Source organism: Mercenaria mercenaria, chromosome 17 (assembly GCF_021730395.1).
Source record: "Mercenaria mercenaria strain notata chromosome 17, MADL_Memer_1, whole genome shotgun sequence".
NCBI lineage: Eukaryota > Metazoa > Mollusca > Bivalvia > Venerida > Veneridae > Mercenaria > Mercenaria mercenaria.
In genome coordinates this window covers 31,202,253-31,346,431 of record NC_069377.1, presented here as the reverse complement: position 1 = coordinate 31,346,431, position 144,179 = coordinate 31,202,253, and the positions used below count along the sequence as shown (strand labels likewise).

At 35.7% G+C, this 144,179-nt stretch overlaps 5 protein-coding genes across 7 annotated transcripts; 2 read left to right on the top strand and 3 right to left on the bottom strand.

Moving 5' to 3' along the window:
• Positions 1–7,071: 7,071 nt before the first annotated feature.
• Positions 7,072–16,763, bottom strand: LOC123535602 (uncharacterized). The gene is made up of 3 exons (XM_045318316.2): positions 16,379–16,763; positions 15,886–16,028; positions 7,072–11,124 (listed from the first exon to the last, which is right to left on the bottom strand). Exons 1-3 carry the CDS (start codon positions 16,650–16,652, stop codon positions 10,183–10,185), a joined length of 1,359 nt encoding a protein of 452 aa, XP_045174251.2. The 5' UTR covers positions 16,653–16,763; the 3' UTR covers positions 7,072–10,182.
• Positions 16,764–23,537: 6,774 nt separating this feature from the next.
• On the bottom strand, positions 23,538–28,626 carry LOC123535605 (uncharacterized). The gene is made up of 3 exons (XM_045318319.2): positions 28,271–28,626; positions 27,476–27,618; positions 23,538–26,497 (listed from the first exon to the last, which is right to left on the bottom strand). The coding sequence occupies exons 1-3, from the start codon at positions 28,542–28,544 to the stop codon at positions 25,559–25,561; spliced, it is 1,356 nt and encodes a 451-aa protein (XP_045174254.2). The 5' UTR covers positions 28,545–28,626; the 3' UTR covers positions 23,538–25,558.
• Positions 28,627–45,510: 16,884 nt separating this feature from the next.
• On the bottom strand, positions 45,511–52,033 carry LOC128549953 (60S ribosomal protein L27a-like). Its single transcript, XM_053527748.1, has 5 exons — positions 52,005–52,033; positions 50,101–50,189; positions 49,054–49,129; positions 47,891–48,062; positions 45,511–45,675 (listed from the first exon to the last, which is right to left on the bottom strand). Exons 1-5 carry the CDS (start codon positions 52,031–52,033, stop codon positions 45,547–45,549), a joined length of 495 nt encoding a protein of 164 aa, XP_053383723.1. The 3' UTR covers positions 45,511–45,546.
• A 3,111-nt stretch (positions 52,034–55,144) lies between these two features.
• Positions 55,145–57,233, top strand: LOC128549952 (uncharacterized). The gene is made up of 2 exons (XM_053527747.1): positions 55,145–55,342; positions 56,884–57,233. Exons 1-2 carry the CDS (start codon positions 55,156–55,158, stop codon positions 57,231–57,233), a joined length of 537 nt encoding a protein of 178 aa, XP_053383722.1. The 5' UTR covers positions 55,145–55,155.
• Positions 57,234–57,604: 371 nt separating this feature from the next.
• On the top strand, positions 57,605–106,321 carry LOC128549883 (DENN domain-containing protein 2D-like). 3 transcript variants are annotated; one of them, XM_053527576.1, is made up of 19 exons: positions 57,605–58,207; positions 59,091–59,230; positions 59,989–60,039; positions 71,391–71,525; positions 73,648–73,756; positions 76,021–76,097; positions 77,497–77,637; positions 82,789–82,839; positions 88,328–88,407; positions 88,695–88,764; positions 88,991–89,068; positions 89,836–89,955; positions 91,245–91,307; positions 92,430–92,536; positions 92,845–93,022; positions 93,629–93,755; positions 94,245–94,382; positions 95,094–95,204; positions 96,259–106,321. In XM_053527576.1, the coding sequence occupies exons 1-19, from the start codon at positions 57,979–57,981 to the stop codon at positions 96,360–96,362; spliced, it is 2,109 nt and encodes a 702-aa protein (XP_053383551.1). In that variant the 5' UTR covers positions 57,605–57,978; the 3' UTR covers positions 96,363–106,321. The 3 variants fall into 3 exon arrangements, with proteins under 3 accessions (XP_053383551.1, XP_053383552.1, XP_053383554.1); XM_053527577.1 differs by lacking the exon at positions 59,989–60,039; XM_053527579.1 differs by lacking the exon at positions 82,789–82,839.
• Positions 106,322–144,179: the final 37,858 nt, after the last annotated feature.

Below are 144,179 nucleotides of genomic sequence, written 5' to 3'. Positions count from 1 at the left end.
CAAAACAGGCAATGTAACATGAAGGTAGTGAAAACAACGAGCTTTCGCGGTTTAACTCCTAACTTCATTTTTATTTCAATAATTATTTAATTGCTCTTTCATTCGTGCATTAAATAATGCAAGCATATCTTTTTGACAAAAAACAAACAAACAAACAAACAGAAATGAAAAAATGACCATCAGGCCGGAATACAAGTTATTTCGGCATATACAGCTATTCCCAGAATGTTAACTTTCAGCTTTTTAAAGGCAAAGAAAATCTCCTATATAAGTGAACCCCCCCCCCCCCCCCCCCCCCTACCAGACTTTTTAATCCCCAATGTACAAGATCCTGGTCCAGTCTGATAAGGGTCCATGAAACCCCTGTAGACTTGACATGTAGCCTAATTACTGTCAGAGAATCACAAATTTTATTGCCTACAGATAAATTGGTTATTTCCTGTGTTTTCCATTTTATTGATTAAAATGCTGTTTTTTTTTTTTTTTTGTTGTTTTTTTAGAATGTACACAAAATTATTTTAATTGATGTTGAGTAATGTCCCGACCAATTAAATAATAACTCTTATAGCGAAGCAATTCTTCTCACTCCTTAACAATTAAATAATTACTTAAAATTTAATAAAAGAAATTAAAAGTTTGTTTATTCAATGATTATGATCTTTTTATCAAAAGTAACAAAATAAAACCAGGAAAAGAAATGATAATTGCTGGATTTTATTAGAAATTAAAGAAGCGTTCAGTTGCATTTTTAATAGATAAAATGGAATATGGACAGAAGAATTTTATATATTAAAAATGCATAATTCCCCTTGTGTTGTTTAAATAACGATTCTTTTATGTATAATAAAATCCAGCCATAAAGAGATATCATTGTTCAAAAAACACATAATTTATAATTTCTAAAAGCTATGTGCCTGAATGCATTTTTTGTATTTTTGAAAGAAAAAAAAACAACGCAATGATGTTTAATTGTTAAAAAACTGAACTGATTTGCTATGAAGGTGAGAAATATCACCTGTAATTTATGTACTGCACAGTAGCTATACAGCAGCTTATTATGATAAACAGAAGCAAGTCTATCAATGGTCCAGTCTTGTGTATTGGCCCTTACCACCAATACGCAGACCTTATCATTCCCATAGGCCACATACCTGGCATACCAGAATCAGTGTCTTTAAATATTCATTTAAAAACATGGTTAACAAATATGTGCGATTCGGACTATAAAATTAATCAAGTTTTGAAACTTCAAAAATACAACTGTCCCCTTGTCTAATTATCCAGTCAAACATTACCCACCCCTCATTTCGGACCGAATATTCGCCCGTCAATCGAAGCTAATTATTCCTGGCTAATTCTGCCTTTTAATTTACAGTCATAACGACATGAAGGTCAGACGTTAAAAAATGTACGGACATGAAATCAATAAATTATTGCATTACGCATTTGATAACAGTTGTTTTGAGTTAACACCGTTTACCAAAACAACCTTTAATTATGTCACGGTGGTCTGCTTACACTTCTAACCAGTAGGCACGCTCCGTAAGAGATTGACAACCTTCCCACATGTAGCCTGGCTCCCTGGCTGCATGGTTATTTTTAATATAAATACTGCAGGCAAAATAAGAAAATTTTATGCCTCTAAAATAGCACATTTTATCTGATGGCTGAACCTATGTTCGGAGCCAGGGGCAATAAAATGTCAATGTAGAAACACCCTACAGGAGTTACTTCCCTCTTAATGAATAACATTATATAGGCCTATATATGTAAATAAGAACAAACGTAGGGACGGGAGCCAGTCTGTCCCACATGGAACGTTGTAGCTAGTCTGGCTCGAACTAACATCTCCGGATTCCGGGCAAAAATGTATTTAATAACTATTTATGAAACGGTTGAAACGAGCTTAACCAAAATACGAAAAGATATTTAATTGTGCAACAAGCCGTTAAATAAATGCTGCAAGTAAATCCTACAAACAAACAATGTAAACTTGGTTGAAAAACGCGGGAAAAGGACGTAACGCTTTACATGTTCCTAAACTTCCCAATTTTCATTGCACCGTGAAAATGAACTCGGTAGTCAAGAAACTTTTTAACCTTATTTTGTTCAAAAAGATTTCGGGAACATTTTCAGAAAAAAAATATAAAAAAATATCTATGAAGGAGAGAACGAGCAATAAAATGTTTAATAAGAAGTATATTTTCATTACGCTTTTTGTGTGTAACATGCATTCAGGTATACAAGAGTGACAATAAAAATCGGAAAGGAATTGCATGAATGAGTTTTGCTACACGATTTGTCAGCCAGCTAAAGCTGTTACTTTTTCCACAGAGGAGGGTATTTCTTAATATAGTAGCCAGTTCCAGTCAAAACCGGATCTCTCTCCAAACCGTACGTTTCGTCCGATCCCGAATATGCTCTTACATATTTGACCCCAGAATAACGGATTACCCCTTAATACAAAAAATGCTTCGAAACTATATTGAAATATTCCTGCAAACCGTCATAGTATTTTAGTGTTAAAAAATGGATGCGAGAACTTGCTAGACTATATGTCGCCGATATTAAAGGTCCACTACTAACACCCGAACAAGTATTATATGAAAACCAGAGTTTGTAGCTGAGACTTCCTATTTACTGAAAATATGACCCACTGCATCGGATCTGACAAAAAAGTCATGAATATCATTGCCAGCTTTCATAGCCAACTCGCTGGCTTATCGATGAAATTGTCTCCCTTGAAAATAAGCTATCGGCGTTATCGATTTCTCGATCCGATTGATTTGCTACTTTACAGATATATAGGAAATGATTTTTTAAATTGTAATAACTTTTTCATTTTTAAATCACATAATTTAGTCACATATGAGCGCAAACTTTAATCTTTCATTATTATAATGATGTAAAAAGTTTTAATAGCATCTTAATGCTTCCCTGCTCGTTATAAAATTGATACTATCACTCCCTATTCCCACAATAGAAAACACGAGGAAAAGAGCCATTTTTCATAAATAACCATTTTTTTAAAATAGAAATTTCGTATTTGATTAATTTAAGTACAAAATTTATCCACATATGTGCACAAACTACAAAATATGAAGATTTAAATGGTGTTTTTAAAAATGAAATTTATCATGATCTTAATGCTTCCTTGATCAATTTAATTCAGTCATGTTTTAGCAAAAAACATTTTCTGGCCATTCAGTTGATTTGTGAAACGCGTATTACATAGACCTATTACATGTATTTAGTATACTGATGGTCGATGTTTGTTTTTTTCTGTTTTTGATTTTTTATATTTTCATCTTAAACTTTTATATTCTTTTTTTAATGCATTATTTAATGTCTTCATTTTCTGCAATATTTGATCATTAACGGGACAAGTACAGGTGCAACCAATTACCGATTTATTAAATTAGCAAAAGAAATTGATCATTTCAATCTTGGAGTAAGACAAATGTTTTATACACTATTCTGCAAGCATTGAAACAAAACGTTTAGATGAGTGAATAACACATTTTTCTAACACATCAAATTTGAATTTGTGCACTTCTCCAGACAGAACATGAAGAAAACTTGTTGTTGTTGTTTTTTTTTCGTCAAAACATAACGAAATTTGTAACTTATTACTAAATTTTTTTTTATTATTTTATTATGTTTGATCAAATAGCTATAAAAATAAAAATAAAATGTATTTTATCAACAAATATCTTCCTTTCCATAAAAATGCCAAAATAGGTATATCTTTTAAAGTTGTCACATATTAATTTTATTTACTAAAATACACTGTTTCCCCTTCTCACTAATCGATACACTTGAAAGGTATACTGACAATGGAATATCGATTTTCACAAGGTAGCAGATAACCGAAATACGTTAATCCTGTGGTCTTGCATAAGGGAAACAATCCAAATATGTACAGGTAATCAAGGGAAGCTACAATGTAAAATTGGCTATGAAAGCTGGCAATGGTTCAAGAATAACCAACAAATAAACAAAAAATGCCTATTTCAAACTGAAAGTAGGTTCTCTGACTGCTTACGCTCCCGTTTTTCGGAAGAATCCTCCGAAACGAGGCTATAATTTATAAATAGATGCAAAATACATTATATGCCCAAAGGATAACGTATTTTTTACAAACTTAGCATAGGGAATTCATCATTTTTTAACTCTTAAACACTTCATGAAAATCATTCTTATAACACAGGTAATATACAGCTATACTACAAGTTTTCAGGAGGACAATTTAGGCCCTTCCCGAATAAAAGCGTTTTAACAACTTTGTCTGAAAACTTTTACGGTTAATCTCTTTTCAGCATAGTTTTAAGAATATAAATGAAAAAAACTATTTTACACTACAGAAACAAAATGTGATTGAACTTTACCTAAATACGATGACTTATGTACATATGGCTACATTATTTCAATAAAATTTTAGACATTAAACATAATGTCTTAGCCTAATGTATGTCGTTGTCAATTTGAAACTAAAATTTTGTTCATCCGTCATATTTTTCATGCACATCATGTATAATTACCATCATGGATATTAATTTTAAAATCACGTGATCCCGAAGAATTTCCGACCGATTACGGAAAACCGATAAACACGAAAGTAGGATAAAATGACCACCCAAGTCAGTCTAAAAAAATACAAAAACAATCATTCGTTTCTCTGTACATGTGTTGATTTCAAGGGAATATTGCGCGGCTATCGTAATGTTTAGGAGTATATTTCAAAGTGTGCAGTCTTTTTTTCGGCGACGCCGTCTAAATTCGTTTTCGTTACCTATGCCACGTGACATCAGTTTGCAAATCAAACTTCTTGATAACGCATTGTAGATAATTTATCAAAATGGAAGATTTATGTAACACTCTGCCTGATTGGACGAGAGTGTCAATTTCTTTCACTCTGTTGATTGTGCTACGCTGAGTGAAATGTAGACAAAGCGTTGATCCTAAACGACGCTGTTCACAGTTTTAAAGCTAACTTTGGCTCAGTATATTTAGCAAGAATATTGATATATCTCAAAATGATAAGTAAGTTTAATAAATATGATAAAAATCTGTTCAAATACCAACATATATCAAATTAAAGAAAGAGCTGAATACGGTCTGCGTATCACATGAATAAGGGTGTGATAAGAGACTTTTATGTAGAGAAGTGCTTTTTAAAAGATTTTCCTTGTTACAATTGTCGTCTGTATATGAAAATGTTTCTTGCTTTTGTGACTTATTCAGATTGCATATTAAAATGAGTCCTTGTTTGCTTTGATATATTTGTTATAAATTATTTAACTGATTTATTATATATGCATATTTTTCTTTAGTATGGTATGCAAATATTGAACTCAGTTGAAATCTGTTTTATTATATATAGCTATATAATGACTGAATCTCATTACACTGAAATGAAGGTACGCTGCATACAGTTTATCTATGTGATATGACTACGGTCAAACTTTGCTTATGAAACAGAAATATTGAAATAATTACAATTGTATGTTTTGCTTGACCTTCACTTTTTTATAGGTGTGACGTCGTTGTCCAAAGATTCATGAATAGCGAATATGCCATTTGTTAAAGCGGGATCAGTTGGCCTATTTTAGAAATAAATAAAAATAATAAATAAATAAATCCTTAAATTGATTTTTTCTCATTTATTCTAATCAAACTTGATTTGTAGCATCTTTATTAGGCCCGCAGCCAACTTTGTTCAGCTGGGACATTTGACCCCTTTTAGGGGCTGCTAGAGCTAAAACTAGAAATGCCTTTATACAGCGTCTCATGAACAGCTTGATGGATCTTTGTCATACTTGGTCTGGAGCATTATTATAAGGTCCTCTTCCAAATTTATTTATATAGGAACTTGGGCCCTATTAGGGACCACTATAGCTAAAAGTAGATATGCCTTTCTTCGCATTAACTACTAAAATGTAATGGATTTTTATCAAACTCGATGGGTAACAATATCGTAAGGTCTCCTGCTATTTTATTACAAATGGGGATAGGGACCAATTTAGCTAAAAATATAAACACGTTTAATGACCTCTTCTCATGAACCGCTTCATGAATCTTCATCAAACTACTGCTGTAATTATTCGTCTAAGGATAAACGAAACAAAATTGCAACCCTACGAAACCTTTGCGAAAAATTAAAAGAGAACCATTTAAATTGTTAAAGTGCGGTGTTTAGTTTTGCATTTTGAAAAATGTTAGATGAAAGATGAATGTTAGATGAAAAATTCATAAACTTCTTTCCTTATTACAATTCGCCGACCATCATTTTTAAAGATATTTCTTGTTTAGATTTATATCTATTCATTCGTCTTCATTTTGCACCTTTAATGACCGCATTGCAAATTTGACGGCTGAAACTGTGAAAAATTAATGCAATTGTGACTAGTTATTGATCAGCAAATGTTTTTACAGGTTTATCTATATTACCTATTTTGCACTGTTTATCGTAAATGCCCCAAGTCTCAAATAAAGTGCATCTAGTAATGCATCGAAAGTTTACACATCTCTGTGGATCATGTCTCTGGTCTTTAATGAACCAGGGCCATTTAGTGCTTGCAGGGTCCGTTTATGATTGTCCATAATGTCTGTATAACAAATAAAAATGGTCTTAAGATACTAGTTAAATATTTTTTCACAAATGCATTAACTTGGAAATAATGTGATATAAAAAGAAATACATTAAAAGTTTTGTCGTGTACCTTAAAGAAAAGTTATAAAGAAATATTACAGTTTATATTTCCGATAGAATACCTCCACTTTTGACAAAGTGCTTAACCCGTCTTAACCGGATACCCCTCTAAATCGGACAAACAACTCGGTCCCAAGGCCGTCCAGATTAGACGGGTTCCACAGTATTACTATATCCTATTGCCCAATCCTCTTTTTCATCTTTCTAATTTATGTTCTATTCTCTATATTGTTAATAGTTACCCTCTTCTGCTCTCCCCACTCTCCTGCCTTCGGCACTCGCGGGACGCCTTCAACGTCCCATGGCAGGACCACTTTTTGAAGCCGCCGACGGCCCTGTAGTATAAATAATAAGATAAGAAATTCATTTATTATAGTGACATGTGTAACAACAATGATATGATACATACAAACAAGAAACATGAAATTTACACCCGGACCAATGGACCTATATGTCACCTTGTTTATAATGTACATGTATTTACAATTTTCAAAATTAATTGCACATGAATATCTAAGAATGGCGATTATAAAATTTGTAACAATCATAGAATAAAACAATGAAATGAAGCTCCCATATGAATGAAGACTTAATTAAATCAACTTAGTTAACTGTCAGTGATATGGATCAATAAGGCTTAGTATTAGGATAATCAATAGAAAAAAGTAGTGTACTTAATGTAAATGAGAAGTTTTATCTGATGAAGTAATACTACACAGATTATATTTATAGCATTGTTGTAACACCAACGATAAATTGCAAAAAGCGACTTTCTATATTAAATTATGTCTCTCATCCTTAACTATAGCTATATTACAGTTTATGATTGCAATGATTATCACAAAACGTACTACCATACTACATGTGCGATTAACTATTTCATTATATTTGTACAATTATCACAAACATCAACCTTATACGAAACAAAAAGACATAAGAATGAGATGTGAAATTGAACTGTTAAAATATATTGTAACAGAAGTGTTGGTCTTGAAACGAAACGAAAATTCAAAAGAACACTACTAGTTTACAATTACAAGATAAGGTATGGAGTATATCTGGACTATATCTACAAAATTCACGTCCCTTAATTTTACATGATAATCATAAAGTAATGGATATGATACAAACATAAAGCATATTTAAAAGTATGCATTTTGACGATATAATAAATCTCTTAATAGGAATGCTTTAACAATATATTTTGCTACTTTTCTAGTAAATGACTGCATTAATAAAATTCATAGATCAGTCTCAGATAAATTGTTCTGTGAAGTGTTTATATCATTAAATGTATTAGTTCTCAAGGTTGTGTATTTATCACAAGATACCAGAAAATGAGTTTCACTTTCAATCTGGTTATTGTAACAAAACAGACACAGTCTTTCCTCCAATAAATAAAGTATAGATAAAAAAAAGTGAACCTAGCAGATTTTTTTTATTTATATCATTAAAAAACTCTAAGTTCAAGACTCTAAATTATACTTCAAAATCTAATGCTCTGATGTTAAACTTCAATTATAAAGACAGATCATTTTTAGCAAAAATCTGGATGTCATTGTCTTCAAACATGTACGTATTCTTTAAAGAAAATGTAAATACAAGTAAACTTGTTTAGTTTAGTTTACAGGAGTTAAAAATTTAACATGATATGTTTATTACAATGCAAAGCAAACAAAAATAAAACAAAACAAAAAAAAAATGCTTTTGCCTCAGGATACACTTGCAACTTCCGTGTAGCCTAAAGGTTAAAAAGTTTATTTATCTCTGAAAGCGTGTAGCGAAATTGTGATAACGTAACTTAAACCAAGTCCGACAGAGCGGATTAAAGTATATAATTGAGCCGCACCATGAGAAAACCAACATAGTGCATTTGCGCTTCCGCGCAGTCTGGTCATGATCCATGCTGTTCACTAACGGTTTCTCTAAGTGCAGTAGGCTTTGAAAGCGAAAAGCATGGATCCCGACCAGACTGCATGGATGCGCAGGCCGATCTGGATCCATGCTGGTCGCACTATGTTGGTTTTCTCATGGTGCGGCTCAATTATCGTACAAACGAAGATAAATCAAATTGGGCAGGGTACCGTGAGTTAGGGGACCACTAAGCACATACGTTTATGGTGCAATGGGGTTTTGATTTATATCTTTCAGCTGTTTTACAATGTGTTTCTATGGTTACTATTATATGTGCAAGTGGTTCACTTGACGGGAAGTGAATTTATTTACACTGTCCTGTAATATATAGGTTTAACGTTGGTTAACTTAAAACTCGTCAGTGGTGGTTTTGCAACTGACCGGTCCGAGGTGATGCCTTGCCGTGTTCCTTAGGTTTTGTTGGTTAATGTCTACTTGCTTTTAATATTGTATTCATTTGTATTTAATTGTCTGAAAAATACCCTTATTTCCATGCGGAGTGTGGAGTGCTGTATTTCCGCCTAATATGTGGTTTTCCTTTTTGTACTTTTGTCCTTGATTTTTACATTTTTGTACCTCGGTATATAATGATAGCGGTTTTATATTGCGATTTTTGAGATCTATGTACAAATGTATACAGTTATTTTCAGGGGGTTCGAAAATTCGCTCAGTTTTAACGCTGTTTGATAAAAAAAAATACATAAATGCTGAATTTGCTAAATTTTCAAACAGTCCTCAAATACTTACTTACTGCGATCAACACAACCGACCTTAACCGATAATGAATACAGTGCATGTATTCTAGTGATTTATAGTTGTACAAATTATAGTAAAGCAGTATAATTTATTCTTACATTAATTTAAAAAATGTTGATATCTGCACTCCAGTTACAGAGTATATTTAAGAAATGCAAATTCGTCTTTATTTTGTTAAAACATTCATAAACATGAAGTGGTGCTTGTCCTAAGAAAGCTTTTGGACCTCAGAAAGCAGTGTTTATTCAGTCCTTTGTCTTGTTCAGTGCATGCGGGCGAGACAACATGATAATAACTCGTGGTTAGAAAATAACTCATGGTTAGATTTAGAATAAACAGCCAAAGAGATTATGTGACAACTATTCGATTTTAAGTTTATGTAAGGGCACAACACACAAATATAAAACTGAAATTGTTCGTCACCGTAGTGTCAACAGCTTTTCAAGACGTGACAGAACGTCGACTTCGAGTTCACATACGCACAAAACCCACAGATATAAAATTTGCATAGTCCTTCCCCAACCTCAACAGCTTTTTAATACGTGGCAGAATGTCGACTTCGAGTCAACATACGTGCACAACTTGAAATAGTCCGTCTCCATACTGTCGACAACTCCTCGCGACGAGGCAGAATGTCGATTTCAAGTCCACATAAGCGCACACCTCACAAATTTAATCATACATTCTAAACATATCTCAAATTATTAGTTTGTTTTGCGGACACAGACAAAGGTCAGCATTCGGTACATCTTGACGATGAAAAAAATCATCCAGTACCTTCTTAAATGTGGGAGAAAAAATTAACACTTGCGCATTTTTCGCAGCACAATTACGGCCAGTACCACAAGGACTATACCAAATGTCGTCACAACCACAATAATGATAACGGTGGCTGAAGTAATACCGCCATTTTCTACCTCCTTTGGCGGAGCTGGGGTTACTTGTAGAGAGGTTTCAGTGCAATTGTAGTTAGAGCAAACACTCAGTTCCGTAAATTCCAATCCATCTTCCATCTTGACCCGCACATCACCGTTTTCTATCGCTTTAGCAACATCGATCGCCTCAGCTGATATATTTGCGACAGGGTTGTTTTCGGCGTTCAGATCAAATTCAAAGCTTGCAGCTATCAGTATGTTGATGTAAAAGCTGTCAATATCAGTGTCGTTTACAGTGGCGCGTTTCTTACGATTCGATCTGTTTTGCGCGGGGTATCCGAAATGCATAATCCCTCTTATAAACCAGTCCATTTTTTCTGAAATTATATCTGAAACATTTTCTGCAATTTCATCTAAACTTCTTTGTATTGCATCTTTCGTCTGCTTCATTTTCAGTTTTATAAGCTCCATCCCATTGTTCAGTAGTTCAGTACCACACGCCTGTACAACATCTAACATCTGTTTGAAGGTCGCTCTGGCATCTTGAATGACTGCGCTTTTAACAGTCCAAAATACTCGCGCCCAGTTCGCGAAACCTATGTCACAAATAGACAGCTTGCCTTCGTCAGGTTGGAGGTAACAACCAGGATGAGAATCAAATGCAGTTTGTTTGATTCCTTCGCACGTCGTCTTTACAAATGGCCTAAGGATGGGCACAAGCTTAACTTGTAGGCATTTCCTAACAGCATCGATCCATTGCTGTCCTTTGTCATCAAATTCAGAATAATGGTTTTGATACAGCTTGCAAAACTTCTCTGCGTAATCCAAGGCATAGGAGTTCCCCTTTTCCTTACATGGATACCGTTTCTGGAAAAAGATCAAGAAAACTAGATAAATGTCTATGTAACCCTATGGTTGGAAACAATTTTGATAAATCTCATTCATTATATTCTATCGGATTCTACAACTCGCAGTTGTTTAAGCACATGTTAAAGCTATATCCTATTCATCCAGGTATAAGCCATAGATCGGTCAGTGACAGTAGTTAAAAAACCCTCTTTAGATCTTTGTTTGTTTGTTTGTTTTGGGTTTAACGCCGTTTTTCAACAGTATTTCAGTCATGTAGCGGCGGGCAGTTAACCTAACCAGTGTTCCTGGGTTCTGTACCAGTACAAACCTGTTCTCCACAAGTAACTGCCAACTTCCCCACATGAATTACCAGAGGTGGAGGACGAATGATGTCAGACACAATGTCTTTTATCAAATCGTCACGGAGAACATACGCCCCGCCCGGGGATCGAACTCTTTAGATCTAAGTCATCTTTCTTTTTCTATATAATTGCCGTAATTCTGGCCGGTGCAGGAAACTTTTGAGGTGCAGGGAAGTTTTGAAATCCGTCAGGTGTATCTTGATACTTAACAGTTAACTAGCAGACGACAATGTGACATAAGAGAGTAGATGACACAAGTAATGCGACGTTTTCAAATCTAATGGGACTATTATTAGTAATACAACTTGAAATTCATCCTACCATTTATACAAACGATATATAATATAATGACAGTGAGTGAATGTATGGATATTGGCCATACATAGGCAACAGGTATAGAAAATCACTTTAGTTTTCTGTGTGATAACAAATGTGGCATTGTATTTAGACTAAATCATTAGTCAAAATTAAGTATATTAGTCTTTGATTCATAGGACTGGTAAGAATAGAAAAAGAAAACAGATTTTTTTCCACTTCTTTATTAAAATACATTTGAAACACGAGATATGCACATCAAGGTGTGAACATTTTTTATATTTAATTTGAAAATAGAATAAATAAACTAACTTTACGTGTTTCATAAAAATGAATTGTTTCTACAATCATGATACTAATATCACTAATATTACACAGAAACAGTCACTGTATAAACTGCAAAACATCATAAAATCCATACGGAATAAGCACAGTTTTCGCGAATGACACGTTTGTCAAAGACTAGTTTCTAGCCCTTCCATTCACAGGTTGTAACTATCTGGGCATTGCTTCTATCTATGGAACTTTTGTGGGCATTCAGCACGAATACCCTGGTATTGGGGGGCTGTATCACGAAGGTTTTAAGAACACTATACAATGTAATTAACATTCAGTACATTTTTGCAGGTCCGAGGGTAATCCCTCTTATTTTGAATGCATTTTGTTGCCATCTTTGTCCGGATGTGCTAATTCATATCCATAACTTTTAGGCCTTCTTTGATGAATGTTTTAATTTGGTTTTGAGGAATTTCGTTTGTTAAATCATCTAGATAATCACCAAGTGAAGGTTTTTTGCTCTCCTGCGTTTGATGAAAAGACTACTGGGTCCGTATCTGCATATAAGGCTCGTGGTCCAAGGCTATCCAAATAGGCATAAAGTTTTAACCGCGCTTGTGCAGTCGTGTAAAACATTCGTTTTGGGATTGGCGCCGATAAAGTCGTCTTTGTACTTCCACTGCATTTCCACGAAAGCGTCCGAAACGTTATTTACAGATATAAGCATTAATGCTATCGCTTGTTAATTTTTCGAAATAGATGTCTCGACTTTCCACCATACTGAACCGTTGTCCGAACTTTCCCCAACATGAATTGAGCATGAGTTTGACAAAAGCTCTTAATTAAGCCAGTGTTTTTTATCTTGTAGTAGTTAAGACAGATTTCTTCTTTTAAAGGTACTGATCAATGTATGTGTGTTTGTCCTCATCCGTTCTAACTCATTAAGGCCAACCACTAGCTTCCTGTTTAATTTTGAGAAAAGTATTGACATACTACGTTAAAAGACCGCCACTCATGGTCTCTGGGCTGTATCTGGACATCTCTTTAAAATGCAAAACCTCATAGATTCTCAAAACAGTATACCTCTTTTGTACTGCCATCTTCACCTCATCTGTTACTCAGGTACCCACAAAAGCTCGTTCTTTGTCTGTATGGCAACACTTTATTTGCTGTTTAGTATCAGCAAACGTCTTACAAAGATGTAACAGCAGCTTTCCGTTTGTCTTGCTCGATAAGACCGGTCTGAACCGGGTGAAGTAGCCGATGTGGTGGCAGGATTTTGCATTTGATTAGACCTTCATAATCTTCAAAGTTACTGAAGTCTTCGGTAATAATGTCTGGATGACCAACGGGTATTTTTCCAGTTTTAATCACCCATGGGTACAGGGAAGTCACGTCATAGTAATCTATGTCTTCATTTTCTAGCCCTCCTTTGTATAACATATAAGCCTTGGTTCTACCACCATAAAACGTTTCTCATGGTTCCAGGAGATTCACGAGCTCGATGGATTTAACAAAGGTGTTCAGCCTAATGTCTTCTTGGCACTGTCTCTCAAACTCAGCCTCCCAGATTGATCTGTAGATATATCCAAGGCTTTCTAAATATTGCTTTTTCTCAAGGGTTTGTCGTACAGTTCCGCCATTATCAGCTGATTTACCGGATTGACGGTGGCCCGTATATGCTTTGTAGGGTTTCCATACCAGAATTCGCCGTGAAATTCTAATACCACCTTCTGTTCATCATCAGTCTCGTAATACCCATCCACCAGATATGAATCAATTCGTTTCTCTCCACTCTTCTTTGCATGTTGTACTTTAAGCCCTTCCTTAAACGACAAATACTTAATCCATTGTGTTTTCTTGTATAGATTTTCCTATTTGTCATGCAGATCAACTTTCAGTTAAGCCGTGTCTATGGTCCTAGCGCAACACAAATCGTCATTATTGCGGATACGAATAATGCACTTTCTATCATGAAAAACTTATCACTGTAGATAATTGTGCACCTTTTTGGGCACCTCCAGTTGGCATGTTCTCTAGCGTTACCTCAAAAATAAATTAAAGCTTCGTCAACGACAAAATACTCGTTTGACTGTAAAACTCGTTATATTTCAGCCATGAATATGTCTGCTGTTAGCAGAGGTACACGGGGAAACGGTATATAGATAAGGTAGTTCAAAGGTCAAGGTCATACTTGGAGGTCAAAGGTCGGTATGATTTTTTTTCCTGTATGATGAATAACTCTGTCATCCATGAAGGGAATTTAATATTACTTAGCACAAATGTTTTCCATACTGAGACATTTTGTCTTACGCAAATCCTTATCCCTAACTCAGAGGTCAAGGGCACTGTTAGACGTCAAAGGTCAATATGATATGTTTTTCCGTTCGGCGTTCTGTTCCATAACTCTGTCGTCAATTAAGGAATTTTAATATTACTTGACACAAATGTTCACCATAATGAGACAATATGTCATGTACAATACCCAGACCCCTAGTGCAAAGGTCAAGTCAACCTGAATGTCAATATCAACATTGATATTTTCCTGTCCAGTCTGCAAAATATCTTATATAAGCTCAAGTATCATATGGACCCAATTAAAAAAGATAGTTTGTGTATTTTCTTTGGAATTACTTCCCTTTGATGTGATGATTTTTTACATTTTTTTCTCATATTTTCTCACCAACTTCAAAATGAAATGTTACCAAAATTGAAATTAAATACTTTTTTATATCTATAGTTGTTATGAAACAATCAACAACTGTATATTTTTGTATATGCAACTTTTAATCCAAGTGTTGTGTTATAACATATCATAAAATTATATAGCACAATATTGTTTATACATCATTACAGATATCAGTTCAATATGTTACACTGTAGTAGAGAAAATTAGGTGCCTTCAAGTAGGGGACATTGTATTGCATCATGCATGGCCATACTTCATTCACTTGTTGTTACTAAATTTATTCAGTCTAAGTCCTTATAAACCAATACGACGGATTCTTAGAAATCACTACGGCTAAAATACTTACAAGTTTGTTTGATTTGTCAGAATATCGTACAAGTGTACGCCATATATTTAAAGTGGGACTGGTCATTAATAACAATGAAAACATACAAAACACAATATTTTGCAGTAACTGTTCCCCTTCCAAAACTGATATTGATTACAACATGATAACACATGTCATGGGTCAACTTCAGATTCTATGACTAACAAAGAGGTGGAAAGTGAGGTTCTGAAAAATAGTATTTGCTGTTAATAACTATGGTATAAAATCAAACTGTATTATTTTGTTTCCTCTAAAGACTTAACAAATTCGACATGAAAATATAACTGCCCCTTCAGTTGTTACCTATAACCCAAATAATATCTGTTCAACATTTGCGCATGCCAATGTCATCATTTACACAAGGCTCACAAAATGTTAAACTTCAAATAGCGTATTAACTATATAGACCGCAAAAATCAGTGAAGTAGACAATACTGGTAATTCAATACGTTGTCTGCAAAATTATGGTATAAATGAATTTTGTATATCATCGGCAAATTCTGAATATTTTAAAGAAGCATTTAAATCGAAAGCTGTGGGGTATCTGTCTTTTATATAAATGTAAATAATTTCAAATATGAGAAATAACGGCCAAATCACGGCTGTTAGTAAACACGGGGTATGTCCAGCGACAGGGTACCTGTGCATTAATATAGAAAAGAAAAAGAAGGATGACTTAGATCTAAAGAGAGAGGTCCTTAACTATTCGTGACTGTAATATATCTAATGACCAATGTAAAAAATTGAACATGAATAAAACATTTGTTTACCTCGAGACAATCCCTGTACCAGCTGCATTCTGTTCCAGATGGACTGAAACACCAGTCCGGGATGGCTGACGTCACAACGGTCGGCTGTGTTGTAACATTTCGTGGGGCATCTGCTCCGCATGCGCAATCGTCATATACGGGTCCTAGGGTTAAGCATATTGAAATTATTGTCTAGAAAACAGCGTTACTTTCATAAATGTTGAAAGTAAATTATTTATTCTCTGTTCTTGCCCAAAATCTTTGTACTTTTTGCCGATTTTGGACATTCACAGACAGGGAAAATATCTGAATAAACGTGTGTTGTTGTACGTGTGTACAACAGTCCGTGAAAATACATGTTCGTTTAAGGAAGTATGAAAGGAAATTTGATATAACAACAACAACAACAAAAAAAGAAAAAAAGAATACATGTGAACAGCTCGCTATACTTATTTTTACATTTGAACCGACTGACATCTTTAAATTACGAATGTAATCCTAAATAAACAGATACCTTCGTCAATATCATGTACTTCTACCATACACTGATACCAACAGTAAGTCGCAGAAGTGTCTCTACACAGGTGGGCTCCCTTTATGTAAGTCTTGATATACTGATCAGTAAGACACGTTGCCCACTGGTACTTGCTGTAGTAAGGTCGACCCAGAATGCATTCATTTGAACCCGCGGGGCCAACATTCCTGTTGCAGCCGCCGCGTGTAAATCCAATTAAAATTAACAACAATGAAAGACAAAGCAATAAATCCACGCCAGTGATTGTCGCCATACCAGCTCTTTAAAAACTGCTGTTGTGCCTATAATTTCTGTATCTTAAACAGGTTCGATAGGCGTGCGCACACATTTAAAAATAGATCTGGAAGACCAGGATGAGTTTCGGTCTAACTTTTTATGTAAAAAAGCATTTAAACTAGTATTTCCTTTATCGTACAGTTGTGTATTGTACTGTAAACAATATCTAAATGCTTGTAAATATAGACAAAATACTTTAGTAAACATTTGTTTTCAGTAGTTCAATTTAAGGGGCCTCTGTGGACAAGTGGTTAAGGTCGCTGACTTCAAATCACGTGCCTCTCATTTATGTGGGTTCGAGCCTCACTTAGGACGTTGAATTCTTCACGTGGGGAAGGTATCCAGCTGGCTTACGCCGGTGCTAGGGGGGCGTGGGCAGTGTTGCATTTTCCATTACTGCTCATAAACAAACTCAATCAAACCGAGTCTGCAATTTTCTCACTGTTTGCCTTGTTCTCTGTGCTTCCGAGGTATCTACTTTCCAGATTTTATTTACGGAAGGTCGGTTGTTCTACTCAGGTGTCCGCTCGTGATGAAATAATGCACGGAAGGGCACCTGGGGTCTTCCTCCGCCATCAAAGCTAAAAAGAAGTCATATGACCTAGTAAATTGTGCCGTTGCGACGTTACCCAAATGAAAACAAAACGAAACAAAAACCGTGAGTTACGTAAGCAATCTGCTGTTGTCACTCCATCAGGAATCGCCCAGTTCTGGAAGGCCTTATATTGGTCAGAAGCCATTTATCAGTCTCAATGTCACGGTGTCCTTGCCTTTTGATTCAAAAATCAATAGGGGCCATAACTGACCAAATTCAAGTTTGACATTTGTATTTCCGTGCGTTATCTGTAAGTGAATCCAGTTTCGAGGTCACTGTAACCGTATGCTTTTAACCATCAATGCCCTTTAATGGTACCGACTTTATGACACGGACGATACAAAGCGGGATGTCCAGCATTACTTTTAATGAACATTGATAGTAAAAAGTGTATTTCAATTACAACATTAATTTGGCAAATTTAATTGTTTTTCATATTTACAATGCGAATGTCATTCAAATCGGCGACATACAGTCAAGCAAGTTATCGCATAGATTTTGTTTCAGCATAAAAATACTTTGACGGTTTGCAGGGGAATTTCAGTGTAGTTTTGAAGCATTATTTGTGTAAAAGTCGTCCGGTATCCGGAATTAAGGGATATCAGGTTTTCAGGGGTCAGATATGAAAGAGAATATTCGGGACCGGACGAAACGTCCGGTTTGGAAAGGGATCTAGTTTTGAAGGGGTCTGGTTTGGAGGCGTTCTTCTGTATTAAGAAATACTTTTCTCTGTGATGCTGAAAATGTAACAAAATCCGTTTTATGATCTTCACTTACCTTCAGTACCTGTTATAATGTTAAAACTATTTGCTAACAGTTGGTAGGGGCGGATGAGATGGGGGAGGGGATCCTGAACCAAAGTGTCTGTACTGGAGATTTATAGTTTAATTCCAAGTTGTTAGACATCACGTTTTAGTGGTTTCAAACCGAGCCTGCAACATTTTCATTTCTGTCGTGTTGAGCGACCTTTGGGGTTTCCACTTTTTCTAATTTATGTGGAAATGCGCAATTGAAATGGTTTGGTACATTTTCCCGTTTATGACCATAACCAGTATACCTAGGGGTAGGGTTGAACATGTACAGTGGATTTTCTTTCTGATCTGGTGCCAGTAATGGGAACAAGGCCTAAAAACAAGAGTGCCATGGCGGCCCACAGTCGCTCACCTGAAACTGACTATTGGATCTTGAATTCATGTACGACATGGTAACAATTGTGTTTAGTATAAACATTCTCGCATACCAAGAGGTCTACAATGGTATGAAGAAAACACTGAATAGTATATATAAAATGGGGTTTTATTACAACGTAACGTGCTTTAAGACCTAGACTTGAAAAAAATCAACAGCAACAATTCCTAAATCATCAACATGCTATTATTTTCGCTTAAGTATATATTGAACTCTGATGGATTTGATAAGTATAGAATTTGGCATGTTGTTATAGTGATGTTTTACACAATATTTTTTAAAGAATATATTTAGTGCGGGAGTGACTATTTCACGGCATCCAATTTAGTTATTTTTTAATAGCTTTCTTAAAATCCCTTGCATAAAAATAAGAAATATGACATAACATGATTGCAAACAATCCTTAAGGCTTAGAATTACGGTTTGAGAAACAAAAATCAAACAACACCAAATCATAGAAAGAAAGAGTTGTTTGACATGAAAATTGGACAGCATGTAAAATATATATATACTTTACGAAACAAGTGTCAGTATACTGATATAAACATTGAATTCCGGAAAAGGATTGCCTAAAGGGGCCCAACTTCCGGACAGTCAAACGCCTTTAGAAACTAACCATTTTCAAAGAATTGTTACACGTGTTCGTTTTGATGCATTTGCAATAGCGGGCGAGTGGTGAAATTTCACATACCAAGGTGGAACACAGTTTTCAGCAATTTTTGTTTATCTTTATTCCTTTACAAATGGCATTCATTTTCAAAGGGAGACAACTTTTTCTCGACAGATAATTAAAATATTCGAAAAAGGTTGTCTCCCTTTGAAAATGAATGCCATTTGTACTTAAAATATTCGGAAAAAGTTGTTTCTGTTTAACTAATAACTAAGGAATACAATTAACTGACTTATAATTATATAATCGAATCTATTTAATTATTTATTTATCCATACAATTATTATCAATAACTGGAGAATGCTTGTTCAAACTAAATAGGATTTAATCGTTAGTCATGTTGCTTTTGGGATCATTAGGTCGAAAGTCGAGATCAAAGTGACCCTAAAACAGTTTCCGCTTAATGAATGAAGAACACTTTTGTGTACATTCGTCAAACATCATAAAAAATGATGGCCTGTGATCACTAGATGATCCCTGTTATTCTGGCGGTCAGTAGGTCAAATACCGGTATCAATAGGTCAGTAGGTCAAATATTAATGTCAAAGTATCCTTGAAATGAAAACAAATCCCACTAAGTAACTAAAGAATTATTTGACCTACAGTCGTCAATCTTCAAAGGCTAATTGATTTTGAGGTCAGCACCTGTGGTCAAAGGCCAAGGTACCAAATGAACTTCAGTCCGAAAACGGTTTCCGCAAAATAACTAAAGAATGCTTTAGTCATCAAACTTTGTAAGATAATTACCTGTTGTTTGTACATGATCCTTGTCGTTTTAATGGTCAGTAGTTCAGAAGTAAAGGTCACAAACTAGGTTTGCCCTACTGTGTTGTTATATCTTACTTGTCTGTTTATCTATGTAAGTTAGGTATATGTGTTTGTCTTTTCTTATGTGAGTGTCTGCGCTGATGTGGTTTACGTTGTAAGGTAACTGTGATTAAGGAACGTAGCATTTAGCATTCCCTTTTGAATGCTCATCATTGTTCCAAGATTGTCCCATCTTCTATTTTCTTATGGAACAATCTTGAACTTGAAATTCGGAATTCACCATTACTAAGTATTTTCAAAAGTAGATTACAGAAAAAATTCAACCACCGTCAGTTCCTTCTTATTATCTTGTTGATGAAAGGCATTATTCAGTATATCATACAAAGAAAAAGAAACAATTGCAGTAACTTACACAAATTACCTTTTCTTAAATCATCTTCGTGAAAATTCAACACGTCACTGCTGAGCTGTATGCGAAGATGCTGTGCATTATTTTTGGCTTGGAGCTACGGCTCTAAGCCTATGTATTGTTTTGGGGTTTTTTTTTTTGGTACCCAAGTGTGTGTTAGTATGATACGAAAAGCCGGGCAGCTGCCGCAAACCGAGATCGATATAATAAGTTTTCCGATTGCAGTTGCTCTTTTGTTTGTCTGTTATTAAAATGGGGGTGTACAGCAATATGAATATAACTATAAAACGTAAGTCTGTACGATAAACTGACAGCTTCTCAATTATGACGTTTACATTATTCATGATTGAGTTTACATTTATCCTTTGTAGTAATTGTTAAAAAGATTTAACGGGCAGTTGTGAAATTTGTTAGAGAACCCCCTACCCCCCTCCCCCTGAAAGGTTGTAACCTGCCAAGAGGTGTCTCAAAAGACATTTTGCCGCCAATTTTTGACAGGACTATTATGGTTGGTTCGATTATTGTTGTAGGGGTGTTATTGAACCAAGTTAAGGAAGTAGCTCTGCAAGGTATATTAAACCAGTTTTTTTTTTCACAATACCACCGTATTTTGTATATCAGTGTTGATATTTTTGTGTTCGTATTGTAATTACTGGTGAATGCCACGGCAAATCTGTATTGTTTTTCGTACGTGCACCGAAGTCACAGGGGCCTAGTAAAAAAAATTGGTTTCCACCCAATAACTAGAACGCTTTGGGCTACAGCCTTAAAAATTTTTATGGAGGTTGGACACCAGTAGTTCAAAACCAAAAACGCCAAGAATTGTTCAATACCCTTGCCTCTAAAGTTAAGACTGGCGTTCCCATGGGAACAGCAGTAGAAAACCGCAATCATGTTTTGCATAGAATCTTATGTAATGATCCCTAACCCAACTTGTCCAGTTATGTAGACTATGCCAAAACCAGCCAAGCCTTTCCTTTTTAAAAGAAAAATTTATTTTTCAATGTCCAGCTTTTAACGAACAACGCACAAATCTATTTACGTTGACACGACATTTTCATCCTTTGAACTTGGACGGTTTATTATTACGGAAACATGTTCTGTTACCAGAAGAAAAAGACTATTCACCGAAGTTCAACATTATATAAGCAAACTAATCGTTTTGAACAGTAATTTGCATGTGTATCATTAATAGTCCTTAATAGCATCCATCGTGGCTCTAAAATTTGTACTTCTTCAACCTCTTTGAGCTATTCTATTTTCTCCTTTCTTATAAGGTCTTAAAACAACCAAAACACAAATGTTGCTCACTTACATACTGCTTTAGGTTATTTGTCAGCCAATCAACTTTTATATGTTTTCTTTTTGTATACGGGAGGGCATTCATTAAGGTTGTAAGAACTTGTTGCCCAACATTTTTGCTTTACTTCTTTATGCTGTGTATATTTCTGTTATTGTAAATATGTAAAAAGCAAATAAAATATGATTAAACAAAACTGAGTTTTAATGTTGAGTTCGTTTAAAAATAAATGGTCAGTAAAACAACCAGTTTTTGTGTTTGTTAGTGGGGTCAGTATGATACATATGGAGACTCGGCTAACGCCTCGCCCCCATTTATCATACTGAATCCACATACTCCCGTAGATGGTCACTAACAAACCCTATTATATTACAGCAATGTATGTCATATTTGTGCGGCGTTGCAAAACGTGAATAATTATAAACTTATTACTTCCGTCAATATTATAGCATGTTCTTCTACCATACACTGGTACCAACAGTATGTCGCAAAAGGGTGTTGTGTATAATTGAATGTAGTGATCGGTAAGACATGTTGCCCACTGATACCCGCCGTAGTACGGTATTAACAGAATGCATTCTTTTGAACCTGCAAGGCAATCATTCCTATTGCAGTCGCCACCTACAAATCCGTCAGTATCGAACAAATAAAAACAAAGCACCAAATATGAGGTGGTCTTTATTTTATACCATCTTATATAAAGTGTTGACTCGATGTATGAACAGAGACCATTTTCATCAATGTTTAAAGTTTAAAACTTAAAACACGCTTAATTTTCTTTTTGCTCTGTCACTGCTTAATTACCACACATTTTGATAAGACAGCATGAAAGTGCCGCTTCTCTAGTTAAAATATATAGCCCAGCCAAATCTCCTTTGTGTAAATTTGCTAATTAATAAAATTTTTGCAAGCTGAATATTTGCCGTTCTAAAGTCAGTTTTAGGGCCTTTTACGGGCCTTTGATTTTTTTTTCTTAGATACTGCAGAAAACTTTCCTTTCGTGCCGCTTGCATTATTTTTTTTTAATTTGGTGTAAGTCGAATATGTTCAGTCTGAGTAAAAACACGAAAATGTATTTCAGAACCGCCATCTTTGAAATGGTAAGCAGTTGTGAAAATACATCTCCAGGAGCAAATCCTACAAGTGAAAATAACACGATAAAATATGCTTATCGAGTTTAAACAGAAATAAATATTTACTTATTTATTTGGTTATGTTTAACGTCGCACCGACACAAATATAGGTCATATGGCGACTTCCCAGCTTTTTATGGTGGAGGAAACCCCCAGGTGCCCCTCCTTGCAATATTTCATCACGAGCGGGCACATGGGTTGAAACTTCACGTAAACATAGAGGCCATTGAGACAAAGCGCAGTATTAAAGAATTATAACTCTACCTTACTTAGCTTTTGAATTATCTCCCTTTTTTACAAAATAAGGCTTGTCCGGGGCATAACTTGAAACGTATTAATGACATTCCATTGAATCAAGAAATGATAGAGGTCATTGACAGGAAATGCAGTGTCAAAGAACCTTAACTCTACTTTACCTAGTTTTTTTTAATTATCTCCCTTTATTATACAAAATAAGGCTTGTCCGGAACATTACTTGAAAAGTATTAATGGCATTTCATTGAAACATCACGAAATGATATAGGCAAAATTCACACTTAATGATATGTCGCTTGCTTAAATTATCTCCATTTATTCAATTTTCTTCTTTTTATATTCTTTTTTTAGTTTCTAATACGTTATTCTCCACATTGGGACAAGCACATGCATCGGAGAGCATCATTCGGTTTTACCACATCGGTTTGAAGTCAGCGACCTTAACCACTCGGCCACGGAGGCCCCCTCTTTCTCATATAGGTTCTATTTTCTTTATATTTTGTAAATATTATTTTGTGTAAATAAAATATAAATAAAACAGTGAAACATGCGGACGTTTTTATTCTTTAAAAAAAAACACACACACAGTGTTCAAGATCCTAAAACATAGTTGAAATGTGTACGCATTCTTTACGGGAAATGAAATAATTATAATTGTATAGTTTAGAATCGCCTCAACAGCAGTTAAGAATTTAAAACATATTATAAACATGACATGTTTATTACAGTAACTCTGACAGCAACACAAAACAAATAAAAATCGCTTTTGTCTCGGTATCCGCTTACGTGTAGCCTAAATAACTTCAATTGTATATGAAAGGGCGCTGCGAATGTGATCGATAAAATAGCTTAAAAACAAATCGGATAGAACGGATTCAAGGACATTCTTGCAAAACAATATATATAAATCAAATTGGGACAGGTACTATGCCCCAACGATAACTTGATATTTACAAACATGACTATAAATAGATTAAAATGGAACATAGGGAATTCAGCATTTTTCTAGCATGTTACAATCTAAATATTTCCGGATTTTGTTCAAATTACAAATTAGCTCAGTGGTAAAGCATGATGTCCATGGTCAATAGATCTTTTGCCGTGTGGGTTCGAAACTCAGTATTGAGAATTAATTTTTATTTCACTTTTGCATAAAAATTAGGTTTCCTTCATGAGCTCTGTGACAATACGACAGAGAGGTATCTAAAGTCGATATGGCAGATCAGAAAAGTTTATTATATATCAAAGATGATAGATTAAATGCATGCACTCAAGTCATGCAAATAATGAACATGCTATTGTGTTATATAAAGACATATATACAAATTCAAACCATCAAAGAAAGAAAGAAACAAACAAAAGTAATGAAATAAAAATGAAAACGAATAGATAAAAAAACAAATCTGAAAAAGAACTTATGAAGATTCGAACCCACAAAACGACTTACATCCAAATGATGTCTGCAGTTTACCCAACTGAGCTATATTGCCATATACATAATAACTATTTAAAATGAAAGAAATACCAATATTTAATTGTCAAGTAAAGGTAACCATTATGAATTATCATTTCGTCAGTTATCATGAAATAGACTCGTCCTCGCGTTTCGGCGGGAATCGCGTTATCATTGGGGATTAGTATTGTGACTTTGATATCGTGACTTTGTGTAGCACTTAGTACATACATTTATTACTATTTGATAAAAATTACGTAACTGCTGAATTTTTCAAACAGTCCTCTGATACTTGTACTTACTGCAATCAACACAATTTTAATCGATAATGAATACAGCGCATCCCTACAAACAAAAGAACAACCTCTGGCTGTTTTAGATTAAACGTACTAGTGATTTATAGTTGTACAATCAATTTATAGTAAAGCAGTATCACTTATTCTTACATTTGGTATCTGCACTCCAGTTTCAGTGTACATTTTAGAAATGCATTCATGTTTATCTTGTTAAAAAATTCTAAAACATGAAGTGAAGCTTTTGGACCTCGAAATGCGGTGTTTATTCAGCTCTTTGTCTTGTACATGACAGTACATGCGGTCCATAACTTGTAAGATTTAGAATAAACAGCCCAAGAGATTATGTGACAACTATTCGATTTTAAGTTTATATAAGGGCACAACACACAAATATAAAACTGAAATTGTCCGTCACCGAAGTGTCAACAACTTTTCAAGACGTGACAGAACGTCGATATCGAGTCCACATACGCACGCAACTTACAAATAAAAAATTCAAATAATCCTTCCCCCACAGTGTCAGCATAGTGTCAACATCAGTCTCTACAGTTTTTTAAGACATGGCAAAATGTCGACTTCGAGTCAACATACGCGCACAAATAGTCCGTCTCCATAGTGTCGACAACTCCTGACGGCCTGGCAGAACATCGACTTCAAGTCCACATACGCGCACAACTCACAAAATTTAAATATATAATCACACTTTCTAAAATTTCCTCAAATTATTAGTTTGTTTTCCTGCCACAGACGTCTTGCATTCGGTACATCCCGACGATGAAAAAAATCATCAATGCCTTCTTAAATGTGGAAGAAAAATTAACACTTGCGCAGTTTTCGCAGCACAACTACGGCCAGTACCACAAGGACTACACCAAATGTCGCCACGACTACAATAATGATAACGGTGGTTAAACGAATACCGCCATTTTCTATCTCCTCCGGTGGAGCTGGGGTAACTTGTAGAGAGGTTTCAGTGCAATTGTAGTTAGAGCAAACACTCAGTTCCGTAAATTCCAATCCATCTTCCATCTTGACTCGCACATCACCGTTTTCTATCGCTTTAGCAACGTCGATCGCCTCAGCTGATATATTTGCGACAGGGTTGTTTTCGGCGTTCAGATCAAATTCCGATCTTGCAGCTATCAGTATGTTGATGTAAAAGTTGTTATCAGTGTCGTTGTCAGTGTCGCGTTTGTTACGATTTGGTCTCCCCTGAACCGGGTATCCAAAATGCATAATCCCTCTTTTAAACCAGTTCATTTTTTCTGATATCAAATTTGAAACTTTTTCCGCAATTTCATCCAAACTTCTTTGTATTTTATCTGTCGTCTGCTTGAATTTCAGTTTTATAAGTTCCATCCCTTTGTTCAGTATTTCAGAACCACACGCCTGTACAACATCTAACATCTGTTTAAAGGCCACTCTGGCATCTTGAATTACTGCGCTTTTAACAGTCCAAAATACTCGTGCCCAGTTTGCGAAACCTATATCACAAATAGATGGCTTACCTTCGTCAGGATGGAGGTAACAACCAGAATGAGAATCAAATGCAGTTTGTTTGATTCCTTCGCATGTCGCCTTTACAAATGGTCTAAGGATGGGCACAAGTTTAACTTGTAGGCATTTCCTAACTGCATCGATCCATTGCTGTCCTTTGTAGTTAAATTCTGAATAATGGATTTGATACAAATTGCAAAACTTCTCTGCATAATCTAATGCATAGGAACTGCCCTGTTCCTCACACGGATATCTTTTCTGGAAAAAAGAGTACATGTCTATGTAACCCTGAACATGAAACGACTTTGTTAAAACTTACATAAAATACATCTTGTCGTAAGTACAAAATAGTATCAGTGATTTCTCTTAGACGTGCACACTTGAATAAATGTTTCTTCACTTCCTGACATATCTGTGATTTCTTTTGTTTTAGTTTTAAATTCTGAAATCATAACTGATAATATTCATGACATACGTTTTTTTTAAACAACATTATGTTTTTCACTTATACACGAATTTTTTACCTATAATTTTAATGCTCATGGATTTTAATTGTGAAGAACATAATTTAAATTGGCTGTGACTAAATACAGAGTTGGTGCGCCCGTGATATATTACAGACTCCGGTATATACCGGATTAACTAAATTTGAACAAAAATACCTTAAATGTATATATTTTGTAACCATGGTGATTCTAACCCTAACCTTTAGTCAGTATATTATGCACATTATACACTAAATGCGTGCGGACATGCAAAAAAAAATGAGTATTTTTGCCATGCGTTCCATTTGATAATAATTCCGCGCAAGCGCAGAACGGCTGCACCAACTCTGCAATGAGAAACATTCATTTAAATTATATCTACTTAACCGAACCCCACTGGAAATAAGTGATTAGTTTTACTTTAATCGGTCATCCCAGGCGTTAAGATCATATCATTTTATATCGTCAACCATGACTAAATCTTTCATGTATTAATCAGCATATATATACTAAGATTATTTTTATAAAATTATAATCAAAGCATTTTAAATATATTGATTATTGTATACATGTATCTTACTGTATAATTTACATATATTGTTTGGTGATCTTATGCCTGAATAAATTTGAATTGAATTGATAGAAATATAAGCTGTCTTGGTAGATTTATATCATATGCTCTAGATCGTTTCGTAACTGTAATATATCTATTGACCAAGCTGTACATTTGAACATTAATAAATTTGTTTACCTCGAGACAATCCCTGTACCAGCTGCATTCTGTTCCAGATGGACTGAAACACCAATCCGGGATGGCTGAGGTCACAACGGTCGGCTGTGTTGTAACATTTCTTGGGGCGTCTGCTCCGCATGCACAGCCGTCATAAACAGGCCCTAGTGTAAGCATATCGTAATTATAGACAAAAAAAAACAGCCTTAATTAAAAAAAAATGAGAGTAAAGTAATTATTCTCTTCTTGCATACTTTTTGACGATTTTGACCATGCACACAGGGAAAAAAGTGTACATACGAATGAACTTTTGGAAGTGTATGTATACTATTTCAACGCCTGGTTTCGTTAGTTTTAATATGACACTACATAATGGCAGCCAGTCCTTATAAACAAAAAATATATGATTTTAAGGTCAAATGTAGTATCGAGGTACATTCCATAATTGAAAGTTGTCAATCCGGCAATAGATTTCTGATAAAAGTCATATTAAGAAGTATGCCGACCTTGGCACTGACCTCCAGATCGTGTAACAAAAAAAAACATATAGATATCATGCTATATTTCTTAAGAATGCTTTAAAACTTAGTTACTGACAGATAATATGCTATGGAACACGTAAGGATTCGTTGTTCTTACCGATTGTTTCGTTGTTTGTTTGTTTTTTTTTTATTTGGCATTTTAAAGATAGTTCAGAAATAAAATCAAATCATGTTCTAATGTTCAAAATATGACAAAAATTCAATTTTAAAGAAAAATCATTTTTATTCAAAGTCTGGAGGTCAGTGTCTTTAATAACAAACATGAACAATTTACCTTCGCCAAGACTATGTACTTCTACCATACACTGATACCAACAGTATGTCCTAGAGGTGTCCCTACACTGGTGGGCTCCCTTTGAGTACGTCCTAATATACTGGTCAGTAAGACACGTTGCCCACTGGTACTTGCTGTAGTAAGGTTCAAGCAGAACGCATTCATTTGAACCCGCGGGGCCAACATTCCTATCGCAGTCGCCGCGTGCAATTCCAATTAATATTAAAACCAGTGAAAGACAAAGCAAAATATCCATGACAGCAATGGTCGCCATACCAGTTCTTTGAAAATTGCTTTTGTGCCTAAAATACCCGTATCTTAAACAGGTTCTGTAGGCGCGCGCACACACCTTTAAAAGCAGATCTGGTAGACCAGGAAGTGTTTCGGTTTAATATTTAATGTAAATAAGCATTTTAGCTCGTCACGAAATAAACTTTTTAGCTCGTCTGATTTTTTTTATCTCAATCTACGAGGTATTGTTGTCACTTGACCGTCAGCGTCGGCGTTGCTTAAAATTTTTGCTTAGGTCAACCTTTTCTCAAAAACTATAAGAGCTACAGCTTTGAAACTTTGCATACTTGTTTATCATCATTAAATGACTATCTAGGCAAAGAATCATGCACTTTGTCAGAATTATGCCCCCTTTTGTACTTAAACAGTTGAGTTTCTTGGTTAAATTTTTTGCTTAAGGTCCACGTTTTCCCAAAAACTATAAGAGCTACAGCTTTGAAACTTTGCACACATCATCATTAGATGAGTAAGTAGACAAACCATAACTCTAGCCTGCATTTTGTCAGAATTATGGTCCTTTTTTGTACCTAGAAAATCTGAACTATGACTCTTCTTACATATTGGCCTGCACTGTCTTGCAGACGAGCGATGGCACCCGTATGTGGTGCTCTTGTAAAACTATTGTTGCATTTGTCGTACAGTTGTGCAATGTACTTAGCCGATATTTAAGCGCCGTTACAATCCTCGAGGGTTTTTAAAGTAAATATTCGAAGTATTTCAATTCAAACAAAAAAAGCCTTGTTATGTTGAATGTTTCAGCTACGTTATTTAAATATCTATATAAAATGCAAATTCCTCCGGTATTTCAATTTTGCAATGGTATTATTGAAATTTCTGTTTTTTTTTTTTTTTTTCTCTCTCTTTTTTTTTCAGTAATACATTCACGTGCCACTTGAATTCTACTGAATTAAATGTTGCCATTATTACTTTTAAATTTATCTTTGTTTAATCCAGAGGTAAAGTTGCTTAGTGTATTTCGTCTTTCAAAAGCATGCATTTTCAAGTATACTGTGAATAATATATACTTATAGACCGGCAATCCATTCAATACGTGTTTTATTACATTGCATTAGAAATTAATTTTCACTGTTTTTTTTTTATATTCACATCAAAACTTATAAGCACAGTAAGCATCTATCGGTCATACAGTACTAACACCATGAACCGACGATTTATACCAGTCATATAAAAAAACTGGATATCACTATATACATTATTAATGATCTAATTATTATTAGATCTAATTTCAGCAACTCTTCTATAACACAGAAAAAAATCTGTTTAGACTGGAAAAATAGTGACTGCTGATCTTACGGTGGTTCTCAGCCCCTCCGACCAAATTAGCCGGAGATATCATAGAACGTCGAACCGCTGCCCCTAGATGCCAGACAATTGTGCCAGTCAGGAGCAGCAAAACAACTGTTAGACATGCCTAATCTGGCTATCGACTAGATAATCTTTTATTTTTTTTAATAAGTATGTTATATATTCTGACTTCATCAGTCTTGGCTCTGATTATCTATATTTTTGAGAAGGAAAGGGACATAATTATACAAAATTTGAATAGTCTCAGGAGTTATCTCCTGTGAACAAAACATTAGTGGCACAAGAAAATATTGCTGATGCAGATAAAGGAGGTAATGGACAGTTTTGTATCGGTTTACTAATATCAATAAACACTTATCATGCTTATGGAATAACTTGCCGATCGATATAGTCTAAATTATTGCCCGAGATCCGAAGGACCAAGGCTCAATCAAGCTTTGACTCCATTCGATGTGTTTTTACGTGATATCAAATTGATTTGTACATTTTTTAATTCTTAACCGAGTATACGTATTGAATGTAGACCGGTTATATAACACAAACTATCGACAAGGTGTCTTGTAAAGTATACAACGTTTTACTAATTCAAGCATAGTATTACCAATCTTTATCTTGTTGCAGAAACTATATGATTCAACATCATTCACAGAGAGCAGTGCTATATGTAAAGGAACTAGAGAGACGCTTGGCGAGAAGCAATCAAACAGGAAACGTCGCACCGTAACCGCTGCGGAACATCGGAGATAAATTTGCTGTCAAGATGTCCTTTCCTTCCGTTAAAGAGCCGTGGGTGCGAAGGCCAATAATAGAAACCTGTAGGACCACATTCGTAACAGGTCGCATTTGTAACAGGTGTTACAAATGCGATCGCATATGTAACAGAAATCAAGCACATTTGTAACAATTTTTGAGACAAATGTGATCGATGCCGATTTTTGATGTGACATCTGATCACATTTGTCACATGTCATTTTCAATCAGAAAAATGAACAAAAATGTGCATTTTTACATCTGAAACACATTTGTAACATGTTTTAGCTTACTTGTTAGAAGTAACAAAGTCAGCTATTGTGATCATCCTTTGTACGTCATCCGTCGTCCGACCGTCCATTTTTCTTGTGAATACGATAGAGACAACATTTATTATTTGATTTTGACAAAACTTGCACAGAACGTGTATATATCTATGATATCTCGGTTCCTTTCAAAAACCAGACATATCACGTTATTCGTCTTGAAGTCATGGCCCCAGAGATGGCAATAATTACTGATTTTAGCCTTGTGAACGAGACAGAGACCACATTATTGTTTATTTTTACTAAACTTGCACACAACTTATATATCTAAATGTTCTCGGTTCCTTTCTAAAACAACCGTATTGCGCCATTTTACTTGGAGTAACGGCCCTTGATTTGGCAAAAACAAAACAAACAAACAAAAAAAAAAAAAAAAAAAACATGCTGATTTTATCCTTGTCAACACAGTGGAGACTACATTTATTATTTAATTTTTATTAATCCCCCAATCCCCCGCCACGAGTGGTGGGGGGTTATAGGAATGGTCTTCGTCTGTCCTTCCGTTACATTTTTGTCCGCTCTGTATCTCCTAAACCCCTTGTTGAAGGATTTTCATGAAACTTGGGTCAAATGATCACCTCATCAAGACAATGTACAGATCCCATGAGTCGGCCATGTCGGTTCAAGGTCAAGGTCATAACTCATTGTCAAAGGTTTGAGCCTTCAATTTCGTGTCCGCTCTGTATCTCCTAAACCCATTGAATGATATTCATGAAACTTGGGTCAAATGATCACCTCATCAAGACGATGTGCAAAACCCATGTCGTCTCAAGGTCAAGGTCACTATTCAAGGTCAAAGGTTTGAGCCTACCATTTCGTGTCCGCTCTGTATCTCCTAAACCTCTTGAAGGATAATTATGAAACTTGGATTAAATAATCACCTCATCAAGACGATGTGTAGAACTTATGAGTCAGCCATGTCGGCTCAATGTCAAGGTCACAACTCAAGGTCAAAGGTTTGAGCCTTCCATTTTGTGTCCGCTCTGTATCTCCTAAATCCCTTGAAGGATTTTCATCAAACTTGGGTCAAATGATCACCTCATCAAGACAATGTGCAGAACTTATGAGTCAGTCATGTTGGCTCAAGGTCAAATTCACAGTGCCGGGTCAAGGGTTTGAGCCTTCCATTTTGTGTCCCCTCTGTATCTCCTAATCCCCTTGAAGGATTCATATGAAACCTGGGTCAAATGATCCCCTATCCAAGACAATGTGCAGAATTCATGAGTCAGCCGTGCCGGCTCAAGATCAAGGTCACAACTCAAGGTCAAAGTTTTAAGCCTTCCATTTCTTGCCGCTCCATATCTCCTAAACCCCTTGAAGGAATTTTATAAAACTTGGGTCAAATGATCACCTTATCAAGACGACATGCAGAACTGATGAGTCAGCCATGCCAACTCAAGGTAAGGTCACAATTAGGGTCAAAGGTTTGAGCCTTCCATTTTATGTCCACTCTGTATCTCCTAAACCCCTTGAAGGATTTACATTAAACTTAGGTCAAATGATCACCTCATCAAGAACTCATGAGTCAGCCATGTCAACTCAAGGTCAAGGTCACAACTCAAGGTCAAAGGTTTGAGCTCTGTATCTCCTAAACCCCTTGAAGGATTTTCATGAAACTTGGGTCAAATATCACCTCATCTAAACGATGTGCAGAATATGATTGGTCAGCCATGTCAGTTCAAGGTCAAGGTCACAGCTCAAGGTCAAAGGTTTACCCTTTCACTATGCATACCAGTGGCGGGGAATTTAGCTGTCTTTCAGACTGCCTCGTTAAACTTATAAAGGATCTCACTTCCTTTTAAAACAGCCATATCGCGCCATTTTTCTCGGAATAATGGCTTAAATGGCAAAATTTGCTTATTTTAGTCTTGTGAACACAATAGAGACCATATTTATCATTTCATTTTGACCAAACTTGTACAGAAGTTATATATCTATACCATCTCGGTTCCTTGCGAAAACCAGCTATAGAGCACCATTTGTCCTGGAGTTATGGCCCCTGACAAAATTTGCTGACTTAAGCATTGTAAACATGACGTAGATCTTAGAGTTATGGCCCCTGAAATGGCAAAAAAAAAACAACGCAGATTTAATAACATGTTTAGTGTAGTATTACTCATGTTAGCGATAGTGGGCCATGACTATCCTCTTGTTGATTTGAGGGATATTTCCGGTCAGGTTAATATCTTGGTATCTGGCAATTAAACGTTGAGAGAATACCGTTATCATGACTGGTCTGTCCATGCACTAAAACAAGATCAAGGCAGTCTCAACTAACATAGAAAGTCTTGTAAAAGCTTGTTTCCGTAGAACACCGGGTATATATACATTTATGAATACTTTTAAATAGTGACTACCTTGACTATTCGAAGACTGCTCAATGTTATTGTTCTGATCCTGATGTCGTACGTCGGCGTGCGCGGATTCGCTGCAAGATAGGTTTTTCGTTGTTGTTTTGTTTATCTTTGTCAATTCGCATTGCTTTGAACATCAAAATTTAAAAAAAGAAAAAAAAAAACAAAAAAATTATACTGAAGACAATGGATACATCAAATGAAATATGTCCTATTCAAAACCCTGACGTGGACTTTATTGGATTATATTTACTAGGAGAGTTTTCTTGCCTGACCTGGTGTCTGCATTCGTAAGGAAATACTCTTATTTTGTATCTCTATAGGAGCGGCACAAGTAACTCCATCGGTGAGGTAGTGCAGTGGATAGTTTTGCAGATTACGAAACCGGCGGAGCCTGTTGAATTCCCAGTTAGGGCCGGAATTTCCAGAGCTATTGTGTCTCTCATCCAGCCAGTTAAGACTTTACTTGTATCGGTGCGTTTTACCAGACCCGTAAACGAACGTACGAGTGTAAACTCGTATATGATCCAGGGTATAATTTCAGTTAATATTAATGGGAGGAACTAACCACCGACTAGAGTGTCGAGGGATACACGTTGGAGATTGGGTGATAACTAATCGTATCTGTTGCGATTTTCGCTTATCGGTGCTGTTTCCAGCTGGGAAGTTGTCTGTTACTAACATAAAGATTCTGTTGTACTGATTTTAATATTTTTGACATTTTTATCATCATAATCATCATCATCATCATCATCATCATCATCATCATCTTGAACTGGTCCGTTGTAGGATCAATGGTAAGATTAACTGCCATATTACCTAAATACTGTTGAAAACAGGCGCTCTGAATCCAACAAACAAACATAATATTCATCAAAACCATTCTACAGGGTGCCTAAATTTGACTCGCTTGCAGTAATATGTGTAATATGATCACTACAGATTGTCAATAAATGGTTGTTATTTGTACCACAGTATTTGGAAATCTGACTAAAGCGAGTTATGATCCGGACACAAACGTATATATTACAGCAAAAAAACAAAACAAATTTAAGTTCAAAGCTGTGACCTTGATCTTGGATATAACAACATGGATCATGATGGCAACAAACATTCTATCTATGCTAATCATTTGTACCAAATAATTTAAAAATCTAACAATGCATGGGCAAGTTATACCAAGGACAAGAACCTATATATAACTGCACGAACGCACAAACTCTGCTATTTCACGGCGGGATTATAATAAACGAAGGCCTATTTCCTTACAAGCGAGCTCAGTGGGGTGAGGGTAGTTAAAAACTAAGATGTATTTTCTTAAAATCTCATAGACATAAATTCGCAGCATGCACAATTCGGGCCCTCCTAGACTTAAGGCTAACGACTCCGCCCATGACTAGTTGTATATAATTCGTCCCAGGACATAGCATCTTCCTGTTTGTCACCCAACTTGAGACAGCTCTGGATAACGAAAGATAGCTACAAATGTATGTCGCCACCGGGTTCGAACCAGTGACCTGACCATGTGGGTCTACCTTTCAGCTAGTCGAGGTAACGGTAGAAGAAGCTGAAGTTGTAATCATACTATAGTGGTTGTGGCAGTTGATGCAGAAATGATAATAAAAATTGAGCCAAGTCACGGGAAAATTGGCATTCAAACATTTCGTGAATTTCCGAAATCTCTATATTGAGGCTGACATGTGCATTTATGCATCTGAATTAGGGTAAGGAAACTTCATATTCAGGTAGAATAAGCCTTCATTGAAATAACAGCGAACGATGTGGGCTATGATCAGCATGCACAGGCTGATCTGGGCCCACACTGGATGCAAAGCCTCGAAAGTTCCCGAAGGCCCATTTTCTCATGATGCGGCTCAAATAATTTTATGACGTTATTGGCGTCGACGACGACGACGCTAACTTGTGATGGTGCTTATGGCAGTCATTTATTGATGTTGCGATGACAACCAGCTGATTGAACATTTGCAGTATAAAACTCAACATGATACATATGTGCTTCTATTGTCAACCCCCATGTTGGACAACCACATTCGTAACACATTTTACCTGTTACAAATGCGATCGCATACGTACGAAATCTGTTAAAAATGCGATCTGTTACGAATGTGGTCCTACAGACCCCGAAAACAATGAAGATGGTACAAATGGGTTGCATTCATAATCTTTCACTGGTTGAAGCGCCGACTTAAATATCTGACTTTCGGGTTATCATTTTGGTGGTAAATGGACTCGTTTGTTAGCGGCCTCTGTGACAGAGTGGTTAAGGTCGCTAACTTTGAATCTCTTGCCCCTCGACCCTCACTCAGGGCGTTGAATTCTTTATATGAGGAAGCCATCGAGCTGGCTTACGGAAGGTCGGTGGTTCTACCAAAGTGCCCGCCCGTGATGAAATAATGTACGGAGGGGCACCTGGAGTCTTTCTCCACAATCTTAGCTGGAAAGTCGCCATATGACCCCACCACCCCCCCCCCCCCCCTCTCCAAAAAAACAAAACAAAAAAAAAACAATAAAAACAAAAAAACAACAGTTACGTTGGCAATATGCTGTTGTCACGTCCATCATGTCTCGCACAACTCTGAAAGACCATAAATTGATCGGAAGCCATTTGTCAGTCTCAATGTCACTGTGTCCTCAACCTTTGGTCTCAAAATGGTTAGGGGCTATTATTGACCAAAGGCAAGTTTGACATTTGTATTTCCGCGCATTATTGGTAAGTGAAATCGGTAACCGTGTGCTGCTTACCATCAACATGATCAATGCTCTTTAGAAGTACCGGACTTATGACACGCACGATACAAAGCGGGATGTCCAGCATTACTTTTAATGAATTGATGGTAAAAATTGTATTTTTAAAACTTGTTGAAATTGCATCAAAACTCGTTTTATGATCTTAACCTATACGCTCAGTAAGTGTTATAATTCCAAAACATATTGGGCAACTGTTGGCCGGAGCGGAGGATGTGTATGTGTGTGCGTGCGTGCGTGTGCCAGGGATAGGAGGTCCTGAAACATAGTGTCTATATCTGCGTAGAAGTCGGATTGCGGTATAAAGTTCCGATTTTTTTATGACTCACGTTTTAATGTTTCAGGTGAAAATGCGCGATTGAAATCCGGTCTTAACCCTTACCATGCTAAATTTCTGTAATGAACTTGTTCATCTTCCAACAGTACCATTAACTGTTAAAGGGGGTGCTTACCAAAAAAGATCTTGACTGAATAGCGAACAGTGCAGATCATGATCAGACTGCACGGATGTGCAAGCTGATCATGATCTACACTGGTCGTAAAGGCAGAACCAATCGTGTCCAGCATGGTAAGGGTTAAAAGTATACATAGGAGTAGCGTTTAACATGTACAGCGGCATTTCCTTTCTGATCTTGTGCCAGTAATGTAAATAAGGCGGGTCATAGTAGCCCGCCTCTCCCCCCCCCCCCACCCCCACCCCGCCCCCAAGTCGCTTGCCTGAAACTGACTATATGTGCGACATGGTAACAACTGTGTGTAGTATAAACATTCTCGCATACCAGAGATCTATCATGGCTCGTCTCATGATTCCATAGCTCGTCTCATGATTTTGACGAACCTATATAATTAATGAGATATAGTATAAACTGCTTTTCTATTTTCAGCTCTAACCAAACTATGTTAAGTTAAAAAGGTGCTTAACTATGTCAAAATTCAAATCAGTTATGGGGATTGTTTCTCCTGGTGTAGACTTTGGTAGTTAACTAGACTTGCTTTTGAGAAAAGCGCATGTTTCCCACAACTGTCTATTCATCTCGACTGGCATGTATCTGCGTCAACCGTGCACCAAGACCTGTATCACTGGCACGAGTATTTTCGGTAATTCAATGGCCATAATTCCCAAATTCCTGGTCCGATTTGGCTAGTTATCATACCTGGCTGAGGACTTATTGGCAAACACATTTTGTTCAAGTTTGGTGAACATCTGTGGACAAGATTTGACGGACACACAGACAGGAGTAAATCAATATCCCTCCCACCACAGCCGAGTGGGAGACATAATAACTATTGTAAGTTTCAAGTCAAAAGCTGATAGTAACAGAGATATTTGACTTTTATCACTCTTGATTTTGTAGTGAAGCATACTCATTCCAGGCATGATCATAAATGATGTTGCAAGTGTAACGCTGTTTTGACATTGTGTAATATATGCTTTTGTACAGATTATTCACGATTACTGAAATCCGTTGCAAAATTATACAGGTGGTCCAAATCTCCTTGCTGTAGCTTCAAAAACGAGAAAGTACGTCAGCAGGTCAGGGTTAAGAATATTAAAGACGAGTATTAAAATTTGTATCAGAAGTTATGTATGTGGTCCAAATTTCTATCCTGTACCTTCAACAAGAGGGCTCTGAAGGCCCTGTATCGTTCACCTGACCTATTGACCTAAAGATCAGATCAAGTTTCATTAAGCCTCTAGAGTGTTAACTTGCTTTTCATTTGATTTGACCTAGTTTTGACCCCATATGACCCAGATTCCAACTTGACCTAAAGATAAACATTGTCGTGTGTGTGTGTGTGTGTGTGTGTACGCGCGCGCGTGCGTGTGTTCGAGTTTAACATCTTTCTCTACAATTTTTCAGTCATAATGACCATGATGCATGAAGATACAGTCATAAATGTGACCTCTAGTGTTTATTAACAAGTTAACACGTTTTTCCTTTGATTTTTTGGCACAGTGACCTAGATTTTGATCCTACATGATCCAGATTCGAACTTGACCTAGAGCTCATCAAGACAAACATTCTGATAGTTTCATAGAGATATTGCCATAAATGTGGCCTCTGGAGTGTTAACAAGCTTTTCCTTTGATATGACCTGGTGACCTAGTTTTTGATCCCACCTGACCCAGATTGAAACGTGACCTAAAGATCCTAAGGATTAACATTCTGACCAAGTTTCATTAAGATATGGTCATAAATGTGGCCTCTAGTGTTAACTAGCTTTTCTTTTGAATTGACCAGGTGGCATTGTTTTTGGTCCCACATGGGTCTGATTCGACCTTGACCTAAAGATCATCAAGATTAACATTCTGACCAAGTTTCATGAAGATACAGTGCATGGTAATGTGGCCTCTATAGAGGGTTAACAACCTTTTCCTTTGATTTAACCTGGTGACATAGTTTTTGATCCCAGAAGACCCAATATCAAACTCATCCAAAACTTTATTGCCGGTAACATTCTGACCAAGTTTCATCAAAATGTTCTATGCTGTATCTTAAAAAACAAGAAAGTAGGTCAGTAGGTCATGATTAAGTCTATTCAAGATAGTTATTGAAATCTATATCAAACATTGTATATGAGCTTTAATTTCAAAAAACAAAACTAGATGCCCAATGGCAACAGGTCCAGCCCACCCTCTGACCCCTAACTGTGACATTGACCTTTGAGATAGAGTCTGTCTCATCGAGTAAATCATTCATGTCAAATATAAACAAGATTCCTCAATGCATGTTAAACCAGATCTGAAATGACCTTTGACCTCCGTGACCTTGACCTTTGAGATAGGAACCTGGGGTTTGCGCATGACACTGTCTCACTGAGGTTAACATTCATGCCAAATATAAACGAGATTGCTCCATGCATGTCAAAGTTATAGTCAGGACAAACAAATCCGGACGGACGCACACACATACACCGAACCGCCATTTGGACAACTATGTCTTCGTTTCTGCAAGCCGGCTCGACAAAAAGTAGGTAGTAGGTCACGATTAAAAATATTTAAATCTACTTTTGGTCCAAATTTCTTTGCCATTACTTCAAAAACAAGTCTATGTAAAATAAGCTTTTCCTTCGAGTAGTGACCTTGTTTTAAACCCCATATGACCCAGTTTCTAGCTTGACCTAGGAATCATTAAGATAAACATTCTTACCAAGTTTCATGAAGATAGATTCATAAATATGGCCTCTAGTGTTAAGCTTTTCCTTTGATTTGAACATGTGACCCGTTTTGGCCCCACAGGACCCAGTTTCAAGTCTGGCATAGGAATCATTAAGATAAACATTCTTACTAAGTTTCATAATGATTGGGTCATAAATGTGGCCTCTGTGGTGTTAACAAGCTTTTCTTTCGATTTGACCAGGTGACCTAGTTTTTTACCCTACATGACCCAGTCACAAACATGGCCTGAAGATTATCAAGATAAACATTCTGTGCAAGTTTGTATCAAATCAAAGCATAAATGGAACTATATATATGGCTGAAAGGGCCAAAATAGAAAATTTTGCCACTTTCAGGGGCAGTAACCCTAGAACCCATGATGAAATCTAGCCAATTTTCAAAAGGAACCAACTCTTATTGTGATATAAGTCGTGTGTAAGTATGGTTAAAATCAAATGTAAAATGCCACTTCTATCGTATTCACAAGGTAAAAATTAACAAATTTTGGCTCTTTAAGAGGTCAATCAGGGGTCGTAACTCCTGAACCTATGATTGGATCTGACGGATTCATCATGGAATTTAAGATCTATTGTTGTAAAAGAAATTTTGCAAGTTTGTATTAAAGCAAACCATAAACAAGAGCTCATAGAACACAAAATGCCCTCCTTGATGCATTCAGTAATTGCACTATGAACAGAAATTATTTGGTCACTGTACAGAAAAGTTCCACTGTTCTTGGTCAATGTGATCTTGACCTTTGACCTCAACATCAACAGCGGTCAGGATCAACCTCCCTTTTAAGTTTCGTGATCCTTGGTCCAAGCCTTTTCAAGTTATCGTCCAAAAACAGTTTAATTGTTCCGGGAAAATGTGACTTGGACCTTTGGCCTACTGACCTTAAAATCAATGGGGGTCATCTGCTGATCATGATCAACCTCTCTATCAATTTCCGTGATCCTAGGCCCAAGCGTTCCCAAGTTATCATCCAGAAACCATTTAACTGGTCCAGGTCACTGGGACCATGACCTTTGACCTACTGATCTCAAAATCAATAGGGGTCATCTGCTGGTCTTGACCAACCTCCCTATCATCGTTCATGATTCTAGGCCTAAGCGTTCTTGAGTTATCAACCGGAAACAGTTCCTGGTCACTGTGACCTTTGACCTCCAAATCAATAGGTGTCATCTGCTGGTAATGACCAACTTCCCTATAAACTTTTATGATCCTAGGCCCAAGCATTCTTGAATTATTATCCGGAAACTGTTTCGCTGTTCCAGATCATTGTGACCTTGATCTTTGACCTATTGACCTCAAAATCAATAGGGATCATCTGCTGGTCATGACCAACCTCCCCATCAACTTTAATGATCCTAGGCCCAAGTGTCGAGTTACTGGTAGTCCGTAGACGGATTGGTCTACATACCGACAGACATTTGCAAAATGGTATACCCCTCCTTCTTCAAAGACGGGCATAATAAATCTCTATATGGCTACAAAGCCAAAATAGCAAATTTTGGCCATTTAAGGGGCCATAACTCTGGAAACCATGATGGGATCTGGCCAGTTTTCGAAAGTCAAGATATTATGCCAATACAAGTTGTGTGCAAGTTTTATTAAATCTATTGTAAAATTTGGTCTCTTCTTGTGTTCACAAGCCAAAATAGCAAATTCTGCAACCCATGAAGGGATCGGGCCAGTTTTCAAAAGGAACAGATATTATGGACGAAGCTCACCTTGTCACTATGCGACAGGCGAGCTAAAAAAAGAGGCATAACTCAGGATTATGGGATTGTTTCACCAGGTGTAGACTTTATTAGTAAACAAGAGCTGCTTTTGAGAAAAGTGCATGTCTCCCGCAACTGCCTAATTATCTGAATTGTTATGTATCTGAGTCAACCATGCGCCAATACTGTATCACATGCATCTGTGTACAGAGTGATTTTCGGTAATTAAAGGCCATAATTCTGAAGTGCCTGGGCAGATTTGGCTAGATATCGAACTTGGTCTAGGGCTTATTGGCAAACACATTTTGTTCAACTATGGTGATGATCAGATGAGAAATGTTTGACTTACAAGTGCGGACAGGAGAGTACAGAGTGATTTTCGGTAATTCAAGGGCCATAATACTGAAAAGTCTGGGCCGGTTTGGCTAGTTATCGAACTTGGCCGACTCATTTTGTTCAAGTTTGGTGAAGATCAAGATAACCGAGTAAAAAGGCCAATTTTCGGTAATTAAAGGACCATAATGCTGTAGTGCCTGGGGCGTTTTGGCTAATTATCAAACCTGGCAAAGGACTTATTGGTAAACACATTTTGTTAAAGTTTGGTGAAGATTGGATGAGAACTGTTTCAACTTAAGAGCGCGGACAAGATTTGTGACAGACGGACACACAGACAGCAGTAAATCAACATATCTCCCACACCACTATGTGGTTGGAGACATAATAACTATTTCAAGTTTCAGGTCAATAGCTTTGATAGCAACAGATATTTGACTTTATCAAAAACTTTAACCAACGGTGATGCGAGTGCAATAACTCTACTTTTTCTTCGAAGCAGAGCTAAAAATCTACTCAAGAGAGGTAACAAGAGGGCCATGATGGCCCTATATTGCTCACCTGAGTACCATTGCTCAAAATGATATGATCATTTCAAACCAATCTCATTAGAAGCTGGTAAGGTGTATTCATTTAGATAAAAAATAAAGAGAGGTAATTTGTCAATATGTATCTTCACTGATTCTCCAAGTCCATCTGTTGAAATTTCAGATCAGCATCTTCATTAGTTACGGAGAAATACCAATTCTAATTTGAAATAAAGGGAGGTAATTTGATATAAAATCAGTCCATAGTTATCTACCCTGATTGTCTCAGTCCAACTAATGACAATAATGAAATTTCAAATAAGTCCTACAAGGACTTACTGATATAAATCCATTTTGATTACAATCAGGGGAGGTAATCAGATATAAAATAATTTTTGGATCTGACAGATTTATCATAGAATCCAAGATTTATTGTTATTGAAGATATTTTTGAAGTTTGTATCAAATCAAACCATAAATGAAGTCCCCATATGGCTGCAAAAGCCAAAATAGCATATTTTGGACCTTGAAGGGGCCATAACTCTGGAACCCTTGATTGAATCTGGCCAGTTCAAGAAAGGAACCAAGATCTTGTGGTGATACAAGTTGTGTGCAAGTTTGGTTAAAATCAAATCATAAATGAAGCTGATATTGTGCAGACAAGGTCAAAATAGCTAATTCTGGCCCTTTCAGGCGCCATAACTCTGGAACCCATGATGGAATCTGGCCTGTTCAAGAAAAGAACCAAGATCTTATGGTGATACAAGTTGTGTGCAAGTTTGGTTAAAATCATATCATAAATGAAGCTGCTATTGTGCCAACAAGGTCAAAATACCTAATTTTGGCCCTTTCAGGGGCCATAACTCTAGAACCCATAATGGGATCTGGCCAGTTCAAGAAAGGAACCAAGATCTTATGGTGATACAAGTTGTGTGCAAGTTTGGTAAAAATCAGATCATAAACTAGAAAATGCTTTTGTAAAAAAGCGCATGTCTCCCCCAATGCAAAGTCCTATAGGCAAGAAGTCAATAGAGGTCAGGAGTGAAAGTCAAAGAGACACTGATGGTTGGCTGCAATAGGGATTATCTACTTGGCATGTCCAGTCATCCCGCTAAATTTCAACACTCTTGGCCTAGTGGTTCTCAAGTCACCATTCAGGCTCCTGTGACCTTGACCTTTGATCAAGTGACCTCAAAAAAAAGGGGTCATCTACTCTGCATGTCCAATCATCCTATTAAGTTTCAACATTGTAGGTCAAGTGGTTCTCAAGTTATTTCCAAAAAATGATTTTACATGAACAGGCCACTGTGACCTTGACCTTTAATAGACCGACCCCAAAATCAATAGGGGTCATCTACTCTGCATGTTCAATCATCCTATGAAGTTTCAACATTCTGGGTCAAGTGGTTGTGAAGTTATTGATCAAACTGGTTATCAATGTTCAGGCCCCTGTGACCTTGACCTTTAACGGAGTGACCCCAAAAACAATAGGGGTCATTTACTCTGCATGAACAATCATCCTATGAAGTTTCAACATTCTGGGTCGAGAGGTTTTCAAGTTACTGATTGGAAATGGTTTTCCATGTTCAGGCCCCTGTGGCCTTGACCTTTAACAGAGTGACCCTAAAATCGTTAGGGGTCATCTACTCTGCATGACCAATCATCCTATGAAGTTTCATCATTCTGGGTCAAGTGGTTCTCAAGTTACTGACCGGAAATGGTTTTCAATGTTCAGGCCCCTGTGACCTTGACCTTTCACAGAGTGACCCCAAAATTGTTAGGGGTCATCTACTCTGCATGACAAATCATCCTATTAAGTTTCAACAATCTGGGTCAAGTGGTTCTCAAGTTACTGACCGGAAATGGTTTTCAATGGTCAGGCCCCTGTGACCTTGACCTTTAATGGAGTGACCCCAAAATCGATAGGGGTCATCTACTTTGCATGTACTTTCATCCTATGAAGTTTCAACATTCTGGGTCAAGTGGTTCTCTAGTTATTGATCGGAAATGTTTTTCCATGTTCAGGCCCCTGTGACCTTGACCTTTGATTGAGTGACTCCAAAATCAATAGGGGTCATCTACTCTTTATGACCAATCATCCTAATAGCTATTGATCGGAAATGGTTTTCAATGTTCAGGCCCCTGTGACCTTGACCTTTGACGGAGTGACTTGAAACTCAATAGGGGTCATCTACCCTTCATGACAAATCATCCTATGAAGTTTCAACATTCTGGGTCAAGTGGTTCTCTAGTTATTGATCGGAAATGGTTTTCAATGTTCAGGCCCCCGTGACCTTGACCTTTGACGGAGTGACCCCAAAATCAATAGGGGTCATCTACTCTTCATGGCCAATCATGCTATGAAGTTTCAACGTTGTGGGTCAAGTGGTTTTCTAGTTATTGATCGGAAATGGTTTTCAATGTTCAGGCCCCTGTGACCTTGACCTTTGATGGAGTGACCCCAAAAACAATAGGGGTCGTCTACTCCAGCAGTTCTACAACCCTATGAAGTTTGAAGGTTCTAGGTCAAATGGTTCTCCAGTTATTGCTCGGAAATGAAGTGTGACATACGGACTGACGGACAGGGCAAAAACAATGTCTCCTGGGGGAGACATAATAAAGCTGCTATTGTGCAGACAAGGTCAAAATAGCTAATTTTGGCCCTTTCAGGGGCCGTAACTCTGGGACCCATAATGGGATCTGGCCAGTTCAAGAAAGGAACCGAGATCTTATGGTGATACAAGATGTGTGCAAGTTTGGTTAAAATAAAATCATAAACTAAACCACTATCGTGCAGACAAGAAATTGTTGACAGACGGACGACAGACAAAGGGTGATCACAAAAGCTCACCTAGTCATTATGTGACAGGTGAGCTAACAAAACATGAAGCTCAACCCAACCTAACCATGTTTATTTTGTTGGGGCTAAAGTTTCCCAATCACGATTTAACTTACTATAGCGGTGGAGAAGACCGAGGGAATTGCTGTAAAAGTTTTTGTATGATCTATATTGTCTGGAGATTTAAAACCCTACAAAACAATACAAGATTTGGTGAAGTTAACTTACTCAAGGGGTAAGCTTAAACATTATTTTCATATTCCCAAAACACTTCACAAGGGTTGGTATTTCATACTTATACTGGTTTGCCTACATATAGTAAATCCTTGCATATTGTATGCAAAACTTCTAATTTTGGACTCTCAAGAAGTTGAATGTGCAAAGCTACTTTGTGTGAATAACCTGCAATGTTCTAAATTTTGACACCGCAGACAAATTTTTAAATAATGATATACATTGAAATATGAAACGGAAAACATCAAGAAATTTCACTTCATGAAGGAGATTTCTACTTCACAAAACTGCCTCAGACAGGCGCACGAACTACACCATAACATACTGTAAAATCATTTATTTTCGTGGAGGAATAATATTCGTGGGGCTGTCAATTTGTGAAATTTAATCTCAAAATTAGCAATAAAATTCCTTCATTTTATGTTCTAAGGTCAAAATTCATGAATTGTTGTCTGTACAAAATGATCATTTTCACCAAAATCATGAAATTTTGAACCAAACCAAATGATTTCACAGCAATTCTCAATTGTACTGATATATTAAGAAACAGTAAACTTTTTTTGCACCGAGATCAATCATGTTAAGATTTCTAAAACAGAAACAGAATGTCTTAAGATTTTTCTCTTTATTTGTCAGTATGTACATTCTAAGCGACCAACACACAGGCACCACCAGCTTGTCGAATCTTTTTCTGTGCTTGTTGGCTGAAAAACTTGGCCTTCACAATACATGGCTGCTTGGGAAGATGTCCTTTTCCAAGTACCTTGAAGTAACCCTAAAATTAGAGAGACCTCTACAATAAATCATAAGAGAAAAATACAGCACCTTCTGAGAAACATGGTTTGACCTTACTGCATTTTTAGAGGGTGTAGCACTGTTTTTCAATAGTACTTCACTATGTAACAGCAGGCAGTTAACCAAACTAGAGTTCCAAGATTCTGTACCAGTATTAACCTGTTCTCCACAAGTAAATGCTTACTTCCCCACATGAATCACAGGTAGATGACAAATGATTTCAGTCAGTGTTGTATCAAACTGAGCTAATGGGGCAAGCGTCTTACAGCATTTAGAGCAGTCATGCTGTGGCGGCAAATTGTTCTACGAGAACAGTCATAAGCCTGCCCTTACATGCACCTACCTATATAGGCCCATCAACCACAAAAACATAGGTATTTTCGAAAAAGGAAATTGAAATGACATCCATGTCCGCCATTTTGAATCATGAATTACTTCCCTTAGCAAAATTGGATAATTCCCGGTATTTTCCCGTACCTTTGCCGTTTTCTCGCCAAATTCCCGGTATTTTCACGGCCGGGAGTCTATTTTTGAAATTCACGGACTTTTCCCGTTTTCCCGGTAGCGTGGGAACCCTGACTTCAGCTTACTCTTAATTAGACACTTATCCTGTTAACTGCCTCAGTCTGACGTGCTGTTTTCACCATGTCTACTGTATGACAGGGATAACTTGTTACATCCTAGGCAAAAATTCATGAAAAAATATGAAATTAGCCTGAAGGTCATTGAAAACATTTTGACAGCTATCCTGTTACTGCCTCAGTCTGACGTGCTGTTTTCACCATGTCTACTGTATGACAGGGATAACTTGTTACATCCTAGGCAAAAATTCATGAAAAAATATGTAATCAGTCTGAAAAAGGTCATTGCCAACATTTTTAACAGCTATCTGTTACTGCCTCAGTCTAACTTGCTGTTTTCACCATGTCTACTGTATGACAGGGATAACTTTTTACATCATAGGCAAATATTCATGAAAAATATGAAATATGTCTGAAGGTCATTGAAAACATTTGACAGCTCTCCTGTTACTGCCTCAGTCTGACGTGCTGTTTTCACCATGTCTACTGTATGACAGGGATAACTTGTTACATCCTAGGCAAAAATTGATGAAAAAATATGTAATGTCTGGAAAAGGTCACTGCCAACATTCTGACAGCTATCCTCTTACTGCCTCAGTCTGACGTGCTGTTTTCACCATGTCTACTGTATGACAGGGATAACTTGTTACATCCTAGGCAAAAATTGATGAAAAATATGTTATCAGTCTGAAAAAGGTCACTGCCAACATTCTGACAGCTATCCTGTTACTGCCTCAGTCTGACGTGCTGTTTTCACCATGTCTACTGTATGACAGGGATAACTTGTTACATCATTGGCAAAAATTGATGAAAAATATGTAATCAGTCTGAAAAAGGTCATTGCCAACATTTTTAACAGCTATCTGTTACTGCCTCAGTCTATCTTGCTGTTTTCACCATGTCTACTGTATGACAGGGATAACTTGTTACATCATAGGCAAATATTCATGAAAAATATGAAATTAGTCTGAAGGTCATTGAAAACATTCTGACAGCTATCCTGTTACTGCCTCAGTCCGACGTGCTGTTTTCACCATGCCTACTGTATGACAGGTATAACTTGTTACATCCTAGGCAAAAATTGATACAAAATATGTAATCAGTTTGAAGAATCTGAATGCTCTTTGTTTAAATTTGATCTGAAATGACTGATACATTTTATTTAAAACACATCCAAACTGCATCTTAAATAAAAGAATCGCATGTATAGTAACTGGTTAAAATTGGGAAATTCATAAGCGATAAAAGCCTATTTTTGGAAAATATGGAGTATCGGCTTGCGTTATACAAGGATGAAAAGCCATGCATTAGCTGGTGATAAATATTTTTTACTTTTCAAAGCCCGATTTTGAAAAGCTATCAGGTAAACAGCGCACTCAGCCTGACAACAGCATAGTTGAAATGTCATCTTTTGACAAAAGAATTAATCATTACAGCTATAGTCACTAGTATGTAATAACCACTACCACTGCCTCAGTCTGACGTGCTTTTTTCACCATGTCTTCTAGTCTGACAGGGATAACTTGTTACATCATGGGCAATGGTGCTTCTTTTTTAATCCGTCCACTATATTTCACCTACTTCATGTTAAATATTTGCCAAGTATATACTTACAGCTCTGACACAATCAATCACAGGGGCTTTGCTGGTTTCCTTAGCGTATTTTTCTCTTGTCTGTTCAGTAACCAGAGACCAGATCCTATCCACATTGAGTGTTGGGCAGTGGAACTGGTTCTTTGTCTTATGGTAGTATCTCATACCGACCTTACCAAAGTAACCTGGATGGCTGAAAAGAAAATTAATCTCTCTTGCTAAAATTCTCTCCATGTATGTGCAATAGAAGTTAAGAGGAATTTTTCCTAAATACAAAGTAAACATTGATCATCTCTTGAGAAATACAGTCGAAGAAGTCTACTATCATACTTCATTTTCAAGACATTTGTAACTTTTTTTGCAGGGCTCAGTATTTTTGGGGGCATCACAGGATATTAAAGAGCCCTCTATAAAACATGTATGCTTCCTGTGATGGCCTGCTGGAGGCAACTGGGTGGGTAAAGTCTTGGCTCAAACTAAGTTTGACATTCTATATTACCTGAACCTGTTTTCAGTCTAAGACACTTTGCCCTTGACCATAGACCTCCTGACCCAAAAAAAATAATACTCATCAAATTCAATCATCCTATTAAGTTGGAAAGTCCTTAGCAAACTTTAATATCTGAAAACATTTTCAGTCTCGAGGTCACTTATCTACTGACTCCTTGAACAATACTCATCAAGTGATTACAGGGAATCATCCTAAAAAGTTTTACTACTTGTGTACCCCAATTGTTCTCCATTTTACAGACGCATGGTTACTGCAAACTTGCTTTTTGATGTCCCCTCCCTACTCTACTCTCGCAAAAATAGGGACCGCCTTCTGATTAAAAGCAACCTTCCATTGAAGTCCTGAACTTTCTCAGGACTTTTATCGACCAGAAACCAAACTATCTACCTATATGACAGACTGAAAACAATATACCTCCTTATACTACTCTCGCACGGTATTTGTAACAATAACATGTTAAATATTACTAATGAGAAAAGAGGGATCGGGTAGTGAAACCATTATCCGTGACAAAATAGTTGTACTACTTTTGAATCGCATCGACTATATAGAAAACCCTGATTTACCATGAAGTAAACCCCGAATTACCAACAGAGACTTTTCCGATAATGTTTTCGTTATTGTTCTTCTATTTATAACAATGGTATTAAAAGCTCAACATTTTATTACTTACTATTTATCAAAGTTGATTCTATGATGATGCTGACCACCAGCATTACCACGACCACCAGGATGCTTTCTGTGCTTACCTGAAATAACAACACTTATTAATCTGTATCTAAACAATTTTCGAACAGCACCCACATTTATCAACCACTTAAATTAAAGCCTAAAAGTTAAACTTTAAAACTGCTACATCTTTGTCGGCCGGAGGCGTGACCAATGAAAACGCTTCGGGTAGTAATGTGTTTACCTGTATCGGCCATTTTCCAATATGTAGTAAACCTCTGAATTTTTTTAACTGCCATAGTTTGAAAGTTTTTTAAGGAATCTAGATAATATATACATCATTGGAAAGGAAAAATTACAGGCTTTCTATGTATGTATTTCTTTTTTTGATCCGTCGCTTTATTGTAACAATTCCCACCAAATGGATTCAGTTGGGTGTTATTTATGCAAAGAAGGGGACTGTGCTATTCTTTTCCTTTTCTGGTTTGTACTGGGAGGCGGGGCTAGACTTTAGAATCTGTCCGTAGCTATTCTCGTTATTTGGGCATTCTTTTATTTATCGATATGGTAGCATATATTTTCCTCGCCAGGTTTAGAAAATGCGGGGGGTGTGGGGGGCAGCAGCCCCCCAATTATGAAATATACAAACTAAAAAAGCCTTACCTTTATTTAAACCATACAGGTACTGGATATTGCAAATTATGCAGATTTTACCTACGGACAGATTCTAAAAGTGCTCCGGAGGCGGATATCGACAAGTCAAAAAAATATAACGATATTCAAATCTCAAGTACAATTATTTGGACTAATATTTATGTCAGATCGAAAAATGGATTAGAAATATTTCAAAAAGACAAGTCCATAATTTGCATTTCAATTGATGAAATTATAGCAGACAGACATCTGGCACATTTTCTGGTTAGGTTTCAATACAGGTTTCGTTTCAGCTCAGAGACCCGTAACAGCATATTAACATCTCTAAGCCGATATAATTTTTTCAGCTAGATCCCTAGCCACTTCAAATATAAATCTAGACAATAATCTGTATTACCTATGCGACCATGTCCGTGACTGACATGACCACGCAACTTTCTAGTCTTCTTGTTCTTTGTGGTCTGAAATAAATACAAGATACTTCCACTATTTCAAATAAATCAAACATTGAATAAACATGCATTACACTCCATGATGTAGATACATATTTCAGACGATTTTTTCCTATTTCTAACCAGTTATCGCAATAAATGATAATCAAAATATCTGACAGAAATCAATTACTTTAAAAGCAAATTGGAAGTTTTATGGATATATTCAAGATAAAGCTGATTAATGTCGATTTTTGACAAGAGTATTTCATACAATCTCACCATTTTAAGACAGGAAGTAAAAGGCCGGAAATAGTTTGAACGGTGTTAGTGTAAATTTGCTCCACTGGAAAATAAGGAAGTGAAATTGAAAATAGATGTGTTATTTTGTGGTCTAGGTTTCATTTTCTGTTAGTTACTTTTTGTTTCGACAGTAGAATTTGCCTGAATCGTAAAGTGTGATATTCTTAAAACTAAAAAGTCCTGTTATGACTAGAAAGAGAAAATTCGTCCTAGTTGGAACATGAAATTTTGAGTGGATTATTCCCTTTTTGTAAGTATAACATAATGCTGGCATACCCCAACCCGTACCACCAAATTGTCACAGGGTGAAAAAAGTGTGTAGCAAGACTGGAACTTGAACCCAGAGCTTAAAATACTGTCCATTGCTCTACCGGCTGAGCTGGTCGAACTAATCTGATGCATACAGTTTGTTTTAAATTGTAACGGTCAAACTGAAACTGTAAGTGGCTGCAAATGAAAAATATGTAGCAAATATTAAATAGCAGCCACTCAGTGACAGTAAGCTTGTCTACTGACTGAGCTAACCAGCCGCCTTAACATTTTCTCCCCATTTTAGCATTTTTATTTTCCAGTTGACATGGTTGACATGTTTCCCCACCAATTCAAATTTCAGCAGGTATCATGACGTCGTGTTCTCGACATACATGTATTCTCGGGCTATTATGGAAATGGCCAGTATATTTTTGCATGCAACATAATCCTCACAAGTAAATACACAAGAGTGTAAACATTGTGTCTGCTGTTTTAAAAAATGAAAAAATAAACAGTTTACCTCGAGTCAAAGTAAGACAGTTTCAGTCTGATTTCAAATTATGTAATTAAGTTAGGAAATCTTAATGTAACTTTTAACATGGTTTAAAAATCGGTATATATCCATATATCTTCCATCAAGCAACATTACTGATATCAAAATTTCTACATTGGAAGTCAATCAAAATAAACCATGATGACATCAATCTGCCTGATTTCAACTGTAAGAGATGGTGACTGCGTAAAGTAGCAATAGGCGTTACGTGAAAGAACTGAAACATATTTATTTTCTCAGATATATCTCAGGGCTGTCTGTAAAGGAAATATTTTAGAGGAAAAGTGTTAACTTTTAAAAGAAGTTCAGCCTATAGCCTTTTGATATTGATATGGGTAGGTTTTGAAAAATATGTAGCAATTTGGGGTTTTCAAATTATTTCATTTGTCAGATAAGTTGCTGGGCAACCATATCATTTCTGCATACCCTTTGTTTTAGTTTAGAAATATTAAGAAAATAATGAAAAATGCTATTTTTATAAAGCAGGTGATATTTCAAAATTATATACTTTTTGCAGTGACACAGTTTCACAACAGTTATTTTAACAGAAATGGTAAAAATATCAGTTTCTAAATATAGCTCGGGAATATATGACAGGTGCTTCCTGGTACTAGAAAGTAGGTCACTTATAAAATGTGCTACAATGAACTCGACGAAAATAAAAACGTGTATTTTTTAAAGCAGGATGATGAGGAAGGGGTAAAATTTTGAGGAAATGGTAATTTGAAAGATGAATTTATCATATTTATTTTATAAATATACCTGTGTTTGTTAGACTGTCGAGAACACATGATACCAGGATACTTAATAAATCAAGCAATTACAGGCATCGGAATACCAGTGTTATTCCGTCATTGCCCCATGTTGGGCACCAAATGCCATCTGCAGATGACAAGGTCCAGTAAGGTTCGATCCACATGTCTCCCCCAGGTTTACTCTAAGAATTATAAAGCACTTTTAATTTGATCGCTATATATACATCATGTATATTTTGGTGGTAAAGGTGACAATGTATGTGCATGGTTAAGGTGTCAACCTATAAAACTGCCACCGTCAATAGATTGCCTAGTGAACTGCCGCCGTTAATTAATAGACTGCCTAGTGGTAGTTTTAATACTCCCTTTGAGTGTTGGAGGTCATGGGTAACCCCTAACTTGTCAAACCAAAGACATGAACTATGAAGAATGAATCCATTTGCTCCCTTGCTTGATGCTTAGAAATTAGAGTTAAAAGGAAAATTGGTCTAGAATTAAGTTAGAACTCTGATAAATACCCTTATAACAACGATATGGATCAGGATTGAATTGAAAGAAATTAATATAAAGTTTTAGAAATTGTTTCACAGTTGAACTGAAAATATATCAGAAAAAACTAATCCATTAAACACTATACTTAGTAATACAATATCTGTTGTGAAAATATTTGACATTTTTTGTGCCCCCACCACTCAGTGGAGGATGCATATAGATTTGGTCTTCTCTATGTATCCGAAAAAAGTTTGTGACACGCCTAGCTCAAAAAATATTTTATATAAATTGATTAAACCTTGCATGAGTCTTTATTATTATATTAACTTGCGCACCACCTATTTTTTGTCTGGCTCCACCTCCTATTTCCAAAGTTATGACCCCTGAAATAGTAAATAAATGCACATTTTCACCTATTGACGTGCCTAGCTCAAAAAGTATTAGATGTAAATTCATGAAACCTTTCATGAGTCTTTATCATGATGTGACCTTGCACACTTGGCATTCTTATTGTGATTTTAATGCTAATTACAGATTTAAGGCCTTAGAACTAGCCAATATAGATTTTTTGTTTGTGATGCTCATACAAAACATTGTAACTAAAAAAGCATATGGACTAGAATAATGAATCCTTTATATAAAATGAGGCTGCAAACATTTGAATTATTGCCCCTTATTTGTGACAAATGTACCAGTTTGGGCACACCATGTGTCCTGCAGACACATTCTAGTTCCAATGACAAATGTACCAGTTTGGGCACACCATGTGTCCTGCAGACACATTCTAGTACCAATTTAAAGAAACGCTAAATTTATGCAGGTCAAGACTTATATTACAACAACAACAGATTACTTTTAAAAGCCAAAATAATGTAGTAGCTTAAATAATGCCAAAGGAAAAGATGTGATTTTTTCTGTTTTTATAAAATGAAGTTTATGACATTCACAGTTTCACAATGTGGTTAAAGATACTCTCCCACTTATTTCAGGCAAAAATAGTTTTCTCTCAAAAATCTATAAAAAGTGAGTACTTGGAAAATGACAACGGGTAAAAACTTCTTGAAATATGATTTTTGCAACAAAAATTATCCGTATCAATAAGCATCGCAACGCTTTTTTACATTCTTGCATTTTTACCAGTATCTAACTATTATCTTTAAGTTAGCATATTTATCATTTTTCTGTGTCATATACTTGTACATATGCCAATCTAATGATGGAAATGAACATTTTGAAAATTTTTACCCAAACTGTGGGCAAATAGCTTTAAGAATTCCCTTTCCCTCAATGTTCCTAATTTGGCAAGTTGTTAAATTCACTGGGGTTGCATTAATTACAAATGTATATGAATGTTCTTTAGTATACCTTTAATTTCTATTACTAGTAATATTCATTATCAATAAAACTATTGACATTGCATTTTTAAAGATAAATTTCTGGGAATTTTTGGTACAGGTAATTGCATGGTAAAATGTTTACATAAAAAGGCTCTTGTATCCAGAAACAAAAATCGAATGCAGGTTTGATTTTTCTAAAATATTGTTGCAAAATCATAGAATCTCAACCAAATAATTTTTACATATTTTTATTAATAATTTAATATACCTAAATGAAGTTGCACTCAGTGAGATGATATTTCTTTGCTTCAAAATTACACCAAGTACATCACTTTGTAATTGAAGAGCATAGGGGAAGTCATTAATTAATAATTATGTCATCTTGGCAAAAAAAATATCTAATAAGATGATTTTATACATCACTTATATGATATTAAATGAAAGTGCTCATTGATTGCCAATTAAACTTCTGTAATGGAAACCTGCTGCTTAAAAGGTACCATGCCTCCAGAATAACTGGTATAATTATGTTTTTGTTTTTTTTTAGAAATTGAGAAAGCTTTCAATTGTTAGTAATTGTGAAGGTAAATTGGAACAAAATACTTTTGTTAGTTTATTATATCATAACAGATTTACATAGCGCCCTTTTCATGGTAAACACGTTTTAAGGCGCTTTACATATACTGCAGCACACAGGATGCGAAATCATCCTTACAGGGACAGAGTAAGATAAAGCCCCCAGAAAAGACAGAGAGAATTTTTCAGATACAGACGTGTCCGGCTAACTTAGCCTAGCTCTTTTCGAATAGACAGTCTGGTTCTTTAACGTGCCCGGTGTATAGCACCGATACACGCAAAGCAGTCTTTCTTGGGAAGAACCAGTACAGGCCTCTAGTTAGGTGGGAGACACTCAAGAGCATCTCAGAAATTTCCAGTGCCTGGACCGGGATTTGAATCCCGGACCTCTGGATTGACAGTCAAGCGTGTTACCACTAGACCATCGGCCCACCCATTATGTGAAATAAATACTTTTGTTATTGTCAGTAAAATCTTAAGCTGTTGAAAATGAAGACATGCAGTGAAAACAAGTGTTGTTTTGTGATTAAGCTGTTCGTAAACAACTTAAAATAATAATTACGCCTTACTATTGACATAAATGATATAGTTTTTTTTTTATTATTATTTATCAACAATGCAATATAAATGATAATAATGAAAAAATTTTGTCACCGTTGACAGCTGTACATCTGTTCAAAAGGCATTTACTTGCAATTAAAACATAGACATTTACACTTTCAGGATGTCATTTAACTTAACACGGTAATTAGTATGGAAGTTCTCTGCTGCGTCTGTTTGTCAGAATATAACCATTTATGGATGGAGGATCAGGCCACCAAGGGTAGTGTACGCAACCTGCCGCAAGGTCAGATGCAGAATATCCGACGCATGTTTGAACAGTCATGTGATCAGGAAAATGCATCAGAACAGCCTGGAGGGACAGAATTCCATAACAAAGGTATTAATATTTTGTCAGTCAAAAATTTAGTTATTGAAAAGTGACAAATTTTCGTTAGGGCTGATTTTTTTGCGGATTTTGTAGTTGAGATATAATCCATGAATTATTTTAATCCCAATAAACAAACAAAATTTCCATAAATTTGTTTCATAATAAATTCAAAATTTGAAATCAGTCAATTTATATGCCCACAAAATAGCTATTTTGGACAAAACCACAAAATTTTGTGATCACAAAATTGAATGATTTTACAGTAACTGCTTTTTCTTTATATCAGTGGAGTAACCACATTTTGGGCTGAGACTTGCATCAAAACATTTAAACTTGCAATTTATATTCTGAAAATCGCATAAGATTCAGTTGATCATGTTGATATATACACTTGCTAGTATTACATATAATTATTTGTCATTGATATATTGATTCACACTTTGAACATTGACAGTCCTACACATTCTGATATATATTGAAATGTTACTTTCAGTATGCTAATGGGACTTTTTTACCCTATAAACTTACCTTTGATAAATGGAGTCAGTCAGAAAGTAAACAGTATGTTTTTTTCTTAAATTCTGAACTTTAAATTTCCAAATTTTAATTTTTATTTTTTTATTTATTTATTTATTTATTTATTTATTTATTTTGACAATAGTTTGCAACTTGAGCTTTATTAGCTTTTATGTGTAATTAGGTAAGTAAATTTCATTTACATGTGAACGATTATTAAAACAGCTGTCTTCTAGTTTCCAGCACTGTTTACTATTACAGTGAAAATGTCAGTCTCTCATAAGTTACTTCCAGCACTGTACTTTAAAGACATTAGTAGAACTTACACTGAAAGCAACTTAATTACTCTAATTTTTTGGGGTTTTTTTTTCTGGAAGTTCTCTCAAACTTTATCACAAAATGTATTTTGTGAAAATAGCATTAATTTTGACTTATAAATGGAATGTACTTTTTGCAAGTTCCTTGTAGGAGTAAATTAAACATCTCTTAAGCTTTAGTCAGATGCTATTGTCAAATGCTTTCATCAGATGCTTTAGGCCTAAAAAAATCTTTGTTTCTGGTAACATGCTCAAAAAAATTAGGGTAGGTTATGAGGTCGGATTTTTTTTTTTTTTTTAATTTTTTTTTTAAATTTTTTTTATTAAGGGAGACTTTTTGAAAATTATCTTTATGTCAAAAAATGAATACAAATAAGGGTGTTATGCCTTTAAAGCATCAGTAAGTTGATTTCTATCATGACTGACAATAATTGTTTAAAGCATAAAAAGTGAAGTTTTGCAACTTTTTGTTCAAAAGAAAAAAAAAAATTCTCCAAGGCCATAAAAACATTTAGGGTTGGGCCAAAAATTTAGTTGAGATACAGGAAACAAACAATTTTTTTTACGCCTTAGTCAGATGTTTTTGTCAGATGCTAATGACTGAGATGCTTTGGTCAGATTCTTTTAAATGAGATCAATTGGTCAGATGCTTTTCAGATTGTAAATGATTAATAATGTACAGATTATTTTCTGAAATAGAATGTTTTAATATTTCAGATATGGCTCAAAATGAAACACCATCTAACAGATGGAGGCAGCACATCTCACCCCCTCGACATGTGAATAGAGACAGTCACTCACCCATTAGGACACATCGCAATGTCTCTCCATCTGCCTCAACGGAAAACTCATACCATCCGAAACCAACACCTAGAAAACACATAGAACATGGCCTGGCCAATTTGCCAGTGAAACAATTTGGACAGATCGCTAGCGGTGTGGCTCTGACACCGCCTGAAGAAAATACTTCCAACAGAGTGTCTAGGGTCAGAGATCAGTTTGAACAAAATCCATACAGAAAAACAAGTGATGGTAATATCAAAGTCCCTCTAAAACCAAAGAAATAAAAGTCCTAGTCCCGCAAGAAAGTTCAGTATACACCCAGCACAGTTTCGGAAAAAAAATCTCCAGTTCCTATAAGAAAACATAGCAAAGATGATGGCAACAGAGAAGATCATGTGTATTCAAAGATATGGGAGAAAAACTCTGGAAAAACAGATTTAGATGTGCCAAATTCAGAAGAAACTCAAAGACCTGTTAGTGTATTTGAAAGGTCTAAAATGTTTGAAGGTGCTGGAAGTAACAGTAAGCCCCACCCACCTGTAGCTCCACCCAGTCTAAACCTTCTAAACCACCGCGCCCCATTTAGACAAAGATCTTTTAGTGGCGAAAACTCGGATAATGTGAAAACGAACTCACATGGGAAGCCTACCCACCCCGTCCCCCAGTGAGACAAAGATCCCTTGTAGAGAAAACAAATGAAAGTGACACAAAAAATGAATCAAATGAACATCCACCTACTGCTCAGAAGGCAGTGTCAAAACCTCCGCCAGTAAAACCAAAGCGTACTGGTGCTCATGATGACTACATAAAAGTTAAACTAGAGAACGAAGCAGCTGAATCTAAATAAAACTGCAAGAGACGCAAAACGATAATGGCGATAATGTGCCGGTGACACAAACTAAAGACAAGAGTGTTGATTTCTCCCAGAGAGAACTTCCTAAAATACCAGTATTAAACAAAAAGAAAAAGCCAACAAGACCACCCCCACCGAGGTCGAAACCCCGCCCATTCTCCATCGCTACAGAAAGTATGGACTTTAGGTCAAGCGAGGGATCAGATTCAGATGAAATGTCAAAATCAAAAAATGACAGTGACAAAGATGACAATCCATTTTATGAGATGATTCCTGCTCAAGTGTTTCAGAATAGGGATAAGAATGAACCCTTGAAGCATTGGGACTTGCCACGAGCCTCACACCCTGAACCCATCCGCAGAAGTCTTAGTGCTGAGTGCATACCAAAAGCTGTTGATGATCAAGGTTTGTAAATGATCACTGTCAACTGGTCTTATTATATTTTCTGTAGCTGATGTTATAAAATTTGGCATTCATGGTTTTTATGCAAAGAAGAAGTTGCACTGTTTTGACATATGAAAGCATTCAGGAATTAAAGTGTACGCTAGAATTCCGGGTGAAATTTTTCCCAATAATAGAATTTCTTCAGACTGGATATTGAAGGACAATCATCTGAGAAACAAAATATGAAATAAAAATCATAGGTCACTGGTATTGAAAAGAGTTATCTGCCCTTGAAAATGGCATTTTGGGATTGATATCTAAATTTTCAAGAAATTCTATTATTGGGGAAAATTTCGTCCTCACACATACAGGGAATTCTAGCATACGCCGTAAAGAGTTGTTTCATATAAAAGCAATTTGTCAGATTAACTCTGCTTTACTTTTGGTGAAACATATAGCAAAATTTTAAGATAAGAGTCATGAAGTTTTTTTGCTTTGATATTAAGTGGATCTTAAAGAAGTTGTGTTCTACGTGGTGTGAAAATAACTTTTATATGCAAGAGCAAAAGGGGAAGCACCTGCTTTCTCATAAGCTTGCTAATAGTAATATAATATGCATGGGATGTTGCCACTTTTAACAATCATTGCTCCATGTACCATACCATGAGATATTTTGTTAGAGACCAGTTTTTGCATTATTTCACCAAAATGAGTGTCAGGTTTTATTTTAGCTCATTTGATATTCTCTTATAATTCAACTTATTTTATTGTAAACTACTGTATTTTGTTGAACTTTCATACTTACAATACTTTCAAACTGTGCCTTCCAGTAAGGCTTAGGCCTGTTGTTAATTATATAAAGAAACAACCAAAAACTGGGTAATGTATGGTCCATCTCTTGCAGGTAATGTAGTTTACATGGACCCTGATCAGCTAGGTATAAATAACGGGAAGAATGGTTATGATATTTATGTTGACACGGAAGGATACGCAGTTCCACATCGGCTGATTAGAAGGAATAACTCCACAGATGACACAAATGAGGTTTGTACTTTATTTCACGTCTGTAATTAGTTTTTGTTCCTCCAGAGGCCTTTTTTGTAAGCTTGCACAGTTTGTATGAGAACAACTTTAGTAGGGTATAGTATAAGAGGGTACTTATACTGCCTTGCTATATGAGCTGGCTTTAATAGTGATGTGGTAGTGTGTCCACCTTAGGTGTTAGAGGTCTAGGGTTCAATTAAGAAATAATTTATAGCAAATGTGTACATGGCGCTAAATATGACGTCGACGTGACTAAACATTATATAGTTGTGATGACTAAAGCATTGTTAGTCATGTAGAATTCCGATCAGGGCTGATATGTTTTCAGTCTGTTACTCAACAACAATCATCGCTGATGAATTTTAGTGCTAGTATCTTAAGGTACTGGAATTCCGTAATGAAAATCAACTATATGAAAGCTACGTTCTTGAATGATCTGCATTAACATGAATAATGGGCAACAATAGGTATCATCGCCCCAGGATATAAAAGAGGTAACTCCTTCTTGGTGTCAATGCAGTTATACGCTTCTTGTGCTGGGGTGATGATTTGATATTAATACGTTATCACACAGTAAATGCAGATTACCATTATGAGTAGTGCTGCAAAATTTAAAAGGAAACTGTAATGATTGACTTCATTATTGAGTGGTTGATGTGCTTTGCATGGTTATATAAAGAGCTTAAGTGTACTTTTCTTTATTATATCATTGTCTTTTTCTATACAGGAAAGTTATTTTTTATTTCCTTTTATTTTAGTGGGATATGATAGATGATGTAGGATTGGCTTTTTCGGATAATGATGTCGGAGTAATTATTTTATTATTTTTGTTGTGGCAGCTTGTTATTAATCTAGTTTCACCGCAGATTTAAAGGTTACTTGGGATACTTGAAATTCTGTCTCTGTAGCTTGAAGCCTTACATGTACTGGACACAGTGACAGTCATTCGCTTTAACTGTGCTACTGTACTGGCAAGAAAGTTTTTTATGGTTACGGATAAATTTGATGTCATTTGGCTGATATTTGAATATCTCTGATGGTTTCTGTTACCCAAGAACCTTTACAGAAGTCTGCAGGACCTGAAATTTGTACTGGAGCTTCTCATATCTCTTTGGTAACCAGTTTGAAGGTCAAACTGTGAATTGGATAATATAAGCAATGGTTTGTATGTTATGATTATTTATTAACAAAGCGACTTGAAAATTAAAAAACAGCCTCGAAAATCATCTTAAAAGGTGTAAATAGTCACACGGTATTAATTCTTTATCTTTGCAATGCAAATTTGGGTGTTGTCAATAAAATTGTAAAATAAGAACTGTCACTAGATCAGTTTTTAGCTCGACTATACGAAGTATAAGGAGAGTTATCCTACTCAACCCTAGCGTCGGCGTCGGCATCTTTCCGCATCCCCACCTTGGTTAAAGTTTTTTTTACACTTTCGCTTTTTAGCTTACCTGTCACAAAGTGACAAGGTGAGCTTTTGTGATCGCGCGGCGTCCGTCGTCCGTCCGTGCGTGCGTGCGTGCGTCCGTCCGTCCGTAAACTTTTGCTTGTGACCACTCTAGAGGTCACATTTTTCATGGGATCTTTATGAAAATTGGTCAGAATGTTCACCTTGATGATATCTAGGTCAAGTTCGAAACTGGGTCACGTGCCCTCAAAAACTAGGTCAGTAGGTCTAAAAATAGAAAAACCTTGTGACCTCTCTAGAGGCCATATATTTCACAAGATCTTCATGAAAATTGGTCAGGATGTTCACCTTGATGATATCTAGGTCAAGTTCGAAACTGGGTCACGTGGGGTCAAAAACTAGGTCAGTAGGTCTAAAAATAGAAAAACCTTGTGACCTCTCTAGAGGCCATATTTTTCATGAGATCTTCATGAATATTGGTCAGAATGTTCACCTTGATGATATCTAGGTCAAGTTCGAAACTGGGTCACGTGCCGTCAAAAACTAGGTCAGTAGGTCTAAAAATAGAAAAACCTTGTGACCTCTCTAGAGGCCATATTTTTCATGAGATCTTCATGAATATTGGTCAGAATGTTCACCTTGATAATATCATGGTCAAGTTCGAGACTGGGTCACGTGGGGTCAAAAGTAGGTCATTAGGACTAAAAATAGAGAAACCTTGTGACCTCTCTAGAGGCCATATTTCTCAATGGATCTTCATGAAAATTGGTCAGAATGTTCAGCTTGATGATATCTAGGTCAAGTTCGAAACTGGGTCACGGTGGGGTAAAAACTAGGTCAGTAGATCTAAAAATAGAAAAACCTTGTGACCTCTCTAGAGGCCATATTTTTCATGAGATCTTCATGAATATTGGTCAGAATGTTCACCTTGATGATATCTAGGTCAAGTTCGATACTGGGTCATGTGGGATCAAAAACTAGGTCAGTAGGTCTAAAAATAGAAAAACCTTGTGACCTCTCTAGAGGCCATATTTCTCAATGGATCTTCATGAAAATTGGTCAGAATGTTCACCTTGATGATATGTAGGTCAAGTTTGAAACTGGGTCATGTGCCGTCAAAAACTAGGTCAGTAGGTAGAAAAATAGAAAAACCTTGTGACCTCTCTAGAGGCCATATTTTTCAATGGATCTTCATGAAAATTGTTCAGAATGTTTACCTTGATGATATCTAGATCAAGTTCGAAACTGGGTCACGTGGGGTTAAAAACTAGGTCAGTAGATCTAAAAATAGAAAAACCTTGTGACCTCTCTAGAGGCCATATTTTTCATGAGATCTTGATGATATCTAGGTCAGGTTCGAAACTGGGTCACGTGGGGTCAAAAACTAGGTCAGTAGGTCTAAAAATAGAAAAACCTTGTGACCTCTCTAGAGGCCATATTTTTCATGAGATCTTCATGAAAATTGGTGAGACTGTTCAGCTTGATGATATCTAGGTCAGGTTCGTAACTGGGTCATGTGCCGTCAAAAACTAGGTCAGTAGGTAGAAAAATAGAAAAACCTTGTGACCTTTCTAGAGGCCATATTTTTCACGAGATCTTCATGAAAATTGGTGAGAATGTTCACCTTGATGATATCTAGGTCAAGTTTAAAAGTGGGTCACGTGCCTTCAAAAACTAGGTCATTAGGTCAAATAATAGAAAAACCTTGTGACCTCTCTAGAGGCCATATTTTTCAATGGATCTTCATGAAAATTGGTCAGAATTTTTTATCTTGATGATATCTAGGTCACATGTGCTGAAAAACTAGGTCACTTTGTCAAATAATAGAAATAACGACGTCATACTCAGTTCAACACTGGGTCATGTGGGGATAGGTGAGCGATTCAGGACCATCATGGTCCTCTTGTTTCAACTTATCTCTGTAATTACTTGATGGATTTGATAAAAACTTGAAATAGTTATTCCTCATCATCACCCACATCATCTGGCATAAGGGCCATAACTCTGGCACCAATATTTCATGATTTATCTCCCTTTTCCACTTAGTTTTTAAGGTTAAAGTTTTGATGCACTTTCACTCTATCTCTGTTATTACTGAATCGATTTGATTCAAACTTAAAATAATTGTTCAGCATCATCACCCACATCATATGACACAAGATGCATAACTCTGACACAAATTTTTCATGAATTATTCCCCCTTTTTACTTAGAATTTCAGGTTAAAGTTTTGATGCACTTTCACTCTATCTCTGTTTTTACTGAATGGATTGATTCAAACTAAAATAGTTGTTCAGCATCATCACCGATGCCATATGACACAAGATGCATAACTCTGGCACCAATTTTTCATGAATTATTCCCCCTTTTTACTTAGAATTTCAGGTTAAAGTTTTGATGCACTTTCACTCTATCACTGTTATTACAGAATGGATTTGATTCAAACTTAAAATAGTTGTTCAACATCATCACCCACACCATATAACACAAGGTGCATAACTCTGGCACCAATGTTTCATGAATTATGCCCCCTTTTACTTAGAATTAAAGGTTAATTTGGATGCATTTTCACTATCTCTCAGTTATTATGAAATGCATTTGATTCAAACTTGAAGTAGTTGTACCACATTATCACCTACATCATATGACACAAGATGCGTAACACTTGCACCAATATTTTATTAATATTGCCCCCTTTTTGCTTAGGCTATACTTGTATAGTGTTTTGATACATTTTATCTGTACCTCTCATATAACTTAATATTTTTGACACAGACTCAGGCAATTGTGCAATATCTTCATTCACCATTGGAGTTAATAAACACTCCAGTGACAGCTCCAGTTTCCTCAGATGTGCCCAGTTTCACTATCCAGCATCGAAATAGTCGAGCACACTGTCTCCTGTGACAGCTCTTGTTTGTGAATAAAGTAATGACCTTCAGAATTGTTCCAAATTTTTTTAGAGATTAAAAGTAGATCTTTCAGATATTGGGAGCAGGTTGTATATACAAATACTAAAACAAACTCGTCACTTTTATATACTTCTTGTTGGTAAATAGTTACATATAGCGATTGTATCTTACTGTGATGTCATTAATATTGTTGGGCGATATAATTTCATGGATTTTATGATTGTCAATCCACAAAATTAAATGATAATGAACAAGTTAAATTTGCCTTTATGTGTGTTCAAAAGTTGAACTCCACAAGTTCTTAACCTAACGAAATAGGTGTTTTTGACAAAAATCATGAAATTGCTGCTCACAAAATTAAATGATTTCACAGTATTTATGTAATAGCAACATTTATTATGCCCCACTTCGAAGAAGGAGGGCTATATTGTTTTGCAGATGTCGGTCGGTCTGTAGGTCGGTCGGTCGGTCGGTCTGTATGTAGACCAATCCGTTTCCGGATGATAACTCAAGAACGCTTGGGCCTAGAATCATGAAAGTTGATAGGGAGGTTGGTCATTGCCAACAGATGACCCCTATTGATTTTGAGATCTGTATGTCAAAGGTCAAGGTCACAGTGACCCTGATTAGTAAAACGGTTTCCGGATGATAACTCAAGAACGCTTGGGCCTAGGATCATGAAAGTTGATAGGGAGATAGGTCATCACCAGTAGATGACCCTTGGGCTTAGGATCATGAATGTTGATAGGGAGGTTTGTCATGACCAGCAGATGACCCCTATCAATTTTGAGGTCAGTATGTCAAAGTTCAAGGTCACAGTGACCAGGAACAGTAAAATGGTTTCCGGGGCAATAACTCAAGAACGCTTAGGCCTAGTGTCAAGAAAATTGATAGTGAGGTTGGTCATGACCAGTAGATGACCCCTGTTGATTTTGAGATCATAGGTCAAAGGTCAAGGTGACTTTTGCCAGGAACAGTTAAATGGTTTCTGATCTTCTTGTCCAAAACCACAGGGCCTAGGGCTTTGATATTTGGTATGTAGCAAAATCTAGTGGTCCTCTACTAAGATTGTTCAGATTATTTCCCTGGAGTCAAATATGACCCCACTCCGGGGGTCACATGGTTTATATAGACTTATATAGGAAAAAACTTTGAAAAGCCTCTTGTCCAAAACCACAGGTCCTAGGGCTTCGATATTTGTAATGTAGCATCATCTAGTGGTTCTCTACCAAGTTTGTTCACATTATCCCTCTAGGGTCAAATATGGCCCCACCCTGAGGGTCACATGGTTCATATAGACTTATATAGGGAAAAACTAAGAATCTTCATGTCTATAATCTACATCATTCAAATTTGGACCGCATGTATTGTTTTGACTGACAAGATGAACCTTGACATGAGTTGACCTTGATCTTGACCTAGTGACCTGCTTTCACATTTCTGTAGCTACAGCCTTCAAATTTGGACCACATGCATAGGTTTGTGTACCGAAACAAACTTTGACCTTGTTATTGACCTAGTGACCTACTTTCACATTTTTGAAGGTACAAGCTTCAAATTTGGACCACATGCATAGTTTTGTGTTCCGAAATAAAATTTGACCTTGATTTTGACCTAGTGACCTACTTTCACATTTCTCAAGCTACAGCCTTCAAATTTGGATCACATGCATAGCTTTGTGTACCGAAATGAACTTTGATCTTGAGATTGACCTAATGACCTACTTTCACATTTCTGAAGCTACAGGCTTCAAATTTGGACTGCTTGCATATTTTTGTGTTCTGAATTGAAATTTGACATTGATTTTTACCTAGTACCTCTTTCCCATTTCTCAAGCTACAGCCTCCAAATTTGAAGCACATGCATAGTTCTGTCTACCGAAATGAACTTTGACCTTGAAATTGATCTAGTGACCTACTTTCAAATTTCTCAAGCCACAGCTTTCAAATTTGGACCACATGCACAGTGTTCTGTACCGAAATGAAATTTGATCTTGATTTTGATCTTGAGCTAGTCTTGAAATTTGGAACATTCAAAAATTGCTCAGTGGTCAGTGCCAAGATCACTCTGTGATCTCTTGTTAGGTTAAAGGTCAAGGTCAGATTGGACCAGAACAGTAGAACTTTTGTTACAGTGAGCATATAATTTCTGTTCCTTGTGCAGTTAATGAATGCATCAAGGGGGGCATTTCGTGTTCGACAAGCTCTTGTTTCTTGTACCCTTGATCTAAGATATATTTCCTATACAACATTCCGCACTTTGTACATTGTTACAAGCTCATAAGAGCTAAAAGCACTTTAAGCTCACTGGAGCTTAAGTGTGATCACTGCAACTGTTGAGGTTTGTATTCTGGAGTCGGCAGCATGGTTATTTTGACCTCTCTATATTTGTCTTTAAAACATCTTTTCATAAACTGCATGATGGAGTTTCAGCAAAGATTGCTTTTATTTCAAAATAAGTTGACTACCATAAAAAGACTGTGTTTAGCATGCAAGACCAGTAGCCTTAGGTCAGAGGTCAAGGCCACTACTAAGAAGTGAAAGATTCAAGGTCAGTTTTCGTATCCGCTGTATAAATTTTGTATGCATGGATATTCTATTAGTACCAGTACTTAGCAAAATTATTTACCATAAAAAGATAATTTGGCAAATGTATGACTCAGACTGACCTCTGGCTGAAAGGTCACCCAGAAAACATTTGACATCGGGTAGACGTTGTATAGATGTTGGATCCCAACGTTGGATTAACCTTGGATATCAGTTTTGCAAACCAATAGCTAGACGTCATGGTCTGACCATTTTCCAACATAAATCAAACCATTTTTCCAACCCAAATCCGACAATTTTTCAAGGTAATTTATGATGAAACAAGTAGTCAACACATGTATTTTCTCATCTTTATTTCATATTGTGGCAACCTAAGTCTAATATGATAAGTCCAGAATGTAATCCAATAATTGAAACTTTCAAGTTTGGTCATTTTTATGCCCCCCTTCGAAGAAGGAGCAGTATATTGTTTCGCAGATGTCTGTCGGTTGGTATGTAGACCAATCTGTTTCTGGATGATAACTCAAGAATGCTTATGCCTAGGATCATGAAAGTTGACAGGAAGGTTGGTCATCACCAGCAGATGACCCCTATTGATTTTAAAGTCTGTATGTCAAAGGGCAAGGTCACAGTGACCCTGAACAGTAAAACGGTTTCCAGATGATAACTCAAGAAAGCTTGGGCCTAGGATCATGAAAGTTGACAGGGATGTTGGTCATGACCAGCAGATGACCCCTATTGGATTTGGGGTAAAACGGTTTCCAGATGATAACTCAAGATTGCTTGGGCCTAGGATCGTGGAAGTTGATAGGGAGGTTGATCATCACCAGTAGATGACCCCTATCAAGGGGGCATTTCGTGTTCAACAGCTGTTGTTGCATTATTCTCCACTTAAATGTCAATATGAAATATATAAAATTAGAGAATTTGATCAATTTCATCGCAATCAAAAACTTTTTACAACGTCAGGTGTTTACTGGGTAGGTTCATATATCTGTTATAACTTTGGTATGCATGGATGCTTAGTCAGATTAATTGACAGAAATATTGACTAAATAGAAGCTGGTATATAGCTTTTGTATGAAGCAATAGACACTTTGATATAATAGAATTTTTCGGAGGTGATCGAAATTCTGTAGGTTTAGCCTAATTGGTTATATTTCATGGGGATTCTGAATTCTTGGATTTCAGATGAATACTGTTAATATCTTTGTTTGCAACCAGGAAATCCACAAAAACTAATCCCCAATATTAAAGACTCGAGTAAATTGGCACAAATTAACATATATTATAATATGATGACGTGTTACATGCAAGACAGAGACACCTAGCTCAATAGTTATGGCCACATCATAACATAAGGCAAATATTTTCAGTCATTCTTTTAGTCCTGTCTAAAATTTCTTTAAAAAATTACTTGGTGTTAATTTTCACTGTAAGTAGACAACAGTAGTGATGTTAGAAGCACTAGCTGTTTATAATAATCAGGATTTATAGGAATTGTAATCTTAGACTTTTTCCTAATTTATTGTCCATTTGTTGGACTGTAATTCTGGTTATCGCATAGTGCGGCAATTTTTCTTTGATCTTTGCAGTATGTTAAACATGGTAACACACATTAATACTACAAAATCTGTGCTGATATTTTACAAAACTGTTACGATATCTATCAACACAGAAATCTCTATAGAGTTTCATTAGAAAACAAGAGCTGTATCCATAGGATGACATATGCCCCCGATGGCACTTTGAATGAGTAGTTATGGCCGATGTTAGAGTTTAGGACCTTTGACCTACGGAGCTGGGTCTTGCGCGCGACACGTCGTCTTACTGTGCCACACATTCATGCATAGTTATTTTAAAATCCATGCATGAATGACAAAGATATGGACCAGACACGCCCATCAATGCACTGTCATGAAAAATGACCTTTAACGTCTAAGTGTGACCTTGACCTTTGAGCTACGGACCTGGGTCTTGCTCGCGACACGTCGTCTTACTGTGGTACACATTCATGCCAAGTTATTTGAAAATCCATCCATGGTTGACAAAGATATGGACCGGACACGCCCATCAATGCACTATCCTTTAATGTCTAAGTGTGACCTTGACCTTTGAGCTACGGACCTGGGTCTTGCGTGCAACACGTCGTCTTACTGTGGTACACATTCATGCCAAGTTATTTGAAAATCCATCCATCGATGACAAAGATATGGACCGGACACGCCCATCAATGCACTATCCTTTAATGTCTTAGTGTGACCTTGACCTTTGAGCTACGGACCTGGGTCTTGCGCGCGAAATGTCGTCTTACTGTGGTACACATTCATGCCAAGTTATTTGAAAATCCATCCATCAATGACAAAGATATGGACCGGACACGAAAATTGCGGAAAGACTGACAGACCGACAGACTGACAGACCGACAGACCGACAGACTGACAGACGGACAGACGGTTCAAAAACTATATGCCTCCCTTCGGGGGCATAAAAACTGTTGTGTTATATATCAGCACAGTAAAACAGAAATACATGAAACATGTTTCTTTTTGTTTGACTTTTTTTTATGCCCCCAAAGGGAGGCATATAGTTTTTGAACCGTCTGTCAGTCCGTCAGTCTGTCGGTCTGTCCGCAATTTTCGTGTCCAGTCCATATCTTTGTCATCGATGGATGGATTTTCAAACAACTTGGCATGAATGTGTACCACAGTAAGACGACATGTCGCGCACAAGACCCAGGTCCATAGCTCAAAGGTCAAGGTCACACTTAGACGTTAAAGGATAGTGCATTGATGGGCGTGTCCGGTCCATATCTTTGTCATCGATGGATATATTTTCAAATAACTTGGCATGAATGTGTACCACAGTAAGACGATGTGTCGCACACAAGACCCAGGTCTGTAGCTCAAAGGTCACACTTAGACGTTAAAGGATAGTGCATTAATGGGCGTGTCCGGTCCATATCTTTGTCATTCATGCATGGATTTTAAAATAACTATGCATGGATGTGTACCACAGTAAGACAATGTGTCGCGCGCAAGACCCAGGTCCGTAGCTCAAAGGTCAAGGTCACACTTAGACATTAAAGGATAGTGCATTGATGGGCGTGTCCGGCCCATATCTTTGTCATCGATGGATGGATTTTCAAATAACTTGGCATGAATGTGTACCACAGTAAGACGTCTCGTGCGCAAGACCCAGGTCCGTAGCTCAAAGGTCAAGGTCACACTTAGACGTTAAAGGTCATTTTTCATGATAGTGCATTGATGGGCATGTCTGGTCCATATCTTTGTCATTCATGCATGGATTTTAAAATAACTATGCATGAATGTGTGACACAGTAAGACGACGTGTCGCGTTCAAGACCCAGCTTCGTAGGTCAAAGGTCCTAAACTCTAACATCGGCCATAACTATTCATTCAAAGTGCCATCGGGGGCATGTGTCATCCTATGGAGACAGCTCTTGTTTTTTTTTACAAACAAAACAACAAGTTTTACAATATGTTTGGCCAATGAAATGCAAAGATTTAAAACCAATGCAGAAATTTGTTGGATACTTTTATCTGGGGAACACATTTTCCAAAACAGAAGTTTTAGTGTTTCAGTCAGCGAGGCGCAGAAAGGGAATCAAAAGAGTAAAAATAATAATAAACAAATTTAAATGAAAATAATATATAAATTTTAATGATAAAGCTATGCGATAAAACAGTTATAATATGTTATGCTCGTGTGTTACGAGGATATATCAGAGCTAGGGGTACATCTCGGTACATGTATTTTTCTCTGCCGGTAGGCCTCGACGATATGTGCAGAGAAAAATACCCTCGATGTGACCCTAGCTCTGATATATTCTGGTAACACACTATCACACATACTATAACTATTATGTAATAATAAATTTAGGAACAGCAGTGTCTCCATATTCTTGCTGAATTTGCTAAATGAAATCTTATATAACAAAAAACCCTTGAATGAAGGGTCAAGTTACTTATATAGTGTTCTGGTTAAGTCATTGAAGGTGGTTGAGCGTCTGAGTCACATTGAAACATCAGATTAGGTGTATCTTTTATGGATTTTTCTAAAAGAAGTAATCATAATATTCTAAATATAGAATCCCTGGAAAAGTTTTATTCATAATATTCTAAATATAGAATCCCAAGAAAACTTTTGGTTTTCCCAGATCAAAACAAATTGAACATTCTGGTTTTCAGACTCAGTAGGGGGAAAAAACAGACCATTGTTTACAATATCAATATAAGTAAATATCAGGTTCATCCAGAAAAAAAGACATTCTGATTTTCAAAATTTGAAGGCTCACTCAGAAGATTCATTCTCAAAAGATAATGGTTTTAGTATGCAATCATTTTCTCTGTCAAGTCTGAAAGTTTGTGAGAGATTTAAGATTTCTAGATTTGCGAAATGAATGACTAAGAAAAAAAATTATTGGAAAAAAAAATGCACAAGTGCTGTTTTTAATATTGATAGTATTACAATTATTCCACTAAGTCTGTCATACATCAAAAAATATTTACCTTGAGATTTTAATTTAATTATAAAATCAGCGAACTTTTACCTGCACAAAAATATCTGATTTTACAGAATTAAAAAAAAAGAGTTAATAATAGTCATTTCAATAGGGGTAACATTTCTTGGAATACAGTCAGACTTTGTTTGCTCGAACTCGACGGGACAGGAAAATTTGTTCTAGTTATTAGTAGTTTGAGTCGTAGAAGAATATGTACCTTATAGCAGAGACTGTGCCGGGACTTGATGATGAGTTCAGGGGGTGGGGGGGGGGGGGGGGGGGGGCGATGCTCAATTTTCAGAGTTCTTGCAAATATTGTTTGACTATATGTAAATTTCAGGTCATGTAGGGACATTAAACAGAAATAAAGGTTATATTGGCCAAAGTATTTTTTATTGCGCAGATAGTCTTACAAAGTCTGTTGAGTTCAAGTAAATCTGTAATAATGTTTATTTCTTTCCTCATAATGATGCTGATATTTTGTCAGAAAAAAACTTTTCTCTCAAGGCTCATCTCAGTGTTATAGTCAGAGATTAGAGATTCCTTTTTTTCTTTCAGAAACTACTATTTAAAAAGAATTTTCTGGCAGAGATAGATACTTTAATTTTTTTTCAGAAAGTGCTATTAAAGAGAATTTTATGGCAGAGATATTTGTTTTATAGGACTCTAACGACTGATGCCGGTCTGTTGCATGGTATACATATAAATTTAGAATTGATGTCCATATTTTACAGTAGTAACTAAATTAAATAAATGCACTTTTTCAGCCTAACAAACCAATTGGTGATCGTGTGAAATCCAAATTTCGGCGTTTCAAGAATCTGTTCACGGAAACAGACAAACCTTCTCTGGAGAGAACATCGGCTCCAGATAAAGGAAGCCAGAAACGCAAAATTGAAGCAGTATGTATTTCTCTTACTTGTTTATCTTTCTAGAACTAGATTTTTACTCTTACATGTCATGGATGTTGATTGGATGGGCTACTAATGTTATGTTATTCAAGTTACCTTCATTATTGATTCAAACTTGCTATTAAAGGTGAATATAATTAAAATTGCGATATGGGTCATTCAGATACATGTACAGAAAGAACAAACATTTTAAGGAACCATAATTTACTAGATTTTCACTATGTATGTACAAACTGATACTAGTAATTAGTGCACTCACCCTTAGACAAATTTCAGGAAAATCTTATTTTAAGAGAATTGATGGTAAAAATGCATTTTTAAAACACGCTGAAATGTTGCAAAATGCGTTTTTTGATCGTCACCTATGCTTAATACATGTTTAAAATGCTAAAAAATATATGCTAAACTTAGGCAGGGGCAGAGGAGAGTGGGGTGGGTGGGAGTGGTCCTGACCCAAAGTGTCTGTGACAAATTTCTGAACTTTTAAATAATTTTTTATACCCCCACCAAACATGTTTGAGGGGGGTATATAGGAGTCAGTTTTGTCGCGTCCCGTCGCGTCCCGTCCCGAAATCTATTATCTTAGTTATTACCAAATGGATTTGATTCAAACTTAAAATACATGTTCCACCTTATCACCCACATCATGTGACACAAGGTGCATAACTCTTGACACCAAGTTTTCATGAATTATGTCCCCTTTTACTTAGAATTTAAGGTTAATTTTGTTGTATTTTCACTATATCTCAGTTATTACTAAATGGATTTGATTCAAACTTAAAATAGATGTTCCACCTCATCACCCACATCATGTGACATAAGGTGCATAACTCTGACACCATTTTTTTATGAATTATGCCCCTTTTTACTTAGAATTTAAGGTTGATTTTGATGTATTTTCACTTTATCTCAGTTACTACTGAATGGATTTGATTCAAACTTAAAATAGATGTTCCACCTCATCACCCACATCATGTGGCCACATCATGTGACACAAGGTGCATAACTCTGACACCAAGTTTTCATGAATTATGTCCCCTTTTACTTAGAATTTAAGGTTAATTTTGTTGTATTTTCACTATATCTCAGTTATTACTAAATGGATTTGATTCAAACTTAAAATAGTTGTTCCACCTCATCACCCAGATGATGTGACATAAGGTGCTTAACTCTGACATAAATTTTTTATGAATTATGTCCCCTTTTACTTTAAATTTAAGGTTGATTTTGATGTATTTTCACTATATCTCAATTATTACAAAATGGATTTGATTCAGACTTAAAATAGATGTTCCACCTCATCATCCACATCATGTGACACAAGATGCATAATTCTTACACCAATTTTTCATGAATTATGTCCCTTTTTACTTAGAATTTAAGGTTAATTTTGATGTATTTTCACTATATCTCAATTACTACTGAATGGATTTGATTCAGACTTAAAATAGATGTTCCACCTCATCACCCACATCATGTTACACAAGGTGCATAACTCTGACACCAATTTTTCATGAATTGTGTCCCCTTTTACCTAGAATTTAAGGCTAATTTTGATGTATTTTCACTATATCTCATTCTGATTGGCTTAGAGCCAAAGGGAAGTAACCTTTTTTAACCTTTGTACTGAGTTTCTTCCCCTTAAGTTCCAGGAATTAGTCTATTTTTAGAAATCCTATTTTTAGATTTTCAATATTTTAGGTATTTTTCTAACTTTTTTATTATAAGTCCTATGTAAAAAGTAAAAACATTTTTCCGTGGTAACATGGGTCAGTAAGACACTTTTTTGTATTCACTTTTAGTGTATCTCTAATATTAGAGATTTAATATATTTACTAGTATTACTATACTAGTATTATACTAGTATTATACTAGTATTACTTATATGTGGAAGCCCAGGATGAAGTACTCCAAAGTATTTTTAAGATTCCTTATGGTTGCCATTCTTCTGTGACAAGACCGTATGGTGGGGGTATGAGTCACTCCTGTGACAGTTCTAGTTTTTTCTAAGAATAAGTACTTTACAATCTGGTATAACCAGTATCTGTAGATTTTAAAACAGTGTCCATGTGGTGAATGTTTTGTTCTGTTGATGAAGCTTCTGTTATTTCAGATAAGGAATAAAGTAAACCAGGCCTTTGAAGTGTTACAGAGTTCCCTGAGACAGAAAAACAACAACAACCCCGAGGAAGGTGACGGGGAAATAGCAGAAAGACTCTCCAGTGAGTTAAATAATGAATAATGTTTGTACAGCAATAGACTTTACAGCTGCTTGTTAATTTACTATTTCATTTTTAGCTCGACTTTTCGGAAAAAAGTAGAGCTATTGCACTCGCCCCGGTGTCGGCGTCAGCATTGCCATTGGTTAAAGTTTTTGATAAAGTCAAATATCTCTGTTACTATCAAAGCTATTGACTTGAAACTTACAATACTTATTAACTATCAAAGTCTACACCAGGAGAAACAATCCCCATAACACTGCTTTGAATTTTGACAGAATAATGCCCCTTTTTAACTTAGAATTTTCGGTTAAAGTTTTTGATAAAGTCAAATATCTCTGTTACTATCAAAGCTATTGACTTGAAACTTAAAATAGTTATTTACCATCAAAGTCTACACCAGAAGAAACAATCCCCATAACTCTGATTTGAATTTTGACAGAATTATATCCCTTTTTAACTTGGATGTTTTTACTGGCAAAGCTCTAATTCAGAGTCAAGCACTGAGAAAAGTCGAGCCTGCTGTCTTAAGGACAGCTCTTGTTACTTAATCCGAGTTTAATTTATTTATTTGGGTTTTACAGCACACCAACACAGTATAGGTTATATGGTGCCAAACAGGACCACAAATTTTGGTTCCACATCTCATTTACATCGAAATAAAAACATGATCGAGGTATGGAATCAAAATTTGCATACCTGCTGGAATCACAGAGTTACTGCAAAACCAAGTGTTAAGACCCTATAAGTCACCTCTTACGATCATGCAAGGGTAAGGCAGTGGTTCCAATTCTTTTCATACACAGATCGTCCCAGAACCACATAAAAAAGCTGCAAGTTCTTGTGATGCTTTAGCTGACTTGTTGCTTTTGATCCCACAGACGTGGAGCATTCTTTTCTCATCTTAATACATCCATTATTTCAGTGATATACAAAACTTGGATTTCTAAATCCTTCAGTATTCTTACAGAATTCCATAAATTAACATAAGCATTCCAGGCTTGAAGTTGGTTTATGCTTATAACTACATGTACTGTAAAAGCAGAATTTTTGGCGAGGGTTTAATTTTCGATATATTCGTGAGGCCCTACAATTTCGTGAATATTAAAAATATCAAAGGCGCAAAAATACGTGCTTTTACAGTAATCACCAAATAATCTTAACTGTTATTTCTGACAGGAGATTGCGGTTAATTCGTGGATTGTGAAGTCAACGGCAGCTGTTTTGCTATATGATAGTAACTTATTAAGTAAAGTTAGTAATATATAAAGCTCAAAAATATTAATATTGCGCATGTATAAAATGTTGAAGTGGTTTGAAGTGTGACTTACTTTGTGGTCATCTTCACTCGTAAGTGTTTTCCTATTAGTTATATTCATAAAGTAATTACTGATAAAAGTTAAGATCCCTTTGAAACATTATCACAAGTATTTTAGGTTAACCGCTGTTTCAGAAATGTCATTGTTTGATTTAACGACGCATGTGGCAGATTTGGGTAAAAAAAAATTCCCAATAATAGAATTTGTTCAAACTTTGTATATGAATACAGTGTCATGTTAGAAACAGAATTATGAAACAAAAATCATAGGCCACCAAGCTTGTTCAGGAGTTATCTGCCCTTGAATAGGTAAATTTGCAGAACATTTAATTTAACTGCCTGGTTTTGCCCCAAATTTAATTCCAACTTATTCTTAAAATGTCTGTTCATTTGTGGTTCAGAGGTTGAAATCCATGAATTCATATCCCCACAAAACAGCAGTTTTAGCTGAAACAATGACATTTTAAACCCACGAAATTTACAGATTTTGCAGTACCCTTCAAAACCTAAAATTACTTACATTCTTTTCAAGTTATCGCCCATTAGGGCAGCTATTGGTGACCATATGTTACTTTAAATACAAAAATGTACATAATAATTTACGAATGCATTCCTTCTCTTCACCAACATGTCATTAGTTATTGAATGGATTGAAATTATCACATGACAAAATTGTTTTTCTTATTGTTGGAAAAGTATAAAATCATGTACTTTGATTATAATGATTCCTTCATCATTTATTTATATTTAACTGATGGACCAAAATGCAAAAGTGCCCCCAGTGTGCAAATGGTTAAGGTTGGTGGAATCACTTGTCTCTCACAATAACAACCAAATACTCGAATTTGATTCACAGTACTGATAAGTCTGAATTTTTTTTTCTAAATCTTTTTTTTTGTTATGTATTTTTGTTGCTTTGTGTGAAACTTAATGTTTTATATAATTGTAGATGATTCAGACAGTAAGGTAGATGAACGAGAGATTAGGAAGCGAGTAGAATATTCCCGCAGTGTCAGAATCAGAACTGTAAGTATACCTCTTACTGTCATCAGCTATGATAGCTACAAGTTACTTATTTAACAATTAAAGAAATCCTGGAAAAGGGGTTCTTGAAAATGTTCAAGACTTTGGCCATTATAAATTATTTGTTAGATTATGATATCCTCCCTCTCCAGATTTTTCAGACTGGAAGACACTTCATTTTTCATGTAGAAAGAAAAGATGATTTAAAAAAAAAACATTTTTGAAGAAATTTTTTACAGGTGATATTAATCATAGTATTTCACTGACTGGCAGAGTGACTGTTCCCGTTGCTTTTTTATCTGTTTCTTTAACTGACATAAACTGAACCAAAAATTTTGTTTTTTGTTTTTTTGCTCATCTTTTTTGTGTTTTCATGCAAGATCAGTTACCAGAATTGAAAAATAAAATCCTCAACACACACCTCCTCAGCTCCAAAATATGAGAAAAAAAACAATAATTTAGCAATTTATTTACAATGACCTTAGTATAAGTTAGTTTTAATATGTATTACATTTATTAATCAAACTGACTATCAGATCAATACAAAGGAAAGTGTTTATAGAAAGTTTAGTACATTTATTCATTTCTTCAAGTTAAATATAGAACTGATTTATACATCTGGTAGGTGTGTAGTAATTACATATCAATTTATTTTTAGAATTCAGCAACAGAATGGTATATTGTGTACTTGGTCATAATGTTCATGTGGGCAAAAAAAAGTATTCATTAAGTTGGCAGACCCATTATGACAGTCAGTAATTTCCCAGCGATCACATATTTTCATATGTAATTTCATCATTCTTTGGCTACTTGGCTTTTCTGTAACAACTGAAGAAAATTGATATGAGCCGCGCCATGAGAAAACCAACATAGTGGCTTTGCGACCAGCATGGATCCAGACCAGCCTGCACATCTGCGCAGTCTGGTCAGGATCCATACTGTTCGCTAACGGTTTCTCTAATGGCAATAGGCTTTGAAAGCGAACAGCATGGATCTTGACCAGACTGCGTAGATGGTTTTCTCATGACGTTGCTCAATTATTGTATATGGAGACTTTGCAGTCAAATGGAAATTGCAAATTTTTGTTATTTGTCAACTGCCTGATTGATGAATGGACTGCCCAATGAATGAAGAAATTCATACAACTTAGATACATTATACATGTAAATACTGAAAAAAGAAAACAGCAGTAAAAGACAGCTTGCTTGAGTATTGATAACAAGGGCACCAAGGCTGATTTATCCAATTTATGCAGTCCAGGGCTGTTTTCCTAATATTCTCATTGTCTAAATTGCTCGAAATTAGTGCAACCTTGAGTAATTGATGTTTTACTCAATTTTATGATTTGTAGATTTTAGTTAAAATTGACATATAAGTGAAGGTTGTTTGCGTTTTCTTCTAGTCTAAAAGTATACGAGAGACACAGAAACATGAAAAGAAGATATATCCCCAGTTGTTTGAACATGCGATGATAGTCAGCTTGCAACAGAACCAGGATACTGGTGTTTACGAGCCATATGTTTTGTACAAATTCCCCGAAATTGTAAGTTTGTTACGTACTGTGAAATCAGTAATTTTCGTTGGTGTCTGAATTTCCAGGGTGGTGTCAGTTTGTAAAATTCAGTACCAATGAATAGGGAAAATTCACATTTATATCATCTGTAAAATTTAAAATGTACAAAGTTCTAGTTATCTTGGAAAAGCCAGTTTGTAAAAGCAACGAAATTACATACCCACAAAAATTAAATGATTTCACAGTATCTTACATTCAGCATCAGCTTTTCAAAAAAAAAAATTTGGAGTGATCCTGATTAAAACATCTTACATGTACTTATTCTAGACTTTGTAAATATTCTGTGTGTACTTGCCAAAGCTCAGATAGCGTAACGTCAGATATTTTCGCAAGGCTTAATGTTTGCTTCATTTGAATATGGACTTTGTTCACGTGGTAGAGTATTCATGAAATAGAACAAGCTTCTTAAGCATTTAGGACAATTAATTATGATGATAGCATTTTCACAAGTATTCATTCTTGCTAACGAACCATTCCTGAATGATACCAGTATCGCAAATAAATCTGTTGCGAAAACCTCTGAGTTTACAGTAGACAACTCTATAACAAGTAATTATATCCCCACCAAACATGTTTGAGGGGGGTATATAGGAGTCAGTTTTGTCACGTCCTGTCGCGTCCCATCGCGTCGCGTCGCGTCCCGTCGCGTCCCGAAATCTATTATCTCAGTTATTACCAAATGGATTTGATTCAAACTTAAAATACATGTTCCACCTTATCACCCACATCATGTGACACAAGGTGCATAACTCTTGACACCAAGTTTTCATGAATTATGTCCCCTGTTACTTAGAATTTAAGGTTAATTTTGTTGTATTTTCACTATATCTCAGTTATTACTAAATGGATTTGATTCAAACTTAAAATAGGTGTTCCACCTCATCACCCACATCATTTGACATAAGGTGCATAACTCTGACACCATTTTTTTATGAATTATGCCCCTTTTTACTTAGAATTTAAGGTTGATTTTGATGTATTTTCACTTTATCTCAGTTACTACTGAATGGATTTGATTCAAACTTAAAATAGATGTTCCACCTCATCAGCCACATCATGTGCCCACATCATGTGACACAAGGTGCATAACTCTGACACCAAGTTTTCATGAATTATGTCTCCTTTTACTTAGAATTTAAGGTTGATTTTGTTGTATTTTCACTATATCTCAGTTATTACTAAAGGATTTGATTCAAACTTAAAATAGTTGTTCCACCTCATCACCCAGATGATGTGACATAAGGTGCTTAACTCTGACATAAATTTTTTATGAATTATGTCCCCTTTTACTTTAAATTTAAGGTTGATTTTGATGTATTTTCACTATATCTCAATTATTACAAAATGGATTTGATTCAAACTTAAAATAGATGTTCCACCTCATCACCCACATCATGTGACACAAGGTGCATAACTCTGACACCAATTTTTCATGAATTATGCCCCTTTTTACTTAGAATTTAAGGTTAATTTTGATGTATTTTCACTATATCTCAATTACTACTGAATGGATTTGATTCAGACTTAGAATTTAAGGTTAATTTTGATGTATTTTCACTATATCTCAATTACTACTGAATGGATTTGATTCAGACTTAAAATAGATGTTCCACCTCATCACCCACATCATGTGACACAAGGTGCATAACTCTGACACTATTTTTCTTGAATTCTGTCCCCTTTTACCTAGAATTTAAGGTTAATTTTGATGTATTTTCACTATATCTCATTCTGATTGGTTTAGAGCCAAACGGAAGTAACCTTTTTTTTACCTTTGTACTGAGTTTCTTCTCCTTAAATTCCAGGAATTAGTCTATTTTTAGAAATCCTAGTTTTAGATTTTCAATATTTTAGGTATTTTTCTAACTTTTTTATTATAAGTCCTATGTAAAAAGTAAAAACATTTTTCTGTGGTAACATGGGTCGGTAAGACACTTTTTTGTATTCACTTTTAGTGTATCTCTAATGTTAGAGATTTAATATATTTACTAGTATTACTATACTAGTATTATACTAGTATTACTTATATGTGGAAGCCCAGGATGAAGTTCTCCAAAGTATTTTTAAGATTCCTTATGGTTGCCATTCTTCTGTGACAAGACCGTATGGTGGGGGTATGAGTCACTCCTGTGACAGTTCTAGTTTTAGTAGGAAATAAACTGTTTATGCATTGAAGTGGTTCATGGAAATAGTACTTCTATTCAAGAAATAAATTGTGTTTGAGCAGATTCATTTAGGTATTGAAAACATGGGATTGTTTAAAATGTTTGGCAGGAATTAAGTCTTCATGCATACTTTAAGCCCGAAAAATGTTTTTCAAACCCAGATTAATATTTTTTAACAACAATTCATGTCTTATATAAGGTAGAGTAAATAAAAAATTATTTTCATGTAAAATATTACATACTAATGACCCCTAATGCTAAAGATGCAGGGAGACATTTAGTGTTTGAACTGCCCATCCATCCATCCATCCATCCGTCCATCCATCCATCCATTCATTCACACACACACACACCCAATCACCAGTCCATCCATCCATCCATCCATCCATCACACTTCCGTGTGTACAGTACTGTACTCAACTCCTCCTACAGATTTTATCCAGTTCAAATGAAACATCATCAACACAAATAGGACATGCCCATAATATCAGAACTTTTTTGTCTTAGTCATATTACTGTACTACATCTGTACCTTGTGTATTCAGTTCCTCCAATTCAAATGCAGTGTCATACACTTTGCCAACATGAATAGGACATACACTTTTTCTCAGGACATCATGACATTGTATGTTATGGTTATTATGCACATTTTTGGACATAACCATATTACAAGTACATTATTCTGTACCTGGTGTACTCATCTCCTCCTACAGTTGCCATCCGATTCTAATGGAACTTGGTATTCATACACATATTGTTGGGAATTTAATGTTAGCATTTTATTTTCTAGTTAGCCCCTTTCTTGACTTACTATTTTATTCAACCAAGCATTTTTGCAGGGTATGTGTCATACATTGTCTACAATATCCTGATTCTTGTTTACAAATATTTGGAAGTAATTTTACAAAACTTCAGAAAAGTTTGCACTTTTAGAGTACATTGTAACATACAACATATTTCACAGTCTATGTATAAAGTGTACTAAATGGTTTGGGCCTAAATTTTTAAAGATTGTATTTATCATTAAAGGTGTTAAGGTCAAAGAAGGTACAGAAGCTTCCGTACTGCTCACATATCATATTAGCGTTTGAGTACAAGCTTTTATGTTACAGTAGTAATCAGAACTTGTTAAGAAGCTGTTAGTTTGCATATATTTATTAGATTAGTGAAAATATAGCTGCTTGTTTCATACTTCAAACACAATAAACTCAAGGTGATTTTTAGGTAATTTTTTTGGCCGAAATTTGGCCCTATTCCCCTTTCCAAAAGGTATGGTTTTCCCCCCATTGTGAGAAAAATTCCAGACAATTTTTTTTAACTAAGACAACATGCTTTTGAGACACCACATAAATTGCTCAAGGGAACATGGGTACTCAAGCCATTGATGCTCAAGCGAGGGATGTTTCACTGTATCTATATTATATAGACATAAATGAGATTAATTAGGTACTTGGAAAGTTTACAAGATTACCATTTAGATACACCAAAGGAACAATTCATTTTTTTTTCTATGCAGTTTTGAGTGAAGATTGGAAAAATAATTTTGATGAGTGAAGTAATTTGGTTGAAATTAGCTTTTTTTATGATTAAGAAAACAAGTAGTTTTCAGTATGATCTCCTTTAAGGTTAGATATTCCAAATGATTATTAAAGGTGGATAATCAGATTTTGGCCATGTAATGGATTTGTTCGAAATTTTAGCATCTGATCATTTACACTCATTTATGTTTACTTAACACTTAATACAAATTAGATTTTCACTGGAGGTATTTTTAAAATTTCATTTTCCTATCCTGGTTGCCCAACCAAGATAGAGTTATTTTATCATAAGTATAAATTTGATAAACATACTTTGCCTAAGGAAATGTATAAATATTAGACATATTGTAATATATTTGTAAAATATTTGCATTAAAAATTATGTATTTAGATGGAATTCATTAGAAACGCAAGTTTGAAAAATTATCATTACCTCCCTTTGCCTATCTTGGTTGCGCAACCGAGATAGATTGGAAATAAATGAATTCAGAAGCTACACACAGCTTTAAAACTTGCATTTTGGTTCAGATTGTTCAATAGTTGATATGTGTATCAAATGCAAAATTATAATGTAAAACTAGACATTGTATCGAAATAAAAAGAAATACCCAGCTTTTTATATACTTTCATATTAAAGGGGAGTAATTACAAAATTTTATAAAAATAATAAAATATACATTTCAAATAGGAATCTAACTCTATGTAATCGGTCTTTTTGTTCCTTAAATAATTCTCTACCAGAATATACAAAAAGTAAAAAATGTCATTAAATGTTGATTAAATGTGATTGACCACCTTTAAAGTTTTCATTCTCCTATATTATACCTCATTCCCATCAAATAGTGTATTGTTTGACAATATTGTATATGGTGGAGAGAGTATGATTTATATGGATACAATTTATCAGCAACACCATCCAAAGGTCTTTTTTTTTTTACAACAATTGATTTCTACTTTACCGAATACATGTATTTTGTTGTGGAAAAACTCATTCTTTCTTTTATATGTAATTTAACAAATAATACGTATTAACATTTTGGTCCATATACAGTTTTCGGAATGCATACTGTAAAAGCAGAATTTTTTGCAGGATGATTTTCGCTATATACACGAGGCCCTACATCTCATGAAAAATAATCCTTACGTAATACAAAATGTAATTCAAATTCAAGTATGATACCATTTTTACAATTTCGCAAACATTAAAACTCTGGAACATACTCAAAATTTCAAATTTTCGAAATTTTGACCCAGCAAAAATATATGCTTTTACAGTAGTTGGACAAAAAATGCAGTATAGACCCACACATTGCCTCAGTCCATGAACAATTTTTGGTCTGACCACCCAGTCTGTAATTTGCATATCAACCTCAGTGCCATGCATTATTTGTTAAATATCACTTTCATCTCATTTTTAGCGCAATTATAAGCTTACTATGGAAGGCAAGCTATTCCCGTGTTCTGAGTCGGTAAGGGGTTAAATATTGTTATTAAATGGCTGAAAAACCTGTATAGTTTGCCGAGTGACCTTAAATGATGCTTAACATGTTGCTGTATAAAATTTAGTCATTTCTGCTACTAGTAGATTGTTTTTTGTATGGTGTTTGGGAACCTTGTATCGATATGTCTGCATCTTTTTATTTTGCAGGATTTTATCGCATATGTTTTCTGTTGTTTCTTTGTCAGTGCTTTGTGATGGTATGTCCTGTCTGTATGAAGCATTAGATTTGCATGTCTGTGCAACAGTTCCACTTGTGTATGCTGTAATACACCTATTTATGCTTATATGTAACTCTTAATAAAAAATTTCTGTCTGAAACACTTTTGAATTTGTAACACTCCTGTTTTCTCAACTTTGTAATACTTCTATCATCTCAACTGTAACATACATATATGATCATTTGCCTATGCGTAATATTGTGTATCCCATCTTTTTAGTGTAGACAGTGCTGTTAAAAGTGCCAGATGTATCCCATCTGCTTAATGTGTAGAAGAATCAGTGTAATAAGTGCCAGATGCAATACATCCTTTTAGTGTTAAAGAGTTATTTTTACAGGAGCCAAATGTATTACATCCTCACAGGGTAAAAGAATCACTTTTATAGGTGCCAAATGTATTACATCCTTCTAGTGTAAAAGATTCACTGTATAGGTGCCAGATGTATTACATCCTTCTAGTGTAAAAGAATCATTTTTACAGGTGCCAAATGTATTACATCCTTCTAGTGTAAAAGAATCACTTTATAGGTGCTAGATGCATTACATCCTTCTAACTAGTGTAATAGAATCATTTTTTAGGTGCCAAATATATTACATCCATCTAGGGTAAAAGAATCACTCTTATAGGTACCAGATGTATTACATCCTCTTAGTATAAAAGAATCATTTTTATAGGTGTACTCATGTATTACATCCTCTTAGTGTAGAGGAATCAGTTTTATAGGTGCCAGATGTATTACGTCTTTTTAGTGTAAAAGAATCATTTGAATAGGTTTCAGATGTGTCCAGTCCTCTTGTTGAGAAAAGGTGCCAGATATATCCCCTCTCTTTGTGTAAACTGTATCATTTCAATAGATGCATGTAGATTTCTTTAGATGGAGATTGTATATTTGTCTCTATGTCTGTGAATCAATTTAATATAGTGCCATCTTAATTAATAAAAAAAAAAACATATACAATATCTCACTTGATCTAGTTCCATTAAATTTGTTTTTTGTCCTCTAGCATGAATTATAAATATGTTGTTTTTTTTGGGGGTTTTTTTTTGAGCAGCACCATGAGAAAACCAACATATTGCATTTCGACCAGCTTGGATACAGACCAGCCTGCGAACCCATGCAGTCTGGTCAAAATCCATGCTGTTCGCTTTCAAAGTCTATTGCAGTTAGAGAAACCGTTAGCAAACATTATGGATCCTGACCAAATTGCATGGATGCGCAGGCTGGTCTGGATCCGTGCTCGGGTCGCAAATGCACTATGTTGGTTTTCTCATGGTGTGGCTCATATCTATTTTCAGCCTGATATTGTCCTAATGTCAGAAATTCTGTTTTGGTCCACTTATAACTAAGCAGTTCATACCATATATACCCATATATAAGACAATTCTTCTATAAAACAGGTTCCATTAATTACTTGAAAGTCAGTAGTATTATATAGACTGTCTAAAATTACTTTAAGTAAAAGACATTGACTCACTTATAAGACGAGGCTTAACATTTGATCTGATTTTTAAGAAGAAAAATCTGGTCTTATATGTGAGTAAATACAGTATGTATCAAGCTCCATCATCCTGTTGTCCCATCTGAATACCAGTTTCTTCTGGATACTAATGTTGTCTGCTATGTTAATAAAATTATGTTGTCTACTATATGTTAACACATGTTGCTTATGATTTTGTGTTGGGAGGTATTTTTATGTGAATGAGTGAAGCCTTGGTGTTTTTAGTTCACCTGAGCACGAAGTGCTCAAGGTGAGCTTTTGTGATCGTCCTGTGTCCGTCGTCCGTCATCATCCGTCTGTCGTCAACAGTTTGACTGTTAACACTCTAGAGGTACAATTTTGGCCCAATCTTAATGAAACTTGGTAAGAATGTTACCCTCAATAAAATCTTGGACGAGTTTGATATTGGGTCATTTGGGGTCAAAAACTAGGTCACCAGGTTAAATCAAAGGAAAAGCTTGTTAACACTCTAGAGGTCACAATTTTGGCCCAATTTTAATGAAACTTGGTCAGAATGTTACCCTCAATAAAATCTTGAACGAGTTCGATATTGGATCATCTGGGTTCAAAAACTAGGTCACGAGGTCAAACCAAAGGAAAAGCTTGTTTACACTCTAGAGGTCACAGTTTTAGCCCAATCTCAATGAAACATGGTCAGAATGTTACCCTCAGTAAAATCTTGGATGAGTTCGATATTGGGTCATCTTGGGTCAAAAACTAGCTCACCAGGTCAAATAAAAGGAAAAGCTTGTTAACACTGTAGTGGCCACATTTATGACCATATCTTAATGAAACTTGGTCAGAATGTTAATCTTGGTGATCTTTAGGTCAAGTTTAAATCTAGGTCATGTGGGGTCAAAAACTAGTTCACCGGGTCAGATCAAAGGAAAAGCTTGTTAACACTCTAGAGGCCACATTTATGACTCTATTTTCATGAAACTTAGTCAGAATGTTAATCTTGATGATCTTTAGGTCAAGTTCGAATCTGGGTCATGTGGGGTCAAAAACTAGGTCACCGGGTCAAATCAAAGGAAAAGCTAGTTAGCACTTTAGAGGCCACATTTATAACCATATCTTATTGAAATTTTGTCGGGATGTTAATCTTGATGATCTTTAGGTCAGCTTTAAATCTAGGTCAGATTGGGCGAAAAACTAGGTCACCAGGTCAAATCAAAGGAAAAGCTAGTTAACACTGTATAAGCCACATTTATGACCATATCTTAATGAAACATGGTCAGAATGTTTACCTTGATAATCTTTAGGTCAAGTTCGAATCTGGGTCATGTGGGGTCAAAAACTAGGTCACCAGGTCAAATCAAAGGAAAGGTAGTTAACACTCTAGAGGCCATATTTATGACCATATCTTAATGAAACTTGGTCAGAATGTTAATCTTGATGATCTTTAGGTCAATAGGTCAAGTGAGCGATACAGGGCATTCATGGCCCTCTTGTTGTTTAAAGTGATCTTTCTACGTTAAAGAAATGATATCTTGATCAAGCTTGTTTTGTTTAATTTAATCATGAAGAAGAGGTTATACATTTTTCTTGATACTTTCACGTGGGCATAGTCTGAGTGTGTGCAGTGTATAACTGATTCAAAGTGTTTAAATTAATTGTACATGCTTCTGCCATATATTATTTCAATTCTGATACTTCTTATTCTTATATGTAAATAAGGAAAAACGTAATTTTACCATTGTTATTCTTATATGTAAATTATAGTAGAAAAGATATGATAGGACTACTTCTTGGGCAGTCACTAATTTATAGAGACAGTACCTAATTTTTTCAAATCATAGGTATGAAGTTAAAAAGCTTTGAAATGAAGGCAAATATCCATATACTAGTATTTCTCAAAAATAGATATATTCAAATGACAATGTTTTAACCAGAAGCGTAGAATTATGAGCATTTAATATTTTCGTATAAAAGGAAATTTTGTGATGAAGGAAATGTAACTCTTCTTGAACATGGAGAGCAAAAGCATCAAAGGGACATAATATATTAAATACTTTCTATTTGGGTGCATTTGATTTAACATTCAGCTGTGATCTGGATTGCTAAATAATGATCCATGATACTGTTCGCTAAAAATGTAGAACATCTGGAACAGTCTGATAACAGCAAAAACATGCGGCAGCAGAATGCAAATATTTAAGCTCTGACAGGGACTCGAACCCAGGACCTCTGACCTAAGGCAAACATTCTACAACTTCCCTACAACAGTTACAAAGTAGCTATAGCTACGCAGTTTAAGTATACCCCTATCTCTTCCCCACTAGATTACGTGAGCTGGAACAATTTTGTGACAATAACATGTCAGGTGTACTCCGGATTATCGGCGTATTCGCTTTGTTACCTAACGGCAAATTTCGTGTTAAGAAAAAATATAATCTAATTTTGCCAACAATTTAATTGGTCAAAATTGCTCATATTTCTCTGACGTGTTTCTTAAAGTATGAACTTAATAACTGGTAGTACCAGTGAAATATAACTTACACTGAATCTTTAATAAATTTGCCCTTTTAGCAGCTGGCGAACTGCAAAGACAGTGAGCTTTGTCCAAATTTAAGCAATCATTTTACCAGTTTCTAGAGGATTTCAGTTGATAGGAAAACAGTTACAAACTAAATACCTTTCTGCAACACACGAAGCCATTAGCATTCACTGTTAATTAGTATTGTGACTAAGATCGACTGTCATTCATTCATTCATTCCAATGACACATAGACAGAGTCTGTTGTTTACATTTTTAATTGTAACCGGTACACTTTTAAAAACCACTATGTTTTGAAAAATAGTATGCGGAGAGCTCTGGTACGGTCTCTACACTATAATCAAATAGGTCAAAATGATGTCACCATTACCATGTATTATTAAAAATGAATATTTATTGTCATATAAGAATTTATGTCCATCATTGTTCTAAAAATAAGTTGTAACTTATGTATCAGTTTTTGGTAAACATAATACCGGTACTATGCATATTCACCCAGCATCATGCTGCATAAGAAAAAAAATCTGTAAAACTGAGACTGTCTTGTTTTTGATTATATTTTATTCTGAGACAGAGGCCATAGAATATATAAATTTTTAACATTTTAACAAAGGTAAATTATGCATTCTATCAAAGAAGAAGAGATATATATATACTGGTATGTGTTCTGCTTATGTCTGTCTGTCATCAAGAACTTCCTAGGATGATTGCATGTGGACACTAGATGACACCTATTGTTTTGGAAATCCAGAAGTGAAAGGTCAAGATCACAGTGACCTTAAGACTGAAAATGGTTTCCAAGCAAATTGCTGAAGAATACTTGGGCCTAAAATTTCTTAGAATGATGTATTACCGTAGTCAGTAGGTGACCCCTTATGTTTAGTCAAGGTCAAGGGTCAAGGTCTAGATGAACTTGAGACTGAAAATAGTTTTTGATCAATAATTGGAGAATGAACGGGATTATGGTTATAAAACTAAATTGGACGATTGCCTGTCGTTTTTCTGGTCATTAGGTCAGAGGTCAAGGCTACAATAGCCTTTGGTAACAGTATTCTGTTGTTTTTTTTTTCTTTTTTGGTGGTTGTTGGGGGTTGGGGGGGAGAGGGTTATTAAGGTGGTCTTTACAGACAGGTTTGACTGTACTATGGATTAAAATTTAGAGCAACTTGGTGAAAGAAATTACTTGAACGCTTAATCTTTAATAAAGCATCTATTATATACATGTTTATTTCAATGTTACAGAAAGACACTAATGTATCAGTGCCGTTGTTCTGTTTTCCCGATGCTGCCAATTTCAAATCTTCGTCATCAAGCTCAAAAAGGTAAAGTAAAATAATCAAAATTTTAATAGATTCTATTCCTTAATTTCAAAAATGCACCATTTATATTTGGTTAATATTTTCTGGTGTTCATAAAACGACCTTTTTTTAATCTTAAACAATGGCTCCTTGAAAGTTTAGTGGATTTAAAAGAAACAAATAACACACAATATTTTTAATTGTTATGCATCTATTACTAATAAGTTTTCAGAGAGAGTTCACAAAAATAGTTCGTAATGTTTTTCATGCATATTTCATGTACAATATTAAAAGAACAATTTGTGTTTCAGTCAGTCGTATAACTTTGTGTTGACCAACTTCGATGGTGGGCGTGTCTATGGGTATTGTAGGCGGCTCCTTGTAAGTCACATTTGTTGCTTAAATTGGAAGGGATTCTAAAGATCTTAGGACACCAAAATGTATTAATCAATATTATTAAGAAAATATTAATTTGAATTATTTTTCCCTTTATTTAAAGCTAGTTAAGACCCTCCCTTCTTTTCAATTTTCACCTTCTTATTCAGTAATGAATCAAACCTCTGCTATTGAACGACACTTTAATTGAAGTAAGTGAAATATTTTTCAGCCACCAAAGTCACCGAACAAAGTTCCTGAGGTGATTTGTATCATCAGTCCTATAGACGCTTTTACCATGTATAACACAGTTAGTAAAACTTGCATTAATTATATTTATTACTGTTCTCATTTCAAATTATGATAGTCATAATAATTGTGTTGTTGAAGAAATGTTGTAATTAATGTTAGAAAGATTTTCAAATTTGAGATCTCACCTTGCACAAACTTATGAAATTTAAGGCAAACAGTCCGAGACCTAATGAATTGCTCGAGTTAGCTCTGGTACTCCATCTGTCGGTGCTCGATGGAGTGGTGTACCACATTTTACTTTAGACATTGAAGTGTAATATGCTCTATACCTATAATTGCATAAAAATGACATACATTTTTCTATGTCTTTCTATTTTTATTATGCTCAACTGTCTGTCCGTTCGTTAGTTCGTCACAACGTTAACTTTTTGCATGAAGGCACTTTACTTTCATTCCTCTGCACCCTGGACCTTCAAACTTCACATGCTGATAGTACTTTGAATACACGACCCCTACTGACTTTGGGGTCATCAGGTCAAAGGTCAAGGCGCTGCGGGGGCATTTGTCACCATTAGTGACAACTCTTGTTATTCTTAAAAAGACTGATTATGAAGTGTTCCTTAGGAGATTGAACATATTTGAATTATCATGTGGTCACGGAAAACAACCTATAATTATTTTAAGTTTTGGCATTGAAAACATCTGTGGAGGGGTTAGTGCACTTCTCCATTATTTATATGTTGTTACAGTGTGGCTCTAACCTCTTGATGTGTAGGATGTTATATGGTTTTAATTTAAATTTTTTTGGTGTGAACTACATTTTAGCTTCTGGAAGAGGTAGAGAGGAAGAGGTTCGTATCCCTGGATGCTGCACAAGAGTTGATAGCTGCATCATTTGGTCGTCCACTGCCATCACCTGGAGTTAGTGAAACTATACGTACACTGGTTAGTTGTGAAAATATAATTTTGTACACTGAGTTGTGAATCAATATATATGCTGGTAAGTTGTGAAACAATATGTATTCTGGTAAGTTTTGAAATGGTGCATACATTGATAAGTTGTGAAACAATATGTACCCAAGTATATAATGTGAAACAATATGTACACAAGTACATAATGTGAAACAATAATTATGTACACTGGTAAATTGTAAAATAGATAAATGTTTTTGTGCTCCCACTACGATTGTTGAGGGCATATAGATTTGGTTTTGTCTGTGCATCAGTCTGTCAGAAAAAAGTTTGTGACACGCTTAGCTCAAAAAGTATTTGATATAAATTGATGAAACCTTGCCTGAGTCTTTATCATGATATAAATTTGCGCACCTCCTATTTTTAATCTGGCTCCACCTCCTGTTTCCAAAGTTGTGGCCTCTGAAGTAGTCAAAAATGCACATTTTCACCTTGTGATGCACCTGGCCCAAAAAGTATTTCATATAAATTGATGAAACCTTGCATGTGTCTTTATCATGATATGAACTTGCACACCTCTTATTTCTTATTTTTCTATCTGGCTCTGCACCCCCCCCCCCCCCCCATTTCCAGAGTTGTGGCCCCTGAAATAAATGTAAAAAAAAATGCACATTTTCACCTTGCGACGCTCCTAGCCCAAAAAGTATTTCATAAAAATTGATGAAACCTTGCATGAGTCTTGATCTTGATATAATCTTGCCCACCTCCTGTTTTTCATCTGGCTCCACCTCCTGTTTCCAAAGTTATGGCCCCTGAAATAGTCAAAAATGCACATTTTCACCTAATGATGTGCTTAGTGCAAAAAGTATTTGATGTAAATTCATGAAACCTTGTGTGAGTCTTTATCATAATATGAGCCTGCACACTTGGCATTCTTATTGTGATCTTAGAGCTAATTACAGAGTTACAGTCCTTGAAATAGCCAAAATAATGGATTTTTTGTTTGTGATGCTCACAGCTCAAAAAGTATATGGCCTAGAATAATGAATCTATTATATAAAATGTTTGTTGAGGCTATACACACTTAAGACTGCAAACATTTGAATTACTGCCTCTTACTTGTGACAAATGTACTAGTAGGGGCACACCCTGTGTCCTACAGACACATTCTAGTTTAAAGATGTAAACTGCTTAAACAAATATATAAAAATTTAGCAAAGTTTTACCTGTACCTTATAAATTATTTATTTTAGGTCTGTTTGTTGAATTTAGTCTGTTAAACCTGTCTGTTTAATCTGATGTACTTACGTTTGTATTTTCAGGATCAGCATGGTGAAATGGAGACAATATTTGTAACTAGAGATACAGACAACAGAATAGAAAACGTTCGTATATTCAACTTGTTAAAAAAAATAAGCTGTGTAAACTTAATACGAAAGTAACAAGCCTTTAACTTCTGCAGATTGTAAACTACTTGTACTGTAAAATGATTATCATTTGTAAACCGTCCACAGATAATGGACTAAAATGAAACGATAAGTGATATTTACACCACGTGTTGGACTACATTTGTGAGGGACCAATTTTTATGAATTTTAAGGTTATATCAGTCTAGGAAACAAAATTTTCATGCACAAACTAAGTTCCATATTATTTTATCTTTAAAATGTGCCTAAAAAGACATGGAAGTTTGATGCATACAAAATTTTGATGATGATACAGTATTTTGTGTTATTTTTGTAGAAGAAAATATTCTTTCTGGTGCCATCTTTATTGATCAAAATTACATAGAGGATAATTGTTGGTTTCGGTGTAATGTCACGTTTTAATTTCACCGAGTGGTCACCAAAAGTGATATTTTCACGAGTGGCGCAGCCACGAGTGAAAATAACAACTTTTGGTGTTCACGAGTGAAATTACCGTGATATTACATCGATACCAACAATTTTTCTGTTTATTTTATGTCTAAAACTCTACTTTTGTTGTGTTTATTTCAATAAAATGTCGAAATTTGCGGAAAATTTTATCAGGAAGCATCGCAAAGATGACGTCATTTTAACGACGTCATCGTCATATTGTTTCCGGCTTTCAGTACGCTCGGTAAACTTTTTGACGTTAATCCGGGTATCAGATTTGATAATTTTCACTGAGTGGCCAGGGAGTTTATCAGGATATAATTCACCGTTACATTTCGATAAACCACCAAAAAACATAAAATAAAGTTGAGTAAACAAAAACTTTGGGGCCACTTTTATCAAAAATAAGTCTTATTATAGCCAAAGTTAATGCAGATTTGGTCTTAACAGTTTTTGGTCAAATTCAATAGGGGGAGTTTGTTTGCAGAAATGTTGTCTTGGGTAATTTTTTCTGGGTGGATTTTTTGCTGTATTCAACTGCAGTATTCACCATATCCGTTTCCATGGTTACTATGAAGAGAACCAGAATGGTGTGAAATTGTTTATAAAATCAAACGATCCATTATTGAGATATTTTGTTTATTTAATTAGGTGAATTGTGAATGTCTGTTGACAAGTCTAGGCTCGGACAAGTTACTTAAAGTGTTTTCTACTATCCTGTTGGAGAGGAGTGTTCTTTTCTGTGCCAAACATCTTAGGTAAGAAAATATACATTATATTATAACAGATAAACATGTTCATGTTGTAGAATCTCCCACCCATTCATTCTGGTATTTTTTGACAGACTATGACCTGAATTTCTGGGTAGTCTGGTAATGTAACACCTGTTTCACATTGGCTTAATAAAGCTGGGAAAAAGGCTATTAAAGTAAAACAAGCTAAACATATAAAGTTTTTCCTCTGATTTAGGCAAGTGGCTTTTGCATGTTCATGTCAATATGTGTATAATGTTAGAAGCAAGACCACTAAACATATATTTTGTATTTCAATTCTTGTTTATTTACAGTACATTGTCCTCCACTATACATGCTATTGTGTCCTTGCTGTATCCATTCTCATGGCAACACACATTTATCCCAGTGCTTCCGTCAGACATGATAGATGTTGTCTGCTCGCCTACTCCGTACATTATAGGTATAACAGCCTCCCTGCTGCCAAAAACATCAGATCTACCAATTGATGAGGTGAGGACTGAATTTTTTATTTGTTTTTTTTTTTTAATGAGTACATAGTACTCTGAAATCATTAATATTTATGGAGGACTAATTTTTTTTCTTTGGTGTTTTAATCTATGAAAAATAATCCCAACAAAAACATACTAATCCCATACATTTTATCACATAAAGTTGAATTCCAAAAATTTATTTCCTCAAGAAATCGCCCTTTTTATTGATAAACAAAGATATGATTTTACAGTATTTCATTTTTTCAGATAATTCATCTATGAAATTTGTATCTCTTTTAGAGGATGTTTGTTTGAATCAGTGTCTTATAGAGTGAACACCAGAAGTAACTTTTTCACAAGTGGGAAAGCCATGTGTGAAAATGTTGAATTTGGTGTTTAGTGAAAAATGTTTGGATCTTATATATAAATCAAACATTTTGGGTTTCATTTCCATAGTCTTTTCAATGGTTTGAACCAAAACTTTTATCTGATTTCATCCCAGCAGTTACACACACAAAGTCATGTCATCAGTATGATAATGTAGAAAAAAATAAAAATAGTTCTTGGCAATTTACAGATTTCTTTCAGCAAGAACTTGATACATTTTAATTTTTCTTACTTTCAGAATGTATTAATTGTTGACATTGACAAGCGAACATTTATCCGATCACAGGGTGATGAGGGAACTCTCCTGCCAAAGAAGATAGAAAAAGCTCTTAAAACATCGCTTAATATGTGCCGAGTCGATCCAGGTAAGTTTACGTTTCTAAATACTTCCTGGTACAAAGTGATATTTTTCTTACACCTGATGAAACCTCCATTATCATCATTTAAGTGAATGAGAGAGAGTCAATAATTTAAAACGTTTTTTCTTGATTTCCTTGTAACTTAGGTGATGTAAAAAGCACAAATACTATTGGAGGTTTTCATTTTTTACTCATGAAATTGTTCCTTTGCACTTTATTCAGATTTCTGTGCTTGTCCTCAGAGTTGAAGGTTGAATCACAGCTGTCAGAATGATCTTCTTTTTAGATGCAGTTTATTCTGCTGTTTATTTCATCATTTTCCTGTAAACTGAAGAGTTTTGAAGTAATTTTTTACCCCTTTGGCTTTAGAATAGACTCTTGTTATATTTTGCTTATTCAGAAACAGAACTTACTACATGTATATGAAATCCTGAGGGTGAGTAGGTTAATCTAACCAAGCTCATTGATAACTCATTTAAACTGTTTCTATTATAGATGCAAGAAATTGCCCTGACCTGATGATCTCCGAGGCCTTTGTGAGGTTTTTCGTTGAAGCTATTGGGCACTACGGACAGTTTATTATCACTCAACAGGACGGTAAAAAAATCTTCCAGAAAGAAAATTTTGTCAAAGGTATGTTGTCTTGTTCTTAAATATTGTAATCTGCCGATGAGCCTTTTCAAGATTTGTCCAGTAGGCTAAGCGTATGACTGTAAAATTTTGCCTGTATTAATGAATTGAGAACAGATTTCGTTGGTTTAATAAAATAGATTTCTAGAAATGACTTAAAGATCTAAGAGGCAGATACAGATCATAGAAAACAAAAGCTGCAATGATGTATTATTTGCATTTATCTTCATGTACCTTTCTAGCCAGGAACAAATATTCTAACATTTCTCACATTACAGGGTATTATAATTCTAACATTACATTACATTACAATCCCTCACATCACATTTCATTACAGTTCTAACAATTATCATATTACTATGTATTACATTACAGTCCTTACATTACACACATTATATTACTTAACAATTTTAACATTACTCATGTTACATTACATTACAATTCGACCATTACCTACATTACAATTCAAACATTACTCACATTTCATGACATTTCAATTCTAACATTATTCACATGACTTTACATGACAGTTCTAACATTATTCAAATTACATTGCATTACAGTTCTCATCTTGCATTACAAATTAACTGAGTGGAAATTTTACTTGTTTGTTGAGATTTATTTTTCATGGAAATTAATCCCGCGCAAGTACTAATAATTTCACAGTATATTATGATAAAGAAATACAGGCTGGTAAAAATCATTGTTTTGTAGGTACAAGTTCCTCCACCCTACAGCAGCTACTAGAATGGTTTGTTGAGACACAGATGTTTGAAGTATTTATCACAAAACAACTTGAGAAAACAGACTGGGGCAACACTATAGGTAATATTATATGTTGTTATTTGACATCTATTATTCTTTCATGAAAACTTACTGTGAAAGAATAACAAAATTTCATGGTTACCCAAGACACGGCTATTTTGTCCAGACTGGCATTCATGGATTTCAGATCTTATAGATGTAATAGACTTTGTTTTGAATTAATTATATGGGTTGACACAACCACAAAATCCATAAAAATTTATCCATCACAAATATTAATGATCTAACTGTTTTTATTTTAATTGCTAAGAAAGAACTAGTAAATCTGTTGAGCGGTGCCTCCAAAAATGCTTGAATAACCAGTCACAAGTGGCACCTGGTAAAGTAAACTTAAGTTATATGATGACATGAGCTGGACTCAAACCCATAGAGGCGAGGGGCTAGTGATTTGAAATCTGCAACCTCAACCACTCATTAAAGAGGTTCTGAATCACTCATAAAAACTTGCAACTGATTGAACAGTTAAATCCTGCCAAGGGATGCAGTGGTACTGTGAAGGCATTAATATTTGTGGGGGTGGGGGGGGGAGGGGACTAATTTGCATGGTTGCGTCAGTCCACCAAATGAAATGCTCTTGAACAAACTAAGTTCCCGTTCTTTTATCTTGATATGTGGAGAACCTCAAATACATTATCCTCTCTAAATAGCCTTTTTTGATGAAACCATGAAATTTTATTCCAACGAAATTAATTTACTTCACAGTACAGCTTTTACTTCAGAGCTTCTCAAGCAGTCCTAATTTCTACTGAATCTGTATATTGGAAAAGTCTAGAATCATTACAGAAAAGCAGCTACCTTCACACATAATGGAATTGTCTTTGAAAGAAGGCGTTCTAATAGTACTAGCTACAGGAGGTCACTTATTAGCATTTGTTAACATATGGATATTACATAGTTTCAGATCTTAAATGTAGATTTAGTATTAAAAAAAATCAACAAAATATTATTGGCATGATTATTATGTTACTAAATTGAATATTATTGTAATTTTATAAAAAAAAAATTGGTTCTGTATTGAAACTGCTTATAGTATTCTCTTATTGAACTATTTCAGAAATGTTCCAAAGTCGTATTCAAGAGCATATGTTTACGAAGGGTCAGAAACGACGACTCGGCAAAAAGTCTAGTGCTCTCACATTTTCACCAGAAAAGGACTGAAGACATCTTCTTCATCTAACTTTATTCATACATACCAATACTAAACTTGTATTCTTGTTAAAAAAAATGCAGGTTTTTTCATCTTCTGATTTTTTTCTTACATACTGGTACTAAAATTGATGCATCAGGGTTCACTCCACAATTTTTCACCTGAGTCATGTGCTACAGTCTCATTCAAGTGGCTCAAACTTATTTTCCATGTGGCTTATAAAATGAGGATATTTTTTTCCATGAAATGTTGCGTTTTCGCTTGCAACTTTTGAGTCAGTAATTTGTTTCTGCTGTGTAATTTGTACAAATTTTTAGTGTGACAATAGAAGTTGCAAGTGTAGCAGTTTTTGTGCCAAAAGACTGACTTTTCCTTGCATGTAAGACCGGATTTTTCTGTGTTTTCGCTGACGATTGAGAAACATTTTACACCGGGGATGTAGGGTGATTGTTGTGCTGCAATTTATGAATAACGTAAATTCATAAACAGCTGTGATAAAGTAGTGCACAAAAAGAAAAGCATTCATTTTATTTTATTTCTTCTATTGTATGAAGAAATCTTTTGCACAGAAAAGAATCTATTACTGGTTGTAGGTGTGGATGGAAACATCTCAGGTAACAGCTCTTGAGGTAACTTGGCAGAGCCTCGTTACTGCCTGAACAGTTGTTTTTGAGGTAGATATTTCAATCCCCATTTTAAACCAGTGAAAGAATCTTATAATTCTTTATCCATTGCTACATTTAAGATCTTTTTCATATGTTTTTGAAGCTTTTAATTCTCAAAACGTTTGTGTTTATTTTACAAGATTAAGGTGCACATACATTATATACTTACAGGCATGTGCTAAAACATTTGTTTGTTTGATAACATTATTTACTTTGCACAATATTTTGTTTACTATAGAATTGATTTCTTTTTTTGTTTGTTTTTATACAGCATATCCCTGTAAATAGTGCAATACCCATATCAGAGAATATTTACATTTTCTTCATGCTGCATTGAACATTATCCAGAGACTCAGTGAACTGTCATGTATAGTTACTGTATTTACTCGCCTATAGGAGTTTTTTTTCCATTAAAAATCATATCAAATATTTTGTCTTGTCTAATAAGTGAGTCAGAAGCATTGGCCTAAAGTACTTATAAAAGAGTGCAAAATACTGGTGATTTTAAAGTAAATTAAAAGGGCCCATATTATAGAAAAGTCGTCTTATAGATGGGTAAATATGGTTTCCTAAATAGTTTTTGTTCAGCCTGTATGTAAATACAAAAGAATGTTTTTAGGGGGATTACTTTAGATATGTTTAAGAATGTACAGCATTATTATAGTTGTATTTCTGAAGTACTTTTGAAGTGACTGAAACCTTTCTAGTCACATTAGATTTTGATAGTTACCTTTTACCTTAGGATAAGTAAGGAAAAGGGACTCCTTCATCAATACACAAATATTGAGGACTGAACATGAAAAGAAATGTTTTACATATCATTTATGTTTAAAATTTACAAGGTAACATAACTGAAATTTACAAGGTAAAACACATCAAAATGGATATGTGTTGTTAATTTAAAACACAAGATATTTTGAAAATCTAGAAAAAAAAATCATTTTCATTCTTTGAGTTTTTTCAATATTCTTATTACCAAGTATTTGAAAAATGAATTGCCAATAAAAACCTGTTACAGAAATGAGCCACACCATGAGAAAACCAACATAGTGCATTTGCGACCAGCATGGATCCAGGCCAGCCTGCACTTCTGCGCAGTCTGGTCAGGATCCATACTGTTCGCTTACGGTTTCTCTAATTGCAATAGGGATTGAAAGCGAACAGTATGGATCATGATCAGACTGCGCAAATGCGCAGGCTGGTCTGGATCCATGCTGGTGGCAAATGCACTATGTTGGTTTTCTCATGGTGTGGCTCAAATGATGAATGAAACAGTAGGTCCCTATATAAAATGCTGGTTTAATACTAAAATTTGCTGGGCTGAAGTCGAAACCTGAAGAAACAAATTATGAACAAATCTTTTTTTATGTTCTGTAATAAATATCTTACTGAATGGCTAGCCCGTCAGTAGTCATAACTATTGACCGGCAATCCATTCAGTAAGTGTATATCTGCAGTATACTCAATGAAATTAATGAACATTCATTAGTAGTTTTACTACTGAATAATTATATATGTGCAAGTTTCTGTAAATGTCATGTGCATAGTAAACTTTATTCTTTTTTATAATGTATATAATATAATGTATATTTTAATAGATTTAAAAAGTGATTTAAAATCTCATATTCAGAGACAGGGTACCTTGCTTAATGAAGATTAACATTGAATTTTTTGTCTTGGCTGAGCTTTTCATTGTGCTCTTAGTATGAAAAAAAACGCATTTTCTCAGAAAAGTGCTTCAGAAATTTGGAAAAAATCATTTTAGGTAGTGAAAGTAACTTACTTTGCTGTGGAATTATTATGTATTATACAGTACATTGTATAGACATAGCACAATTAGTGATCTATGATATTTTGTTACTGAGTGCACTCTGACTAGTTAATGGCCTGTGTCTTAAATGCTTACTCCTGAATTTATGATTGGCCTACTTGTTTGAAGTCATTCAGTTACCCTTTCATTAAGAAAAACTAGTACTAGTGCCTCTTGCTTAAACTTTTAAATTCTGTGAAGATCATCTGAAATTTTATGAAGAGCATCTGAAATTCTGTGAAGATTGTCTTAAATTTTGTGAAGAGCATCTGAAATTCTATGAAGAGGTTCCTAAATTCTGTGAAGAACATCTGGAATTCTGTAAAGATCATCTTAATTCTGTGAAGAGCATCTGAAATTCTATGAGGAGCTTCTTAAATTCTGTGAAGATCTGAAATTTCATGAAGAGCATCCATCAGTTCTACCTTTAAACAGCTAAATTTTAGAATAAAAAAAATCAGTAAATTTGTACAGAATCCATGCATAGATTTTACTGCAAAATCTTATAATAAAAAATCTTCCGTGTGAAAGTCTGAGTTTAAAAATTCTGTAAAATAATTATTGGTAATGCGTCACTAATTTACCAAAATTTACAGATCGAGAAATTATAAGCATTTCAAAGTAACATTCCATTGTAAAGTTCTTTCTTGTCACCATGTATGTCCATGCCTAGTCTTAAACAATTTATTCTTTGTATGTTTGATGAATTTTGTAATTCACAATTTAGTTTGTTATACATTTAAAATAAAGAAAAGTATTTTGTCAGTATTCAGTGTAAATTTGTCTCACTTAACAAATCTATAATCTTTATATAGCCCTGTAGCTCAGTACACAATTGATTTGTGTGCTTAAGACAAAATTGACATGTGTTTCAATAATTTATGAACTAACGTGTATAAGTAACATAAGAAACTGAAGTGTGACACAGTCTTGGTTAATTTATCAGTGAGAATGAACAAACTCCCTGAGATGACATTTTTCAACAGACAACACTATCTGGTTCTGTTCTTCTTTTGCTGTTGTACACTGAAAAAGTCATCTTTAAATTAATTGTCAGAATAGTTTTAGGTCAGCAATTTCTGTTAGACGGTTAGCAGTAAATATTAACCCTTTGACTGCTGGCGGCAGTAATTCTGCCTTTGCGACCAATGCAGACCAAGATCAGCCTGCACATCTGTGCAGTCTGACCATGGTCTGCACTGTTCACTATTCAGTCAGTAAATTTTCAGTAAACACCCCTTCGAATAATAAATGGTATTGCCCAAATTGAATGATGGACCAGTCCATTATAGAAATTTAGCAGGCTAAGGGTTAAGCTCATGTTTAAAGACACCATGCTATAAATATTTATAGTGTCAGAAGCCACTGATATACAATATGTTGCAGGTTCTGAGATTATAGAATTGAGTTATAACACCAGTCTGAGAAAGGAACCTTGCCATTGGTCAGTTTCTTGAGAATAAGCCAATAAGATCTGTTCTCCTAACCAAGTTTAAAAAATATTCTAGTAAAAATTTATAAAACAACAAAGAAACAAGCATTTTGTAAACAAACACCACCAGTGTTTTGATTTCTGCCCTGGATATGACATTTTCAAGATTGTTTTAGTTTCCAGCTTCAGCTCCTTTGCAAGATTAACTGTGCTAGATGTAAAAAAGTGCTATTTTCATCATCAATAACTTGTATTTATGTTGACCTAAGCACAAAGTTCTGAAGGTGAACTATAGTGATCACCCTGTGCCTGTTTTTCTGTTAATACTCTACAGGAAAAAAATTGACCCAACTTTTATGAAATGTAGTCAGTATGTTTGCCTTAAAACACATTTTGATGAGTTTGATATTGAGTTATTTAGGGTGAAAAACTAGGTCAAAACAATAGAAGAACTTTGTCAATACTCTCGACCGCATTTTCTCCCAATCTTCATGAAATCTTGTCAGAATGTTAAGCTATAAGAAAAAAAAAAACAATGGAAGTTTGTCTTTAATTAGATCTAAGGTGAGCAATACAGGATCTTCATGGCCTTCTTGTTTCATGTTACTGAAAGTTGTGTATTTACTAGATCATTAATTATAATAAGGATTGTTTAAAACAATGCATGCTGTTTTCACATGAACATGCTTTGTATTTTTATCGGAATGCTAGAATATAATTATAAACAATTTGAGCATTTCATTACATTTGTATGTATTAAATGTCTGAAGAAATTGTTGTAATTGCATAATACCTCCTGTTAGTGATATATATCATTATATGTAAATAAGAAAAGCTCGGTATTGACATACAGTCAAACTTGTGTTAATGAGTTGCAGAGAACAGAGCCCATCTCACTGTAATTAAGCCTTAGCCTGCTAAATTTCTAGGATAGACTGGTTCATCATTCAGTTTGGTTCAATACTGTTTATTATTCAAACTGAAAATTTATTGACTGAATAGTGAACAGTGCAGACAATGATCAGCCTACATGGACGTGCATGCTGATCTTGGTCTGCACTGGTCGCAAAGGCTGAATCACTTGCCGCCAGAAGGTTAAGCCTTCTTTATAAATCTCTCTGTCAAACCATTTTTTTGTTTTGCAAAGTCAACTATGTATTTTTGGTTTAAGTAATAAATAATAAATTATCATGGGTTGTTGTTTAACACAAGTTTAACAGTATGTTGGTCTCCATCAGTTTAGCTCAGATTTGTATACATTCAGTTGTCCTTAGTTCATACTTTAGACAACTGTGAAACTCAGGGGAGCAATCTAGGGCCATCAAGGCCATCTTGTTTAAAAAAAGACATAATCTTATTGATATTGAAAAGATAAAATATGATCTTTTTATGCCCCCAAAGGGAGGCATATTAGTTTTCAACTGTCCGTCCGTTTGTTCATTCGTTCGTTCGTTAGTTAGTTCGTTCGTCACAACGTTAACTTTTTGCATGAAGGCACTTTACTCGCGAACCACTGCACCCAGGACCTTCAAACTTCCCTTGCTGATAGTACTTATTGAGTATACCACCCCTACTGACTTTGGGGTCACCAGGTCAAAGGTCAAGGTCACAGGGGCCAACGTTAACTTTGTGCATGAAGGCACTTTACTAGCGAACCACTGCACCCAGGACCTTCAAACTTCACGTGCTGATAGTACTTATTGAGTACACCACCCCTACTGACTTTGGGGTCACCAGGTCAAAGGTCAAGGTCACAGGGGCCAACGTTAACTTTTTGCATGAAGGCACTTTACTCGCGAACCACTGCACCCAGGACCTTCAAACTTCACATGCTGATAGTACTTATTGAGTACACCACCCCTACTGACTTTGGGGTCACCAGGTCAAAGGTCAAGGTCACAGGGGTCAACGTTAACGTTTTGCATGAAGGCACTTTACTCACGAACCATTGCACCCAGGACCTTCAAACTTCACTTGCTGATAGTACTTATTGAGTACACCACTCCTACTGACTTTCAGGTCACCAGGTCAAAGGTCAAGGTAACAGGGGCCAATGTTAACTTTTTGCATGAAGGCACTTTACTCGGGAACCACTTCACCCAGGACCTTCAAACTTTACATGCTGATAGTACTTTATGAGTACACCAACCCTACTGACTTTGGGGTCACTAGGTCAAAGGTCAAGGTGCTGCGGGGGCATTTGTCACCATTAGTGACAGCTCTTGTTGTAATGCAACTTTTCAAAATACATGTACCATAACTAGTGAAACAGCTAGAGTACAACAAGTATATAATAAAACAATAAGAATTAAAAAAAACAAGATATTTGACTTAGGTTGAATCTCTGACTTCCTCAAATTACAATTGGGAATAGGTAGATGGCAGAGCACAGGGTTGCTAGTATGAGCCCAAAGGTTTTGATTTGCAATTCATGGCAATAAGAAATAATACGAGACATTTTTTCTGAAGGCGACAAAAACACTGTTGTTAATGTTTTTTTTTCTCATCAGGAAGTAAAAGTATGCAAAACCTTAATTTTGCCACCCTTGTTAAGTTTGCTGATATATAAGTTAAGTAAGTTAGTCAGTTTTTAGCTCACCTGTCACAAAGTGACAAGGTGAGCTTTTGTGATCGCGCGGTGTCCGTCGTCCGTCCGTGCGTGCGTGCGTGCGTCAGTCCGTAAACTTTTGCTTGTGACCACCCTAGAGGTCACATTTTTCATGGGAACTTTATGAAAGTTGGTCAGAATGTTCAACTTCATGATATCTAGGTCAAGTTCGAAACTGGGTCACGTGCCATCAAAAACTAGGTCAGTAGGTCTAAAAATAGAAAAACCTTGTGACCTCTCTAGAGGCCATATATTTCACAAGATCTTCATGAAAATTGGTCAGAACGTTCACCTTGATGATATCTAGGTCAGGTTCGAAACTGGGTCACGTGCCATCAAAAACTAGGTCAGTAGGTCAAATAATAGAAAAACCTTGTGACCTCTCTAAAGGCCATATTTTTCATGGGATCTGTATGAAAGTTGGTCTGAATGTTCATCTTGATGATATCTAGGTCAAGTTTGTAACTGGGTCACGTGCGGTCAAAAACTAGGTCAGTAGGTCTAAAAATAGAAAAACCTTGTGACCTCTCTAGAGGCCATATATTTCATGAGATCTTCATGAAAATTGGTCAGAATGTTCACCTTGATGATATCTAGGTCAAGTTCGAAAGTGGGTCACGTGCCATCAAAAACTAGGTCAGTAGGTCAAATAATAGAAAAACCTTGTGACCTCTCTAGAGGCCATATTTTTCATGGGATCTGTATGAAAGTTGGTCTGAATGTTCATCTTGATGATATCTAGGTCAAGTTCGAAAGTGGGTCACATGCCGTCAAAAACTAGGTCAGTAGGTCAAATAATGAAAAACCTTGTGACCTCTCTAAAGGCCATATTTTTCATGGGATCTGTATGAAAGTTGGTCTGAATGTTCATCTTGATGATATCTAGGTCAAGTTCGAAACTGGGTCACGTGCGGTCAAAAACTAGGTCAGTAGGTCTAAAAATAGAAAAACCTTGTGACCTCTCTAGAGGCCATATTTATCATGAGATCTTCATGAAAATTGGTCAGAATGTTCACCTTGATGATATCTAGGTCAAGTTTGAAAGTGGGTCACGTGCCATCAAAAACTAGGTCAGTAGGTCAAATAATAGAAAAACCTTGTGACCTTTCTAGAGACCATATTTTTCATGGGATCTGTATGAAAGTTGGTCTGAATGTTCATCTTGATGACATCTAGGTCAAGTTCGAAAGTGGGTCACGTGCGGTCAAAAACTAGGTCACTATGTCAAATAATAGAAAAACCTTGTGACCTCTCTAAAGGCCATATTTTTCATGGGATCTATATGAAAGTTGGTCTGAATGTTCATCTTGATGATATCTAGGTCAAGTTTGAAACAGGGTCATGTGCGGTCAAAAACTAGGTCAGTAGGTCTAAAAATAGAAAAACCTTGTGACCTCTCTAGAGGCCATACTTGTGAATGGATCTCCATAAAAATTGGTCAGAATGTTCATCTTGATGATATCTAAGTCAAGTTCGAAAGTGGGTCACGTGCCATCAAAAAGTAGGTCAGTAGGTCAAATAATGAAAAAACGTTGTGACCTCTCTAGAGGCCATATTTTTCATGGGATCTGTATGAAAGTTGGTCTGAATGTTTATCTTGATGATATATAGGTCAAGTTTGAAACTGGGTCAACTGCGATCGAAAACTAGGTCAGTAGGTCTTGAAATAGAAAAGCCTTGTGACCTCTCTAGAGGCCATACCCTTGAATGGATCTTCATGAAAATTGGTCAGAATGTTCACCTTGATGATATCTAGGTCAAGTTTGAAACTTGGTCACGTGCCATAAAAAACTAGGTCAGTAGGTCAAATAATAAAAAAACCTTGTGACCTCTCTAGAGGCCATACCTTTCATGGGATCTGTATGAAAGTTGGTCTGAATGTTCATCTTGATGATATCTAGGTCAGGTTTGAAACTGGGTCAACTGCGGTCAAAAGTAGGTCAGTAGGTCTAAAATTAGAAAAATCTTTTGACCTCTCTAGAGGCCATATTTTTCAATGGATCTTCATGAAAATTGATCTGAATGTTCACCTTGATGATATCTAGGTAAGTTTCGAAACTGGGTCACGTGCGGTCAAAAACTAGGCCAGTAGGTATAAAAATAGAAAAACCTTGTGACCTCTCTAGAGGCCATATTTTTCATGAGATCTTCATGAAAATTAGTGATAATGTTCACCTTGATATCTAGGTAAAGTTCAAAACAGGGTCACGTACCTTTGAAAACTAGGTCAATAGGTCAAATAATAGAAAAACCTTGTGACCTCTCTAGAGACCATATTTTTCAATGGATCTTCATGAAAATTGGTCAGAATTTTTATCTTGATAATATCTAGGTCAGGTTCAAAACTGGGTCACATGAGCTCAAAAACTAGGTCACTATGTCAAATAATAGAAAAAACGACGTCATACTCAAAACTGGGTCATGTGGGAAGAGGTGAGCGATTCAGGACCATCATGGTCCTCTTGTTTTTACTTTAGTGATTGTAAAAGGCACAAGCACTAGCCATATGTAGAGGTGCCTGGAGAGGTTAACAGCAGACCGAGGTGATGATATATATTGAATTTGTTTTTTTTTTCTCTGCAGTAGTAACACTAGATAAATTGCATAATATATGGAGACTCTGGATGTACTTTTTGTCCCTTTTTCAGGTACCAATTGTACTGTGTTTATTTTATTCTGTTTAATGCAAAAAAATGGATGAAAACATACCAAACCTTTCAGCCTGATAAAGGAAACATAAAACGTGAAAATTGTAAAAAAAAAAAAACATCCTCAAAGGATCCAGAGCTTGGTGTCTGTTTTTCTGATGACATTCTGGCTAGGCTTGTTTCATTCTATAATATATATTATTATATTGTAGCAATATAAGTGTTAGGGTTGGGACTAGAATATGTAATTTTTTATTATGAAAGGCCATCATATGGGCATCTGAAATAGAAAATTGAATCTCCCTAGACAATTTCTCTCCTAATGAGATTTGGGTTTATGTATGGGTCATTTTTCAAAATATGTTGAAACTCTTTGAAAAATGCTTTTTTTAAAGAGCCCTTACATATTACTATTTTTAAATGTATTATACAGATTTAACAATTTTTTAATTTGAAAATGAAATAATTATCACAGAAACATATTCGTTTCTTGTAAATAATTACAGTATACAAGTTATCTTGGTATGTCTCATCAGTATATTACCAGTAAAATTATGCATAATTGCCTTTTTTCGGAAAATGACATGTTCTGAACTTGTTAGGGTTAGAAATGTTTGTAAAATTTATAGGGCAGCAGTAGGCCTTGTTTTCATGTACAGAAAGAACAGGTATACAGTTTTCATTCCCATGTCTTGTTTGATGTATCTTGTTGATGTTGCTATATAATTGTATCTTGTTAACTATTTACTGAGTATTGTTATTATGTAATGAAATCTCTTGTTCAAAAGTAAAATTTAATTAAGTCTTGCTGTAGTTGTGTTATTCAATTTTCATGCAAAGATTCCGTGGTTTAAAGCATGCAGAATCTGCCTTTTACAACTTTCATAGATTTACAAGTCTTTCTGGCCGTAACATAGAATAAACACAATCAATAATACAAAGTTGTGATTTCATGTGTATACAGCATCTGTGAAATTTTGCTGGTGTCATTTTTCAGCTCACCTGTCACAAAGTGACAAGGTGAGCTTTTGTGATCGCGCGGTGTCCGTCGTCCGTCCGTCCGTGCGTGCGTGCGTCCGTAAACTTTTGCTTGTGACCACTCTAGAGGTCACATTTTTCATGGGATCTTTATGAAAATTGGTCAGAATGTTCATCTTGATGATATCTAGGTCAAGTTCGAAACTGGGTCACTTGCCTTCAAAAACTAGGTCAGTAGGATTAAAAATAGAAAAACCTTGTGACCTCTCTAGAGGCCATATATTTCACAAGATCTTCATGAAAATTGGTCAGAATGTTCACCTTGATGATATCTAGGTCAAATTCGAAACTGGGTCACGTGCCTTCAAAAACTAGGTCAGTAGGCCAAATAGAAAAACCTTGTGACCTCTCTAAAGGCCACATTTTTCATGGGATCTGTATGAAAGTTGGTCTGAATGTTCATCTTGATGATATCCAGGTCAAGTTCGAAACTGGGTCACATGCGGTCAAAAACTAGGTCAGGTCTAAAAATAGAAAAATCTTGTGACCTCTCTAGAGGCCATATATTTCATGAGATCTTCATGAAAATTGGTCAGAATGTACACCTTGATGATATCTAGGTCAGGTTTGAAAGTGAGTCACGTACCGTCAAAAACTAGGTCAGTAGGTCAAATAATAGAAAAACCTTGTGACCTCTCTAGAGGCCATACTTGTGAATGGATCTCCATAAAAATTGGTCAGAATGTTCACCTTGATGATATCTAGGTCAAGTTTGAAACTGGGTCACGTGCCATAAAAAACCAGGTCAGTAGGTCAAATAATAAAAAAACCTTGTGACCTCTCTAGAGGCCATACTTTTCATGGGATCTGTATGAAAGGTCTGAATGTTTATCTTGATGATATCTACGTCAAGTTTGAAACTAGGTCAACTGCGGTCAAAAACTAGGTCAGTAGGTCTAAAATTATTAAAATCTTTTGACCTCTCTAGAGGCCATATTTTTTAATGGATCTTCATGAAAATTGATCTGAATGTTCACCTTGATGATATCTAGGTTAGTTTCAAACTGGGTCACGTGCGGTCAAAAACTAGGCCAGTAGGTATAAAAATAGAAAATCCTTGTGACCTCTCTAGAGGCCATATTTTTCATGAGATCTTCATGAAAATTAGTGAGAATGTTCACCTTGATGATATCTAGGTAAAATTCAAAACAGGGTCACGTACCTTCGAAAACTAGGTCAATAGGTCAAATAATAGAAAACCTTGTGACCTTTCTAGAGACCATATTTTTCAATGGATCTTCTTGAAAATTGGTCAGAATTTTTATCTTAATAATATATAGGTCAAGTTCAAAACTGGGTCACATGAGCTCAAAAACTAGGTCACTATGTCAAATAATAGAAAAAACGACGTCATACTCAAAACTGGGTCATGTGGGAAGAGGTGAGCGATTCAGGACCATCATGGTCCTCTTGTTAAGTTTAAGACTTTAGAATAGCAAAAGATGCTAATTAGGGTGGGTTTAATAGGGAAACTGTTATAATGGCAACAAGGGGACAAAAAGAGATAACTTTGGATGGAAAAAAAGGTTAGGTGACCTCCCCTTCCAAGTGCAGGAGGTTTTTGGATCAATCCCATGCTGCGTCGTACCAAAGACATACTAGTACACAGTGATTGTTGAAAAAGAAAACACGCAAGCGGCATCAAGAGGACAATGGATGCAACAAAAATATTGTCAAGGGGACAAGGATGAAAAAAGAGTTCCGCTTGGGTGACCTCCCTAATGGCAAAGAGGACAAGGGTACATACCTTTTGTCGAAGAAAAAATAGGTAGGTAAGGTAGATATTGCAAATGGCGTCCAGATGTCAAGGGGAGATAACTTTGCATGGAAGAAAAATAGGTTGACCTCCCCTTGATTTTGCAAATGGCATCAATAGGTCATGGGTGGCCTCCCCTTGATTTTGCAAATGGCGTCACTTGGACAAGGGGAGGTTACTTTGGATGAAAAAGAGTTCAGTTAGGATAGCCTCCCCTTGATGTTGCAATGGGGCAAGGGTAGATAACCGGATGGAAAAGAGGTCATGGTGGCCTCCCTTCCATTTTGTAAATGGCGTCAATGGGGCAAGGGGAGATAACTTTAGATGAAAAAAAGGGGTTAGAGTGATTTTGCAAATGGCGTCAATGGGGCAAGAGGAGATAACTTTGGACGGAAAAAATGAGATCAGTTAGAGTGACCTCCCCTTTATTTTGCAAATGGCGTCAATGGAGCCAGGGGAGATAATTTTGGACGGAAAAAAATGACATCAGTTAGAGTGAACTCCCCTTTATTTTGCAAATGGCGTCAATGGGGCAAGGGGAGATAACTTTGGATGGAAAAAAAATGAAATCAGTGACCTCCCCTTGATTTTGCAAATGGCGTCAATGGGGCAAGGGGACATAACTTTGGATGGAAAAAAATGAGATCAGTTAGGGTGACCTACCCTAGATATTGCAAATGGCGTCAATGGGACAAGGGGAGATAACTTTGGATGAAAAAAAAATGAAATCAGTTAGAGTGACCTTCCCTTTATTTTGCAAATGGCGTCAATGGAGCAAGGGGACATAACTTTGGATGGAAAAATGAGGTCAGTTTGAGTGACCTCCCCTTTATTTTGCAAATGGCGTCAACGAAGCAAGGGGAGATAACTTTATATGGAAAAAAATGAGATCAATTAGAGTGATCTCCCCTTAATTTTGCAAATGGCGTCAATGGGGCAAGGGGAGATAACTTTGGATGGAAAAAAATGAAATCAGTGACCTCCCCTTGATTTTGCAAATGGCGTCAATGGGGTAAGGGGACATAACTTTGGATGGAAAAAAATGAGATCAGTTAGAGTGACCTCCCCTTTATTTTGCAAATGGCGTCAATGGGGCAAGGGGACATAACTTTGTATGGAAAAAAATGAGATCAATAAGAGTGATCTCCCCTTAATTTTACAAATGGTGTCAATGGGGCAAGAAGAGATAACTTTGGATGGAAAAAATGAAATCTGTTTGTGACCTCCCCTTTATTTTGCAAATGGCGTCAATGGGGCAAAGGGAGATAACTTTGAATAGAAAAAAGAGGTCAGTTAGACTGACTTCCCCTTGATTTTGCAAATGGCGTCAATTGGGCGAGGGGAGATAACTTTGGATGGAAAAAAGAGTAGTTAGGGTGACCTCCCCTTGATTTTGCAAATGGCGTCAATAGGTCAAGGGGAGATAACTTAGGATGGAAAAGAGTTCACTTAGTTACCTCCCCTTGATTTTGCAAATGTCGTCAACGGGACAAGGGGAGATAAATTTGGATGGAAAAAAAATGAAATCAGTTAGTGACCTCCCCTTGATTTTGCAAATGGCGTCAATGGGGCCAGGGGACATAACTTTGGATGGAAAAAAGAGGTCAGTTAGAGTCACCTCCCCTAGATATTGCAAATGGCGTTATTGAGACAAGGGGAGATAACTTTGAATAGAAAAAATGAGATCAGTTAGTGATGTGCCCTTGATTTTGCAAATGGCGTCAATGGGGCAAGGGGAGATAACTTTGGATAGAAAAAAGTGGTCAGGTAGAGTGACCTCCCCTTGATTTTGCAAATGGCGTCAATGGGACAAGGGGACATAACTTTGGATGGAAAAAGCGGTCAGTTAGATTGACCTCCCCTAGATATTGCAAATGGCGTTATTGGGACAAGGGGAGATAACTTTGGATGGATGAAAATGAGATCAGTTAGAGTGACGTCCCCTTGATTTTGCAAATGGCGTCAATGGGGCAAGGGGAGATAACTTTTGATAGAAAAAAGTTGTCAGGTAGAGTGACCTCCCCTTCATTTTGAAAATGGTGTCAATGGGACAAGGGGACATAACTTTGAATGTAAAAAGCGGTCAGTTAGATTGACTTCCCGTAGATATTGCAAATGACGTCAATGGGGCAAGGGGAGATAACTTTGGATAGAAAAAAATGAGATCAGTTAGAGTGATCTCCCCTTGATTTTGTAAATGGCGTCAATAGAGCAAGGGAAGATAATTTTGGATGGAAAAAAATGAGATCAGTTAGAGTGATCTCCCCTAAATTTTGCAAATGGCGTCAATGGGACAAAGGGAGATAACTTTGGATGGAAAAAAAGAGGTCAGTTAGGGTGACCTCCCCTTGATTTTGTAAAATGGCGTCAATGGGGCCAGGGGAGATAACTTTGCTGGAAAAAAGAGGTTAGTGTGACCGCCCTTTTTGCAAATGGCGTCAATGGGACAAGGGAGATAACTTTGGATGAAAATAGGTGGTCAGTTAGACTTCCCCTTTATTTTGCAAATGGCGTCAATAGGGCAAGGGGAGAACTTTGGATGGAAAGAAGGAGGCTAGTGACCTCCCCTTGATTTTGCAAATTGCATCAATGGGGCAAGGGCGATAACTTTGGATGGAAATATGTGATCAGTGACCTCCCCTTGATTTTGCAAATGGCGTCAATGAGGCAAGGGAAGATGTTTGGATGGAATAGGTTAGCGTGACCTCCCCTTGATTTTGCAAATGGCGTCAATAGTGCAAGGGAAGATACTCTGAATAAAAAAAAAGAGTTCGGTAAGTGTAACCCCCCCCCCCCCCCCCCCCCCTAGATTTTTGCTAATGGCGTCAAGGGCAAGGAGAGGTAACTTCAGATAGGAAAATGAGAGCAGTAAGGGTGACCTTTTAATTTTGCAAATGGCGTCAATGGGGCAAGGGAGGTAATTTTGGATGGAAAAAAGGGATCAGTTAGAGTGGCATCCCCTTGACTTTGCAAATGGCATGAATGGGGCAAGCGGTTGTAGTTTTGGATGAAAAAAATGAGGTTAGGGTGGCCTTCCCTAGATGTTGCAAATGGCGTCTATGCTGCAAGAGGAGATAACTTTCGATCTCCATTTGATATTGCAAATGGCGTCAAAGGGGCAAGGGAGATAACTTTCAGTTAGGGTTCCCCCATTGATTTTGCAAATGTCATCAAGTGAAGGGGGGTATCTGGTTCATAAAAATAGGTCGGTTATAGTAGCCATTCCTTTACAAATGGGATCAAGGAAGGAAGGGGAAGTAACTGTTGACTAAATAGTCAATGCAATTACATGACCTTTTGATTTTGAACGAAAATAATCAACACAACTATATGGTATTTTATTCATTTTTCAAGCAGCAATAAACAGCACAAATATTCACAAATGACATTGTAAGGCATAATTATAGCTCTAGAAATATTTTTAGGAATTTAATACAACATATACAAAAGGTCGCTGACACGCACCAAAAACGTTAAAAATCTTTCAGAAAAAATGGTAAGCTAAACTTGTATTATATTTAAAGTTCTAACTGTCACTAATAATCAACCAGCGAGCAGGAAAAATATAAATAAATATAATATATATCACAAAATGTATATAATAAATAAATCAGTGAGATTGAAATGGTTGACATAAGAAAGAGAAACAGTTAAATTTCAAATAAGTTAGATCTAAATGTTGTGAAAAAGCACCCTTCTTACGACTATGAAACAAAAAAAAATATATTTAACAATAGCTATACTGATAATGAAATTTTGACCGTCGTTTTATATAGTAAGAAACTGTTATAGTCATTTTGGTTCTAGGATGTTTCATCTATTTTTTTACCATTTTTTCCACAAAATATTTCCTAGATCTACTTGTTACCTACTACTGTAAAAAGATATAGAACGCGGACAATGGTTTATTTCAGTGAAAGATAATTTAGTATAACATATTCTTTTTAATCTTATCTTTCTAATAGTTTTGTCCAAATTGTACACATTAGTCATTTTTCTCATCTTATCTTATCTTATTCAACCGCGCAGATACGGCGCCATGCGTAACGTCACGCTATATTTCATGACGTCACAATGCTATGTTGAGGAAAAAAGTTCTACGAAACGTATATGTTTCTTTAACATTTCAATAGTTTGGCGTGTATTTTAGTCTTTTTGTAAGCATTAATGTACATCGTTGTCTTTTTAAAGCACATTTTTAATAAAGATATCCAATTTCCTTCCGCGCTCAAGTGTAGTTCCGTACTAGTGAAAATCATATTTGGATTTCTCTCCGTTTGAAACAATGAATTTATCATGATATAATCCGATGTTATATTCCAGTAAACCATTACAAACCTATAAGTTTGCCCACAATTCTATTAAACATTTGATGTGTGCTTTTTTAAGCCCAACATACCTAAACGTATACCTAAAGTTTAACACATCGTTCACATAAAAGATAAAGTTGCTTTAAAGGTCATTTCAGCCCCAAGAGTTAATGTTAGTGCTCTTAAGTGAGGTGTCGGTTAAGAGTTACGCCAAACAGTGTAAAATTCAGTGCACAAGAAATGAGGCCAAAATGACTTTAAAAAGCTACATTAAGACAGCCTAGACGCAGGACGGTAAAATACGTATTTGAACGAAAAAACTATGTTTTTATCTGAACATTTTATTGTTACTACAGTCTAAAAATCAGAATAGTACTGAAATATAACGATACATTATACCGCGATAAACCCACTGTTGGCAGTAGGAAATCCAAATACAATTTTCACTTGCACGTAACCTCAAATTTACGCGAAAAATATGAATTACATATTACAGGATATTTTTAGCGAAAAAGCATTAAATATGATATTAAAATGTTAAAGAAATAAATCTCGTATACCTTTATAACTTTTTCAAAATATAAACTGCCATGAGATTAAGCGTAGCGTTACGCATTTCGCGTGCACTGGTAAAATTTATAAATATTCAAATGCATAAAATGGATTTGTTTGATTGTAAAACTTTTTTTTTCATGAGTGAACACTAGAGTGTTTACATTATTGAGAGTTGCAACTATAATAATTCGATATTTCGATTTTATACTGAAATAAACAAATGTCTGAGTTAATCTGTGGTCCCAAAATTTATTGTTTGTGACAGTGAGCACATTTATTTTTGAAGACTATCTGTGTCCAGTTTAAAAACAATTATTTAAAAGGAGTAAAGCTTTTGAGATGCTTTTGAAATAATGAACCAAATCAGTATTCTATGGCTTCTTACAAATGTTTGCTGTCCCTATTTTTTATTTGTCAATGTCAAATGTGTATTGTTAATTAAGGTAACTATTTTTCTTTTTCAAACCTATACCCCACAGAAATTTAGATGAGAAGCTTCTTGACAGAAAACAAACCAAGCTAGAAATATTCGTTGTTTCTTAAATAGTCTGACTGTATCAGTGTTCCGAAAAAATCGTCATTTTACTCCAGATATCTTTATTCCAAAAGCTAGTAAAATGTTTTAAATAATTGATACAATTAAATGTTATAAAGTTTTGCTGCTTAAATAATATTAACTAGAGCTATCACAAAAGGCAATTAATACCCCCAGACGCCGCTTCTATACTGGAAAAAATAAATGCTGTTACCATGACTTGAACTTCAAGTGTGACCTTTACCTTTGGCCTAGTGGTCTCCGCTCGACTATTCGAAAATGTTTATCAAGATAGTATTATAATAAACACAAGTAAGCGTGAGAGATGAAAAAGGTGATTTTACAGAGATTTCATCTCAGATACAAGTAGGCCTCAGAGTGAAAGATGCTAAAAATATTTTAACTAGAATGTGTCTGTAGGACACAGGGTGTGCCCCCCACTGGTACATTTGTCACAAATAAGGGGGAATAATTCAGATGTTTGCAGTCTTAATGGGGTATAGCCTCAACAAACATTTTATGAAAAGGATTCATTATTCTAGGCCATATACATTTTGAGCTATAAGCATCACAAACAAAAAATCCACTATTTTGGCTATTTCAAGGGCCATAACTTTGTAATAAATGCAAAAATTCTCAGGAAGAATGCCAAGTGTGCAAGGACACATCATGATAAAGACTCAAGCAAGGTTTCATGAATTTACATCAAATACTTTTTGAGCTAGGCACATAATTAGGTGAAAATGTGCTTTTTTATACAATTTCAGGGGCCATAACTTTAAAAATAGGGGGTGGAGCCAGCCAAAAAATAAGAGGTGTGCAAGTTCGTATCATGATAAAGACTTATGCAAGTTTTCAACCATTTATATTAAATACTTTTTGAGCTAGGTGCATCACAAGGTGAAAATGTGCATTTTTGACTACTTCAGGGGCCATAACTCTGAAAATAAGGGGCGGAACAAAATAAAAGATAGGAGGTGCGCAAGTTCATATCATGATTAAGACTCATGCAAGGTTTCATGAATCTGTAGCAAATACTTTTTGAGCTAGGCGTGTCACAAGGTGTAGGCATAGGAAATAGAGATCAATATAATTGCACCTTACTAATCCTACCAGGTGTTCTGTATTACAAAAGTGATTCTCATGTGACATTTTGATACAAGCAAAACTGTATTATCTGCACTATAAAATACTTACAAGTATTTCATTTTATTATCGGCTTGTTAAAAGTTATTTTTTCACCATAATTAAGTTGACAAAATCATAGGAACCAGGTTTTGAGGGGTAAATCAAATACATATGAATAAATCCTAAATGTTTTTGTTGTGCAGAAAAGTATTATACTGTGTCTTAAACCGTTTTCATTTTCCACTCATTTGTGTAATTGCAAGGGAAGTAAACTAATAGATATCTCTGCTTATAAGTACTAGCCCAAGGCAAGAGTTGTCGTTCTTTGTGGATCACAACTTTAAATTAAATATTTAAACTTCTGTAATTGATATTAACAAAACTATCATAAATTTCACATTTGTGAAACCATTTTTGGTTATGTCAAGGACTTGGAAATCAATATCTAGACTTAATTTAATGTGTTTCATTGAAAATTTTAGGGTCTATCTCTACAAGGTGAAAATGTGCATTTTTGACTATTTCAAGGGCCATAACTCTGAAAATAAGGGGCGGAGCCAGACAAAAACTAGGAGGTGCGCAAGTCCATATCATGATAAAGACTCATGCAAGGTTTCATCAATTTATATCAAATACTTTTTGAGCTAGGCGCGTCACAGTGTACAAATGTGCATTTTTTACTATTTCAGGGGCCATAACTCTGAAAATAGGGGGCGGTGCCAGACGAAAAATAGGAGGTGCGCAAGTCCATATCATGAGAAAGACTCATGCAAGGTTTCATCAATTTATATCACATACTTTTTGAGCTAGGCGCGTCACAAGGTGAAAATGTGCATATTTGACTATTTCAGGGGCCATAACTCTGAAAATAGGGGGCGGAGCCAGACGAAAAATAGTAGGTGCGCAAGTTGATATCATGATAAAGACTCATGCAAGGTTTCATCAATTTATATCAAATACTTTTGAGCTAGGCGCGTCACGAACTTCGGACGGACGGACGCACGGACAAGACCAAATCTTTATGCCCCCACCACTCATGGTGGGTGGGGGGGGCACAAAAATTGTAGCGATGATGAGGGATACTTAAAACTCATATGCGACTTGTAAAAAAAGTATTAAACCTTTCGAAGTATGTTTGGATAGGGATAACAGTGAGGGTAAACATCATATGAGATACAAAATATTCAATAACATTAATTGTAAGAAAAATGCACGGGGATGCCGAGTGGATAGTGGAAGTGTATAGGGATTTAAAGAGCGGAGACGGAGGGATATCAGTGGTAAGAAGCATTATGAGTTATAAGTCAAATTGAGAAGAGTGCCATAAAACTGTAACCAACACTGTTACAAAATCTGGCCCTAATGACATTTGCTTTTGAATAACTTGACTCTAACGATCAATTCTTATTTGAGGTTTGTTGATTAGGGGACAGTAGTTAAGAAGATGTAGTAAAATTGAGAAGCTTGTCATAAAACTTTAAGTAGCTCTATTACAATATTTGACCCCAGTGACCTTGACCTTTAGGATGTCTGACCCTAAAATAATTGAAGTCTGTCTATCATAAAGGCCAGTCCTTGTGTGAAGTTTGATGTTAATAGAGGCAATAGTAAAGAACATACAGTGACAAGGAGAAACTTGCCATGAAACTTCTACTTAAATGCAACAGTGATAGTGACGGCGACACCAGGGCGAGTACAATAACTCTCCTTATTCTTCGAATAGTCGAGCTAAATATCTTCCAAACTGTATAGACAATATGGAGCGGACACAAATTGAACCAGTTGACCTTTGTCCTCAAAGAGTAACCTAAACATTAGGCCTAGTGACCCTGTTTGTGCACACTGCACAGCTCTTCGTGATGTTAATAATTGATGCCAGTTTTATGAAAGTCTTCCTAGCAAATACAATGAACGGACGAACGGACCAATGAATTGGCGGACATACGTGACTCCAATATAGCCCCAAATACTTTGTACTTGGGGGTATAATTATATACATGTCAATTCATGTCAAATCTGTTTTCTAACTATGCTTGTGCCAGGGTTGTGTTGCTGTAATGCTTGTTTGCTTGTGCCAGTACTGTCTGGATTGACCATTCTCAGTAGTGTGTCTGAAATCAGTCTGAAAATAATAATAAATAATGAAAATACCAAAATACTTCAAGATGTGTCAAACCAAATTCAACTTATCTTCATGTGTTATTTTTTTTCTGAGATTTCAGTAAAAATATGTAAATATATCTCCCCTTCCTCGCACTCAAATAAAAGAAAATGAAATAATAAGAGCTGTCCGTAAGACAGCGCGCTCCAATATTCGGCGATTTGTGAGTAAAATGAATATATGTCTCAATAAGAGACTTCTACTTTTAAAAGGAAGATACACCAAGGGGCATAATTCTGTCGAGAACACAAATTAGAGTTATTGGGATTATTACCACACATACAGATGATGATGGTAAAGATATATTTTGAGTTTCAAGTCATTATCTTATATAGTATCAAAGTTATGTCCAGAAAACGAAGTTTGTCAAATAATTCATGTACGAAAGGGGCACCATTTGGTCAATAATAAAAATCAGAGTTATTGGGATTGTTACCACACATGCAGATGATGTTGATAAAGATACATTTTAAGTTTCAAATCTTTATCTTATATTGTACTAAAGTTATATCCAGAAAGTAAAGATTGCCAAAAACATCAAGTATGAAAGGGGCATAATTCTGTCAAAAATACAATAAGAGTTATGGAGATTGTAACCACACATGCAGATGTTGATTATAAAGAAATGGTTTTAATTTCAAGTCATTATCTTTTAAAGTACTAAAGATATGTCTATAAACAAAGCTTTCGAAAAAAAAATAACATGAAAATGATTCCAAGTATAACAACTTTGTGACCTTGACCTTGGGTTTAATGGGTCCAATACCTGCACATACTTTGTTTGTATGCTGGACAATGTTCATGTGAAATTACAGTAAGATAAAAGCAATAGTAACAAAGATATGACAGAAAAGCAAAGATTGCCGAAAAACTTTAACCTTAAAAATAACCAAAGTATAACACCTTGGTGACCTTGACCTTGTTTATAATGGGCCCAGCCCCTGCATATACTTTGTTTGTATGCTGAACAATGTTTATGTGAAGTAAGAGTAATATATAAGCGATAGTAACAAAGATATGACAGAAAAACAAAGGTTGCCGAAAAACTTTAATAACCCAAGTATAACACCTTGGTGTACTTGACCTTATGTATAATGTGCCCAGCCCCTGCACACACTTTGTTTGTATGCTGGACAATGTTTATGTGAAGTTACAGTAAGATATATGCAATAGCAACAAAGATATGACAGAAAAACAAAGGTTGCTGAAAAACTTGAACCAAGAAAGCTCACGGGCGAGTAGAATAGCATACCTATTCTCCGAATAGTGGAGCTAAAAACTAAGAATTGAAATACTGAACAAAAGACAGCATCATAAGAACCAGAAATAACTAAACAAAAAGTAATTAGTTCAAAAGTCTTCGCCAGCCTTCAATAAAATTCTATTTAGTAATAGCTATATGTACTTGCATGCAAAACATTAACCAGGATTTTCTAAGTCCAACGGGTGGGGGGGGCATAATTTGGCCAAAATGCAAGTCAGAGTTATGGGGATTGATACTATAACCCGGTTTTATATCCCCGAAGACACCCGTGAAATTTCAATTCAATATCTGCATTAGTTTTGGAGACAGTAGCATGCATGTAAAAATTTAACCAGGATTTTCTAAGTCCAAAAGGGGGTATAATTTGGCTAAAATACATGTCAGAGTTATGGGACTTGACGCAGTGAGATTGGTAATTGACCTAGAAAAAGAAAAGAATAAGTTTCAAAGCTATATGTTTTTAAATGACAGCCATAATTATGTACTTGCATGCAAAACTTTAACCAATACGTGACGCTGACACCGACACCAACGCCGACGCCGACACCATGGTGAGTAAAATGGCTAGACTATTCTTCGAAAAAGTCGAGCTAAAAATGTATATATTTTCCATGCTATAGCCTTAATAATATTCCTGTGCGGTCTTAAATTGATCATGCACGTCTTCATAGTACTAAAAGGGCCATAACTTTGACGAAATGCAAGTGAGATCAAACAACATGTCAAAGCTCATATAGCATTAAGAATAGTGGGTCTAAACCAAGAAATTCCAATTTTCTCGGTAAAAAAACGGCCGTTATTCTGGAACAAAATACAAGTGAGACTTTCCTGGCCTACGTACTAGACGTATGATGATGAATAACTAAAAAAAATAAAGCCATATCTCTTTAAAACTTACAAAAATACGAAACTAAACAAAAACCTTTACAAGAGGGTCATGATGACCCTGGATCACTCACCTGAGTAATATGAGCTACAAGTTTCAAATGTCAAACTGATGATTTTTAGAAATATTTTGGAAGATTTTTCGATGTACAATCAAGTAACGCCTGGGGCGGGGCCAATTTAAACCTTGGGGTCATGATTTGAACAAAGTTTGTAGAAGTCTACTAGGCAATGTTACATATCAAATATCTAAGATCTAGGCCTTCTGGTTTATTTTTAGAAAATTTTGAAGATTTTTCGATGTACAATCAAGTAACCCCTGGGGCGGGGCCAATTTAAACCTTGGGGTCATGATTTGAACAAAGTTTGTAGAAGTCTACTAGGCAATGTTACATATCAAATATCTAAGATCTAGGCCTTCTGGTTTATTTTTAGAAAATTTTGAAGATTTTTCTATGTACAATCAAGTAACCCCATGGGGCGGGGTCAATTTGACCCCGGGGGTCATGATTTGAACAAATTTTGTAGAAGTCTACTAGGCAATGCTACATGTCAAATATCTAAGATCTAGGCCTTCTGGTTTATTTTTAGAAAATTTTGAAGATTTTCCTATGTAAAATCAAGTGACCCCTGGGGAGGGATCAATTTTGACCCCGGGAGTAATGTTTTGAACAAATTTTGTAGCGGTCTACTAGGCAATGCTACATGCCAAATATCTAAGCTCTAGGCCTTCTGGTTCATTTTTTTTAATTTTGAAGATTTTCCTATAGAAATCTATGTAAAATCAAGTGACCTCTGGGGCGGGGTCAATTTTGACCCCGGGGTCATGATTTGAACAACTTTAGTAGAGGTCTACTAGGCAATGCCACATGTCAAATATCTAAGCTCTAGGGCGTCTGGTTTTTGAGAAGATCTTTTAAGATTTTCCTATGTAAAATCATATGACCCCTCAATTTTGACCCCGGGGTCATGATTTGAACAAACTTGGTAGAGATCTACTAGGCAATGCTTCACACCAAATATCTAAGCTCTAGGGCTTCTGGTTTTTGAGAAGATTTTTAAAGTTTTTCCTTTCGGTTGCCATGGCAACCATAGTTCTGCATGGAATTAAATTCTTTGAACAATTTTTGTAGAGCTTCACCTGCGAAGTTTGGATGAAAATGGCCTAGCGGTTTATGAGGAAATGTCGTTTAAAGTAAAAGTTTACGGACGGACGCCGGACTGTGAGTGATCACAATAGCTCACACTGAGCCTTTGGCTCAGGTGAGCTAATTAACGCCGACGTTCAATTGACGACAATACCTGTAGGGTTATTTCTGAGTAAGTCGAGCTAAAGTGTGAAAAGACCACCACCTGCTGTTTCCAGTGATTGTCTGTAAACGCTTGACTCGAGGCATTATGCAAGAAACGTATGGTTCTTGTCTACCGAAAGATGTATGAAGTTTCAAAGCTACAGTACTCAAGAAAGGTGGACCTAACAAAATAACCAAGAAATACCAGTTTTTTAAGTTCAAAGGGTCCATAATTCTGACAAAATGCAAGAAAGCTTATGCTTTTTTACCTATTTACGAATCGAATGATAATAAACAAGTGTATAGTTTCAAAGCTATACAAATGTAGCTGTTATAGTGGACCCAAACAAACAATTGACCAAGAAATTCCAATAAAACGCCATAATTCTGAAAAAGAATGCATACAGGAGTTATGCTTCTTGACCTCCTTATTCATCTAATGATGATAAACAATTGTGCACAGTTTAAAAGCTATATCGCTCTTACAGTTTCTGAGAAAAAAATGGACCACAACAAAAATCTTAACCAACGCCGAAACCGACGATCAAATGACGGCAACACATCAAAGCTGTTCTGACGAGTCCAAAACAAATAAGAAATTCATGTAAGATAAACTGGAAAAGTTTACTTTTTTTATTAAATATTGTATAAACTTTTAAAAAGTTTTTAGAAGGCATACGTGCATAACTGCAGCACGTACCAAAAGAGTTTTCACAACTACTGTTTCTTTTAGGTAGTATGCGTTGACATGACCATGGTCCAAGAAATCTATAATAATTTTATATTAATTCGTCATAAATAATTGAATTCTTAAACATACAAACATCTGGACATTTAAGATTACGACTTAAAATTTACCTTAAAAATCCAAATAATTTATCAAGAAAGTGCACGGACGTTTAGGTTTTGTCAGTATTTCGAGGGAATGTTTGTTGACTGCTTTAAGTAACGCACATCTAACAAGAGCTGTCACAGGAGAAAACGCGCTCGACTATTCCGACGCTGCATCTGTGGAAGCTAGAGCTATCACTGGAATGTTTAGTTTTGAGGGTTTTTTTTTTCAAATGTATTTAGTAACTAGAGATTGTGTTTCATGAAAAAAATGTATGTCTTCCACCACTCACCATGCGGAAATTCTAATATGTTACAATTTTAGGGAGGGTGATAACACCAGGGTTAAAAACTGAACCATAACATTCTAAGTCTATTTACAACTAGGCTTGGCAGTGGTAACTCCTGTCAGTTTGGTTGAATTAAAACGGGTAGTATCGGAGAAGACGCACAGATCAAAGAATTTAACAATTCAAGGGCCATGACTCCATTGAAAATAATTTAATCAGATGTCGGTTATAAGAACAAGCATGCTTCACACTAATCATTTCTGAGGTTTGATTAAATACAGCCTAATTGTATACAGTGACTAGTGTAAACACTGTAAAATATGACAAATCAAGGGCCATAACTCTGTTGAAAATCACTGAACTGGATCATGCCGATGATAGGTATAACTAGACTTGGCACTGAAAACTCCTGTAAAGTTTGGTGGAAATATGTCCAATGGTGTTAGAGAAGTTGCCAAAATATCATAAAAGTTGACAAATAAAGGGTCATAACTCCCCTGAAAATCACTGAACCGGAATATGCCGAAAATATGCAAAATAAACCTTGCCACTGAATACTCCTGTAAGGCTTGGTGGAAATCCGCCCTATCATATAAACGAAGTGGCTAACACATAATGAAATTTGACAAATCAAGGGCCATAACTCTGTTGAAGAAAAGAACCTGAATATGCCCATGATATGCACAACTATGGTTGACAACGATATTTGTTTTAAAGTTTGGTGAAATTCCCCCTGGTAGCGAAGCAGTTACCAGGAAAAGGTTAAATACAACAAATCAAGGGCCTTAACCCCACTGAAAGTCACTGAACCTGAACATGCCGACAATATGCTCAATGAGGCGTGTTACTGATCACTCAAGTAAGGTTTGGTGGAAACCTGCTCAATAATAAAAGAGAAGTGGCAAAAACATCGTAAAATTTGATGAATCAAGGGGCATATCTCCACTGAAAATCATCAAACCAGAAAATGCTGCCGATGTACGCAACAGGCTTGGCAATGATCACTCCTGGGAAGTTTGGTTTATATCCGCCTAACTGGGCGGGCATACTTTGCAACTGTCGGATAGACGGACGGACTGCACTAAGTCAGTATGTATCCCCCACTACATGTGAGAGACATGATAACTGAGATAGAGTGGAACTGTATTCAACTAGAGCTATCACTAAAGGTGATGAATGTACCCCCGCATGCACGGACACAGTACATTGCAATTTGACGCACACAAGATTGCATAATTATGTGGGCTGTATGTATATAGACTGTATGTATACAGTATAGTAACAAAAACAAAGTCCCATAACTATGCAGAATATTTATCTAAAAGAATGTAACATGCACCGTGCACAACTAGGGTTGGTACTGATCACTTGTGTGAAGTTTCATTAAATTGTGTGCAAGGGTTTGGTAGATTAGGCACGCACAAGATTGCATATGCAGACTGTATGTACATAGTATGTTAACAAGAAACAAAGTCCCATAACTCTGCATTTTTTGTTGCTGAAAGAACCTAACATGCCCCATGCACAACTACTGCTGTTACTGATCACTTGTGTGAAGTTTCATTAAATTGTGTCAAGGGGATGAGGAGAGATGGTGCGCACAAAATCGTGTCTATGTATATAGTATAGTAAAAAAAAAACAAAGTCCCATAACTCTGCAATTTTTTTTCTAAAAGAACCTAACATGCCCCATGCACAACTTCTGTTGGTACTGATCACTTGTGTGAAGTTTCATTAAATTGTGTCAAGGGGATGAGGAGAGATGGTGCGCACAAGATTGTGTCTATGTATATAGTATAGTAACAAAAAAACAAAATCCCATAACTCTGCAAATTTTTTTTCTAAAAGAAACTAACATACCCCATGCACAACTTCTGTTGGTACTGATCACTTGTGTGAAGTTTCATTAAATTGTGTCAAGGGGATGAGGAGAGATGGTGCGCACAAGATTGTGTCTATGTATATAGTATAGTAACAAAAAAACAAAGTCCCATAACTCTGCAATTTTTTTTTCTAAAAGAACCTAACATGCCCCATGCACAACTACTGTTGGTACTGATCACTTGTGTGAAGTTTCATTAAATTCTGTCAAGGGGATAAGGAGATATGATGCGCACAAGATTGCGTCTACGGACAGACAGACCGACAGACAACCTGAAACCAGTATATCCCCCCACCCACCCCTTACAACTTTGTTGTCGAGGGGTACAAATATTAACTTAGTATAAGAGGGACATAATTCATGCAATATTTCTGCATGAGTAATGTACTATGTGTCATATCATGTGACTAACAAGGTAGATGTAAATCAAAATCATAAAGCAATAACTGAGATAGAGCGAAAGAGCATCACGAAATATGAAGGACAAATTTGACCTTTGAGTTCCATTTGTGACAGTGACCTTTGACATACTAACCTAGTTTATGTGCTCTGGGCATCTCCTCATTGTTCTATACTTATATGAGAAGTTTAAAGTCAATACCATGAGCATTTATAAAGTTATGTTCCGGAAAAATAATATGATGATCAAATCTGACTTTTAAGCTCCATTTTGGCCATGACTTGAGACATACCAACCTGATTTATATGCTGTGCACATCGTCTCATCGCTATCTACCTATATACCAATTTTAAATCAATACCTTGAATTGTTCTTGAATTATGTTCCAGGCAAGAATTATGACGGACGAACATACCCACGCATCGTTTTTTGGCGATTGGTGCCAGGAACTTGTGTCATATATATGGTGTTGTTGACGATGAGGAACAGGTATTTTAGACCTAACGCAAATCAAAGTTAATTTAATAACCGATAATCTAGTTTGGACGCAGATGCGGACGTCGACGTAATGGCGAGTAGGATAGCTGTCTACATATTCTTACAGTCAGCTTGATTAAAACAAGCTACTGCAAAATAAATGACTGCAAATTAATCAAAAATTGTTTTCGATATCAAACAAAACAAGAGCTGTCGGAGGACAACAACGTTCGACTATTCAACAGCCTTGTCAACTGAATGAAAACAACAGTCGAAAAGGGGGCATAATTTTGTTAAAATGCAAAACAGGGTTATGGAACCTGCACAGTGCTTATCAGCTCATGACAGTGGACAAGTGTGTGGATACTGAGATACCAGCTTACATACAAAAACTCAACCAAAAACTGCAAAGTCGAAGAAGGGGCATACTTTTTTAAAAAATGCAAAGTAAGAGTTATGGGACTTGCTTAGCTCATGTCAGATCATGACAGTGAACAAGTGTCTGAAGTTTCAATCCATTGCCATTAGTGAGTACTGAGATACAAGCTTACTTACAAAACCTTAGCCAAAAATTTCAAAGTTGAAAAAGGGGCATAATTTTGTATAAATAGCAAAATAGAGTTATGGAACCTGGGCAACTTTAGTCAGTTTATCACAGTGAATAAGTGTGTTAAGTTTCAATCCATTCCTACTAGTGGTTACTGAGATACCAGCTTACATATAAAACCTTAACCAAAAATTTCTAAGTCGAAAAAGGGGCATAATTTTGTAAAAAAGCAAAATAGAGTTATGGAACCTATGCAATGTAAGTCAGTTAATCACAGTAAATAAGTGTGTGAAGTTTCAATCCATTCCCACAAATGGTTACTGAGATACCAGCTTACATACAAAAACTTAACCAATCGGGACGCGGACGCAGACGCGGACGCCGACGAATGGGTGAGTCCAATAGCCCTACTATTCTATGAATAGTCGAGCTAAAAAATAAAAGGTATTACCTGTCTTACATCAGACTGTCAGCTGTCGTAAACAAAAATTCAGAGCTTCACACGATGTCTGTTTTCCGCCATTGATTATTTAATACTTTTTCTTCATCTTTCAAAAATGGCAAACACTGTCTTCTTGCTGTTTTATGCCTTAAAAATCATACGTAATAAGCTTGGACCTCCAATAAGTGACATACATGAAAAGTAAATTTCTTGACTGTTGCTTAATAATTGGCAAACGATTGTCAAACAAGTCTTTTCGCAGTAATTTCTCCGACTTCAGGTACAATAAATCTGAACCTGTGTGATCGTGTATTTAAGGTATTTGACTTCCAATCACTCACATCTCCGCAGTGGGTTCGAGCTTTGCTGGAGGTCGTTGAATTCTTTGCTGAAGGTTGGTGGCCAGCATTTAAACTTAGTGACTTGAGCAATAATCAAGGAAATTTAATGGTTATAACAAGTTATGCAAATTGAAATGCTTTAATCTGGAAAGCCTAACTAGTATTATTAGTGTAATGGTGTCAACCATGTGCGGCATATCTCTTCTGTTTGATCCATTTTATCGGTAACAACGCTTTTCCTACATTTCTTAGTTTCTCTTTATATACAAGACGATTTCATGCATGATTTAATCTATTTAAAGAACTATGAGGTGATAATAGGATATTTTTAGACTTTCAACATATCTTGAACACGACTTCCTGAATTTATCGTAAAAACGATTTTGATGGGGGTATATTTACGGACAGACAGGTAGTACTGTTTATATGTCTCCCGAGTCCACGACACCGTGGACATAAAAGATATATCAAACAATTTACGTCACATGATACAAGCTTATTTCTGTCCATCTGAAAACTCTTGGCGATAAGCAAAGTGCAAATTACAACATGTATATTTTCGGACGGGGCCTCCGTGGCCGAGTGGTTAAGGTCGCTGACTTCAAATCACATGCCCCTCATCGATGTGGGTTCGAGCCTCACTCGAGGTGTTGAATTCTTCATGTGAAGAAGCCATCCAGCTGGCTTATGGAAGGTCGGTGGTTCTACCCAGGTGCCCGCTCGTGATGAAATAATGCACGGAGTGGCACCTGGGGTCTTCCTCCACCATCAAAAGCTGGAAAGTCGCCATATGACCTATAATTGTGTCGGTGCGACGTTAAACCCAACAAAATAAAATAAATAAAATATTTTCGGACATCTTTTGGCGACATAAATACAAATACGGTCTGAATTTTAGAATGGCCTGTTCGCTAATTTTAAGTACGTTTAGTTAGAACATAATTCCGTTAAATATATTCACTGTAAGCAGCTTTGAATTTCAAGTTTTTTTTTCAGAATTCTGCCACATGATTTCTAACAAATAAACCTTATCAGACACCGTAGTCGATGTTCTCTCCCAATTTGATTCGAATCGGCGGCTCCAGACAACGAGTCAAATGCTCTATCATTATAACAACGTTTGCCAGTTTTGTTGAGCACATCTAACAGTTCACGAATTTTATGTAGCAAACATTTTATATACATAATATATACTTGCGAGAAAAATTGTTCGCCAAGGTACAGTGTTTATGAAACTGTATTTTAACTTCAGCATAACGCGTGTAAAAATAAAGTTCAAACTGTCAGAACATACATCATGAAATAATTTTTCCTTACCTTAACAAGGTATTCGCCGGCCATAATGGTCACCAAGGGGTTTCTGTATTGGACACGAGGTGTGTAAGAGTTCTCTACCATTAGCAAAACCAGACGAATACAGATGTTTTTGTCCAAGGCTTGAATTCCACTAAAACACTAGAGTCTTGCCCGTTGAACAGTACTGAAAATTTATATAACAGTTTATGACAGTAAAATAAAAGTCGGTCAATCTTATGAAGCAGTTAATACTAGAGTTGCTAAATGATGCACTCTAAGACAGAGCACACTCTGCAGTTTTATGTTGATTTTATTTCAAAACCAAACGCCTTATGAATTTGAACCACCTTTGGGGACTGTGTGTTACAAAAGCTAGTATCAGTGTACATAATGACGACAAACAAATTCGAATATTTTATCAAAGTTCTGCATTGAAAGTTAACTTCAGGCATTACTTCCGCAACTGGTGTCGTCTGGTAAAAGCAACTGGTGTCGTCTGCTGGATACAAACAAGTTTCCATGACCATCTTTATAACTGCCAACTAACTTTCATGCTATGAATCCTGTTATATCAAAATGGTATTATTCTTAACTTGAATTACCGAAATTATTAGCCTGTAAAATTTAATTAAAACTAGTCAATGCTGCATAATTTGCTAAATCTCTCGCTCTGTTCAGAAAAAAATAAGGTTATTGTCACATAGCCAGTTCTTTATACCAACAATACCTGTCTTGTGTGTCAGTCTCATTGATAAATCACTAAACTCAAGATAACCGAATTCAATTCCCTAACCATTAGAGTTTAGCTCTACAAAAAACGCATGGCTAAGCCAGAAACACGAACTCACATTGCGTAAATTGCAATCTTTAATTAATTAAGAAACTTACTTTGTCCAAAACAGTTGATTACTATTTTGACAGGACAGGTCTGATAGTTAGTGTTTCTCGTCGGTTTCTTCGAGTTTCTCGTTCACCAACGCTTAGATCTATATGAGCATTCCTAGGCTATGATCTGGACTTGCCTCAAACAGAAACATCGACTTTTGCTTTCTACAGTTTTAACATAATGCACTGCTCACCAAGTACTGATAGACATTAATAAACAATTAAAATTTAATAGATAATTAAAATAGTGAAGACCTACACGATAATCAGAAAATACAAAAGTTACAGAGAAACTATGAATGAAAATCAATGCACAAAGCTTGGTTTAAAACTGTTTGCTTAATACTGCTTAATATTTGTGTGCACTAGTAATATTTGAGTTGAAATGACAGTCGGTTGAAAATAAATCAATTAACAGAAAAGAAAAAAGGAATACATACCCCATTACAACAAACAGTCTGCACTGTTCACCATTTATTGTGACATCCACGACATGACATCTTCTCACGTGCTTGTTTAATCAACATCAGCCGCCAAAGCTGCACCATCCACTAAAAGAATGTGACATCTAAAACATTACATCTTAAATAATCATACATGCCTGAAGTCAACATCAGCCACTTTTCTTGAAAAAATCTGCAGGGAGATCATCTGATGTAAACAAAATATGATAATATAACTTGTTAACATACCTGTTTATGATAGAGAGAAACACATATTATTGTTTAGTCTGCATCTTCAGAAGTCATCTGCATCTTCGATAGTCGTCTGCATCCTTAATAGTCGTCTGCATCTTCGATAGTCGCCTGCATCCTTAATAGTCGTCTGCATCTTTGAAAGTCGTCATCACCTTCAACAGTCGTCTGTATCTTCAATAGTTGTCTGCATCTTCAACAGTCGTCTGCATCTTCAATGGCCGTCAGCGCCTCTATTCTAAAAATATCCCCAACAATCTAGGAGAAAAAGAAACAGTAATACAAAACAGAACACAAAAGCAGAAATGCGTGCGTTTACTCAATCCAAGATGTCGTCTGCAGCTGATGCTTGTTCATCTGTATATTTCATGGTATGTCTTTCTGGCTAGATCTATCTAAAATTGATGAGACAAGTAAAGTTATCATAACACATTTCAATATGAAACTTATTCTAATGAATCTGTAAAAGAATAAATGCAGTAATAATACATCGGTAATGGAATCAAGAGAAAACAAAAACACCTTGTAACGGAGCAAAATACGAGGAACCAATACGACAAACAATTCGCACCAAAAACACACCACATTTTGAGAAAACAACTATACAAATGAGAAGACCACAATGAAAACACAGCAAACACCACAATTTAACTCATCACAATCACCATCATAACAATCCACCAAAAACGTCACCATAGAAACTACCACAGACGCACAAAAACCACCAAAAATACATAAATACCACCACAAATACTACCACAAACACCACCAAGTAGCCACAAAAAGTCCCTGACAAAACAACAAACACCGAACACACACAGCATACAAAGTAGATTAAGTGCTCAACATGCACATCCATTGTTTAGCAAATGATTTAATGATATCTTTTTTATTTGATTCAAGTCATGCCTGAATTCGTTTACAAGTCTAAGCAAAACTTTGACCATTTAAGGCTAAGCCTTTACCACGTGAAGTTGCGGTATTCCTCTCACTGCTGTACATACATGTGTAGACTTGAACGTCTGCCATCCATTTATACCATTGCCTAGATGTTGAGGTACATTTTCATGGCAACCCTGTTGAGTTTATAAATACAAAAATGCATGTGCAAAAAAAAATTTAAAAAGGAAACATATCATAGAATTGCCCAAAGAAAGGAAAAGAAAATGTACACACCCTATATGCTCCAAAATCTGCTGTATAACTTTGTACATCTGAACGTCAGTCATCCATGTGTCATCGCCTAGATGTAGAGGCAAGTTCCCATGGTAACCCTGTTAAGTGTATAGTAAGGCATGTGTAAAACAGAAACAGATATATCATAGCGTTTCCTGGAGGAGAGAAAAAAGAAACATACTCGCCCGTATGCTCCAAAATCTGCTGTACGACTTTGTGCATCTGAACGTTGGTCATCCATGTATACCGTTACCTAGATGTAGATGCAAGTTTCCCTGTTGAGTGTATAGATACAAAAATGCATGTGCCTAAAAAGAAGAAGAAAAAAAAGAAAACATATCATAGCATTGACACAAGAAAGGAAAAGTATATATACACACCCTTGTATACTCCAATATTTGCTGTATAACTTTGTACATATGAATGTCGGCCATCCATTTATACCATAGACTAGATGCAGAGGCAAGTTTCCATGGTAAACCTGTTGAGTGTATAGATGCAGGAAGGCATGTGTAAAACAGAAACAGATATATCATACAGTTGCATGGAAGAAAGGAAAATCAATTATACACACATCTGTATGCTCCAAAATTTGGTGTATAACTTTATACATCTGAACATCGGTCATCCATCTATAACATTATCTAAATTGAGAGGTGCATTTCGTTTTCATGGTAACCCTGTTTAGTGCACCGATACAGAAAGGCGTGTGTAAAACAGAAACACTTACTCGCCTGCATTCTCCAAAACCTGCTGTATTACTTTGTGCATCTGAATGTTGGTCATCAATTTGTACCATTGACTAGATACAGAAAGGCATGTGTATGAACAGAAACAAATATAAATTTTAGCGTTGTTTTTGGAAAATCAAGACAGTCAAAACAAAACATAAGGGAATACACACATTTTATGCTCAGATCTGACAATTTTTTCGCCCATAAGCAGAATGCATGTTCTTTATCTTAACCATTAGCACGCAACCTAAAATGCAAGAAAAAGAAAACACGAATTTGTTAAACGTAAATATCTTATTTGAAGTTAAAGCTATTTTAAACAAGAACTGTCGGATGACAGCGCGCTCGACTATTCGAAGAATTGATTGAAGAATGGGGTCAAAATATTTCCATAGATTTTCAGACAAAAGAAAAAAATGGATTAAATAAAAAATGTTCCTGCCTTTGTGGATTTCGATTAGTCTTGCACTAAACGGCAATGTGTGACCATGATAGCAAATATGTTAAGTTATATGTTAGGCAAAATATGGACTTGTATGAAAAATTTAACTAATTTCTAAGTCCAAAAAGGGTCATAATTCAGTCAAAATAGTTGACAGAGTTATGTACACTGGCCTACAGATGGAAATCATGTTGATATACTAGTGTTAAAAGTTTCAAAGCCACACTTCAAACAGTTTTGACAAAAATTTCAAAGTCCAAAAAGGGCCATAATTCAGCCAAAATAGTTGTCAGAGTTATGTACTCTTGCCTACAGATGGAAATCATAATGATAAACAAGTGTTTAAAGTTTAAAAGCCATAATTGTGTCAAATAGTCTTGACAAAACATGGACATATACGAAAACAGAACCAAGTTCCAAGTTCAAAAAGGGCCATAATTCTACCAAAAAAGACGACAGAGTGAGGTACTCTTGCCTATTGATAGAAATTATAATACTGAACAAGATATAAAAGTTTCAAAGCCATATGTCAAACACTTTCACAAAATATAAACTTGTACGAAAAACTTAACCAAGATTTCTAAGTCAGAAGGGGCCATAATTCAGCCAAAATGTTTGATGGAGTTATGTACTCTTGCCTACAACTGGACATGGTGATGGTAAACAAGTGTTGAAAGTTTCCAAGCTTTATCTCAAAAGACTTTGTCAAAATGTAGACTGGTACGAAAAACTTAACCAAGATTTCTAAGTCAAAAAGGGGCAATAATTCAACCAAAATGCTTGATGTAGTTATGTACTCTTGTCTACAACTGGACATGGTGATGGTAAACAAGTGTTGAAAGTTTCAAAGCTTTATCTCAAAAGACTTTGTCAAAATATGAACTGGTACGAAAAACTTAACCAAGATTTCTAAGTCAAAAGGGGCCATAATTCAGTCAAAATGCTTGACAGAGTTATGTATTCTTGCCTATAACTGGACATGGTGATGGTAAACAAGTGTTGAAAGTTTCAAAGCTTTATCTCAAAAGACTTTGTCAAAATGTGGACTGGTACGAAAAACATAACCAGGGTGTGACGCCGACGCCGACGCCGTGGTGAGTAGGATAGCTCTACTTATTCTTCGAATAATCGAGCTAAAAACATCACATGCACGAGACAAATGACTGAAAATCAGCGAAGGTGATCCATGAACAATATTACAGCCAAGCTACTGAATGTTAGTTATCCTTTCAGCAGACGAAGATTGCATTTCCATGGTAATCAATCTGAGTACAAACAAGAGCTGTCCACACACCAGTGTGCTCGACAAATCAGTAACTTAAGTTGAACAAGGGATATAACTATGCAAGACTTACTTTAATGAGTAATTTCATACATTCAATATACACTCAGTTCCAAAAGAAAGTGTGCACTTAGTTTTCTGTTATTTTTTCTCGGTTATTTTCATGAAAACTTATGTTTGGTACCAAAATTTAAATCAGTTCGTAAACAAATTGGTGTGCATTTTAGATTTTGAGTTATACCTGAGAGTTAGTGTATGAAAAACTGAAACAAAAACGTCGAGGAATTTTTTTAAATATTTAAACTTAAAAAGTGCACACTTCCTTTTGAAACTGAGTATATGTTTTATTATGACGCCAACTAGTTTTCAAAGCAAAACAAAATTTCTAAGAGAATTAAGGGGACATAATTTGAATTAATTTCAGTCTGGATTTTTTCAACTTGATTTTGTAGATAAGTCTATGCTATGAGAAACAGCTTGATACGCAAAACTTTAATCCAATGCTGTAAGACAAAAACGGCTGTACATGGTATTTAATTCAACCAAGAGTCTTCTAAAGTTTCACGTCAGTAGGTCTGATGACTGGAAAGCATCGTGTTAAGTTTCAATCCAATATATGCCAAGGTTACTGAGATATGAACTTGCAGGCAAAACTTCGTCGAATAGTCCAGCAACAAAATACATAAAGGCATGTGTAAGAACAGAAACAAATTTTAATATTGGTGTTGCCGTTACATATTTAAGACAAACAAAAGTGAAAAGGAAACATACACACCCTTTATGCTCCAAATCTGTAAAAGCGTCCATCTGTAACCTGTATTTATTATTGTATGGACTTCACCATGGCATTATGGCACAACCTAAAATGCAAGAAATAAAAAAAACTAAATGTGAGTCTTTAACTGTTTTGAATAAAGCAAGCTTTCCTATTGTCTTGAATTATCCCCGACAGAAAACTTGACCTTTGCTGCAGGAATACTGGTAGTCATTATTAAACAATTAAACAATTATCAGTTCAAATTCAGAAAAGAAGCAAACAAAAGATAATTAAGATTGTGTAGAATATTTAGAAAATACAAAACTTACAGAAAATGTATCACAAGAGCTATCTGTTGACAGCGCGCTCGGCTATTCGAAGAATTGTTAAAAGTATAGGGTTAAAATATTACCAGAGATTTACAGACTAAAGAAAAAGAATAGGTAAGACAAACAATATACCTGTATTGGTGGATTTGGGTAAGTCTTGCACTGTATGGCAATGTGTGACCATGATGGGAAGCAAGGGTTCAAAATTTCAAAACCATATATCAACATGGAAAGGTATGCGAAACGTAACTAATTTCTATGTAAAAATAGGCCATAACTGAGCTACAGTCCTTGTCCGAGTTATGTAGCCTTGCCTACATATGTAGACTATGATGGTAAACTAGTGGTCAAAGTTTCAAAGCCATATGACAAACAGGTTTGGCAAAATATAGAATGGTATGAAAAATTTAACTGATTTCAGAGTCCAAATAGGGCCAAAATTTAGCCAGAATAGTTGACAGAGTTATGCACTCTTGCCTACAGATGGAATCTTGACGTTAAACAAGGGTTAAAAGTTTCAAAGCCACATGTCAAATAGTTTTTACAAATGTTGACTGGTACGAAAACTGAACCAATATCAAAGTCCAAAAAGGGCCATAATTCAGCCAAAATAATTGAACAGTTATGTATTCTTGCATACAGATGGAAATTATGATGATAAAAGCAATGTCAAAGTTTCAAAGCTTCAAGTCGAACACGTTTGGGCAAAACATAGACTTGTACAAAGACTGTACCAATTTCCAAGTCCAAAAAAGGCCATGATTCAGACAAAATAGTTGACAGAGTTATGCATTCTTCCCTACAGATAAAGACTTATAATAAACAAGTGATAAAAGTTTTAAAGCCATATATCAAACGCTTTAAACAAAATGAGAACTGGTACGAAAAACTTAACCAAGATTTCTAAGTTAAAATGGGCCATAATTCAGCAAAAAGTCTTTAATGGAGTTATGTACTCTTGCCTATAACTGGACATAGTGATTGTACATAAGTGCTGAAAGTTTCAAAGCTTTATCTCAAAAGACTCGGTCAAAATGTGGACTAGTATGAAAAACTTGACCAAGGTGCGACGCCGATGCTGGCGCCGACGCCTTGGTGAGTAGGATAGCTCTACCTATTCTTCGAATAGTCGAGCTAAAATTGTAATGTAAAGCAGAAAGCTTAGTCTAAAACTGCTTCCTTAATATTTGAGTGCACTTTTAATATTTTGGTGCACTTTTGATATTTTAGTGCACTTTTAATACTTGAGTACACTGAAATGTTAATCAAGCTAATTGAACAGATAAAATTCACCAAAAAACTCGTCATGTCGCAAATGATTAAGGACCATACTGCACTGTCCACTAGTTATTGTGACATCTACGACATGATATCTTCAAGCGTGATTTATCCTGTCACTTGCAGTATTTTCGACCCGATATCAGGGTGCCGTATATCTTTCTTGATATACCGTCAGTTGATCATGTGACCAGTGATATACGGTCAGTTGATCATGTGACCTTATGGTCGATATTGTTGTCATAAGAAATTTTGCAACGAAACCATCATCATTGTGTTGGAAATGTCCGAACTAAGAAAATGAGTGGTCAAATAATGAGTTTTTATTCAAAAACGAAGAAGTTATTGCGATTTTGCCGGTAATCACGTCATTATATAAGTGACGTCATTACGAATATGACGTCATTAAAGCGGTTGTCGCACACTTATTTTTGTAAAATAAATTGCCAAATATCGGAAAATGAAGTAATGACAAGATAAATAGAATAATAGGTTAGTGCCTAAGATGGAGAAAGTTTATCTGGCTCGGCTCCGGACGTTATCAGGTTCGCCTTCGGCTCACCCGATAACCTCCTCCACCTCGCCAGATAAACTTTCTCAACTACGGCACTAACCTATTATTCTCTATATCTATGACATCTTCTCACGTGACATCAACGATATGACATTTTCACACGTGCTTGATTAATCCACATCACCCGCCATAGCTTCATCATTCACAAAACCATTGTGACATCTACAACATTACAGCTTAAAATTCACATGAGCCTGAAGTCAACATCAGCCGCCACCGTACCAGAAATAAATTGCAGGCAGATGTATACAAAATATGCTAATACAGCTAGTAGCATACATACCTGTTCATGATAGAGAGAAACGCACTTTTTTTAGTCTGCGTCTTCAAAAGCCTTCCGCATCTTCAATGGTCGTCTGCATCTTCAATAGCCGTCTGCGTCTCTATTCTACAAGTATCCATACATTCTAGTAGAAAAAGAAACAGTAATACAAAACAAAAAGCAGAAATAAAATAGAACAATTGCGCGCGTTAACTCTTTCCAAGATGTCGTCTGCTTCTGATGCCTGTTGCCTACAAGGAAGTAAAAATACTAACCTCTGTATGCTCCAAAATCTGCTGGATAACTTTGTACAACTGAACAACAGTCATCCATTTATACTATTGACTAGATGTAGAGGCAATTTTTCATAATAACCCTGTTTGAGTGTAAAGATACAGGAAGGCAATTGTGAAAACGGATAGTGTTGCCTGCAAGATAGGAAAAATAAATATACACACCCCTATATGCTCCAAAATTTGCTGTATAACTGTGTTCATCTGAACGTAAGTCATCCATTTATGCCAGGGCCTAAATTTGAGTGGTGCTGAAAAGCATTTGCATAAAAACAGAAACAATTATATCATAGTATTGCCTGAAAGAAAGAAACATACCCGTCCGTAAGCTCCAAAATCTGCTGTATGGTTCAGTGCATCTGAACGTCGGTCATCCATCTATACCATTGCCCGGATGTAGAGGTATGTTGCCATTGAAACTCTCAAGGTTGAGTGTATAAGATACAGAAAGGTTTGTGTATGCATCGAAACAAATATTAATTCTAGCGTTGCCTTTAGAAAATTAAGACAAATAAAATAAAAACAGACATACATACAATTATGCTCCCGATCTGACACCTTCGTGCACGACCTGTATGTATGCTCTCTATCTGTGCCACTAACACGCAACCTAAAATGCAAAAAAAAAAAGAAAACATGACTTTGTTAAAACGTCAGTATTTCATTGGAAGGTAAAGCTCTTTATATAGCAACAGTCTATGTATGTACGAGACCGGCGAAGGCGATCCAGTAACAATATTACAGCCAAGCTACTGAACGTAGGTTCCGTTTAGCAGACGAAGATGTGCGTTTCCATGGTATTCCGTAATCATATTGAGTACAAACAAGAGCTATCCATAAGACAGCGTGCTCGACTATTCGACAACTTTAGTCGAACAAGGGCTATAACTAGACAGGACTTGAACAAAAAAGTCATTTCATTATAATTCATTACAAATGAACTTTTTATATTAACAAAAACAAATAAATTTTCTAAGTGAAAAAAAGGACATAACTTGAACTAATTTCAACAAAGAGTTCTCTAACTTGGTTTTGTAAATAAGTTTGATGCGAAGGAAGTCTTTGTTAGTGAGAAACATTTTGATACGCTAAACTTGAACCGAAATGTGCAAGTCAAAACGACTATACTTTCAATTAAATTCAGCCAAGAGTTATCTAACTTATTTCGATATGTTTGATCACTGAGAGGCTTTGTGTGAAGTTTCAATCAGTACATGCCAAGGTTGCTGAAACATGCATTCCAGTGCACGCAAATTTTTAACCAAGGTGTGGCTTGGATGCCTTCGTGAGTAGGCTAGCTCTCACTATTCGTCGAGTAGTCGAGCAGAAATGCACAAAGGCGTGTGAAAGAACAAAAACAAATAGTAATACTGGTGTTGCCGCCGTTACATATTAAAGAAACAAGAGCTGTCCGTAAGACAGCCAAGCTCGACTATTCAAAATATGTCCCAGAAGCAGGAAAATATTACCCAAAAAGGTTAAATATCAAAAGAGTTTTAAGTTCAAAAGGGGGAATAATTTGACCAAAATGCATATCAGTTATGGGACTTGCTGCTATCAACTAGTTTTATAACCCCGAAGGCATATGTGAAGTTTCAATTCAATATCTGCATTAGTTTATGAGATAGAAACTTGCATGTAAAACTTTAACCAGAATTTTCAAAAGTCCAAAAGGGGGCATAATTTGCCCAAAATACATGTCAGAGTTATGGGACTTGATCCAGTGAGGTTAGTAATTGATCTAGAAAAAGAAAAAATAAGTTTCAAATCTATTTGCCTTTTAGTAATAGCTGTATGTACTTGCACGCAAAACTTTAACCAGAATTTGCTAAGTCCAAAAGGGGACATAATTTGGCCAAAATGAAGGTCAGAGTTATGGGACTTGCTGCTATCAACTAGTCTTATAACCCCGAAGACACATGTGAAGTTTCAAATCAATATCTGCATTAGTTTTGGAGATAATAACTTGCATGTAAAACTTTAACCAAAATTTTCTAAGTCTAAAAGGGGGCATAATTTGCTTAAAAAAACATGTCAGAGTTATGGGACTTGACCCAGTGAGGTTGGTAATTGATCTAGAAAAAGAAAAAATATGTTTCAAATCTATATGCCTTTTAGAAATAGCTGTATGTACTTGCACGCAAAACTTTAACCAGAATTTTCTAAGTCAAAAAGGGGGCATAATTTGGCCAAAATGAAGGTCAGAGTTATGGGATTTGCTGCTATCAACTAGATTTATAACCCCGAAGACACATGTGAAGTTTCAAATCAATATCTGCATTAGTTTTGGAGATAGTAACTTGCATGTAAAACTTTTAACCAAAATTTTTTTAGTCTAAAAGGGGGCATAATTTGCTCAAAATACATGTCAGAGTTATGGGTCTTGACCCAGTGAGGTTGGTAATTGATCTGGAAAAAGAAAAAATAAGTTTCAAATCTATATGCCTTTTAGAAATAGCTGTATGTACTTGCACGCAAAACTTTAACCAGAATTTTCTAAGTCCAAAAGGGGGCATAATTTGGCCAAAATGAAAGTCAGAGTTATGGGACCCGCTGCTATCAACTAGTTTTATAACCCCGAAGACACATGTGAAGTTTCAAATCAATATCTGCATCAGTTTTGGAGATAGTAACTTGCATGTTAAACTTTAACCAAAATTTTCTAAGTCCAAAAGGGGGCATAATTTGCTCAAAATACATGTCAGAGTTATGGGACTTGACCCAGAGAGGTTGGTAATTGACCTAGAAAAAGAAAAAATAAGTTTCAAAGCTATATGCCTTTAATTGATGGCTGTATGTACTTGGATGCAAAAACTTAACCAAGGTGTGACGCCGACGCCGACGCCGACACCGACGCCGACGCCGACGCCAGGGTGAGTAGAATAGCTAGACTATTCTTCGAATAGGAATTATACTAGTATCCCGGAATAAACAGTTTCCATGACAACAGTAAAAATATATAAAGCGCACTGGTGTTTGCTTTCATTTAATTTATTTTTTGTTATCATTCAGTTGACCCTTCCTAATGATCTGTTACAGATAAAAATTTGTTACGCATGGGGCGCATGCTAAAGCAAGCCTGTATCCTATGATAATGCAATACACAATACAATACAATAAGTTTTATTTTAAGTCGGCAAGAAGACAACATTACAAAACATAAGCTCTGAACAGCTTTTGAACCGACTATAAAACAAATTTAAACAAATTTAACAGAGTTATAAAAGAGCTACGAAAGAAATATTTGTTAAGCACACAAATTTACTTGAGCAATACTACAAGTGTTAAAATCTGTGTTTAAGCTGCTGATCTAAACACTGCTGTCTAAAAACTGTCATAAGAAAGGAAAATAAGATCTGCAATACAAAAATAGGTATTTCAATGACCTTGACCCCTATTGTCAAGAAAGCTTTTTAAAGTGGAAAGTGTCTTTAGCTTAGCCAGGAATCAATAAAGTCATCCAAAACACTTTGCTTATTAATCTTAATAATATTCTGAATTTGGTGATACAACTTTGCAGAAATTCTTTTTATCCAAAATAAGTTAAAAATTAGAAAAATGTGGCCACTTCCAATAATTCCTTCTTCATCTATATGAAAAATTCTGAGAAACTGCTAACTTTTGGAATGATAAACCATGTCATGCTCAATACCTAAACACATAATTAGAGGGAAAATACAAGAATTAAAATATTTGTTGCTGAAATTAATTAGTTACACCATTTTTTGTGAAAAATAGTGACCAACAAAATATGGGAGGCAAAAGTTGAAAGTGCTGTAGTTTTTTGTAAAATAATTTATATGGTAAAATACTGTTTTATTATGAAAGATATAATGTTAAAGAACACTTCTGCATCATTTTTGAAATGAAAAGTCTTTATCTTAAAAAGTCACTGAAATGCCTAACAAAAAAAACAACACACACACACAAAAGTGTATGCTTCAGAAATGGTGATAAAAACTATATCCCTCCCCCCTCCGCCAGTCAGATTTGGAAAGAACTGATCAGCAACTTCCTCACAGTGGCAAATGCCAAATACGACATAAAAGAAAGCATGTCACATATAGAGACAGTGAAACACGAGAATAATTTTAATTCTCCGAAAAAAATCTCCAAAACAGACGCGATGAATATTCTTTGGTATTATTCTTTATTTTAAATCCAAAGAAAATGGCGGTATTATAGCCTTTTTCCGTACAGATTGCTTCTTTTGTTTACAACAATTTGTATGATTATCACAGACAAAAATGAGTTGAAAATACAAACTGAATAAGTTATAAGTAAAACGGAAAAAAAGACATGAGAGAACGACAGAAATAAAAAGAAAATAGAAGAGAAAGCAGAGGAAGAACAAAAAAACATACAATTTCAGACATGTCTCTCCGAAAACCAACTCCAACCGCCAACAATAACAATAGGTAGTCATGAAAATCACGTGCTAAGTGAACATAGCATAAACAGTGCCCCGGGAATAACGTGTTGATTGATTCACAAAGGGTGAGTGAATTGTGTAAGATAGTGTCAAACATGTTTTGTACGAGTTCATTAGAGTTACCGGGTCATTGCACCGCGCCGCTTTTAGACCTACTCCTAAAATGATCAAGTTACTTTCCATCTTATATCATTTATGGAGAAAGTTCATAAAATACCGATTTCACTCAATAGTTGATAGACTTTAACCAGTATTTGTGCATCTGTCTTAGTTGTTGTATCTCAAAGGGCGTGACCTTTGATTTTGCCGGTGGTGACTTGTGTCTCTTAGTTTGTACTTGTCTCTTGTACTAGTATTTTAGGTCGATTGTGAAGCAAGTTCTACAACTTATATTAATCACTCTCGACACCTCATTCCTGATGGAAATCATCGCCACGGGACGAGTGTATGAGAGAAGAGAAGTTAATTTCCTTGTGTCTCTAATAACGACACAGTCGGAGGTCACGCGTGTAGTCTCCACGCAACTGGAAATTTCTATTATTTTGTCTTCTCTATCGCAACCCTTCAAGTTTGGGGATTGAACCCGCTGGACGTTGTAGGTTCATAAGACCAATTCGACTTTACTCCTTGCAACGAATTCTTTCCAAACAAGATTTTCTCCAGAATGACACCCACCGCTCATGCCTGGTAGGTGCAAGCAAGGGGCAACTAAGTGTCTGGCCGGAGTTTGGACTCCCGAACTAAAAAAAATCACAGAAAAATTCCGAAAACCGCTTCTCAACAACTTTAAATTCCACTCACGTAGAACAATGTATTTTTCCCCGGATAACTACCTTGCTGATCTTTCAGATCGACTTCCTTTTCAACGACCGCCAGGTTTGACTATCTACAGCTGAAGATCATAAAATAATAAATAAACACAAATTAAAACTGTTTCAGGTATATAAAATTTAAACTTGCGTGAAGTTAGCAGTAACATTTAACCAGTATTTATTTTCTTAGAAAGACTTTACTGCCTTTAAGGCGGACATTAACCATTGAGTAAAGCAAGGAACAAAGTTTTATAACTTTTAAAATCACCATATTTCGATCAAAGGGCAAGCTCTAGGACTAAGTACATCCTGCTGTGTTTTCCAGTGTTCGAAGTAAGCCACGCAAATTAACATTACAAAATGTATTAAAAGGATCTTATATGACTGCCTGTGTAAGACAGGATTTTCCAAAACCCGAGGGGCAACGCGAAATGGAAAACCGAGCGCTACCGAGGATTATTAGGAGCAAGGAGTCCACTCGATGGTATAAGTATCATGGAGTTCATTCAATGTTTTAGGATTGAGAAGTCCACTCAATGTTTTAGGGTCAATATCTCCACTCAACGTTTTGAGGATCGAGGAGTCCACTCATGTTATTAGGAACTAGAAGTCCACATAACGTAATTAGGATCAAGAAGTCCAAATAACGTTATTAGGATCAAGGAGTCCACTCAATGTTTTAAGGGCCAATAGCTCCACTCATTATTATTAGGATTGAGTCCACTCAATGTTATTAGGATCAATGTAACTCAATGTTATTACTATTAAGGAGTCCACTCAATTGTATTAGGTCTATGCAGTCCATTCATCCTTATTCATTCAATGCTGTCTGGGTCAAAGGGTCCATTCAATGTTGTCTGGATCAAAGGGTCCATTCAATGTTGTTGGGGTCAAAAATTCCATTCAATGTTATTAGGGTCAAAGAGTCCATTCAGTGTTATTAGGGTGAAGAAGTCAACTAAATGTTACTGGGGTCAAAGAATCCATGCAATATCTTTAGTATCATGGAGTCCACACAAAGTTTTCAGGGTGAAGAAGTCCTTTCAATGTGCATCATCATCATCTTCAGTAATCGCCTCACTCGCGATTTGATTAAAATACTGACATGCGCTAAAAGTCTCTCTTTTGTACACAGTTTAAAAAAAACTGATAAAACAAGGACTGGCATTTAGAATGTGTTGATATTCATAGAAGAGCCTTAAAGCACTCTAGCGTATAAGTTGATTTACGCCACATTGAGGCAGATGCTTCCAAAGGATAACAGTGGCTGGGAAGAAGCTGTGTTGGTAGGCAGAATAGCTACAGGAAATTTGATGATCTTGATTGTCGTAGAGGAGGATCAGGAATAATGTCAAATGTTATAAGGATTAATGACTTTACTCAAAGTTGTAAGGATCAAGGAGTTTATTTAATATCATAAGGCTATAAAGTCCCCTTACTGTTATTATTACATACTCGTTTCTATTCCCCGTTAAGTTACACTGGCACCGGAAACGTCAATATTTTTCCATACACTGACGCCTGAATTTCATATCGGGTGCGTGACGTAATTCAGTGTGTGTTGTTGCACTATTTATTTTCTAATTAGTTCAGTGTTGTCAATTCTATTCAGGCTATTGCACATATTTATGATATTTACATAATATTTATACGTGTAGATGCGTATGTAATAAAAAGGTTATTATCTTTGCATCGGGAAATATGCACTCGTTCTTCAGCGGAAGAATATTGCGCTCCTAAAGTCGTGCAATTTTTCCGCTGAAGAACTCATGCATATTTCCCGATATAAAAAAATAACCTATAATTATGTAATAAAGTTCCGCTTAAACCGATGCTAGGGAGTATGATATCCTGGTCTCTAGTGAAAAAAACTCAGTCAAATCTAGTCTCCTATCATCTGGCTTTGTTGCGTCCTATGCATACAAAGAATTATGCTGTTGTTACTATCTGCAAGCATATATTTAAGGCTATAAAATATGTTAAGCTTTGCAAAACCCCGTTCTTTTGTTTTCGTATTTTGTCAACAAAGTCACACATTTAACTCGCCATAACTTACTCAATATACATTACTTTAAACAGGAAATACATGGCATGTTCTTCGTTCATTCTACCTTTTACAGAAATAAATATCTTTAACATATTTGGATGGGAACCGATTCTTGGTTCGAAAATACTTAACCCAATATACATGCCGGCAAAAATATCGGAGAACTGTTTTGTCCGCCACGAACTGATTTACTCGCAACCGGTTAACGGGTGTGAAGCCTCTTTGACAAAAAGCGTTGGGTGTCAATATTCGGAGCTTCGGAACTTATATAGGTGTCACAATTCAGAGCATAGAATTTCTAAACGTATTTCTAAAACAAAGTCATCGGAATTGGAGTTAAAGAGGGTTGAACACCAAACCAGTGTGTCTGAAAGTCAGAAACAAGACAATAATATTCATAGGGGATTCGTAAAACAAACATGAATTTTTAATGTTACTGCAGATTGGCGGAGTACTTGATAAAATCAATATTTGTTCGAAATTCATAAACACAACAGTTATTTGCAAAATGCTTCTTGAGCTGTTTTATGCTGTAATGCATGCATTTGAATAAAGAATATACCAATATTTCGTTTAATTAATTTTATTTTAGATAAATTTGCGATTCTTTGTTTAATTAAAATCTTTAGGAAGCTGTCCTTGAATATCACCTGATTTTCAGAGTTTGGCATGGATTTCTTTTAAGGACTTGTTTCTGTTTTGCATACAGTTGTCACCGATCTGGTTTTTAGTGTATCGGCATATGCCATAGTATATATTATCGTGGTAGTGAGATCAAGATTTGAGCCGTGCCATGAGAAAACCAACATAGTGGGTATGCGACCAGCAAGGATCCAGACCAGCCTGCGCATCCGCGCAGTCTGGTCAGGATCCATGCTGTTCGCTTTCAAAGCCTATTACAATTAGAGAAACCGTTAGCGAACAACATGGATCCTGACCAGACTGCGCGGATGCGCAGGCTGGTCTGGATCCTTGCTGGTCGCATACCCACTATGTTGGTTTTCTCATGGCGCGGCTCATTTATTATACCTCACTTTTGTCTACAATGATAAAAATCCATTACCCGGGAAAGAGATATTTTGACTATCAAAAACATTTTAAACCTTTTTGACACGTGACAAAGCGAAAGTGACTGTCAGGTCATGTGACCGCGCTATTTTGAATGTCATATAAGGGCAAATAACTGCTTCATTTTTTTTAGCCAAATCATGAAATGATTGCCTCTCTTGTACACATA

Coding starts and splice junctions, on each gene's coding strand:
- LOC123535602 (XM_045318316.2), bottom strand. CDS start 16,652: ATGGCGACAATCACTGGCGTGGATTTATTGCTTTGTCTTTCATTGTTG. Junction 16,029..16,378: donor AGTACATGATATTGACGAAG/GTATCTGTTTAT, acceptor GCTTAACCCTAG/GACCCGTATATGACGATTGC. Junction 11,125..15,885: donor GGTACAGGGATTGTCTCGAG/GTAAACAAATGT, acceptor ATCTTTTTCCAG/AAACGGTATCCATGTAAGGA.
- LOC123535605 (XM_045318319.2), bottom strand. CDS start 28,544: ATGGCGACCATTGCTGTCATGGATATTTTGCTTTGTCTTTCACTGGTT. Junction 27,619..28,270: donor AGTACATAGTCTTGGCGAAG/GTAAATTGTTCA, acceptor TGCTTACACTAG/GGCCTGTTTATGACGGCTGT. Junction 26,498..27,475: donor GGTACAGGGATTGTCTCGAG/GTAAACAAATTT, acceptor TCTTTTTTCCAG/AAAAGATATCCGTGTGAGGA.
- LOC128549953 (XM_053527748.1), bottom strand. CDS start 52,033: ATGTGTTCTCGACAGTCTAACAAACACAG. Junction 50,190..52,004: donor CGACAGTCTAACAAACACAG/GTATATTTATAA, acceptor TATTTGAAATAG/TGGAAGTATCTTGTATTTAT. Junction 49,130..50,100: donor TCACGGACATGGTCGCATAG/GTAATACAGATT, acceptor TTGTTATTTCAG/GTAAGCACAGAAAGCATCCT.
- LOC128549952 (XM_053527747.1), top strand. CDS start 55,156: ATGGAAGTTCTCTGCTGCGTCTGTTTGTCAGAATATAACCATTTATGG. Junction 55,343..56,883: donor GACAGAATTCCATAACAAAG/GTATTAATATTT, acceptor TTAATATTTCAG/ATATGGCTCAAAATGAAACA.
- LOC128549883 (XM_053527576.1), top strand. CDS start 57,979: ATGGACTTTAGGTCAAGCGAGGGATCAGATTCAGATGAAATGTCAAAA. Junction 58,208..59,090: donor AAAAGCTGTTGATGATCAAG/GTTTGTAAATGA, acceptor CATCTCTTGCAG/GTAATGTAGTTTACATGGAC. Junction 92,537..92,844: donor TTCTGTGCCAAACATCTTAG/GTAAGAAAATAT, acceptor GTTTATTTACAG/TACATTGTCCTCCACTATAC.